Raw genomic sequence first — 144179 nt, 5'->3', positions numbered from 1 at the left:
ACTTAGAATCTATATATATGAAGGACAAAGGAGTTTGAACTGGTTTTGATGAAGGAATTCATTTTATAGCAAAAATACCAATTCTGCTTTAACTCGCAAAAGTAAGGCTGTTCCTGTTTTTCTTTCTCATACAAGGTCATTTAAAGAGGTTTATGCATGGAACCTACTTAGAATTGATATATATGAAGGAGAAAGGATTTTGAACTGGTTTTGACTGAAGGAAATGGTGTTTATAAGCAAAAATCCGAATTTCGTCTTAATTCCGCAAAAGAAGGCTATTCCTGTTTTTCTTTCTCAAACAAGGTCATTTAAAGAGGTTTATGCATGGAACCTACTTAGAATTGATATATATGAAGGACAAAGGAGTTTGAACTGGTTTTGACTGAAGGAAATGGTGTTTATAAGCAAAAATCCGAATTTCGTCTTAATTCCGCAAAAGAAGGCTTTTCCTGTTTTTCTTTCTCATACAAGGTCATTTAAAGAGGTTTATGCATGGAACCTACTTAGAATTTATATATATGAAGGACAAAGGGGTTGGAACTGGTTTTGACTGAAGGAAATGGTGTTTATAAGCAAAAATCCAAATTTCGTCTTAATTCCGCAAAAGAAGGCTATTCCTGTTTTTCTTTCTCATACAAGGTCATTTAAAGAGGTTCATGCATGGAACCTACTTAGAATTTATATATATGAAGGACAAAGGAGTTTGAACTGGTTCTGACTGAAGGAATTCATTTTATAGCAAAAATACCAATTTGGCTTTAACTCGCAAAAGTATGGCTATTCCTGGTTTTTCTTTCTCAAACAAGGTCATTTAAAGAGGTTTATGCATGGAACCTACTTAGAATTGATATATATGAAGGACAAAGGAGTTTGAACTGGTTTTGACTGAAGGAATTCATTTTATAGCAAAAATACCAATTTGGCTTTAACTCGCAAAAGTAAGGCTGTTCCTGTTTTTCTTTCTCATACAAGGTCATTTAAAGAGGTTTATGCATGGAACCTACTTAGAATTGATATATATGAAGGAGAAAGGAGTTTGAACTGGTTTTGACTGAAGGAAATGGTGTTTATAAGCAAAAATCCGAATTTCGTCTTAATTCCGCAAAAGAAGGCTATTCCTGTTTTTCTTTCTCATACAAGGTCATTTAAAGAGGTTTATGCATGGAACCTACTTAGAATTTATATATATGAAGGACAAAGGAGTTTGAACTGGTTTTGACTGAAGGAATTCATTTTATAGCAAAAATACCAATTTGGCTTTAACTCGCAAAAGTAAGGCTATTCCTGTTTTTCTTTCTCAAACAAGGTCATTTAAAGAGGTTTATGCATGGAACCTACTTAGAATTTATATATATGAAGGACAAAGGAGTTTGAACTGGTTTTGACTGAAGGAATTCATTTTATAGCAAAAAGACCAATTTAGCTTTAACTCGCAAAAGTAAGGCTATTCCTGTTTTTCTTTCTCAAACAAGGTCATTTAAAGAGGTTTATGCATGGAACCTACTTAGAATTTATATATATGAAGGACAAAGGAGTTTGATCTGGTTTTGACTGAAGGAAATGGTGTTTATAAGCAAAAATCCGAATTTCGTCTTAATTCCGCAAAAGAAGGCTATTCCTGTTTTTCATTCTCATACAAGGTCATTTAAAGAGGTTTAAGCATGGAACCTACTTAGAATTGATATATATGAAGGACAAAGGAGTTTGAACTGGTTTTGACTGAAGGAAATGGTGTTTATAAGCAAAAATCCGAATTTCGTCTTAATTCCGCAAAAGAAGGCTTTTCCTGTTTTTCTTTCTCATACAAGGTCATTTAAAGAGGTTTATGCATGGAACCTACTTAGAATTTATATATATGAAGGACAAAGGAGTTTGAACTGGTTCTGACTGAAGGAATTCATTTTATAGCAAAAATACCAATTTGGCTTTAACTCGCAAAAGTAAGGCTATTCCTGGTTTTTCTTTCTCAAACAAGGTCATTTAAAGAGGTTTATGCATGGAACCTACTTAGAATCTATATATATGAAGGACAAAGGAGTTTGAACTGGTTTTGATGAAGGAATTCATTTTATAGCAAAAATACCAATTCTGCTTTAACTCGCAAAAGTAAGGCTGTTCCTGTTTTTCTTTCTCATACAAGGTCATTTAAAGAGGTTTATGCATGGAACCTACTTAGAATTGATATATATGAAGGAGAAAGGATTTTGAACTGGTTTTGACTGAAGGAAATGGTGTTTATAAGCAAAAATCCGAATTTCGTCTTAATTCCGCAAAAGAAGGCTATTCCTGTTTTTCTTTCTCATACAAGGTCATTTAAAGAGGTTTATGCATGGAACCTACTTAGAATTGATATATATGAAGGACAAAGGAGTTTGAACTGGTTTTGACTGAAGGAAATGGTGTTTATAAGCAAAAATCCGAATTTCGTCTTAATTCCGCAAAAGAAGGCTTTTCCTGTTTTTCTTTCTCATACAAGGTCATTTAAAGAGGTTTATGCATGGAACCTACTTAGAATTTATATATATGAAGGACAAAGGGGTTGGAACTGGTTTTGACTGAAGGAAATGGTGTTTATAAGCAAAAATCCAAATTTCGTCTTAATTCCGCAAAAGAAGGCTATTCCTGTTTTTCTTTCTCATACAAGGTCATTTAAAGAGGTTCATGCATGGAACCTACTTAGAATTTATATATATGAAGGACAAAGGAGTTTGAACTGGTTCTGACTGAAGGAATTCATTTTATAGCAAAAATACCAATTTGGCTTTAACTCGCAAAAGTATGGCTATTCCTGGTTTTTCTTTCTCAAACAAGGTCATTTAAAGAGGTTTATGCATGGAACCTACTTAGAATTGATATATATGAAGGACAAAGGAGTTTGAACTGGTTTTGACTGAAGGAATTCATTTTATAGCAAAAATACCAATTTGGCTTTAACTCGCAAAAGTAAGGCTGTTCCTGTTTTTCTTTCTCATACAAGGTCATTTAAAGAGGTTTATGCATGGAACCTACTTAGAATTGATATATATGAAGGAGAAAGGAGTTTGAACTGGTTTTGACTGAAGGAAATGGTGTTTATAAGCAAAAATCCGAATTTCGTCTTAATTCCGCAAAAGAAGGCTATTCCTGTTTTTCTTTCTCATACAAGGTCATTTAAAGAGGTTTATGCATGGAACCTACTTAGAATTTATATATATGAAGGACAAAGGAGTTTGAACTGGTTTTGACTGAAGGAATTCATTTTATAGCAAAAATACCAATTTGGCTTTAACTCGCAAAAGTAAGGCTATTCCTGTTTTTCTTTCTCAAACAAGGTCATTTAAAGAGGTTTATGCATGGAACCTACTTAGAATTTATATATATGAAGGACAAAGGAGTTTGAACTGGTTTTGACTGAAGGAATTCATTTTATAGCAAAAAGACCAATTTAGCTTTAACTCGCAAAAGTAAGGCTATTCCTGTTTTTCTTTCTCAAACAAGGTCATTTAAAGAGGTTTATGCATGGAACCTACTTAGAATTTATATATATGAAGGACAAAGGAGTTTGATCTGGTTTTGACTGAAGGAAATGGTGTTTATAAGCAAAAATCCGAATTTCGTCTTAATTCCGCAAAAGAAGGCTATTCCTGTTTTTCATTCTCATACAAGGTCATTTAAAGAGGTTTAAGCATGGAACCTACTTAGAATTGATATATATGAAGGACAAAGGAGTTTGAACTGGTTTTGACTGAAGGAAATGGTGTTTATAAGCAAAAATCCGAATTTCGTCTTAATTCCGCAAAAGAAGGCTTTTCCTGTTTTTCTTTCTCATACAAGGTCATTTAAAGAGGTTTATGCATGGAACCTACTTAGAATTTATATATATGAAGGACAAAGGAGTTTGAACTGGTTCTGACTGAAGGAATTCATTTTATAGCAAAAATACCAATTTGGCTTTAACTCGCAAAAGTAAGGCTATTCCTGGTTTTTCTTTCTCAAACAAGGTCATTTAAAGAGGTTTATGCATGGAACCTACTTAGAATCTATATATATGAAGGACAAAGGAGTTTGAACTGGTTTTGATGAAGGAATTCATTTTATAGCAAAAATACCAATTCTGCTTTAACTCGCAAAAGTAAGGCTGTTCCTGTTTTTCTTTCTCATACAAGGTCATTTAAAGAGGTTTATGCATGGAACCTACTTAGAATTGATATATATGAAGGAGAAAGGATTTTGAACTGGTTTTGACTGAAGGAAATGGTGTTTATAAGCAAAAATCCGAATTTCGTCTTAATTCCGCAAAAGAAGGCTATTCCTGTTTTTCTTTCTCATACAAGGTCATTTAAAGAGGTTTATGCATGGAACCTACTTAGAATTGATATATATGAAGGACAAAGGAGTTTGAACTGGTTTTGACTGAAGGAAATGGTGTTTATAAGCAAAAATCCGAATTTCGTCTTAATTCCGCAAAAGAAGGCTTTTCCTGTTTTTCTTTCTCATACAAGGTCATTTAAAGAGGTTTATGCATGGAACCTACTTAGAATTTATATATATGAAGGACAAAGGGGTTGGAACTGGTTTTGACTGAAGGAAATGGTGTTTATAAGCAAAAATCCAAATTTCGTCTTAATTCCGCAAAAGAAGGCTATTCCTGTTTTTCTTTCTCATACAAGGTCATTTAAAGAGGTTCATGCATGGAACCTACTTAGAATTTATATATATGAAGGACAAAGGAGTTTGAACTGGTTCTGACTGAAGGAATTCATTTTATAGCAAAAATACCAATTTGGCTTTAACTCGCAAAAGTAAGGCTATTCCTGGTTTTTCTTTCTCAAACAAGGTCATTTAAAGAGGTTTATGCATGGAACCTACTTAGAATTGATATATATGAAGGACAAAGGAGTTTGAACTGGTTTTGACTGAAGGAAATGGTGTTTATAAGCAAAAATCCGAATTTCGTCTTAATTCCGCAAAAGAAGGCTATTCCTGTTTTTCATTCTCATACAAGGTCATTTAAAGAGGTTTAAGCATGGAACCTACTTAGAATTGATATATATGAAGGACAAAGGAGTTTGAACTGGTTTTGACTGAAGGAAATGGTGTTTATAAGCAAAAATCCGAATTTCGTCTTAATTCCGCAAAAGAAGGCTTTTCCTGTTTTTCTTTCTCATACAAGGTCATTTAAAGAGGTTTATGCATGGAACCTACTTAGAATTTATATATATGAAGGACAAAGGAGTTTGAACTGGTTCTGACTGAAGGAATTCATTTTATAGCAAAAATACCAATTTGGCTTTAACTCGCAAAAGTAAGGCTATTCCTGGTTTTTCTTTCTCAAACAAGGTCATTTAAAGAGGTTTATGCATGGAACCTACTTAGAATCTATATATATGAAGGACAAAGGAGTTTGAACTGGTTTTGATGAAGGAATTCATTTTATAGCAAAAATACCAATTTGGCTTTAACTCGCAAAAGTAAGGCTGTTCCTGTTTTTCTTTCTCATACAAGGTCATTTAAAGAGGTTTATGCATGGAACCTACTTAGAATTGATATATATGAAGGAGAAAGGATTTTGAACTGGTTTTGACTGAAGGAAATGGTGTTTATAAGCAAAAATCCGAATTTCGTCTTAATTCCGCAAAAGAAGGCTATTCCTGTTTTTCTTTCTCATACAAGGTCATTTAAAGAGGTTTATGCATGGAACCTACTTAGAATTTATATATATGAAGGACAAAGGAGTTTGAACTGGTTTTGACTGAAGGAATTCATTTTATAGCAAAAATACCAATTTGGCTTTAACTCGCAAAAGTAAGGCTATTCCTGTTTTTCTTTCTCAAACAAGGTCATTTAAAGAGGTTTAAGCATGGAACCTACTTAGAATTGATATATATGAAGGACAAAGGAGTTTGAACTGGTTTTGACTGAAGGAAATGGTGTTTATAAAGCAAAAATCCGAATTTCGTCTTAATTCCGCAAAAGAAGGCTTTTCCTGTTTTTCTTTCTCATACAAGGTCATTTAAAGAGGTTTATGCATGGAACCTACTTAGAATTTATATATATGAAGGACAAAGGAGTTTGAACTGGTTTTGACTGAAGGAATTCATTTTATAGCATAAATACCAATTTGGCTTTAACTCGCAAAAGTAAGGCTGTTCCTGTTTTTCTTTCTCAAACAAGGTCATTTAAAGAGGTTTATGCATGGAACCTACTTAGAATTTATATATATGAAGGACAAAGGAGTTTGAACTGGTTCTGACTGAAGGAATTCATTTTATAGCAAAAATACCAATTTGGCTTTAACTCGCAAAAGTAAGGCTATTCCTGTTTTTCTTTCTCAAACAAGGTCATTTAAAGAGGTTTATGCATGGAACCTACTTAGAATTGATATATATGAAGGACAAAGGAGTTTGAACTGGTTTTGACTGAAGGAAATGGTGTTTATAAGCAAAAATCCGAATTTCGTCTTAATTCCGCAAAAGAAGGCTGTTCCTGTTTTTCTTTCTCAAACAAGGTCATTTAAAGAGGTTTATGCATGGAACCTACTTAGAATTTATATATATGAAGGACAAAGGAGTTTGAACTGGTTCTGACTGAAGGAATTCATTTTATAGCAAAAATACCAATTTTGCTTTAACTCGCAAAAGTAAGGCTATTCCTGTTTTTCTTTCTCAAACAAGGTCATTTAAAGAGGTTTATGCATGGAACCTACTTAGAATTGATATATATGAAGGACAAAGGAGTTTAAACTGGTTTTGACTGAAGGAATTCATTTTATAGCAAAAATACCAATTTGGCTTTAACTCGCAAAAGTAAGGCTGTTCCTGTTTTTCTTTCTCATACAAGGTCATTTAAAGAGGTTCATGCATGGAACCTACTTAGAATTGATATATATGAAGGAGAAAGGAGTTTGAACTGGTTTTGACTAAAGGAAATGGTGTTTATAAGCAAAAATCCGAATTTCGTCTTAATTCCGCAAAAGAAGGCTATTCCTGTTTTTCTTTCTCATACAAGGTCATTTAAAGAGGTTTATGCATGGAACCTACTTAGAATTGATATATATGAAGGACAAAGGAGTTTGATCTGGTTTTGACTGAAGGAAATGGTGTTTATAAGCAAAAATCCGAATTTCGTCTTAATTCCGCAAAAGAAGGCTATTCCTGTTTTTCTTTCTCATACAAGGTCATTTAAAGAGATTTATGCATGGAACCTACTTAGAATTTATATATATGAAGGACAAAGGAGTTTGAACTGGTTTTGACTGAAGGAATTCATTTTATAGCAAAAATACCAATTTGGCTTTAACTCGCAAAAGTAAGGCTATTCCTGTTTTTCTTTCTCAAACAAGGTCATTTAAAGAGGTTTATGCATGGAACCTACTTAGAATTTATGTATATGAAGGACAAAGGAGTTTGAACTGGTTTTGACTGAAGGAATTCATTTTATAGCAAAAAGACCAATTTAGCTTTAACTCGCAAAAGTAAGGCTATTCCTGTTTTTCTTTCTCAAACAAGGTCATTTAAAGAGGTTTATGCATGGAACCTACTTAGAATTGATATATATGAAGGACAAAGGAGTTTGAACTGGTTTTGACTGAAGGAAATGGTGTTTATAAGCAAAAATCAGAATTTCGTCTTAATTCCGCAAAAGAAGGCTATTCCTGTTTTTCTTTCTCATACAAGGTCATTTAAAGAGATTTATGCATGGAACCTACTTAGAATTTATATATATGAAGGACAAAGGAGTTTGAACTGGTTTTGACTGAAGGAATTCATTTTATAGCAAAAATACCAATTTGGCTTTAACTCGCAAAAGTAAGGCTATTCCTGTTTTTCTTTCTCATACAAGGTCTTTTAAAGAGGTTTATGCATGGAACCTACTTAGAATTGATGAAGGAGAAAGGAGTTTGAACTGGTTTTGACTGAAGGAAATGGTGTTTATAAGCAAAAATCCGAATTTCGTCTTAATTCCTTAAAAGAAGGCTATTCCTTTTTTTCTTTCTCATACAAGGTCATTTAAAGAGGTTTATGCATGGAACCTACTTAGAATTTATATATATGAAGGACAAAGGAGTTTGAACTGGTTTTGACTGAAGGAATTCATTTTATAGCAAAAATACCAATTTGGCTTTAACTCGCAAAAGTAAGGCTATTCCTATTTTTCTTTCTCAAACAAGGTCATTTAAAGAGGTTTATGCATGGAACCTACTTAGAATTGATATATATGAAGGAGAAAGGAGTTTGAACTGGTTTTGACTGAAGGAATTCATTTTATGGCAAAAATACCAATTTGGCTTTAACTCGCAAAAGTAAGGCTATTCCTGTTTTTCTTTCTCAAACAAGGTCATTTAAAGAGGTTTATGCATGGAACCTACTTAGAATTGATATATATGAAGGACAAAGGAGTTTGAACTGGTTTTGACTGAAGGAATTCATTTTATAGCAAAAATACCAATTTGGCCTTAATTCCGCAAAAGAAGGCTTTTCCTGTTTTTCTTTCTCATACAAGGTCATTTAAAGAGGTTTATGCATGGAACCTACTTAGAATTTATATATATGAAGGACAAAGGGGTTTGAACTGGTTTTGACTGAAGGAAATGGTGTTTATAAGCAAAAATCCAAATTTCGTCTTAATTCCGCAAAAGAAGGCTATTCCTGTTTTTCTTTCTCAAACAAGTTAATTTAAAGAGGTTTATGCATGGAACCTACTTAGAATTTATATATATGAAGGACAAAGGAGTTTGAACTGGTTTTGACTGAAGGAATTCATTTTATAGCAAAAATACCAATTTGGCTTTAACTCGCAAAAGTAAGGCTGTTCCTGTTTTTCTTTCTCATACAAGGTCATTTAAAGAGGTTTATGCATGGAACCTACTTAGAATTGATATATATGAAGGAGAAAGGAGTTTGAACTGGTTTTGACTGAAGGAAATGGTGTTTATAAGCAAAAATCCGAATTTCGTCTTAATTCCGCAAAAGAAGGCTATTCCTGTTTTTCTTTCTCATACAAGGTCATTTAAAGAGGTTTATGCATGGAACCTACTTAGAATTTATATATATGAAGGACAAAGGAGTTTGAACTGGTTTTGACTGAAGGAATTCATTTTATAGCAAAAATACCAATTTGGCTTTAACTCGCAAAAGTAAGGCTATTCCTGTTTTTCTTTCTCAAACAAGGTCATTTAAAGAGGTTTATGCATGGAACCTACTTAGAATTTATATATATATGAAGGACAAAGGAGTTTGAACTGGTTTTGACTGAAGGAATTCATTTTATAGCAAAAATACCAATTTGGCTTTAACTCGCAAAAGTAAGGCTATTCCTGTTTTTCTTTCTCAAACAAGGTCATTTAAAGAGGTTTAAGCATGGAACCTACTTAGAATTGATATATATGAAGGACAAAGGAGTTTGAACTGGTTTTGACTGAAGGAAATGGTGTTTATTAAGCAAAAATCCGAATTTCGTCTTAATTCCGCAAAAGAAGGCTTTTCCTGTTTTTCTTTCTCATACAAGGTCATTTAAAGAGGTTTATGCATGGAACCTACTTAGAATTTATATATATGAAGGACAAAGGAGTTTGAACTGGTTTTGACTGAAGGAATTCATTTTATAGCAAAAATACCAATTTGGCTTTAACTCGCAAAAGTAAGGCTATTCCTGTTTTTCTTTCTCAAACAAGGTCATTTAAAGAGGTTTATGCATGGAACCTACTTAGAATCTATATATATGAAGGACAAAGGAGTTTGAACTGGTTTTGACTGAAGGAATTCATTTTATAGCAAAAATACCAATTTGGCTTTAACTCGCAAAAGTAAGGCTATTCCTGTTTTTCTTTCTCAAACAAGGTCATTTAAAGAGGTTTAAGCATGGAACCTACTTAGAATTGATATATATGAAGGACAAAGGAGTTTGAACTGGTTTTGACTGAAAGAAATGGTGTTTATAAGCAAAAATCCGAATTTCGTCTTAATTCCGCAAAAGAAGGCTTTTCCTGTTTTTCTTTCTCATACAAGGTCATTTAAAGAGGTTTATGCATGGAACCTACTTAGAATTTATATATATGAAGGACAAAGGAGTTTGAACTGGTTTTGACTGAAGGAATTCATTTTATAGCAAAAATACCAATTTGGCTTTAACTCGCAAAAGTAAGGCTATTCCTGTTTTTCTTTCTCAAACAAGGTCATTTAAAGAGGTTTATGCATGGAACCTACTTAGAATTGATATATATGAAGGACAAAGGAGTTTGAACTGGTTTTGACTGAAGGAATTCATTTTATAGCAAAAATACCAATTTGGCTTTAACTCGCAAAAGTAAGGCTGTTCCTGTTTTTCTTTCTCATACAAGGTCATTTAAAGAGGTTTATGCATGGAACCTACTTAGAATTGATATATATGAAGGAGAAAGGAGTTTGAACTGGTTTTGACTGAAGGAAATGGTGTTTATAAGCAAAAATCCGAATTTTGTCTTAATTCCGCAAAAGAAGGCTATTCCTGTTTTTCTTTCTCATACAAGGTCATTTAAAGAGGTTTATGCATGGAACCTACTTAGAATTTATATATATGAAGGAGAAAGGAGTTTGAACTGGTTTTGACTGAAGGAATTCATTTTATAGCAAAAATACCAATTTGGCTTTAACTCGCAAAAGTAAGGCTATTCCTGTTTTTCTTTCTCAAACAAGGTCATTTAAAGAGGTTTATGCATGGAACCTACTTAGAATTGATATATATGAAGGACAAAGGAGTTTGAACTGGTTTTGACTGAAGGAATTCATTTTATAGCAAAAATACCAATTTGGCTTTAACTCGCAAAAGTAAGGCTATTCCTGTTTTTCTTTCTCAAACAAGGTCATTTAAAGAGGTTTAAGCATGGAACCTACTTAGAATTGATATATATGAAGGACAAAGGAGTTTGAACTGGTTTTGACTGAAGGAAATGGTGTTTATAAAGCAAAAATCCGAATTTCGTCTTAATTCCGCAAAAGAAGGCTTTTCCTGTTTTTCTTTCTCATACAAGGTCATTTAAAGAGGTTTATGCATGGAACCTACTTAGAATTTATATATATGAAGGACAAAGGAGTTTGAACTGGTTTTGACTGAAGGAATTCATTTTATAGCAAAAATACCAATTTGGCTTTAACACGCAAAAGTAAGGCTATTCCTGTTTTTCTTTCTCAAACAAGGTCATTTAAAGAGGTTTATGCATGGAACCTACTTAGAATTGATATATATGAAGGACAAAGGAGTTTGAACTGGTTTTGACTGAAGGAAATGGTGTTTATAAAGCAAAAATCCGAATTTCGTCTTAATTCCGCAAAAGAAGGCTTTTCCTGTTTTTCTTTCTCATACAAGGTCATTTAAAGAGGTTTATGCATGGAACCTACTTAGAATTTATATATATGAAGGACAAAGGAGTTTGAACTGGTTTTGACTGAAGGAATTCATTTTATAGCAAAAATACCAATTTGGCTTTAACTCGCAAAAGTAAGGCTATTCCTGTTTTTCTGTCTCAAACAAGGTCATTTAAAGAGGTTTATGCATGGAACCTACTTAGAATTTATATATATGAAGGACAAAGGAGTTTGAACTGGTTTTGACTGAAGGAATTCATTTTATAGCAAAAATACCAATTTGGCTTTAACTCGCAAAAGTAAGGCTATTCCTGTTTTTCTTTCTCAAACAAGGTCATTTAAAGAGGTTTAAGCATGGAACCTACTTAGAATTGATATATATGAAGGACAAAGGAGTTTGAACTGGTTTTGACTGAAGGAAATGGTGTTTATAAAGCAAAAATCCGAATTTCGTCTTAATTCCGCAAAAGAAGGCTTTTCCTGTTTTTCTTTCTCATACAAGGTCATTTAAAGAGGTTTATCTATGGAACCTACTTAGAATTTATATATATGAAGGACAAAGGAGTTTGAACTGGTTTTGACTGAAGGAATTCATTTTATAGCAAAAATACCAATTTGGCTTTAACTCGCAAAAGTAAGGCTATTCCTGTTTTTCTTTCTCAAACAAGGTCATTTAAAGAGGTTTATGCATGGAACCTACTTAGAATTTATATATATGAAGGACAAAGGAGTTTGAACTGGTTTTGACTGAAGGAATTCATTTTATAGCAAAAAGACCAATTTAGCTTTAACTCGCAAAAGTAAGGCTATTCCTGTTTTTCTTTCTCAAACAAGGTCATTTAAAGAGGTTTATGCATGGAACCTACTTAGAATTGATATATATGAAGGACAAAGGAGTTTGATCTGGTTTTGACTGAAGGAAATGGTGTTTATAAGCAAAAATCAGAATTTCGTCTTAATTCCGCAAAAGAAGGCTATTCCTGTTTTTCTTTCTCATACAAGGTCATTTAAAGAGATTTATGCATGGAACCTACTTAGAATTTATATATATGAAGGACAAAGGAGTTTGAACTGGTTTTGACTGAAGGAATTCATTTTATAGCAAAAATACCAATTTGGCTTTAACTCGCAAAAGTAAGGCTATTCCTGTTTTTATTTCTCATACAAGGTCATTTAAAGAGGTTTATGCATGGAACCTACTTAGAATTGATGAAGGAGAAAGGAGTTTGAACTGGTTTTGACTGAAGGAAATGGTGTTTATAAGCAAAAATCCGAATTTCGTCTTAATTCCGCAAAAGAAGGCTATTCCTGTTTTTCTTTCTCATACAAGGTCATTTAAAGAGGTTTATGCATGGAACCTACTTAGAATTGATATATATGAAGGACAAAGGAGTTTGAACTGGTTTTGACTGAAGGAATTCATTTTATAGCAAAAATACCAATTTGGCCTTAATTCCGCAAAAGAAGGCTTTTCCTGTTTTTCTTTCTCATACAAGGTCATTTAAAGAGGTTTATGCATGGAACCTACTTAGAATTTATATATATGAAGGACAAAGGGGTTTGAACTGGTTTTGACTGAAGGAAATGGTGTTTATAAGCAAAAATCCAAATTTCGTCTTAATTCCGCAAAAGAAGGCTATTCCTGTTTTTCTTTCTCAAACAAGGTCATTTAAAGAGGTTTATGCATGGAACCTACTTAGAATTTATATATATGAAGGACAAAGGAGTTTGAACTGGTTTTGACTGAAGGAATTCATTTTATAGCAAAAATACCAATTTGGCTTTAACTCGCAAAAGTAAGGCTGTTCCTGTTTTTCTTTCTCATACAAGGTCATTTAAAGAGGTTTATGCATGGAACCTACTTAGAATTGATATATATGAAGGAGAAAGGAGTTTGAACTGGTTTTGACTGAAGGAAATGGTGTTTATAAGCAAAAATCCGAATTTCGTCTTAATTCCGCAAAAGAAGGCTATTCCTGTTTTTCTTTCTCATACAAGGTCATTTAAAGAGGTTTATGCATGGAACCTACTTAGAATTTATATATATGAAGGACAAAGGAGTTTGAACTGGTTTTGACTGAAGGAATTCATTTTATAGCAAAAATACCAATTTGGCTTTAACTCGCAAAAGTAAGGCTATTCCTGTTTTTCTTTCTCAAACAAGGTCATTTAAAGAGGTTTATGCATGGAACCTACTTAGAATTTATATATATATGAAGGACAAAGGAGTTTGAACTGGTTTTGACTGAAGGAATTCATTTTATAGCAAAAATACCAATTTGGCTTTAACTCGCAAAAGTAAGGCTATTCCTGTTTTTCTTTCTCAAACAAGGTCATTTAAAGAGGTTTAAGCATGGAACCTACTTAGAATTGATATATATGAAGGACAAAGGAGTTTGAACTGGTTTTGACTGAAGGAAATGGTGTTTATTAAGCAAAAATCCGAATTTCGTCTTAATTCCGCAAAAGAAGGCTTTTCCTGTTTTTCTTTCTCATACAAGGTCATTTAAAGAGGTTTATGCATGGAACCTACTTAGAATTTATATATATGAAGGACAAAGGAGTTTGAACTGGTTCTGACTTAAGGAATTCATTTTATAGCAAAAATACCAATTTGGCTTTAACTCGCAAAAGTAAGGCTATTCCTGTTTTTCTTTCTCAAACAAGGTCATTTAAAGAGGTTTATGCATGGAACCTACTTAGAATTGATATATATGAAGGACAAAGGAGTTTGAACTGGTTTTGACTGAAGGAATTCATTTTATAGCAAAAATACCAATTTGGCTTTAACTCGCAAAAGTAAGGCTATTCCTGTTTTTCTTTCTCAAACAAGGTCATTTAAAGAGGTTTATGCATGGAACCTACTTAGAATTTATATATATGAAGGACAAAGGAGTTTGAACTGGTTTTGACTGAAGGAATTCATTTTATAGCAAAAATACCAATTTGGCTTTAACTCGCAAAAGTAAGGCTATTCCTGTTTTTCTTTCTCAAACAAGGTCATTTAAAGAGGTTTAAGCATGGAACCTACTTAGAATTGATATATATGAAGGACAAAGGAGTTTGAACTGGTTTTGACTGAAGGAAATGGTGTTTATAAAGCAAAAATCCGAATTTCGTCTTAATTCCGCAAAAGAAGGCTTTTCCTGTTTTTCTTTCTCATACAAGGTCATTTAAAGAGGTTTATGCATGGAACCTACTTAGAATTTATATATATGAAGGACAAAGGAGTTTGAACTGGTTTTGACTGAAGGAATTCATTTTATAGCAAAAATACCAATTTGGCTTTAACTCGCAAAAGTAAGGCTATTCCTGTTTTTCTGTCTCAAACAAGGTCATTTAAAGAGGTTTATGCATGGAACCTACTTAGAATTTATATATATGAAGGACAAAGGAGTTTGAACTGGTTTTGACTGAAGGAATTCATTTTATAGCAAAAATACCAATTTGGCTTTAACTCGCAAAAGTAAGGCTATTCCTGTTTTTCTTTCTCAAACAAGGTCATTTAAAGAGGTTTAAGCATGGAACCTACTTAGAATTGATATATATGAAGGACAAAGGAGTTTGAACTGGTTTTGACTGAAGGAAATGGTGTTTATAAAGCAAAAATCCGAATTTCGTCTTAATTCCGCAAAAGAAGGCTTTTCCTGTTTTTCTTTCTCATACAAGGTCATTTAAAGAGGTTTATCTATGGAACCTACTTAGAATTTATATATATGAAGGACAAAGGAGTTTGAACTGGTTTTGACTGAAGGAATTCATTTTATAGCAAAAATACCAATTTGGCTTTAACTCGCAAAAGTAAGGCTATTCCTGTTTTTCTTTCTCAAACAAGGTCATTTAAAGAGGTTTAAGCATGGAACCTACTTAGAATTGATATATATGAAGGACAAAGGAGTTTGAACTGGTTTTGACTGAAGGAAATGGTGTTTATAAAGCAAAAATCCGAATTTCGTCTTAATTCCGCAAAAGAAGGCTTTTCCTGTCTTTCTTTCTCATACAAGGTCATTTAAAGAGGTTTATGCATGGAACCTACTTAGAATTTATATATATGAAGGACAAAGGAGTTTGAACTGGTTTTGACTGAAGGAATTCATTTTATAGCAAAAATACCAATTTGGCTTTAACTCGCAAAAGTAAGGCTATTCCTGTTTTTCTTTCTCAAACAAGGTCATTTAAAGAGGTTTATGCATGGAACCTACTTAGAATTTATATATATGAAGGACAAAGGAGTTTGAACTGGTTTTGACTGAAGGAATTCATTTTATAGCAAAAATACCAATTTGGCTTTAACTCGCAAAAGTAAGGCTATTCCTGTTTTTCTTTCTCAAACAAGGTCATTTAAAGAGGTTTAAGCATGGAACCTACTTAGAATTGATATATATGAAGGACAAAGGAGTTTGAACTGGTTTTGACTGAAGGAAATGGTGTTTATAAAGCAAAAATCCGAATTTCGTCTTAATTCCGCAAAAGAAGGCTTTTCCTGTTTTTCTTTCTCATACAAGGTCATTTAAAGAGGTTTATGCATGGAACCTACTTAGAATTTATATATATGAAGGACAAAGGAGTTTGAACTGGTTTTGACTGAAGGAATTCATTTTATAGCAAAAATACCAATTTGGCTTTAACTCGCAAAAGTAAGGCAATTCCTGTTTTTCTTTCTCAAACAAGGTCATTTAAAGAGGTTTAAGCATGGAACCTACTTAGAATTGATATATATGAAGGACAAAGGAGTTTGAACTGGTTTTGACTGAAGGAAATGGTGTTTATAAAGCAAAAATCCGAATTTCGTCTTAATTCCGCAAAAGAAGGCTTTTCCTGTTTTTCTTTCTCATACAAGGTCATTTAAAGAGGTTTATCTATGGAACCTACTTAGAATTTATATATATGAAGGACAAAGGAGTTTGAACTGGTTTTGACTGAAGGAATTCATTTTATAGCAAAAATACCAATTTGGCTTTAACTCGCAAAAGTAAGGCTATTCCTGTTTTTCTTTCTCAAACAAGGTCATTTAAAGAGGTTTATGCATGGAACCTACTTAGAATTTATATATATGAAGGACAAAGGAGTTTGAACTGGTTTTGACTGAAGGAATTCATTTTATAGCAAAAAGACCAATTTAGCTTTAACTCGCAAAAGTAAGGCTATTCCTGTTTTTCTTTCTCAAACAAGGTCATTTAAAGAGGTTTATGCATGGAACCTACTTAGAATTGATATATATGAAGGACAAAGGAGTTTGATCTGGTTTTGACTGAAGGAAATGGTGTTTATAAGCAAAAATCCGAATTTCGTCTTAATTCCGCAAAAGAAGGCTATTCCTGTTTTTCTTTCTCATACAAGGTCATTTAAAGAGATTTATGAATGGAACCTACTTAGAATTTATATATATGAAGGACAAAGGAGTTTGAACTGGTTTTGACTGAAGGAATTCATTTTATAGCAAAAATACCAATTTGGCTTTAACTCGCAAAAGTAAGGCTATTCCTGTTTTTATTTCTCATACAAGGTCATTTAAAGAGGTTTATGCATGGAACCTACTTAGAATTGATATATATGAAGGAGAAAGGAGTTTGAACTGGTTTTGACTGAAGGAAATGGTGTTTATAAGCAAAAATCCGAATTTCGTCTTAATTCCGCAAAAGAAGGCTATTCCTGTTTTTCTTTCTCATACAAGGTCATTTAAAGAGATTTATGAATGGAACCTACTTAGAATTTATATATATGAAGGACAAAGGAGTTTGAACTGGTTTTGACTGAAGGAATTCATTTTATAGCAAAAATACCAATTTGGCTTTAACTCGCAAAAGTAAGGCTATTCCTGTTTTTATTTCTCATACAAGGTCATTTAAAGAGGTTTATGCATGGAACCTACTTAGAATTGATATATATGAAGGAGAAAGGAGTTTGAACTGGTTTTGACTGAAGGAAATGGTGTTTATAAGCAAAAATCCGAATTTCGTCTTAATTCCGCAAAAGAAGGCTATTCCTGTTTTTCTTTCTCATACAAGGTCATTTAAAGAGATTTATGCATGGAACCTACTTAGAATTTATATATATGAAGGACAAAGGAGTTTGAACTGGTTTTGACTGAAGGAATTCATTTTATAGCAAAAATACCAATTTGGCTTTAACTCGCAAAAGTAAGGCTATTCCTGTTTTTCTTTCTCATACAAGGTCATTTAAAGAGGTTTATGCATGGAACCTACTTAGAATTGATGAAGGAGAAAGGAGTTTGAACTGGTTTTGACTGAAGGAAATGGTGTTTATAAGCAAAAATCCGAATTTCGTCTTAATTCCGCAAAAGAAGGCTATTCCTGTTTTTCTTTCTCATACAAGGTCATTTAAAGAGGTTTATGCATGGAACCTACTTAGAATTTATATATATGAAGGACAAAGGAGTTTGAACTGGTTTTGACTGAAGGAATTCATTTTATAGCAAAAATACCAGTTTGGCTTTAACTCGCAAAAGTAAGGCTATTCCTGTTTTTCTTTCTCAAACAAGGTCATTTAAAGAGGTTTATGCATGGAACCTACTTAGAATTGATATATATGAAGGACAAAGGAGTTTGAACTGGTTTTGACTGAAGGAATTCATTTTATAGCAAAAATACCAATTTGGCTTTAATTGGCAAAAGTAAGGCTATTCCTGTTTTTCTTTCTCAAACAAGGTCATTTAAAGAGGTTTAAGCATGGAACCTACTTAGAATTGATATATATGAAGTACAAAGGAGTTTGAACTGGTTTTGACTGAAGGAAATGGTGTTTATAAAGCAAAAATCCGACTTTCGTCTTAATTCCGCAAAAGAAGGCTTTTCCTGTTTTTCTTTCTCATACAAGGTCATTTAAAGAGGTTTATGCATGGAACCTACTTAGAATTTATATATATGAAGGACAAAGGAGTTTGAACTGGTTTTGACTGAAGGAATTCATTTTATAGCAAAAATACCAATTTGGCTTTAACTCGCAAAAGTAAGGCTATTCCTGTTTTTCTTTCTCATACAAGGTCATTTAAAAAGGTTTATGCATGGAACCTACTTAGAATTGATGAAGGAGAAAGGAGTTTGAACTGGTTTTGACTGAAGGAAATGGTGTTTATAAGCAAAAATCCGAATTTCGTCTTAATTCCGCAAAAGAAGGCTATTCCTGTTTTTCTTTCTCATACAAGGTCATTTAAAGAGGTTTATGCATGGAACCTACTTAGAATTTATATATATGAAGGACAAAGGAGTTTGAACTGGTTTTGACTGAAGGAATTCATTTTATAGCAAAAATACCAATTTGGCTTTAACTCGCAAAAGTAAGACTATTCCTGTTTTTCTTTCTCAAACAAGGTCATTTAAAGAGGTTTAAGCATGGAACCTACTTAGAATTGATATATATGAAGGACAAAGGAGTTTGAACTGGTTTTGACTGAAGGAAATGGTGTTTATAAAGCAAAAATCCGAATTTCGTCTTAATTCCGCAATAGAAGGCTTTTCCTGTTTTTCTTTCTCATACAAGGTCATTTAAAGAGGTTTATTCATGGAACCTACTTAGAATTTATATATATGAAGGACAAAGGAGTTTGAACTGGTTTTGACTGAAGGAATTCATTTTATAGCAAAAATACCAATTTGGCTTTAACTCGCAAAAGTAAGGCTATTCCTGTTTTTCTTTCTCATACAAGGTCATTTAAAGAGGTTTATGCATGGAACCTACTTAGAATTGATATATATGAAGGAGAAAGGATTTTGAACTGGTTTTGACTGAAGGAAATGGTGTTTATAAGCAAAAATCCGAATTTCGTCTTAATTCCGCAAAAGAAGGCTATTCCTGTTTTTCTTTCTCAAACAAGGTCATTTAAAGAGGTTTAAGCATGGAACCTACTTAGAATTGATATATATGAAGGACAAAGGAGTTTGAACTGGTTTTGACTGAAGGAAATGGTGTTTATAAAGCAAAAATCCGAATTTCGTCTTAATTCCGCAAAAGAAGGCTTTTCCTGTTTTTCTTTCTCATACAAGGTCATTTAAAGAGGTTTATGCATGGAACCTACTTAGAATTTATATATATGAAGGACAAAGGAGTTTGAACTGGTTCTGACTGAAGGAATTCATTTTATAGCAAAAATACCAATTTGGCTTTAACTCGCAAAAGTAGGGCTATTCCTGTTTTTCTTTCTCAAACAAGGTCATTTAAAGAGGTTTATGCATGGAACCTACTTAGAATTTATATATATGAAGGACAAAGGAGTTTGAACTGGTTTTGACTGAAGGAATTCATTTTATAGCAAAAATACCAATTTGGCTTTAACTCGCAAAAGTAAGGCTATTCCTGTTTTTCTTTCTCATACAAGGTCATTTAAAGAGGTTTATGCATGGAACCTACTTAGAATTGATATATATGAAGGACAAAGGATTTTGAACTGGTTTTGACTGAAGGAAATGGTGTTTATAAGCAAAAATCCGAATTTCGTCTTAATTCCGCAAAAGAAGGCTATTCCTGTTTTTCTTTCTCATACAAGGTCATTTAAAGAGGTTTATGCATGGAACCTACTTAGAATTTATATATATGAAGGACAAAGGAGTTTGAACTGGTTTTGACTGAAGGAATTCATTTTATAGCAAAAATACCAATTTGGCTTTAACTCGCAAAAGTAAGGCTATTCCTGTTTTTCTTTCTCAAACAAGGTCATTTAAAGAGGTTTATGCATGGAACCTACTTAGAATTGATATATATGAAGGACAAAAGAGTTTGAACTGGTTTTGACTGAAGGAATTCATTTTATAGCAAAAATACCAATTTGGCTTTAACTCGCAAAAGTAAGGCTATTCCTGTTTTTCTTTCTCAAACAAGGTCATTTAAAGAGGTTTATGCATGGAACCTACTTAGAATTGATATATATGAAGGACAAAGGAGTTTGAACTGGTTTTGACTGAAGGAAATGGTGTTTATAAAGCAAAAATCCGAATTTCGTCTTAATTCCGCAAAAGAAGGCTTTTCCTGTTTTTCTTTCTCATACAAGGTCATTTAAAGAGGTTTATGCATGGAACCTACTTAGAATTTATATATATGAAGGACAAAGGAGTTTGAACTGGTTTTGACTGAAGGAATTCATTTTATAGCAAAAATACCAATTTGGCTTTAACTCGCAAAAGTAAGGCTATTCCTGTTTTTCTTTCTCAAACAAGGTCATTTAAAGAGGTTTATGCATGGAACCTACTTAGAATTTATATATATGAAGGACAAAGGAGTTTGAACTGGTTTTGACTGAAGGAATTCATTTTATAGCAAAACTACCAATTTGGCTTTAACTCGCAAAAGTAAGGCTATTCCTGTTTTTCTTTCTCATACAAGGTCATTTAAAAAGGTTTATGCATGGAACCTACTTAGAATTGATGAAGGAGAAAGGAGTTTGAACTGGTTTTGACTGAAGGAAATGGTGTTTATAAGCAAAAATCCGAATTTCGTCTTAATTCCGCAAAAGAAGGCTATTCCTGTTTTTCTTTCTCATACAAGGTCATTTAAAGAGGTTTATGCATGGAACCTACTTAGAATTTATATATATGAAGGACAAAGGAGTTTGAACTGGTTTTGACTGAAGGAATTCATTTTATAGCAAAAATACCAATTTGGCTTTAACTCGCAAAAGTAAGACTATTCCTGTTTTTCTTTCTCAAACAAGGTCATTTAAAGAGGTTTAAGCATGGAACCTACTTAGAATTGATATATATGAAGGACAAAGGAGTTTGAACTGGTTTTGACTGAAGGAAATGGTGTTTATAAAGCAAAAATCCGAATTTCGTCTTAATTCCGCAAAAGAAGGCTTTTCCTGTTTTTCTTTCTCATACAAGGTCATTTAAAGAGGTTTATTCATGGAACCTACTTAGAATTTATATATATGAAGGACAAAGGAGTTTGAACTGGTTTTGACTGAAGGAATTCATTTTATAGCAAAAATACCAATTTGGCTTTAACTCGCAAAAGTAAGACTATTCCTGTTTTTCTTTCTCAAACAAGGTCATTTAAAGAGGTTTAAGCATGGAACCTACTTAGAATTGATATATATGAAGGACAAAGGAGTTTGAACTGGTTTTGACTGAAGGAAATGGTGTTTATAAAGCAAAAATCCGAATTTCGTCTTAATTTCGCAAAAGAAGGCTTTTCCTGTTTTTCTTTCTCATACAAGGTCATTTAAAGAGGTTTATGCATGGAACCTACTTAGAATTTATATATATGAAGGACAAAGGAGTTTGAACTGGTTTTGACTGAAGGAATTCATTTTATAGCAAAAATACCAATTTGGCTTTAACTCGCAAAAGTAAGGCTATTCCTGTTTTTCTTTCTCAAACAAGGTCATTTAAAGAGGTTTATGCATGGAACCTACTTAGAATTTATATATATGAAGGACAAAGGAGTTTGAACTGGTTTTGACTGAAGGAAATGGTGTTTATAAGCAAAAATCCGAATTTCGTCTTAATTCCGCAAAAGAAGGCTTTTCCTGTTTTTCTTTCTCATACAAGGTCATTTAAAGAGGTTTATGCATGGAACCTACTTAGAATTTATATATATGAAGGACAAAGGAGTTTGAACTGGTTCTGACTGAAGGAATTCATTTTATAGCAAAAATACCAATTTGGCTTTAACTCGCAAAAGTAAGGCTATTCCTGTTTTTCTTTCTCATACAAGGTCATTTAAAGAGGTTTATGCATGGAACCTACTTAGAATTGATATATATGAAGGAGAAAGGATTTTGAACTGGTTTTGACTGAAGGAAATGGTGTTTATAAGCAAAAATCCGAATTTCGTCTTAATTCCGCAAAAGAAGGCTATTCCTGTTTTTCTTTCTCATACAAGGTCATTTAAAGAGGTTTATGCATGGAACCTACTTAGAATTTATATATATGAAGGACAAAGGAGTTTGAACTGGTTTTGACTTAAGGAAATGGTGTTTATAAGCAAAAATCCGAATTTCGTCTTAATTCCGCAAAAGAAGGCTTTTCCTGTTTTTCTTTCTCATACAAGGTCATTTAAAGAGGTTTATGCATGGAACCTACTTAGAATTTATATATATGAAGGACAAAGGAGTTTGAACTGGTTCTGACTGAAGGAATTCATTTTATAGCAAAAATACCAATTTGGCTTTAACTCGCAAAAGTAAGGCTATTCCTGTTTTTCTTTCTCAAACAAGATCATTTAAAGAGGTTTATGTATGGAACCTACTTAGAATTGATATATATGAAGGACAAAGGAGTTTGAACTGGTTTTGACTGAAGGAATTCATTTTATAGCAAAAATACCAATTTGGCTTTAACTCGCAAAAGTAAGGCTATTCCTGTTTTTCTTTCTCAAACAAGGTCATTTAAAGAGGTTTAAGCATGGAACCTACTTAGAATTGATATATATGAAGGACAAAGGAGTTTGAACTGGTTTTGACTGAAGGAAATGGTGTTTATAAGCAAAAATCCGAATTTCGTCTTAATTCCGCAAAAGAAGGCTATTCCTGTTTTTCTTTCTCATACAAGGTCATTTAAAGAGGTTTATGCATGGAACCTACTTAGAATTTATATATATGAAGGACAAAGGAGTTTGAACTGGTTTTGACTGAAGGAATTCATTTTATAGCAAAAATACCAATTTGGCTTTAACTCGCAAAAGTAAGGCTATTCCTGTTTTTCTTTCTCAAACAAGGTCATTTAAAGAGGTTTATGCATGGAACCTACTTAGAATTTATATATATGAAGGACAAAGGAGTTTGAACTGGTTTTGACTGAAGGAATTCATTTTATAGCAAAACTACCAATTTGGCTTTAACTCGCAAAAGTAAGGCTATTCCTGTTTTTCTTTCTCATACAAGGTCATTTAAAAAGGTTTATGCATGGAACCTACTTAGAATTGATGAAGGAGAAAGGAGTTTGAACTGGTTTTGACTGAAGGAAATGGTGTTTATAAGCAAAAATCCGAATTTCGTCTTAATTCCGCAAAAGAAGGCTATTCCTGTTTTTCTTTCTCATACAAGGTCATTTAAAGAGGTTTATGCATGGAACCTACTTAGAATTTATATATATGAAGGACAAAGGAGTTTGAACTGGTTTTGACTGAAGGAATTCATTTTATAGCAAAAATACCAATTTGGCTTTAACTCGCAAAAGTAAGACTATTCCTGTTTTTCTTTCTCAAACAAGGTCATTTAAAGAGGTTTAAGCATGGAACCTACTTAGAATTGATATATATGAAGGACAAAGGAGTTTGAACTGGTTTTGACTGAAGGAAATGGTGTTTATAAAGCAAAAATCCGAATTTCGTCTTAATTCCGCAAAAGAAGGCTTTTCCTGTTTTTCTTTCTCATACAAGGTCATTTAAAGAGGTTTATTCATGGAACCTACTTAGAATTTATATATATGAAGGACAAAGGAGTTTGAACTGGTTTTGACTGAAGGAATTCATTTTATAGCAAAAATACCAATTTGGCTTTAACTCGCAAAAGTAAGACTATTCCTGTTTTTCTTTCTCAAACAAGGTCATTTAAAGAGGTTTAAGCATGGAACCTACTTAGAATTGATATATATGAAGGACAAAGGAGTTTGAACTGGTTTTGACTGAAGGAAATGGTGTTTATAAAGCAAAAATCCGAATTTCGTCTTAATTTCGCAAAAGAAGGCTTTTCCTGTTTTTCTTTCTCATACAAGGTCATTTAAAGAGGTTTATGCATGGAACCTACTTAGAATTTATATATATGAAGGACAAAGGAGTTTGAACTGGTTTTGACTGAAGGAATTCATTTTATAGCAAAAATACCAATTTGGCTTTAACTCGCAAAAGTAAGGCTATTCCTGTTTTTCTTTCTCAAACAAGGTCATTTAAAGAGGTTTATGCATGGAACCTACTTAGAATTTATATATATGAAGGACAAAGGAGTTTGAACTGGTTTTGACTGAAGGAATTCATTTTATAGCAAAAATACCAATTTGGCTTTAACTCGCAAAAGTAAGGCTATTCCTGTTTTTCTTTCTCAAACAAGGTCATTTAAAGAGGTTTAAGCATGGAACCTACTTAGAATTGATATATATGAAGGACAAAGGAGTTTGAACTGGTTTTGACTGAAGGAAATGGTGTTTATAAAGCAAAAATCCGAATTTCGTCTTAATTCCGCAAAAGAAGGCTTTTCCTGTTTTTCTTTCTCATACAAGGTCATTTAAAGAGGTTTATGCATGGAACCTACTTAGAATTTATATATATGAAGGACAAAGGAGTTTGAACTGGTTTTGACTGAAGGAATTCATTTTATAGCAAAAATACCAATTTGGCTTTAACTCGCAAAAGTAAGGCTATTCCTGTTTTTCTGTCTCAAACAAGGTCATTTAAAGAGGTTTATGCATGGAACCTACTTAGAATTTATATATATGAAGGACAAAGGAGTTTGAACTGGTTTTGACTGAAGGAATTCATTTTATAGCAAAAATACCAATTTGGCTTTAACTCGCAAAAGTAAGGCTATTCCTGTTTTTCTTTCTCAAACAAGGTCATTTAAAGAGGTTTAAGCATGGAACCTACTTAGAATTGATATATATGAAGGACAAAGGAGTTTGAACTGGTTTTGACTGAAGGAAATGGTGTTTATAAAGCAAAAATCCGAATTTCGTCTTAATTCCGCAAAAGAAGGCTTTTCCTGTTTTTCTTTCTCATACAAGGTCATTTAAAGAGGTTTATCTATGGAACCTACTTAGAATTTATATATATGAAGGACAAAGGAGTTTGAACTGGTTTTGACTGAAGGAATTCATTTTATAGCAAAAATACCAATTTGGCTTTAACTCGCAAAAGTAAGGCTATTCCTGTTTTTCTTTCTCAAACAAGGTCATTTAAAGAGGTTTAAGCATGGAACCTACTTAGAATTGATATATATGAAGGACAAAGGAGTTTGAACTGGTTTTGACTGAAGGAAATGGTGTTTATAAAGCAAAAATCCGAATTTCGTCTTAATTCCGCAAAAGAAGGCTTTTCCTGTCTTTCTTTCTCATACAAGGTCATTTAAAGAGGTTTATGCATGGAACCTACTTAGAATTTATATATATGAAGGACAAAGGAGTTTGAACTGGTTTTGACGGAAGGAATTCATTTTATAGCAAAAATACCAATTTGGCTTTAACTCGCAAAAGTAAGGCTATTCCTGTTTTTCTTTCTCAAACAAGGTCATTTAAAGAGGTTTATGCATGGAACCTACTTAGAATTTATATATATGAAGGACAAAGGAGTTTGAACTGGTTTTGACTGAAGGAATTCATTTTATAGCAAAAATACCAATTTGGCTTTAACTCGCAAAAGTAAGGCTATTCCTGTTTTTCTTTCTCAAACAAGGTCATTTAAAGAGGTTTAAGCATGGAACCTACTTAGAATTGATATATATGAAGGACAAAGGAGTTTGAACTGGTTTTGACTGAAGGAAATGGTGTTTATAAAGCAAAAATCCGAATTTCGTCTTAATTCCGCAAAAGAAGGCTTTTCCTGTTTTTCTTTCTCATACAAGGTCATTTAAAGAGGTTTATGCATGGAACCTACTTAGAATTTATATATATGAAGGACAAAGGAGTTTGAACTGGTTTTGACTGAAGGAATTCATTTTATAGCAAAAATACCAATTTGGCTTTAACTCGCAAAAGTAAGGCAATTCCTGTTTTTCTTTCTCAAACAAGGTCATTTAAAGAGGTTTAAGCATGGAACCTACTTAGAATTGATATATATGAAGGACAAAGGAGTTTGAACTGGTTTTGACTGAAGGAAATGGTGTTTATAAAGCAAAAATCCGAATTTCGTCTTAATTCCGCAAAAGAAGGCTTTTCCTGTTTTTCTTTCTCATACAAGGTCATTTAAAGAGGTTTATCTATGGAACCTACTTAGAATTTATATATATGAAGGACAAAGGAGTTTGAACTGGTTTTGACTGAAGGAATTCATTTTATAGCAAAAATACCAATTTGGCTTTAACTCGCAAAAGTAAGGCTATTCCTGTTTTTCTTTCTCAAACAAGGTCATTTAAAGAGGTTTATGCATGGAACCTACTTAGAATTTATATATATGAAGGACAAAGGAGTTTGAACTGGTTTTGACTGAAGGAATTCATTTTATAGCAAAAAGACCAATTTAGCTTTAACTCGCAAAAGTAAGGCTATTCCTGTTTTTCTTTCTCAAACAAGGTCATTTAAAGAGGTTTATGCATGGAACCTACTTAGAATTGATATATATGAAGGACAAAGGAGTTTGATCTGGTTTTGACTGAAGGAAATGGTGTTTATAAGCAAAAATCCGAATTTCGTCTTAATTCCGCAAAAGAAGGCTATTCCTGTTTTTCTTTCTCATACAAGGTCATTTAAAGAGATTTATGAATGGAACCTACTTAGAATTTATATATATGAAGGACAAAGGAGTTTGAACTGGTTTTGACTGAAGGAATTCATTTTATAGCAAAAATACCAATTTGGCTTTAACTCGCAAAAGTAAGGCTATTCCTGTTTTTATTTCTCATACAAGGTCATTTAAAGAGGTTTATGCATGGAACCTACTTAGAATTGATATATATGAAGGAGAAAGGAGTTTGAACTGGTTTTGACTGAAGGAAATGGTGTTTATAAGCAAAAATCCGAATTTCGTCTTAATTCCGCAAAAGAAGGCTATTCCTGTTTTTCTTTCTCATACAAGGTCATTTAAAGAGATTTATGAATGGAACCTACTTAGAATTTATATATATGAAGGACAAAGGAGTTTGAACTGGTTTTGACTGAAGGAATTCATTTTATAGCAAAAATACCAATTTGGCTTTAACTCGCAAAAGTAAGGCTATTCCTGTTTTTATTTCTCATACAAGGTCATTTAAAGAGGTTTATGCATGGAACCTACTTAGAATTGATATATATGAAGGAGAAAGGAGTTTGAACTGGTTTTGACTGAAGGAAATGGTGTTTATAAGCAAAAATCCGAATTTCGTCTTAATTCCGCAAAAGAAGGCTATTCCTGTTTTTCTTTCTCATACAAGGTCATTTAAAGAGATTTATGCATGGAACCTACTTAGAATTTATATATATGAAGGACAAAGGAGTTTGAACTGGTTTTGACTGAAGGAATTCATTTTATAGCAAAAATACCAATTTGGCTTTAACTCGCAAAAGTAAGGCTATTCCTGTTTTTCTTTCTCATACAAGGTCATTTAAAGAGGTTTATGCATGGAACCTACTTAGAATTGATGAAGGAGAAAGGAGTTTGAACTGGTTTTGACTGAAGGAAATGGTGTTTATAAGCAAAAATCCGAATTTCGTCTTAATTCCGCAAAAGAAGGCTATTCCTGTTTTTCTTTCTCATACAAGGTCATTTAAAGAGGTTTATGCATGGAACCTACTTAGAATTTATATATATGAAGGACAAAGGAGTTTGAACTGGTTTTGACTGAAGGAATTCATTTTATAGCAAAAATACCAGTTTGGCTTTAACTCGCAAAAGTAAGGCTATTCCTGTTTTTCTTTCTCAAACAAGGTCATTTAAAGAGGTTTATGCATGGAACCTACTTAGAATTTATATATATGAAGGACAAAGGAGTTTGAACTGGTTTTGACTGAAGGAATTCATTTTATAGCAAAAATACCAATTTGGCTTTAATTGGCAAAAGTAAGGCTATTCCTGTTTTTCTTTCTCAAACAAGGTCATTTAAAGAGGTTTAAGCATGGAACCTACTTAGAATTGATATATATGAAGTACAAAGGAGTTTGAACTGGTTTTGACTGAAGGAAATGGTGTTTATAAAGCAAAAATCCGACTTTCGTCTTAATTCCGCAAAAGAAGGCTTTTCCTGTTTTTCTTTCTCATACAAGGTCATTTAAAGAGGTTTATGCATGGAACCTACTTAGAATTTATATATATGAAGGACAAAGGAGTTTGAACTGGTTTTGACTGAAGGAATTCATTTTATAGCAAAAATACCAATTTGGCTTTAACTCGCAAAAGTAAGGCTATTCCTGTTTTTCTTTCTCAAACAAGGTCATTTAAAGAGGTTTATGCATGGAACCTACTTAGAATTGATATATATGAAGGACAAAGGAGTTTGAACTGGTTTTGACTGAAGGAAATGGTGTTTATAAGCAAAAATCCGAATTTCGTCTTAATTCCGCAAAAGAAGGCTTTTCCTGTTTTTCTTTCTCATACAAGGTCATTTAAAGAGGTTTATGCATGGAACCTACTTAGAATTTATATATATGAAGGACAAAGGGGTTTGAACTGGTTTTGACTGAAGGAAATGGTGTTTATAAGCAAAAATCCGAATTTCGTCTTAATTCCGCAAAAGAAGGCTATTCCTGTTTTTCTTTCTCATACAAGGTCATTTAAAGAGGTTTATGCATGGAACCTACTTAGAATTTATATATATGAAGGACAAAGGAGTTTGAACTGGTTTTGACTGAAGGAATTCATTTTATAGCAAAACTACCAATTTGGCTTTAACTCGCAAAAGTAAGGCTATTCCTGTTTTTCTTTCTCATACAAGGTCATTTAAAAAGGTTTATGCATGGAACCTACTTAGAATTGATGAAGGAGAAAGGAGTTTGAACTGGTTTTGACTGAAGGAAATGGTGTTTATAAGCAAAAATCCGAATTTCGTCTTAATTCCGCAAAAGAAGGCTATTCCTGTTTTTCTTTCTCATACAAGGTCATTTAAAGAGGTTTATGCATGGAACCTACTTAGAATTTATATATATGAAGGACAAAGGAGTTTGAACTGGTTTTGACTGAAGGAATTCATTTTATAGCAAAAATACCAATTTGGCTTTAACTCGCAAAAGTAAGACTATTCCTGTTTTTCTTTCTCAAACAAGGTCATTTAAAGAGGTTTAAGCATGGAACCTACTTAGAATTGATATATATGAAGGACAAAGGAGTTTGAACTGGTTTTGACTGAAGGAAATGGTGTTTATAAAGCAAAAATCCGAATTTCGTCTTAATTCCGCAATAGAAGGCTTTTCCTGTTTTTCTTTCTCATACAAGGTCATTTAAAGAGGTTTATTCATGGAACCTACTTAGAATTTATATATATGAAGGACAAAGGAGTTTGAACTGGTTTTGACTGAAGGAATTCATTTTATAGCAAAAATACCAATTTGGCTTTAACTCGCAAAAGTAAGGCTATTCCTGTTTTTCTTTCTCATACAAGGTCATTTAAAGAGGTTTATGCATGGAACCTACTTAGAATTGATATATATGAAGGAGAAAGGATTTTGAACTGGTTTTGACTGAAGGAAATGGTGTTTATAAGCAAAAATCCGAATTTCGTCTTAATTCCGCAAAAGAAGGCTATTCCTGTTTTTCTTTCTCAAACAAGGTCATTTAAAGAGGTTTAAGCATGGAACCTACTTAGAATTGATATATATGAAGGACAAAGGAGTTTGAACTGGTTTTGACTGAAGGAAATGGTGTTTATAAAGCAAAAATCCGAATTTCGTCTTAATTCCGCAAAAGAAGGCTTTTCCTGTTTTTCTTTCTCATACAAGGTCATTTAAAGAGGTTTATGCATGGAACCTACTTAGAATTTATATATATGAAGGACAAAGGAGTTTGAACTGGTTCTGACTGAAGGAATTCATTTTATAGCAAAAATACCAATTTGGCTTTAACTCGCAAAAGTAGGGCTATTCCTGTTTTTCTTTCTCAAACAAGGTCATTTAAAGAGGTTTATGCATGGAACCTACTTAGAATTTATATATATGAAGGACAAAGGAGTTTGAACTGGTTTTGACTGAAGGAATTCATTTTATAGCAAAAATACCAATTTGGCTTTAACTCGCAAAAGTAAGGCTATTCCTGTTTTTCTTTCTCATACAAGGTCATTTAAAGAGGTTTATGCATGGAACCTACTTAGAATTGATATATATGAAGGACAAAGGATTTTGAACTGGTTTTGACTGAAGGAAATGGTGTTTATAAGCAAAAATCCGAATTTCGTCTTAATTCCGCAAAAGAAGGCTATTCCTGTTTTTCTTTCTCATACAAGGTCATTTAAAGAGGTTTATGCATGGAACCTACTTAGAATTTATATATATGAAGGACAAAGGAGTTTGAACTGGTTTTGACTGAAGGAATTCATTTTATAGCAAAAATACCAATTTGGCTTTAACTCGCAAAAGTAAGGCTATTCCTGTTTTTCTTTCTCAAACAAGGTCATTTAAAGAGGTTTATGCATGGAACCTACTTAGAATTGATATATATGAAGGACAAAAGAGTTTGAACTGGTTTTGACTGAAGGAATTCATTTTATAGCAAAAATACCAATTTGGCTTTAACTCGCAAAAGTAAGGCTATTCCTGTTTTTCTTTCTCAAACAAGGTCATTTAAAGAGGTTTATGCATGGAACCTACTTAGAATTGATATATATGAAGGACAAAGGAGTTTGAACTGGTTTTGACTGAAGGAAATGGTGTTTATAAAGCAAAAATCCGAATTTCGTCTTAATTCCGCAAAAGAAGGCTTTTCCTGTTTTTCTTTCTCATACAAGGTCATTTAAAGAGGTTTATGCATGGAACCTACTTAGAATTTATATATATGAAGGACAAAGGAGTTTGAACTGGTTTTGACTGAAGGAATTCATTTTATAGCAAAAATACCAATTTGGCTTTAACTCGCAAAAGTAAGGCTATTCCTGTTTTTCTTTCTCAAACAAGGTCATTTAAAGAGGTTTATGCATGGAACCTACTTAGAATTTATATATATGAAGGACAAAGGAGTTTGAACTGGTTTTGACTGAAGGAATTCATTTTATAGCAAAACTACCAATTTGGCTTTAACTCGCAAAAGTAAGGCTATTCCTGTTTTTCTTTCTCATACAAGGTCATTTAAAAAGGTTTATGCATGGAACCTACTTAGAATTGATGAAGGAGAAAGGAGTTTGAACTGGTTTTGACTGAAGGAAATGGTGTTTATAAGCAAAAATCCGAATTTCGTCTTAATTCCGCAAAAGAAGGCTATTCCTGTTTTTCTTTCTCATACAAGGTCATTTAAAGAGGTTTATGCATGGAACCTACTTAGAATTTATATATATGAAGGACAAAGGAGTTTGAACTGGTTTTGACTGAAGGAATTCATTTTATAGCAAAAATACCAATTTGGCTTTAACTCGCAAAAGTAAGACTATTCCTGTTTTTCTTTCTCAAACAAGGTCATTTAAAGAGGTTTAAGCATGGAACCTACTTAGAATTGATATATATGAAGGACAAAGGAGTTTGAACTGGTTTTGACTGAAGGAAATGGTGTTTATAAAGCAAAAATCCGAATTTCGTCTTAATTCCGCAAAAGAAGGCTTTTCCTGTTTTTCTTTCTCATACAAGGTCATTTAAAGAGGTTTATTCATGGAACCTACTTAGAATTTATATATATGAAGGACAAAGGAGTTTGAACTGGTTTTGACTGAAGGAATTCATTTTATAGCAAAAATACCAATTTGGCTTTAACTCGCAAAAGTAAGACTATTCCTGTTTTTCTTTCTCAAACAAGGTCATTTAAAGAGGTTTAAGCATGGAACCTACTTAGAATTGATATATATGAAGGACAAAGGAGTTTGAACTGGTTTTGACTGAAGGAAATGGTGTTTATAAAGCAAAAATCCGAATTTCGTCTTAATTTCGCAAAAGAAGGCTTTTCCTGTTTTTCTTTCTCATACAAGGTCATTTAAAGAGGTTTATGCATGGAACCTACTTAGAATTTATATATATGAAGGACAAAGGAGTTTGAACTGGTTTTGACTGAAGGAATTCATTTTATAGCAAAAATACCAATTTGGCTTTAACTCGCAAAAGTAAGGCTATTCCTGTTTTTCTTTCTCAAACAAGGTCATTTAAAGAGGTTTATGCATGGAACCTACTTAGAATTGATATATATGAAGGAGAAAGGAGTTTGAACTGGTTTTGACTGAAGGAAATGGTGTTTATAAGCAAAAATCAGAATTTCGTCTTAATTCCGCAAAAGAAGGCTATTCCTGTTTTTCTTTCTCATACAAGGTCATTTAAAGAGGTTTATGCATGGAACCTACTTAGAATTTATATATATGAAGGACAAAGGAGTTTGAACTGGTTTTGACTGAAGGAATTCATTTTATAGCAAAAATACCAATTTGGCTTTAACTCGCAAAAGTAAGGCTATTCCTGTTTTTCTTTCTCAAACAAGGTCATTTAAAGAGGTTTATGCATGGAACCTACTTAGAATTGATATATATGAAGGACAAAAGAGTTTGAACTGGTTTTGACTGAAGGAATTCATTTTATAGCAAAAATACCAATTTGGCTTTAACTCGCAAAAGTAAGGCTATTCCTGTTTTTCTTTCTCAAACAAGGTCATTTAAAGAGGTTTATGCATGGAACCTACTTAGAATTGATATATATGAAGGACAAAGGAGTTTGAACTGGTTTTGACTGAAGGAAATGGTGTTTATAAAGCAAAAATCCGAATTTCGTCTTAATTCCGCAAAAGAAGGCTTTTCCTGTTTTTCTTTCTCATACAAGGTCATTTAAAGAGGTTTATGCATGGAACCTACTTAGAATTTATATATATGAAGGACAAAGGAGTTTGAACTGGTTTTGACTGAAGGAATTCATTTTATAGCAAAAATACCAATTTGGCTTTAACTCGCAAAAGTAAGGCTATTCCTGTTTTTCTTTCTCAAACAAGGTCATTTAAAGAGGTTTATGCATGGAACCTACTTAGAATTTATATATATGAAGGACAAAGGAGTTTGAACTGGTTTTGACTGAAGGAATTCATTTTATAGCAAAACTACCAATTTGGCTTTAACTCGCAAAAGTAAGGCTATTCCTGTTTTTCTTTCTCATACAAGGTCATTTAAAAAGGTTTATGCATGGAACCTACTTAGAATTGATGAAGGAGAAAGGAGTTTGAACTGGTTTTGACTGAAGGAAATGGTGTTTATAAGCAAAAATCCGAATTTCGTCTTAATTCCGCAAAAGAAGGCTATTCCTGTTTTTCTTTCTCATACAAGGTCATTTAAAGAGGTTTATGCATGGAACCTACTTAGAATTTATATATATGAAGGACAAAGGAGTTTGAACTGGTTTTGACTGAAGGAATTCATTTTATAGCAAAAATACCAATTTGGCTTTAACTCGCAAAAGTAAGACTATTCCTGTTTTTCTTTCTCAAACAAGGTCATTTAAAGAGGTTTAAGCATGGAACCTACTTAGAATTGATATATATGAAGGACAAAGGAGTTTGAACTGGTTTTGACTGAAGGAAATGGTGTTTATAAAGCAAAAATCCGAATTTCGTCTTAATTCCGCAAAAGAAGGCTTTTCCTGTTTTTCTTTCTCATACAAGGTCATTTAAAGAGGTTTATTCATGGAACCTACTTAGAATTTATATATATGAAGGACAAAGGAGTTTGAACTGGTTTTGACTGAAGGAATTCATTTTATAGCAAAAATACCAATTTGGCTTTAACTCGCAAAAGTAAGACTATTCCTGTTTTTCTTTCTCAAACAAGGTCATTTAAAGAGGTTTAAGCATGGAACCTACTTAGAATTGATATATATGAAGGACAAAGGAGTTTGAACTGGTTTTGACTGAAGGAAATGGTGTTTATAAAGCAAAAATCCGAATTTCGTCTTAATTTCGCAAAAGAAGGCTTTTCCTGTTTTTCTTTCTCATACAAGGTCATTTAAAGAGGTTTATGCATGGAACCTACTTAGAATTTATATATATGAAGGACAAAGGAGTTTGAACTGGTTTTGACTGAAGGAATTCATTTTATAGCAAAAATACCAATTTGGCTTTAACTCGCAAAAGTAAGGCTATTCCTGTTTTTCTTTCTCAAACAAGGTCATTTAAAGAGGTTTATGCATGGAACCTACTTAGAATTTATATATATGAAGGACAAAGGAGTTTGAACTGGTTTTGACTGAAGGAAATGGTGTTTATAAGCAAAAATCCGAATTTCGTCTTAATTCCGCAAAAGAAGGCTTTTCCTGTTTTTCTTTCTCATACAAGGTCATTTAAAGAGGTTTATGCATGGAACCTACTTAGAATTTATATATATGAAGGACAAAGGAGTTTGAACTGGTTCTGACTGAAGGAATTCATTTTATAGCAAAAATACCAATTTGGCTTTAACTCGCAAAAGTAAGGCTATTCCTGTTTTTCTTTCTCATACAAGGTCATTTAAAGAGGTTTATGCATGGAACCTACTTAGAATTGATATATATGAAGGAGAAAGGATTTTGAACTGGTTTTGACTGAAGGAAATGGTGTTTATAAGCAAAAATCCGAATTTCGTCTTAATTCCGCAAAAGAAGGCTATTCCTGTTTTTCTTTCTCATACAAGGTCATTTAAAGAGGTTTATGCATGGAACCTACTTAGAATTTATATATATGAAGGACAAAGGAGTTTGAACTGGTTTTGACTTAAGGAAATGGTGTTTATAAGCAAAAATCCGAATTTCGTCTTAATTCCGCAAAAGAAGGCTTTTCCTGTTTTTCTTTCTCATACAAGGTCATTTAAAGAGGTTTATGCATGGAACCTACTTAGAATTTATATATATGAAGGACAAAGGAGTTTGAACTGGTTCTGACTGAAGGAATTCATTTTATAGCAAAAATACCAATTTGGCTTTAACTCGCAAAAGTAAGGCTATTCCTGTTTTTCTTTCTCAAACAAGATCATTTAAAGAGGTTTATGTATGGAACCTACTTAGAATTGATATATATGAAGGACAAAGGAGTTTGAACTGGTTTTGACTGAAGGAATTCATTTTATAGCAAAAATACCAATTTGGCTTTAACTCGCAAAAGTAAGGCTATTCCTGTTTTTCTTTCTCAAACAAGGTCATTTAAAGAGGTTTAAGCATGGAACCTACTTAGAATTGATATATATGAAGGACAAAGGAGTTTGAACTGGTTTTGACTGAAGGAAATGGTGTTTATAAGCAAAAATCCGAATTTCGTCTTAATTCCGCAAAAGAAGGCTATTCCTGTTTTTCTTTCTCATACAAGGTCATTTAAAGAGGTTTAAGCATGGAACCTACTTAGAATTTATATATATGAAGGACAAAGGAGTTTGAACTGGTTTTGACTGAAGGAATTCATTTTATAGCAAAACTACCAATTTGGCTTTAACTCGCAAAAGTAAGGCTATTCCTGTTTTTCTTTCTCATACAAGGTCATTTAAAAAGGTTTATGCATGGAACCTACTTAGAATTGATGAAGGAGAAAGGAGTTTGAACTGGTTTTGACTGAAGGAAATGGTGTTTATAAGCAAAAATCCGAATTTCGTCTTAATTCCGCAAAAGAAGGCTATTCCTGTTTTTCTTTCTCATACAAGGTCATTTAAAGAGGTTTATGCATGGAACCTACTTAGAATTTATATATATGAAGGACAAAGGAGTTTGAACTGGTTTTGACTGAAGGAATTCATTTTATAGCAAAAATACCAATTTGGCTTTAACTCGCAAAAGTAAGACTATTCCTGTTTTTCTTTCTCAAACAAGGTCATTTAAAGAGGTTTAAGCATGGAACCTACTTAGAATTGATATATATGAAGGACAAAGGAGTTTGAACTGGTTTTGACTGAAGGAAATGGTGTTTATAAAGCAAAAATCCGAATTTCGTCTTAATTCCGCAAAAGAAGGCTTTTCCTGTTTTTCTTTCTCATACAAGGTCATTTAAAGAGGTTTATTCATGGAACCTACTTAGAATTTATATATATGAAGGACAAAGGAGTTTGAACTGGTTTTGACTGAAGGAATTCATTTTATAGCAAAAATACCAATTTGGCTTTAACTCGCAAAAGTAAGACTATTCCTGTTTTTCTTTCTCAAACAAGGTCATTTAAAGAGGTTTAAGCATGGAACCTACTTAGAATTGATATATATGAAGGACAAAGGAGTTTGAACTGGTTTTGACTGAAGGAAATGGTGTTTATAAAGCAAAAATCCGAATTTCGTCTTAATTTCGCAAAAGAAGGCTTTTCCTGTTTTTCTTTCTCATACAAGGTCATTTAAAGAGGTTTATGCATGGAACCTACTTAGAATTTATATATATGAAGGACAAAGGAGTTTGAACTGGTTTTGACTGAAGGAATTCATTTTATAGCAAAAATACCAATTTGGCTTTAACTCGCAAAAGTAAGGCTATTCCTGTTTTTCTTTCTCAAACAAGGTCATTTAAAGAGGTTTATGCATGGAACCTACTTAGAATTTATATATATGAAGGACAAAGGAGTTTGAACTGGTTTTGACTGAAGGAAATGGTGTTTATAAGCAAAAATCCGAATTTCGTCTTAATTCCGCAAAAGAAGGCTTTTCCTGTTTTTCTTTCTCATACAAGGTCATTTAAAGAGGTTTATGCATGGAACCTACTTAGAATTTATATATATGAAGGACAAAGGAGTTTGAACTGGTTCTGACTGAAGGAATTCATTTTATAGCAAAAATACCAATTTGGCTTTAACTCGCAAAAGTAAGGCTATTCCTGTTTTTCTTTCTCATACAAGGTCATTTAAAGAGGTTTATGCATGGAACCTACTTAGAATTGATATATATGAAGGAGAAAGGATTTTGAACTGGTTTTGACTGAAGGAAATGGTGTTTATAAGCAAAAATCCGAATTTCGTCTTAATTCCGCAAAAGAAGGCTATTCCTGTTTTTCTTTCTCATACAAGGTCATTTAAAGAGGTTTATGCATGGAACCTACTTAGAATTTATATATATGAAGGACAAAGGAGTTTGAACTGGTTTTGACTTAAGGAAATGGTGTTTATAAGCAAAAATCCGAATTTCGTCTTAATTCCGCAAAAGAAGGCTTTTCCTGTTTTTCTTTCTCATACAAGGTCATTTAAAGAGGTTTATGCATGGAACCTACTTAGAATTTATATATATGAAGGACAAAGGAGTTTGAACTGGTTCTGACTGAAGGAATTCATTTTATAGCAAAAATACCAATTTGGCTTTAACTCGCAAAAGTAAGGCTATTCCTGTTTTTCTTTCTCAAACAAGATCATTTAAAGAGGTTTATGTATGGAACCTACTTAGAATTGATATATATGAAGGACAAAGGAGTTTGAACTGGTTTTGACTGAAGGAATTCATTTTATAGCAAAAATACCAATTTGGCTTTAACTCGCAAAAGTAAGGCTATTCCTGTTTTTCTTTCTCAAACAAGGTCATTTAAAGAGGTTTAAGCATGGAACCTACTTAGAATTGATATATATGAAGGACAAAGGAGTTTGAACTGGTTTTGACTGAAGGAAATGGTGTTTATAAGCAAAAATCCGAATTTCGTCTTAATTCCGCAAAAGAAGGCTATTCCTGTTTTTCTTTCTCATACAAGGTCATTTAAAGAGGTTTATGCATGGAACCTACTTAGAATTTATATATATGAAGGACAAAGGAGTTTGAACTGGTTTTGACTTAAGGAAATGGTGTTTATAAGCAAAAATCCGAATTTCGTATTAATTCCGCAAAAGAAGGCTTTTCCTGTTTTTCTTTCTCATACAAGGTCATTTAAAGAGGTTTATGCATGGAACCTACTTAGAATTTATATATATGAAGGACAAAGGAGTTTGAACTGGTTTTGACTGAAGGAATTCATTTTATAGCAAAAATACCAATTTGGCTTTAACTCGCAAAAGTAAGGCTATTCCTGTTTTTCTTTCTCAAACAAGGTCATTTAAAGAGGTTTAAGCATGGAACCTACTTAGAATTGATATATATGAAGGACAAAGGAGTTTGAACTGGTTTTGACTGAAGGAAATGGTGTTTATAAAGCAAAAATCCGAATTTCGTCTTAATTCCGCAAAAGAAGGCTTTTCCTGTTTTTCTTTCTCATACAAGGTCATTTAAAGAGGTTTATGCATGGAACCTACTTAGAATTTATATATATGAAGGACAAAGGAGTTTGAACTGGTTTTGACTGAAGGAATTCATTTTATAGCAAAAATACCAATTTGGCTTTAACTCGCAAAAGTAAGGCTATTCCTGTTTTTCTTTCTCATACAAGGTCATTTAAAGAGGTTTATGCATGGAACCTACTTAGAATTGATATATATGAAGGAGAAAGGATTTTGAACTGGTTTTGACTGAAGGAAATGGTGTTTATAAGCAAAAATCCGAATTTCGTCTTAATTCCGCAAAAGAAGGCTATTCCTGTTTTTCTTTCTCATACAAGGTCATTTAAAGAGGTTTATGCATGGAACCTACTTAGAATTTATATATATGAAGGACAAAGGAGTTTGAACTGGTTTTGACTGAAGGAATTCATTTTATAGCAAAAATACCAATTTGGCTTTAACTCGCAAAAGTAAGGCTATTCCTGTTTTTCTTTCTCAAACAAGGTCATTTAAAGAGGTTTATGCATGGAACCTACTTTGAATTGATATATATGAAGGACAAAGGAGTTTGAACTGGTTTTGACTGAAGGAATTCATTTTATAGCAAAAATACCAATTTGGCTTTAACTCGCAAAAGTAAGGCTATTCCTGTTTTTCTTTCTCAAACAAGGTCATTTAAAGAGGTTTAAGCATGGAACCTACTTAGAATTGATATATATGAAGGACAAAGGAGTTTGAACTGGTTTTGACTGAAGGAAATGGTGTTTATAAAGCAAAAATCCGAATTTCGTCTTAATTCCGCAAAAGAAGGCTTTTCCTGTTTTTCTTTCTCATACAAGGTCATTTAAAGAGGTTTATGCATGGAACCTACTTAGAATTTATATATATGAAGGACAAAGGAGTTTGAACTGGTTTTGACTGAAGGAATTCATTTTATAGCAAAAATACCAATTTGGCTTTAACTCGCAAAAGTAGGGCTATTCCTGTTTTTCTTTCTCAAACAAGGTCATTTAAAGAGGTTTAAGCATGGAACCTACTTAGAATTGATATATATGAAGGACAAAGGAGTTTGAACTGGTTTTGACTGAAGGAAATGGTGTTTATAAAGCAAAAATCCGAATTTCGTCTTAATTCCGCAAAAGAAGGCTTTTCCTGTTTTTCTTTCTCATACAAGGTCATTTAAAGAGGTTTATGCATGGAACCTACTTAGAATTTATATATATGAAGGACAAAGGAGTTTGAACTGGTTTTGACTGAAGGAATTCATTTTATAGCAAAAATACCAATTTGGCTTTAACTCGCAAAAGTAGGGCTATTCCTGTTTTTCTTTCTCAAACAAGGTCATTTAAAGAGGTTTATGCATGGAACCTACTTAGAATTTATATATATGAAGGACAAAGGAGTTTGAACTGGTTTTGACTGAAGGAATTCATTTTATAGCAAAAATACCAATTTGGCTTTAACTCGCAAAAGTAAGGCTATTCCTGTTTTTCTTTCTCATACAAGGTCATTTAAAGAGGTTTATGCATGGAACCTACTTAGAATTGATATATATGAAGGAGAAAGGATTTTGAACTGGTTTTGACTGAAGGAAATGGTGTTTATAAGCAAAAATCCGAATTTCGTCTTAATTCCGCAAAAGAAGGCTATTCCTGTTTTTCTTTCTCATACAAGGTCATTTAAAGAGGTTTATGCATGGAACCTACTTAGAATTTATATATATGAAGGACAAAGGAGTTTGAACTGGTTTTGACTGAAGGAATTCATTTTATAGCAAAAATACCAATTTGGCTTTAACTCGCAAAAGTAAGGCTATTCCTGTTTTTCTTTCTCAAACAAGGTCATTTAAAGAGGTTTATGCATGGAACCTACTTAGAATTGATATATATGAAGGACAAAAGAGTTTGAACTGGTTTTGACTGAAGGAATTCATTTTATAGCAAAAATACCAATTTGGCTTTAACTCGCAAAAGTAAGGCTATTCCTGTTTTTCTTTCTCAAACAAGGTCATTTAAAGAGGTTTATGCATGGAACCTACTTAGAATTGATATATATGAAGGACAAAGGAGTTTGAACTGGTTTTGACTGAAGGAAATGGTGTTTATAAAGCAAAAATCCGAATTTCGTCTTAATTCCGCAAAAGAAGGCTTTTCCTGTTTTTCTTTCTCATACAAGGTCATTTAAAGAGGTTTATGCATGGAACCTACTTAGAATTTATATATATGAAGGACAAAGGAGTTTGAACTGGTTTTGACTGAAGGAATTCATTTTATAGCAAAAATACCAATTTGGCTTTAACTCGCAAAAGTAAGGCTATTCCTGTTTTTCTTTCTCAAACAAGGTCATTTAAAGAGGTTTATGCATGGAACCTACTTAGAATTTATATATATGAAGGACAAAGGAGTTTGAACTGGTTTTGACTGAAGGAATTCATTTTATAGCAAAACTACCAATTTGGCTTTAACTCGCAAAAGTAAGGCTATTCCTGTTTTTCTTTCTCAAACAAGGTCATTTAAAGAGGTTTATGCATGGAACCTACTTAGAATAAATATATATGAAGGAGAAAGTAGTTTGAACTGGTTTTGACTGAAGGAAATAATGTTTATAAGCAAAAATCCGAATTTCGTCTTAATTCCGCAAAAGAAGGCTATTCCTGTTTTTCTTTCTCAAACAAGGTCATTTAAAGAGGTTTATGCATGGAACCTACTTAGAATTGATATATATGAAGGACAAAGGAGTTTGAACTGGTTTTGACTGAAGGAAATGGTGTTTATAAAGCAAAAATCCGAATTTCGTCTTAATTCCGCAAAAGAAGGCTTTTCCTGTTTTTCTTTCTCATACAAGGTCATTTAAAGAGGTTTATGCATGGAACCTACTTAGAATTTATATATATGAAGGACAAAGGAGTTTGAACTGGTTTTGACTGAAGGAATTCATTTTATAGCAAAAATACCAATTTGGCTTTAACTCGCAAAAGTAAGGCTATTCCTGTTTTTCTTTCTCAAACAAGGTCATTTAAAGAGGTTTATGCATGGAACCTACTTAGAATTTATATATATGAAGGACAAAGGAGTTTGAACTGGTTTTGACTGAAGGAATTCATTTTATAGCAAAACTACCAATTTGGCTTTAACTCGCAAAAGTAAGGCTATTCCTGTTTTTCTTTCTCATACAAGGTCATTTAAAAAGGTTTATGCATGGAACCTACTTAGAATTGATGAAGGAGAAAGGAGTTTGAACTGGTTTTGACTGAAGGAAATGGTGTTTATAAGCAAAAATCCGAATTTCGTCTTAATTCCGCAAAAGAAGGCTATTCCTGTTTTTCTTTCTCATACAAGGTCATTTAAAGAGGTTTATGCATGGAACCTACTTAGAATTTATATATATGAAGGACAAAGGAGTTTGAACTGGTTTTGACTGAAGGAATTCATTTTATAGCAAAAATACCAATTTGGCTTTAACTCGCAAAAGTAAGACTATTCCTGTTTTTCTTTCTCAAACAAGGTCATTTAAAGAGGTTTAAGCATGGAACCTACTTAGAATTGATATATATGAAGGACAAAGGAGTTTGAACTGGTTTTGACTGAAGGAAATGGTGTTTATAAAGCAAAAATCCGAATTTCGTCTTAATTCCGCAAAAGAAGGCTTTTCCTGTTTTTCTTTCTCATACAAGGTCATTTAAAGAGGTTTATTCATGGAACCTACTTAGAATTTATATATATGAAGGACAAAGGAGTTTGAACTGGTTTTGACTGAAGGAATTCATTTTATAGCAAAAATACCAATTTGGCTTTAACTCGCAAAAGTAAGACTATTCCTGTTTTTCTTTCTCAAACAAGGTCATTTAAAGAGGTTTAAGCATGGAACCTACTTAGAATTGATATATATGAAGGACAAAGGAGTTTGAACTGGTTTTGACTGAAGGAAATGGTGTTTATAAAGCAAAAATCCGAATTTCGTCTTAATTTCGCAAAAGAAGGCTTTTCCTGTTTTTCTTTCTCATACAAGGTCATTTAAAGAGGTTTATGCATGGAACCTACTTAGAATTTATATATATGAAGGACAAAGGAGTTTGAACTGGTTTTGACTGAAGGAATTCATTTTATAGCAAAAATACCAATTTGGCTTTAACTCGCAAAAGTAAGGCTATTCCTGTTTTTCTTTCTCAAACAAGGTCATTTAAAGAGGTTTATGCATGGAACCTACTTAGAATTTATATATATGAAGGACAAAGGAGTTTGAACTGGTTTTGACTGAAGGAAATGGTGTTTATAAGCAAAAATCCGAATTTCGTCTTAATTCCGCAAAAGAAGGCTTTTCCTGTTTTTCTTTCTCATACAAGGTCATTTAAAGAGGTTTATGCATGGAACCTACTTAGAATTTATATATATGAAGGACAAAGGAGTTTGAACTGGTTCTGACTGAAGGAATTCATTTTATAGCAAAAATACCAATTTGGCTTTAACTCGCAAAAGTAAGGCTATTCCTGTTTTTCTTTCTCATACAAGGTCATTTAAAGAGGTTTATGCATGGAACCTACTTAGAATTGATATATATGAAGGAGAAAGGATTTTGAACTGGTTTTGACTGAAGGAAATGGTGTTTATAAGCAAAAATCCGAATTTCGTCTTAATTCCGCAAAAGAAGGCTATTCCTGTTTTTCTTTCTCATACAAGGTCATTTAAAGAGGTTTATGCATGGAACCTACTTAGAATTTATATATATGAAGGACAAAGGAGTTTGAACTGGTTTTGACTTAAGGAAATGGTGTTTATAAGCAAAAATCCGAATTTAGTCTTAATTCCGCAAAAGAAGGCTTTTCCTGTTTTTCTTTCTCATACAAGGTCATTTAAAGAGGTTTATGCATGGAACCTACTTAGAATTTATATATATGAAGGACAAAGGAGTTTGAACTGGTTCTGACTGAAGGAATTCATTTTATAGCAAAAATACCAATTTGGCTTTAACTCGCAAAAGTAAGGCTATTCCTGTTTTTCTTTCTCAAACAAGATCATTTAAAGAGGTTTATGTATGGAACCTACTTAGAATTGATATATATGAAGGACAAAGGAGTTTGAACTGGTTTTGACTGAAGGAATTCATTTTATAGCAAAAATACCAATTTGGCTTTAACTCGCAAAAGTAAGGCTATTCCTGTTTTTCTTTCTCAAACAAGGTCATTTAAAGAGGTTTAAGCATGGAACCTACTTAGAATTGATATATATGAAGGACAAAGGAGTTTGAACTGGTTTTGACTGAAGGAAATGGTGTTTATAAGCAAAAATCCGAATTTCGTCTTAATTCCGCAAAAGAAGGCTATTCCTGTTTTTCTTTCTCATACAAGGTCATTTAAAGAGGTTTATGCATGGAACCTACTTAGAATTTATATATATGAAGGACAAAGGAGTTTGAACTGGTTTTGACTGAAGGAATTCATTTTATAGCAAAAATACCAATTTGGCTTTAACTCGCAAAAGTAAGGCTATTCCTGTTTTTCTTTCTCAAACAAGGTCATTTAAAGAGGTTTATGCATGGAACCTACTTAGAATTTATATATATGAAGGACAAAGGAGTTTGAACTGGTTTTGACTGAAGGAATTCATTTTATAGCAAAACTACCAATTTGGCTTTAACTCGCAAAAGTAAGGCTATTCCTGTTTTTCTTTCTCATACAAGGTCATTTAAAAAGGTTTATGCATGGAACCTACTTAGAATTGATGAAGGAGAAAGGAGTTTGAACTGGTTTTGACTGAAGGAAATGGTGTTTATAAGCAAAAATCCGAATTTCGTCTTAATTCCGCAAAAGAAGGCTATTCCTGTTTTTCTTTCTCATACAAGGTCATTTAAAGAGGTTTATGCATGGAACCTACTTAGAATTTATATATATGAAGGACAAAGGAGTTTGAACTGGTTTTGACTGAAGGAATTCATTTTATAGCAAAAATACCAATTTGGCTTTAACTCGCAAAAGTAAGACTATTCCTGTTTTTCTTTCTCAAACAAGGTCATTTAAAGAGGTTTAAGCATGGAACCTACTTAGAATTGATATATATGAAGGACAAAGGAGTTTGAACTGGTTTTGACTGAAGGAAATGGTGTTTATAAAGCAAAAATCCGAATTTCGTCTTAATTCCGCAAAAGAAGGCTTTTCCTGTTTTTCTTTCTCATACAAGGTCATTTAAAGAGGTTTATTCATGGAACCTACTTAGAATTTATATATATGAAGGACAAAGGAGTTTGAACTGGTTTTGACTGAAGGAATTCATTTTATAGCAAAAATACCAATTTGGCTTTAACTCGCAAAAGTAAGACTATTCCTGTTTTTCTTTCTCAAACAAGGTCATTTAAAGAGGTTTAAGCATGGAACCTACTTAGAATTGATATATATGAAGGACAAAGGAGTTTGAACTGGTTTTGACTGAAGGAAATGGTGTTTATAAAGCAAAAATCCGAATTTCGTCTTAATTTCGCAAAAGAAGGCTTTTCCTGTTTTTCTTTCTCATACAAGGTCATTTAAAGAGGTTTATGCATGGAACCTACTTAGAATTTATATATATGAAGGACAAAGGAGTTTGAACTGGTTTTGACTGAAGGAATTCATTTTATAGCAAAAATACCAATTTGGCTTTAACTCGCAAAAGTAAGGCTATTCCTGTTTTTCTTTCTCAAACAAGGTCATTTAAAGAGGTTTATGCATGGAACCTACTTAGAATTTATATATATGAAGGACAAAGGAGTTTGAACTGGTTTTGACTGAAGGAAATGGTGTTTATAAGCAAAAATCCGAATTTCGTCTTAATTCCGCAAAAGAAGGCTTTTCCTGTTTTTCTTTCTCATACAAGGTCATTTAAAGAGGTTTATGCATGGAACCTACTTAGAATTTATATATATGAAGGACAAAGGAGTTTGAACTGGTTCTGACTGAAGGAATTCATTTTATAGCAAAAATACCAATTTGGCTTTAACTCGCAAAAGTAAGGCTATTCCTGTTTTTCTTTCTCATACAAGGTCATTTAAAGAGGTTTATGCATGGAACCTACTTAGAATTGATATATATGAAGGAGAAAGGATTTTGAACTGGTTTTGACTGAAGGAAATGGTGTTTATAAGCAAAAATCCGAATTTCGTCTTAATTCCGCAAAAGAAGGCTATTCCTGTTTTTCTTTCTCATACAAGGTCATTTAAAGAGGTTTATGCATGGAACCTACTTAGAATTTATATATATGAAGGACAAAGGAGTTTGAACTGGTTTTGACTTAAGGAAATGGTGTTTATAAGCAAAAATCCGAATTTCGTCTTAATTCCGCAAAAGAAGGCTTTTCCTGTTTTTCTTTCTCATACAAGGTCATTTAAAGAGGTTTATGCATGGAACCTACTTAGAATTTATATATATGAAGGACAAAGGAGTTTGAACTGGTTCTGACTGAAGGAATTCATTTTATAGCAAAAATACCAATTTGGCTTTAACTCGCAAAAGTAAGGCTATTCCTGTTTTTCTTTCTCAAACAAGATCATTTAAAGAGGTTTATGTATGGAACCTACTTAGAATTGATATATATGAAGGACAAAGGAGTTTGAACTGGTTTTGACTGAAGGAATTCATTTTATAGCAAAAATACCAATTTGGCTTTAACTCGCAAAAGTAAGGCTATTCCTGTTTTTCTTTCTCAAACAAGGTCATTTAAAGAGGTTTAAGCATGGAACCTACTTAGAATTGATATATATGAAGGACAAAGGAGTTTGAACTGGTTTTGACTGAAGGAAATGGTGTTTATAAGCAAAAATCCGAATTTCGTCTTAATTCCGCAAAAGAAGGCTATTCCTGTTTTTCTTTCTCATACAAGGTCATTTAAAGAGGTTTATGCATGGAACCTACTTAGAATTTATATATATGAAGGACAAAGGAGTTTGAACTGGTTTTGACTTAAGGAAATGGTGTTTATAAGCAAAAATCCGAATTTCGTCTTAATTCCGCAAAAGAAGGCTTTTCCTGTTTTTCTTTCTCATACAAGGTCATTTAAAGAGGTTTATGCATGGAACCTACTTAGAATTTATATATATGAAGGACAAAGGAGTTTGAACTGGTTCTGACTGAAGGAATTCATTTTATAGCAAAAATACCAATTTGGCTTTAACTCGCAAAAGTAAGGCTATTCCTGTTTTTCTTTCTCAAACAAGATCATTTAAAGAGGTTTATGTATGGAACCTACTTAGAATTGATATATATGAAGGACAAAGGAGTTTGAACTGGTTTTGACTGAAGGAATTCATTTTATAGCAAAAATACCAATTTGGCTTTAACTCGCAAAAGTAAGGCTATTCCTGTTTTTCTTTCTCAAACAAGGTCATTTAAAGAGGTTTAAGCATGGAACCTACTTAGAATTGATATATATGAAGGACAAAGGAGTTTGAACTGGTTTTGACTGAAGGAAATGGTGTTTATAAAGCAAAAATCCGAATTTCGTCTTAATTCCGCAAAAGAAGGCTTTTCCTGTTTTTCTTTCTCATACAAGGTCATTTAAAGAGGTTTATGCATGGAACCTACTTAGAATTTATATATATGAAGGACAAAGGAGTTTGAACTGGTTTTGACTGAAGGAATTCATTTTATAGCAAAAATACCAATTTGGCTTTAACTCGCAAAAGTAAGGCTATTCCTGTTTTTCTTTCTCATACAAGGTCATTTAAAGAGGTTTATGCATGGAACCTACTTAGAATTGATATATATGAAGGAGAAAGGATTTTGAACTGGTTTTGACTGAAGGAAATGGTGTTTATAAGCAAAAATCCGAATTTCGTCTTAATTCCGCAAAAGAAGGCTATTCCTGTTTTTCTTTCTCATACAAGGTCATTTAAAGAGGTTTATGCATGGAACCTACTTAGAATTTATATATATGAAGGACAAAGGAGTTTGAACTGGTTTTGACTGAAGGAATTCATTTTATAGCAAAAATACCAATTTGGCTTTAACTCGCAAAAGTAAGGCTATTCCTGTTTTTCTTTCTCAAACAAGGTCATTTAAAGAGGTTTATGCATGGAACCTACTTTGAATTGATATATATGAAGGACAAAGGAGTTTGAACTGGTTTTGACTGAAGGAATTCATTTTATAGCAAAAATACCAATTTGGCTTTAACTCGCAAAAGTAAGGCTATTCCTGTTTTTCTTTCTCAAACAAGGTCATTTAAAGAGGTTTAAGCATGGAACCTACTTAGAATTGATATATATGAAGGACAAAGGAGTTTGAACTGGTTTTGACTGAAGGAAATGGTGTTTATAAAGCAAAAATCCGAATTTCGTCTTAATTCCGCAAAAGAAGGCTTTTCCTGTTTTTCTTTCTCATACAAGGTCATTTAAAGAGGTTTATGCATGGAACCTACTTAGAATTTATATATATGAAGGACAAAGGAGTTTGAACTGGTTTTGACTGAAGGAATTCATTTTATAGCAAAAATACCAATTTGGCTTTAACTCGCAAAAGTAGGGCTATTCCTGTTTTTCTTTCTCAAACAAGGTCATTTAAAGAGGTTTAAGCATGGAACCTACTTAGAATTGATATATATGAAGGACAAAGGAGTTTGAACTGGTTTTGACTGAAGGAAATGGTGTTTATAAAGCAAAAATCCGAATTTCGTCTTAATTCCGCAAAAGAAGGCTTTTCCTGTTTTTCTTTCTCATACAAGGTCATTTAAAGAGGTTTATGCATGGAACCTACTTAGAATTTATATATATGAAGGACAAAGGAGTTTGAACTGGTTTTGACTGAAGGAATTCATTTTATAGCAAAAATACCAATTTGGCTTTAACTCGCAAAAGTAGGGCTATTCCTGTTTTTCTTTCTCAAACAAGGTCATTTAAAGAGGTTTATGCATGGAACCTACTTAGAATTTATATATATGAAGGACAAAGGAGTTTGAACTGGTTTTGACTGAAGGAATTCATTTTATAGCAAAAATACCAATTTGGCTTTAACTCGCAAAAGTAAGGCTATTCCTGTTTTTCTTTCTCATACAAGGTCATTTAAAGAGGTTTATGCATGGAACCTACTTAGAATTGATATATATGAAGGAGAAAGGATTTTGAACTGGTTTTGACTGAAGGAAATGGTGTTTATAAGCAAAAATCCGAATTTCGTCTTAATTCCGCAAAAGAAGGCTATTCCTGTTTTTCTTTCTCATACAAGGTCATTTAAAGAGGTTTATGCATGGAACCTACTTAGAATTTATATATATGAAGGACAAAGGAGTTTGAACTGGTTTTGACTGAAGGAATTCATTTTATAGCAAAAATACCAATTTGGCTTTAACTCGCAAAAGTAAGGCTATTCCTGTTTTTCTTTCTCAAACAAGGTCATTTAAAGAGGTTTATGCATGGAACCTACTTAGAATTGATATATATGAAGGACAAAAGAGTTTGAACTGGTTTTGACTGAAGGAATTCATTTTATAGCAAAAATACCAATTTGGCTTTAACTCGCAAAAGTAAGGCTATTCCTGTTTTTCTTTCTCAAACAAGGTCATTTAAAGAGGTTTATGCATGGAACCTACTTAGAATTGATATATATGAAGGACAAAGGAGTTTGAACTGGTTTTGACTGAAGGAAATGGTGTTTATAAAGCAAAAATCCGAATTTCGTCTTAATTCCGCAAAAGAAGGCTTTTCCTGTTTTTCTTTCTCATACAAGGTCATTTAAAGAGGTTTATGCATGGAACCTACTTAGAATTTATATATATGAAGGACAAAGGAGTTTGAACTGGTTTTGACTGAAGGAATTCATTTTATAGCAAAAATACCAATTTGGCTTTAACTCGCAAAAGTAAGGCTATTCCTGTTTTTCTTTCTCAAACAAGGTCATTTAAAGAGGTTTATGCATGGAACCTACTTAGAATTTATATATATGAAGGACAAAGGAGTTTGAACTGGTTTTGACTGAAGGAATTCATTTTATAGCAAAACTACCAATTTGGCTTTAACTCGCAAAAGTAAGGCTATTCCTGTTTTTCTTTCTCAAACAAGGTCATTTAAAGAGGTTTATGCATGGAACCTACTTAGAATAAATATATATGAAGGAGAAAGTAGTTTGAACTGGTTTTGACTGAAGGAAATAATGTTTATAAGCAAAAATCCGAATTTCGTCTTAATTCCGCAAAAGAAGGCTATTCCTGTTTTTCTTTCTCATACAAGGTCATTTAAAGAGGTTTATGCATGGAACCTACTTAGAATTTATATATATGAAGGACAAAGGAGTTTGAACTGGTTCTGACTGAAGGAATTCATTTTATAGCAAAAATACCAATTTGGCTTTAACTCGCAAAAGTAAGGCTATTCCTGTTTTTCTTTCTCAAACAAGGTCATTTAAAGAGGTTTATGCATGGAACCTACTTAGAATTGATATATATGAAGGACAAAGGAGTTTGAACTGGTTTTGACTGAAGGAATTCATTTTATAGCAAAAATACCAATTTGGCTTTAACTCGCAAAAGTAAGGCTATTCCTGTTTTTCTTTCTCATACAAGGTCATTTAAAAAGGTTTATGCATGGAACCTACTTAGAATTGATGAAGGAGAAAGGAGTTTGAACTGGTTTTGACTGAAGGAAATGGTGTTTATAAGCAAAAATCCGAATTTCGTCTTAATTTCGCAAAAGAAGGCTATTCCTGTTTTTCTTTCTCATACAAGGTCATTTAAAGAGGTTTATGCATGGAACCTACTTAGAATTTATATATATGAAGGACAAAGGAGTTTGAACTGGTTTTGACTGAAGGAATTCATTTTATAGCAAAAATACGAATTTGGCTTTAACTCGCAAAAGTAAGACTATTCCTGTTTTTCTTTCTCAAACAAGGTCATTTAAAGAGGTTTAAGCATGGAACCTACTTAGAATTGATATATATGAAGGACAAAGGAGTTTGAACTGGTTTTGACTGAAGGAAATGGTGTTTATAAAGCAAAAATCCGAATTTCGTCTTAATTCCGCAAAAGAAGGCTTTTCCTGTTTTTCTTTCTCATACAAGGTCATTTAAAGAGGTTTATTCATGGAACCTACTTAGAATTTATATATATGAAGGACAAAGGAGTTTGAACTGGTTTTGACTGAAGGAATTCATTTTATAGCAAAAATACCAATTTGGCTTTAACTCGCAAAAGTAAGACTATTCCTGTTTTTCTTTCTCAAACAAGGTCATTTAAAGAGGTTTAAGCATGGAACCTACTTAGAATTGATATATATGAAGGACAAAGGAGTTTGAACTGGTTTTGACTGAAGGAAATGGTGTTTATAAAGCAAAAATCCGAATTTCGTCTTAATTTCGCAAAAGAAGGCTTTTCCTGTTTTTCTTTCTCATACAAGGTCATTTAAAGAGGTTTATGCATGGAACCTACTTAGAATTTATATATATGAAGGACAAAGGAGTTTGAACTGGTTTTGACTGAAGGAATTCATTTTATAGCAAAAATACCAATTTGGCTTTAACTCGCAAAAGTAAGGCTATTCCTGTTTTTCTTTCTCAAACAAGGTCATTTAAAGAGGTTTATGCATGGAACCTACTTAGAATTTATATATATGAAGGACAAAGGAGTTTGAACTGGTTTTGACTGAAGGAAATGGTGTTTATAAGCAAAAATCCGAATTTCGTCTTAATTCCGCAAAAGAAGGCTTTTCCTGTTTTTCTTTCTCATACAAGGTCATTTAAAGAGGTTTATGCATGGAACCTACTTAGAATTTATATATATGAAGGACAAAGGAGTTTGAACTGGTTCTGACTGAAGGAATTCATTTTATAGCAAAAATACCAATTTGGCTTTAACTCGCAAAAGTAAGGCTATTCCTGTTTTTCTTTCTCATACAAGGTCATTTAAAGAGGTTTATGCATGGAACCTACTTAGAATTGATATATATGAAGGAGAAAGGATTTTGAACTGGTTTTGACTGAAGGAAATGGTGTTTATAAGCAAAAATCCGAATTTCGTCTTAATTCCGCAAAAGAAGGCTATTCCTGTTTTTCTTTCTCATACAAGGTCATTTAAAGAGGTTTATGCATGGAACCTACTTAGAATTTATATATATGAAGGACAAAGGAGTTTGAACTGGTTTTGACTTAAGGAAATGGTGTTTATAAGCAAAAATCCGAATTTCGTCTTAATTCCGCAAAAGAAGGCTTTTCCTGTTTTTCTTTCTCATACAAGGTCATTTAAAGAGGTTTATGCATGGAACCTACTTAGAATTTATATATATGAAGGACAAAGGAGTTTGAACTGGTTTTGACTGAAGGAATTCATTTTATAGCAAAAATACCAATTTGGCTTTAACTCGCAAAAGTAAGGCTATTCCTGTTTTTCTTTCTCAAACAAGGTCATTTAAAGAGGTTTAAGCATGGAACCTACTTAGAATTGATATATATGAAGGACAAAGGAGTTTGAACTGGTTTTGACTGAAGGAAATGGTGTTTATAAGCAAAAATCCGAATTTCGTCTTAATTCCGCAAAAGAAGGCTATTCCTGTTTTTCTTTCTCATACAAGGTCATTTAAAGAGGTTTATGCATGGAACCTACTTAGAATTTATATATATGAAGGACAAAGGAGTTTGAACTGGTTTTGACTTAAGGAAATGGTGTTTATAAGCAAAAATCCGAATTTCGTCTTAATTCCGCAAAAGAAGGCTTTTCCTGTTTTTCTTTCTCATACAAGGTCATTTAAAGAGGTTTATGCATGGAACCTACTTAGAATTTATATATATGAAGGACAAAGGAGTTTGAACTGGTTCTGACTGAAGGAATTCATTTTATAGCAAAAATACCAATTTGGCTTTAACTCGCAAAAGTAAGGCTATTCCTGTTTTTCTTTCTCAAACAAGATCATTTAAAGAGGTTTATGTATGGAACCTACTTAGAATTGATATATATGAAGGACAAAGGAGTTTGAACTGGTTTTGACTGAAGGAATTCATTTTATAGCAAAAATACCAATTTGGCTTTAACTCGCAAAAGTAAGGCTATTCCTGTTTTTCTTTCTCAAACAAGGTCATTTAAAGAGGTTTAAGCATGGAACCTACTTAGAATTGATATATATGAAGGACAAAGGAGTTTGAACTGGTTTTGACTGAAGGAAATGGTGTTTATAAAGCAAAAATCCGAATTTCGTCTTAATTCCGCAAAAGAAGGCTTTTCCTGTTTTTCTTTCTCATACAAGGTCATTTAAAGAGGTTTATGCATGGAACCTACTTAGAATTTATATATATGAAGGACAAAGGAGTTTGAACTGGTTTTGACTGAAGGAATTCATTTTATAGCAAAAATACCAATTTGGCTTTAACTCGCAAAAGTAAGGCTATTCCTGTTTTTCTTTCTCATACAAGGTCATTTAAAGAGGTTTATGCATGGAACCTACTTAGAATTGATATATATGAAGGAGAAAGGATTTTGAACTGGTTTTGACTGAAGGAAATGGTGTTTATAAGCAAAAATCCGAATTTCGTCTTAATTCCGCAAAAGAAGGCTATTCCTGTTTTTCTTTCTCATACAAGGTCATTTAAAGAGGTTTATGCATGGAACCTACTTAGAATTTATATATATGAAGGACAAAGGAGTTTGAACTGGTTTTGACTGAAGGAATTCATTTTATAGCAAAAATACCAATTTGGCTTTAACTCGCAAAAGTAAGGCTATTCCTGTTTTTCTTTCTCAAACAAGGTCATTTAAAGAGGTTTATGCATGGAACCTACTTTGAATTGATATATATGAAGGACAAAGGAGTTTGAACTGGTTTTGACTGAAGGAATTCATTTTATAGCAAAAATACCAATTTGGCTTTAACTCGCAAAAGTAAGGCTATTCCTGTTTTTCTTTCTCAAACAAGGTCATTTAAAGAGGTTTAAGCATGGAACCTACTTAGAATTGATATATATGAAGGACAAAGGAGTTTGAACTGGTTTTGACTGAAGGAAATGGTGTTTATAAAGCAAAAATCCGAATTTCGTCTTAATTCCGCAAAAGAAGGCTTTTCCTGTTTTTCTTTCTCATACAAGGTCATTTAAAGAGGTTTATGCATGGAACCTACTTAGAATTTATATATATGAAGGACAAAGGAGTTTGAACTGGTTTTGACTGAAGGAATTCATTTTATAGCAAAAATACCAATTTGGCTTTAACTCGCAAAAGTAGGGCTATTCCTGTTTTTCTTTCTCAAACAAGGTCATTTAAAGAGGTTTAAGCATGGAACCTACTTAGAATTGATATATATGAAGGACAAAGGAGTTTGAACTGGTTTTGACTGAAGGAAATGGTGTTTATAAAGCAAAAATCCGAATTTCGTCTTAATTCCGCAAAAGAAGGCTTTTCCTGTTTTTCTTTCTCATACAAGGTCATTTAAAGAGGTTTATGCATGGAACCTACTTAGAATTTATATATATGAAGGACAAAGGAGTTTGAACTGGTTTTGACTGAAGGAATTCATTTTATAGCAAAAATACCAATTTGGCTTTAACTCGCAAAAGTAGGGCTATTCCTGTTTTTCTTTCTCAAACAAGGTCATTTAAAGAGGTTTATGCATGGAACCTACTTAGAATTTATATATATGAAGGACAAAGGAGTTTGAACTGGTTTTGACTGAAGGAATTCATTTTATAGCAAAAATACCAATTTGGCTTTAACTCGCAAAAGTAAGGCTATTCCTGTTTTTCTTTCTCATACAAGGTCATTTAAAGAGGTTTATGCATGGAACCTACTTAGAATTGATATATATGAAGGAGAAAGGATTTTGAACTGGTTTTGACTGAAGGAAATGGTGTTTATAAGCAAAAATCCGAATTTCGTCTTAATTCCGCAAAAGAAGGCTATTCCTGTTTTTCTTTCTCATACAAGGTCATTTAAAGAGGTTTATGCATGGAACCTACTTAGAATTTATATATATGAAGGACAAAGGAGTTTGAACTGGTTTTGACTGAAGGAATTCATTTTATAGCAAAAATACCAATTTGGCTTTAACTCGCAAAAGTAAGGCTATTCCTGTTTTTCTTTCTCAAACAAGGTCATTTAAAGAGGTTTATGCATGGAACCTACTTAGAATTGATATATATGAAGGACAAAAGAGTTTGAACTGGTTTTGACTGAAGGAATTCATTTTATAGCAAAAATACCAATTTGGCTTTAACTCGCAAAAGTAAGGCTATTCCTGTTTTTCTTTCTCAAACAAGGTCATTTAAAGAGGTTTATGCATGGAACCTACTTAGAATTGATATATATGAAGGACAAAGGAGTTTGAACTGGTTTTGACTGAAGGAAATGGTGTTTATAAAGCAAAAATCCGAATTTCGTCTTAATTCCGCAAAAGAAGGCTTTTCCTGTTTTTCTTTCTCATACAAGGTCATTTAAAGAGGTTTATGCATGGAACCTACTTAGAATTTATATATATGAAGGACAAAGGAGTTTGAACTGGTTTTGACTGAAGGAATTCATTTTATAGCAAAAATACCAATTTGGCTTTAACTCGCAAAAGTAAGGCTATTCCTGTTTTTCTTTCTCAAACAAGGTCATTTAAAGAGGTTTATGCATGGAACCTACTTAGAATTTATATATATGAAGGACAAAGGAGTTTGAACTGGTTTTGACTGAAGGAATTCATTTTATAGCAAAACTACCAATTTGGCTTTAACTCGCAAAAGTAAGGCTATTCCTGTTTTTCTTTCTCAAACAAGGTCATTTAAAGAGGTTTATGCATGGAACCTACTTAGAATAAATATATATGAAGGAGAAAGTAGTTTGAACTGGTTTTGACTGAAGGAAATAATGTTTATAAGCAAAAATCCGAATTTCGTCTTAATTCCGCAAAAGAAGGCTATTCCTGTTTTTCTTTCTCATACAAGGTCATTTAAAGAGGTTTATGCATGGAACCTACTTAGAATTTATATATATGAAGGACAAAGGAGTTTGAACTGGTTCTGACTGAAGGAATTCATTTTATAGCAAAAATACCAATTTGGCTTTAACTCGCAAAAGTAAGGCTATTCCTGTTTTTCTTTCTCAAACAAGGTCATTTAAAGAGGTTTATGCATGGAACCTACTTAGAATTGATATATATGAAGGACAAAGGAGTTTGAACTGGTTTTGACTGAAGGAATTCATTTTATAGCAAAAATACCAATTTGGCTTTAACTCGCAAAAGTAAGGCTATTCCTGTTTTTCTTTCTCATACAAGGTCATTTAAAAAGGTTTATGCATGGAACCTACTTAGAATTGATGAAGGAGAAAGGAGTTTGAACTGGTTTTGACTGAAGGAAATGGTGTTTATAAGCAAAAATCCGAATTTCGTCTTAATTTCGCAAAAGAAGGCTATTCCTGTTTTTCTTTCTCATACAAGGTCATTTAAAGAGGTTTATGCATGGAACCTACTTAGAATTTATATATATGAAGGACAAAGGAGTTTGAACTGGTTTTGACTGAAGGAATTCATTTTATAGCAAAAATACGAATTTGGCTTTAACTCGCAAAAGTAAGACTATTCCTGTTTTTCTTTCTCAAACAAGGTCATTTAAAGAGGTTTAAGCATGGAACCTACTTAGAATTGATATATATGAAGGACAAAGGAGTTTGAACTGGTTTTGACTGAAGGAAATGGTGTTTATAAAGCAAAAATCCGAATTTCGTCTTAATTCCGCAAAAGAAGGCTTTTCCTGTTTTTCTTTCTCATACAAGGTCATTTAAAGAGGTTTATTCATGGAACCTACTTAGAATTTATATATATGAAGGACAAAGGAGTTTGAACTGGTTTTGACTGAAGGAATTCATTTTATAGCAAAAATACCAATTTGGCTTTAACTCGCAAAAGTAAGACTATTCCTGTTTTTCTTTCTCAAACAAGGTCATTTAAAGAGGTTTAAGCATGGAACCTACTTAGAATTGATATATATGAAGGACAAAGGAGTTTGAACTGGTTTTGACTGAAGGAAATGGTGTTTATAAAGCAAAAATCCGAATTTCGTCTTAATTTCGCAAAAGAAGGCTTTTCCTGTTTTTCTTTCTCATACAAGGTCATTTAAAGAGGTTTATGCATGGAACCTACTTAGAATTTATATATATGAAGGACAAAGGAGTTTGAACTGGTTTTGACTGAAGGAATTCATTTTATAGCAAAAATACCAATTTGGCTTTAACTCGCAAAAGTAAGGCTATTCCTGTTTTTCTTTCTCAAACAAGGTCATTTAAAGAGGTTTATGCATGGAACCTACTTAGAATAAATATATATGAAGGAGAAAGTAGTTTGAACTGGTTTTGACTGAAGGAAATAATGTTTATAAGCAAAAATCCGAATTTCGTCTTAATTCCGCAAAAGAAGGCTATTCCTGTTTTTCTTTCTCATACAAGGTCATTTAAAGAGGTTTATGCATGGAACCTACTTAGAATTTATATATATGAAGGACAAAGGAGTTTGAACTGGTTCTGACTGAAGGAATTCATTTTATAGCAAAAATACCAATTTGGCTTTAACTCGCAAAAGTAAGGCTATTCCTGTTTTTCTTTCTCAAACAAGGTCATTTAAAGAGGTTTATGCATGGAACCTACTTAGAATTGATATATATGAAGGACAAAGGAGTTTGAACTGGTTTTGACTGAAGGAAATGGTGTTTATAAAGCAAAAATCCGAATTTCGTCTTTATTCCGCAAAAGAAGGCTTTTCCTGTTTTTCTTTCTCATACAAGGTCATTTAAAGAGGTTTATGCATGGAACCTACTTAGAATTTATATATATGAAGGACAAAGGAGTTTGAACTGGTTTTGACTGAAGGAATTCATTTTATAGCAAAAATACCAATTTGGCTTTAACTCGCAAAAGTAAGGCTATTCCTGTTTTTCTTTCTCAAACAAGGTCATTTAAAGAGGTTTATGCATGGAACCTACTTAGAATTTATATATATGAAGGACAAAGGAGTTTGAACTGGTTTTGACTGAAGGAATTCATTTTATAGCAAAACTACCAATTTGGCTTTAACTCGCAAAAGTAAGGCTATTCCTGTTTTTCTTTCTCAAACAAGGTCATTTAAAGAGGTTTATGCATGGAACCTACTTAGAATAAATATATATGAAGGAGAAAGTAGTTTGAACTGGTTTTGACTGAAGGAAATAATGTTTATAAGCAAAAATCCGAATTTCGTCTTAATTCCGCAAAAGAAGGCTATTCCTGTTTTTCTTTCTCATACAAGGTCATTTAAAGAGGTTTATGCATGGAACCTACTTAGAATTTATATATATGAAGGACAAAGGAGTTTGAACTGGTTCTGACTGAAGGAATTCATTTTATAGCAAAAATACCAATTTGGCTTTAACTCGCAAAAGTAAGGCTATTCCTGTTTTTCTTTCTCAAACAAGGTCATTTAAAGAGGTTTATGCATGGAACCTACTTAGAATTGATATATATGAAGGACAAAGGAGTTTGAACTGGTTTTGACTGAAGGAATTCATTTTATAGCAAAAATACCAATTTGGCTTTAACTCGCAAAAGTAAGGCTATTCCTGTTTTTCTTTCTCATACAAGGTCATTTAAAAAGGTTTATGCATGGAACCTACTTAGAATTGATGAAGGAGAAAGGAGTTTGAACTGGTTTTGACTGAAGGAAATGGTGTTTATAAGCAAAAATCCGAATTTCGTCTTAATTTCGCAAAAGAAGGCTATTCCTGTTTTTCTTTCTCATACAAGGTCATTTAAAGAGGTTTATGCATGGAACCTACTTAGAATTTATATATATGAAGGACAAAGGAGTTTGAACTGGTTTTGACTGAAGGAATTCATTTTATAGCAAAAATACGAATTTGGCTTTAACTCGCAAAAGTAAGACTATTCCTGTTTTTCTTTCTCAAACAAGGTCATTTAAAGAGGTTTAAGCATGGAACCTACTTAGAATTGATATATATGAAGGACAAAGGAGTTTGAACTGGTTTTGACTGAAGGAAATGGTGTTTATAAAGCAAAAATCCGAATTTCGTCTTAATTCCGCAAAAGAAGGCTTTTCCTGTTTTTCTTTCTCATACAAGGTCATTTAAAGAGGTTTATTCATGGAACCTACTTAGAATTTATATATATGAAGGACAAAGGAGTTTGAACTGGTTTTGACTGAAGGAATTCATTTTATAGCAAAAATACCAATTTGGCTTTAACTCGCAAAAGTAAGACTATTCCTGTTTTTCTTTCTCAAACAAGGTCATTTAAAGAGGTTTAAGCATGGAACCTACTTAGAATTGATATATATGAAGGACAAAGGAGTTTGAACTGGTTTTGACTGAAGGAAATGGTGTTTATAAAGCAAAAATCCGAATTTCGTCTTAATTTCGCAAAAGAAGGCTTTTCCTGTTTTTCTTTCTCATACAAGGTCATTTAAAGAGGTTTATGCATGGAACCTACTTAGAATTTATATATATGAAGGACAAAGGAGTTTGAACTGGTTTTGACTGAAGGAATTCATTTTATAGCAAAAATACCAATTTGGCTTTAACTCGCAAAAGTAAGGCTATTCCTGTTTTTCTTTCTCAAACAAGGTCATTTAAAGAGGTTTATGCATGGAACCTACTTAGAATTTATATATATGAAGGACAAAGGAGTTTGAACTGGTTTTGACTGAAGGAAATGGTGTTTATAAGCAAAAATCCGAATTTCGTCTTAATTCCGCAAAAGAAGGCTTTTCCTGTTTTTCTTTCTCATACAAGGTCATTTAAAGAGGTTTATGCATGGAACCTACTTAGAATTTATATATATGAAGGACAAAGGAGTTTGAACTGGTTCTGACTGAAGGAATTCATTTTATAGCAAAAATACCAATTTGGCTTTAACTCGCAAAAGTAAGGCTATTCCTGTTTTTCTTTCTCATACAAGGTCATTTAAAGAGGTTTATGCATGGAACCTACTTAGAATTGATATATATGAAGGAGAAAGGATTTTGAACTGGTTTTGACTGAAGGAAATGGTGTTTATAAGCAAAAATCCGAATTTCGTCTTAATTCCGCAAAAGAAGGCTATTCCTGTTTTTCTTTCTCATACAAGGTCATTTAAAGAGGTTTATGCATGGAACCTACTTAGAATTTATATATATGAAGGACAAAGGAGTTTGAACTGGTTTTGACTTAAGGAAATGGTGTTTATAAGCAAAAATCCGAATTTCGTCTTAATTCCGCAAAAGAAGGCTTTTCCTGTTTTTCTTTCTCATACAAGGTCATTTAAAGAGGTTTATGCATGGAACCTACTTAGAATTTATATATATGAAGGACAAAGGAGTTTGAACTGGTTTTGACTGAAGGAATTCATTTTATAGCAAAAATACCAATTTGGCTTTAACTCGCAAAAGTAAGGCTATTCCTGTTTTTCTTTCTCAAACAAGGTCATTTAAAGAGGTTTAAGCATGGAACCTACTTAGAATTGATATATATGAAGGACAAAGGAGTTTGAACTGGTTTTGACTGAAGGAAATGGTGTTTATAAGCAAAAATCCGAATTTCGTCTTAATTCCGCAAAAGAAGGCTATTCCTGTTTTTCTTTCTCATACAAGGTCATTTAAAGAGGTTTATGCATGGAACCTACTTAGAATTTATATATATGAAGGACAAAGGAGTTTGAACTGGTTTTGACTTAAGGAAATGGTGTTTATAAGCAAAAATCCGAATTTCGTCTTAATTCCGCAAAAGAAGGCTTTTCCTGTTTTTCTTTCTCATACAAGGTCATTTAAAGAGGTTTATGCATGGAACCTACTTAGAATTTATATATATGAAGGACAAAGGAGTTTGAACTGGTTCTGACTGAAGGAATTCATTTTATAGCAAAAATACCAATTTGGCTTTAACTCGCAAAAGTAAGGCTATTCCTGTTTTTCTTTCTCAAACAAGATCATTTAAAGAGGTTTATGTATGGAACCTACTTAGAATTGATATATATGAAGGACAAAGGAGTTTGAACTGGTTTTGACTGAAGGAATTCATTTTATAGCAAAAATACCAATTTGGCTTTAACTCGCAAAAGTAAGGCTATTCCTGTTTTTCTTTCTCAAACAAGGTCATTTAAAGAGGTTTAAGCATGGAACCTACTTAGAATTGATATATATGAAGGACAAAGGAGTTTGAACTGGTTTTGACTGAAGGAAATGGTGTTTATAAAGCAAAAATCCGAATTTCGTCTTAATTCCGCAAAAGAAGGCTTTTCCTGTTTTTCTTTCTCATACAAGGTCATTTAAAGAGGTTTATGCATGGAACCTACTTAGAATTTATATATATGAAGGACAAAGGAGTTTGAACTGGTTTTGACTGAAGGAATTCATTTTATAGCAAAAATACCAATTTGGCTTTAACTCGCAAAAGTAAGGCTATTCCTGTTTTTCTTTCTCATACAAGGTCATTTAAAGAGGTTTATGCATGGAACCTACTTAGAATTGATATATATGAAGGAGAAAGGATTTTGAACTGGTTTTGACTGAAGGAAATGGTGTTTATAAGCAAAAATCCGAATTTCGTCTTAATTCCGCAAAAGAAGGCTATTCCTGTTTTTCTTTCTCATACAAGGTCATTTAAAGAGGTTTATGCATGGAACCTACTTAGAATTTATATATATGAAGGACAAAGGAGTTTGAACTGGTTTTGACTGAAGGAATTCATTTTATAGCAAAAATACCAATTTGGCTTTAACTCGCAAAAGTAAGGCTATTCCTGTTTTTCTTTCTCAAACAAGGTCATTTAAAGAGGTTTATGCATGGAACCTACTTTGAATTGATATATATGAAGGACAAAGGAGTTTGAACTGGTTTTGACTGAAGGAATTCATTTTATAGCAAAAATACCAATTTGGCTTTAACTCGCAAAAGTAAGGCTATTCCTGTTTTTCTTTCTCAAACAAGGTCATTTAAAGAGGTTTAAGCATGGAACCTACTTAGAATTGATATATATGAAGGACAAAGGAGTTTGAACTGGTTTTGACTGAAGGAAATGGTGTTTATAAAGCAAAAATCCGAATTTCGTCTTAATTCCGCAAAAGAAGGCTTTTCCTGTTTTTCTTTCTCATACAAGGTCATTTAAAGAGGTTTATGCATGGAACCTACTTAGAATTTATATATATGAAGGACAAAGGAGTTTGAACTGGTTTTGACTGAAGGAATTCATTTTATAGCAAAAATACCAATTTGGCTTTAACTCGCAAAAGTAGGGCTATTCCTGTTTTTCTTTCTCAAACAAGGTCATTTAAAGAGGTTTAAGCATGGAACCTACTTAGAATTGATATATATGAAGGACAAAGGAGTTTGAACTGGTTTTGACTGAAGGAAATGGTGTTTATAAAGCAAAAATCCGAATTTCGTCTTAATTCCGCAAAAGAAGGCTTTTCCTGTTTTTCTTTCTCATACAAGGTCATTTAAAGAGGTTTATGCATGGAACCTACTTAGAATTTATATATATGAAGGACAAAGGAGTTTGAACTGGTTTTGACTGAAGGAATTCATTTTATAGCAAAAATACCAATTTGGCTTTAACTCGCAAAAGTAGGGCTATTCCTGTTTTTCTTTCTCAAACAAGGTCATTTAAAGAGGTTTATGCATGGAACCTACTTAGAATTTATATATATGAAGGACAAAGGAGTTTGAACTGGTTTTGACTGAAGGAATTCATTTTATAGCAAAAATACCAATTTGGCTTTAACTCGCAAAAGTAAGGCTATTCCTGTTTTTCTTTCTCATACAAGGTCATTTAAAGAGGTTTATGCATGGAACCTACTTAGAATTGATATATATGAAGGAGAAAGGATTTTGAACTGGTTTTGACTGAAGGAAATGGTGTTTATAAGCAAAAATCCGAATTTCGTCTTAATTCCGCAAAAGAAGGCTATTCCTGTTTTTCTTTCTCATACAAGGTCATTTAAAGAGGTTTATGCATGGAACCTACTTAGAATTTATATATATGAAGGACAAAGGAGTTTGAACTGGTTTTGACTGAAGGAATTCATTTTATAGCAAAAATACCAATTTGGCTTTAACTCGCAAAAGTAAGGCTATTCCTGTTTTTCTTTCTCAAACAAGGTCATTTAAAGAGGTTTATGCATGGAACCTACTTAGAATTGATATATATGAAGGACAAAAGAGTTTGAACTGGTTTTGACTGAAGGAATTCATTTTATAGCAAAAATACCAATTTGGCTTTAACTCGCAAAAGTAAGGCTATTCCTGTTTTTCTTTCTCAAACAAGGTCATTTAAAGAGGTTTATGCATGGAACCTACTTAGAATTGATATATATGAAGGACAAAGGAGTTTGAACTGGTTTTGACTGAAGGAAATGGTGTTTATAAAGCAAAAATCCGAATTTCGTCTTAATTCCGCAAAAGAAGGCTTTTCCTGTTTTTCTTTCTCATACAAGGTCATTTAAAGAGGTTTATGCATGGAACCTACTTAGAATTTATATATATGAAGGACAAAGGAGTTTGAACTGGTTTTGACTGAAGGAATTCATTTTATAGCAAAAATACCAATTTGGCTTTAACTCGCAAAAGTAAGGCTATTCCTGTTTTTCTTTCTCAAACAAGGTCATTTAAAGAGGTTTATGCATGGAACCTACTTAGAATTTATATATATGAAGGACAAAGGAGTTTGAACTGGTTTTGACTGAAGGAATTCATTTTATAGCAAAACTACCAATTTGGCTTTAACTCGCAAAAGTAAGGCTATTCCTGTTTTTCTTTCTCAAACAAGGTCATTTAAAGAGGTTTATGCATGGAACCTACTTAGAATAAATATATATGAAGGAGAAAGTAGTTTGAACTGGTTTTGACTGAAGGAAATAATGTTTATAAGCAAAAATCCGAATTTCGTCTTAATTCCGCAAAAGAAGGCTATTCCTGTTTTTCTTTCTCATACAAGGTCATTTAAAGAGGTTTATGCATGGAACCTACTTAGAATTTATATATATGAAGGACAAAGGAGTTTGAACTGGTTCTGACTGAAGGAATTCATTTTATAGCAAAAATACCAATTTGGCTTTAACTCGCAAAAGTAAGGCTATTCCTGTTTTTCTTTCTCAAACAAGGTCATTTAAAGAGGTTTATGCATGGAACCTACTTAGAATTGATATATATGAAGGACAAAGGAGTTTGAACTGGTTTTGACTGAAGGAATTCATTTTATAGCAAAAATACCAATTTGGCTTTAACTCGCAAAAGTAAGGCTATTCCTGTTTTTCTTTCTCATACAAGGTCATTTAAAAAGGTTTATGCATGGAACCTACTTAGAATTGATGAAGGAGAAAGGAGTTTGAACTGGTTTTGACTGAAGGAAATGGTGTTTATAAGCAAAAATCCGAATTTCGTCTTAATTTCGCAAAAGAAGGCTATTCCTGTTTTTCTTTCTCATACAAGGTCATTTAAAGAGGTTTATGCATGGAACCTACTTAGAATTTATATATATGAAGGACAAAGGAGTTTGAACTGGTTTTGACTGAAGGAATTCATTTTATAGCAAAAATACGAATTTGGCTTTAACTCGCAAAAGTAAGACTATTCCTGTTTTTCTTTCTCAAACAAGGTCATTTAAAGAGGTTTAAGCATGGAACCTACTTAGAATTGATATATATGAAGGACAAAGGAGTTTGAACTGGTTTTGACTGAAGGAAATGGTGTTTATAAAGCAAAAATCCGAATTTCGTCTTAATTCCGCAAAAGAAGGCTTTTCCTGTTTTTCTTTCTCATACAAGGTCATTTAAAGAGGTTTATTCATGGAACCTACTTAGAATTTATATATATGAAGGACAAAGGAGTTTGAACTGGTTTTGACTGAAGGAATTCATTTTATAGCAAAAATACCAATTTGGCTTTAACTCGCAAAAGTAAGACTATTCCTGTTTTTCTTTCTCAAACAAGGTCATTTAAAGAGGTTTAAGCATGGAACCTACTTAGAATTGATATATATGAAGGACAAAGGAGTTTGAACTGGTTTTGACTGAAGGAAATGGTGTTTATAAAGCAAAAATCCGAATTTCGTCTTAATTTCGCAAAAGAAGGCTTTTCCTGTTTTTCTTTCTCATACAAGGTCATTTAAAGAGGTTTATGCATGGAACCTACTTAGAATTTATATATATGAAGGACAAAGGAGTTTGAACTGGTTTTGACTGAAGGAATTCATTTTATAGCAAAAATACCAATTTGGCTTTAACTCGCAAAAGTAAGGCTATTCCTGTTTTTCTTTCTCAAACAAGGTCATTTAAAGAGGTTTATGCATGGAACCTACTTAGAATTTATATATATGAAGGACAAAGGAGTTTGAACTGGTTTTGACTGAAGGAAATGGTGTTTATAAGCAAAAATCCGAATTTCGTCTTAATTCCGCAAAAGAAGGCTTTTCCTGTTTTTCTTTCTCATACAAGGTCATTTAAAGAGGTTTATGCATGGAACCTACTTAGAATTTATATATATGAAGGACAAAGGAGTTTGAACTGGTTCTGACTGAAGGAATTCATTTTATAGCAAAAATACCAATTTGGCTTTAACTCGCAAAAGTAAGGCTATTCCTGTTTTTCTTTCTCATACAAGGTCATTTAAAGAGGTTTATGCATGGAACCTACTTAGAATTGATATATATGAAGGAGAAAGGATTTTGAACTGGTTTTGACTGAAGGAAATGGTGTTTATAAGCAAAAATACCAATTTCGTCTTAATTCCGCAAAAGAAGGCTATTCCTGTTTTTCTTTCTCATACAAGGTCATTTAAAGAGGTTTATGCATGGAACCTACTTAGAATTTATATATATGAAGGACAAAGGAGTTTGAACTGGTTTTGACTTAAGGAAATGGTGTTTATAAGCAAAAATCCGAATTTCGTCTTAATTCCGCAAAAGAAGGCTTTTCCTGTTTTTCTTTCTCATACAAGGTCATTTAAAGAGGTTTATGCATGGAACCTACTTAGAATTTATATATATGAAGGACAAAGGAGTTTGAACTGGTTCTGACTGAAGGAATTCATTTTATAGCAAAAATACCAATTTGGCTTTAACTCGCAAAAGTAAGGCTATTCCTGTTTTTCTTTCTCAAACAAGATCATTTAAAGAGGTTTATGTATGGAACCTACTTAGAATTGATATATATGAAGGACAAAGGAGTTTGAACTGGTTTTGACTGAAGGAATTCATTTTATAGCAAAAATACCAATTTGGCTTTAACTCGCAAAAGTAAGGCTATTCCTGTTTTTCTTTCTCAAACAAGGTCATTTAAAGAGGTTTAAGCATGGAACCTACTTAGAATTGATATATATGAAGGACAAAGGAGTTTGAACTGGTTTTGACTGAAGGAAATGGTGTTTATAAAGCAAAAATCCGAATTTCATCTTAATTCCGCAAAAGAAGGCTTTTCCTGTTTTTCTTTCTCATACAAGGTCATTTAAAGAGGTTTATGCATGGAACCTACTTAGAATTTATATATATGAAGGACAAAGGAGTTTGAACTGGTTTTGACTGAAGGAATTCATTTTATAGCAAAAATACCAATTTGGCTTTAACTCGCAAAAGTAAGGCTATTCCTGTTTTTCTTTCTCAAACAAGGTCATTTAAAGAGGTTTATGCATGGAACCTACTTAGAATTTATATATATGAAGGACAAAGGAGTTTGAACTGGTTTTGACTGAAGGAATTCATTTTATAGCAAAAATACCAATTTGGCTTTAACTCGCAAAAGTAAGGCTATTCCTGTTTTTCTTTCTCATACAAGGTCATTTAAAGAGGTTTATGCATGGAACCTACTTAGAATTGATATATATGAAGGAGAAAGGATTTTGAACTGGTTTTGACTGAAGGAAATGGTGTTTATAAGCAAAAATCCGAATTTCGTCTTAATTCCGCAAAAGAAGGCTATTCCTGTTTTTCTTTCTCATACAAGGTCATTTAAAGAGGTTTATGCATGGAACCTACTTAGAATTTATATATATGAAGGACAAAGGAGTTTGAACTGGTTTTGACTGAAGGAATTCATTTTATAGCAAAAATACCAATTTGGCTTTAACTCGCAAAAGTAAGGCTATTCCTGTTTTTCTTTCTCAAACAAGGTCATTTAAAGAGGTTTAAGCATGGAACCTACTTAGAATTGATATATATGAAGGACAAAGGAGTTTGAACTGGTTTTGACTGAAGGAATTCATTTTATAGCAAAAATACCAATTTGGCTTTAACTCGCAAAAGTAAGGCTATTCCTGTTTTTCTTTCTCAAACAAGGTCATTTAAAGAGGTTTATGCATGGAACCTACTTAGAATTTATATATATGAAGGACAAAGGAGTTTGAACTGGTTTTGACTGAAGGAATTCATTTTATAGCAAAAATACCAATTTGGCTTTAACTCGCAAAAGTAAGGCTATTCCTGTTTTTCTTTCTCATACAAGGTCATTTAAAGAGGTTTATGCATGGAACCTACTTAGAATTGATATATATGAAGGAGAAAGGATTTTGAACTGGTTTTGACTGAAGGAAATGGTGTTTATAAGCAAAAATCCGAATTTCGTCTTAATTCCGCAAAAGAAGGCTATTCCTGTTTTTCTTTCTCATACAAGGTCATTTAAAGAGGTTTATGCATGGAACCTACTTAGAATTTATATATATGAAGGACAAAGGAGTTTGAACTGGTTTTGACTGAAGGAATTCATTTTATAGCAAAAATACCAATTTGGCTTTAACTCGCAAAAGTAAGGCTATTCCTGTTTTTCTTTCTCAAACAAGGTCGTTTAAAGAGGTTTATGCATGGAACCTACTTAGAATTGATATATATGAAGGACAAAAGAGTTTGAACTGGTTTTGACTGAAGGAATTCATTTTATAGCAAAAATACCAATTTGGCTTTAACTCGCAAAAGTAAGGCTATTCCTGTTTTTCTTTCTCAAACAAGGTCATTTAAAGAGGTTTATGCATGGAACCTACTTAGAATTGATATATATGAAGGACAAAGGAGTTTGAACTGGTTTTGACTGAAGGAAATGGTGTTTATAAAGCAAAAATCCGAATTTCGTCTTAATTCCGCAAAAGAAGGCTTTTCCTGTTTTTCTTTCTCATACAAGGTCATTTAAAGAGGTTTATGCATGGAACCTACTTAGAATTTATATATATGAAGGACAAAGGAGTTTGAACTGGTTTTGACTGAAGGAATTCATTTTATAGCAAAAATACCAATTTGGCTTTAACTCGCAAAAGTAAGGCTATTCCTGTTTTTCTTTCTCAAACAAGGTCATTTAAAGAGGTTTATGCATGGAACCTACTTAGAATTTATATATATGAAGGACAAAGGAGTTTGAACTGGTTTTGACTGAAGGAATTCATTTTATAGCAAAAATACCAATTTGGCTTTAACTCGCAAAAGTAAGGCTATTCCTGTTTTTCTTTCTCAAACAAGATCATTTAAAGAGGTTTATGTATGGAACCTACTTAGAATTGATATATATGAAGGACAAAGGAGTTTGAACTGGTTTTGACTGAAGGAAATGGTGTTTATAAAGCAAAAATCCGAATTTCGTCTTAATTCCGCAAAAGAAGGCTTTTCCTGTTTTTCTTTCTCATACAAGGTCATTTAAAGAGGTTTATGCATGGAACCTACTTAGAATTTATATATATGAAGGACAAAGGAGTTTGAACTGGTTTTGACTGAAGGAATTCATTTTATAGCAAAAATACCAATTTGGCTTTAACTCGCAAAAGTAGGGCTATTCCTGTTTTTCTTTCTCATACAAGGTCATTTAAAGAGGTTTATGCATGGAACCTACTTAGAATTTATATATATGAAGGACAAAGGAGTTTGAACTGGTTTTGACTGAAGGAATTCAATTTATAGCAAAAATACCAATTTGGCTTTAACTCGCAAAAGTAAGGCTATTCCTGTTTTTCTTTCTCAAACAAGGTCATTTAAAGAGGTTTATGCATGGAACCTACTTAGAATTGATATATATGAAGGACAAAAGAGTTTGAACTGGTTTTGACTGAAGGAATTCATTTTATAGCAAAAATACCAATTTGGCTTTAACTCGCAAAAGTAAGGCTATTCCTGTTTTTCTTTCTCAAACAAGGTCATTTAAAGAGGTTTATGCATGGAACCTACTTAGAGTTGATATATATGAAGGACAAAGGAGTTTGAACTGGTTTTGACTGAAGGAAATGGTGTTTATAAAGAAAAAATCCGAATTTCGTCTTAATTCCGCAAAAGAAGGCTTTTCCTGTTTTTCTTTCTCATACAAGGTCATTTAAAGAGGTTTATGCATGGAACCTACTTAGAATTTATATATATGAAGGACAAAGGAGTTTGAACTGGTTTTGACTGAAGGAATTCATTTTATAGCAAAAATACCAATTTGGCTTTAACTCGCAAAAGTAAGGCTATTCCTGTTTTTCTTTCTCAAACAAGGTCATTTAAAGAGGTTTATGCATGGAACCTACTTAGAATTGATATATATGAAGGACAAAGGAGTTTGAACTGGTTTTGACTGAAGGAATTCATTTTATAGCAAAAATACCAATTTGGCTTTAACTCGCAAAAGTAAGGCTATTCCTGTTTTTCTTTCTCAAACAAGGTCATTTAAAGAGGTTTATGCATGGAACCTACTTAGAATTGATATATATGAAGGACAAAAGAGTTTGAACTGGTTTTGACTGAAGGAATTCATTTTATAGCAAAAATACCAATTTGGCTTTAACTCGCAAAAGTAAGGCTATTCCTGTTTTTCTTTCTCAAACAAGGTCATTTAAAGAGGTTTATGCATGGAACCTACTTAGAATTGATATATATGAAGGACAAAGGAGTTTGAACTGGTTTTGACTGAAGGAAATGGTGTTTATAAAGCAAAAATCTGAATTTCGTCTTAATTCCGCAAAAGAAGGCTTTTCCTGTTTTTCTTTCTCATACAAGGTCATTTAAAGAGGTTTATGCATGGAACCTACTTAGAATTTATATATATGAAGGACAAAGGAGTTTGAACTGGTTTTGACTGAAGGAATTCATTTTATAGCAAAAATACCAATTTGGCTTTAACTCGCAAAAGTAAGGCTATTCCTATTTTTCTTTCTCAAACAAGGTCATTTAAAGAGGTTTATGCATGGAACCTACTTAGAATTGATATATATGAAGGAGAAAGGATTTTGAACTGGTTTTGACTGAAGGAATTCATTTTATAGCAAAAATACCAATTTGGCTTTAATTGGCAAAAGTAAGGCTATTCCTGTTTTTCTTTCTCAAACAAGGTCATTTAAAGAGGTTTAAGCATGGAACCTACTTAGAATTGATATATATGAAGGACAAAGGAGTTTGAACTGGTTTTGACTGAAGGAAATGGTGTTTATAAAGCAAAAATCCGACTTTCGTCTTAATTCCGCAAAAGAAGGCTTTTCCTGTTTTTCTTTCTCATACAAGGTCATTTAAAGAGGTTTATGCATGGAACCTACTTAGAATTTATATATATGAAGGACAAAGGAGTTTGAACTGGTTTTGACTGAAGGAATTCATTTTATAGCAAAAATACCAATTTGGCTTTAACTCGCAAAAGTAAGGCTATTCCTGTTTTTCTTTCTCAAACAAGGTCATTTAAAGAGGTTTATGCATGGAACCTACTTAGAATTGATATATATGAAGGAGAAAGGATTTTGAACTGGTTTTGACTGAAGGAAATGGTGTTTATAAGCAAAAATCCGAATTTCGTCTTAATTCCGCAAAAGAAGGCTATTCCTGTTTTTCTTTCTCATACAAGGTCATTTAAAGAGGTTTATGCATGGAACCTACTTAGAATTTATATATATGAAGGACAAAGGAGTTTGAACTGGTTTTGACTGAAGGAATTCATTTTATAGCAAAAATACCAATTTGGCTTTAACTCGCAAAAGTAAGGCTATTCCTGTTTTTCTTTCTCAAACAAGGTCATTTAAAGAGGTTTATGCATGGAACCTACTTAGAATTGATATATATGAAGGACAAAGGAGTTTGAACTGGTTTTGACTGAAGGAATTCATTTTATAGCAAAAATACCAATTTGGCTTTAACTCGCAAAAGTAAGGCTATTCCTGTTTTTCTTTCTCAAACAAGGTCATTTAAAGAGGTTTAAGCATGGAACCTACTTAGAATTGATATATATGAAGGACAAAGGAGTTTGAACTGGTTTTGACTGAAGGAATTCATTTTATAGCAAAAATACCAATTTGGCTTTAACTCGCAAAAGTAAGGCTATTCCTGTTTTTCTTTCTCAAACAAGGTCATTTAAAGAGGTTTATGCATGGAACCTACTTAGAATTTATATATATGAAGGACAAAGGAGTTTGAACTGGTTTTGACTGAAGGAATTCATTTTATAGCAAAAATACCAATTTGGCTTTAACTCGCAAAAGTAAGGCTATTCCTGTTTTTCTTTCTCATACAAGGTCATTTAAAGAGGTTTATGCATGGAACCTACTTAGAATTGATATATATGAAGGAGAAAGGATTTTGAACTGGTTTTGACTGAAGGAAATGGTGTTTATAAGCTAAAATCCGAATTTCGTCTTAATTCCGCAAAAGAAGGCTATTCCTGTTTTTCTTTCTCATACAAGGTCATTTAAAGAGGTTTATGCATGGAACCTACTTAGAATTTATATATATGAAGGACAAAGGAGTTTGAACTGGTTTTGACTGAAGGAATTCATTTTATAGCAAAAATACCAATTTGGCTTTAACTCGCAAAAGTAAGGCTATTCCTGTTTTTCTTTCTCAAACAAGGTCATTTAAAGAGGTTTATGCATGGAACCTACTTAGAATTGATATATATGAAGGACAAAAGAGTTTGAACTGGTTTTGACTGAAGGAATTCATTTTATAGCAAAAATACCAATTTGGCTTTAACTCGCAAAAGTAAGGCTATTCCTGTTTTTCTTTCTCAAACAAGGTCATTTAAAGAGGTTTATGCATGGAACCTACTTAGAATTTATATATATGAAGGACAAAGGAGTTTGAACTGGTTTTGACTGAAGGAATTCATTTTATAGCAAAAATACCAATTTGGCTTTAACTCGCAAAAGTAAGGCTATTCCTGTTTTTCTTTCTCAAACAAGGTCATTTAAAGAGGTTTATGCATGGAACCTACTTAGAATTTATATATATGAAGGACAAAGGAGTTTGAACTGGTTTTGACTGAAGGAATTCATTTTATAGCAAAAATACCAATTTGGCTTTAACTCGCAAAAGTAAGGCTATTCCTGTTTTTCTTTCTCAAACAAGGTCATTTAAAGAGGTTTATGCATGGAACCTAGTTAGAATAAATATATATGAAGGAGAAAGTAGTTTGAACTGGTTTTGACTGAAGGAAATAATGTTTATAAGCAAAAATCCGAATTTCGTCTTAATTCCGCAAAAGAAGGCTATTCCTGTTTTTCTTTCTCATACAAGGTCATTTAAAGAGGTTTATGCATGGAACCTACTTAGAATTTATATATATGAAGGACAAAGGAGTTTGAACTGGTTCTGACTGAAGGAATTCATTTTATAGCAAAAATACCATTTTGGCTTTAACTTGCAAAAGTAAGGCTATTCCTGTTTTTCTTTCTCATACAAGGTCATTTAAAGAGGTTTATGCATGGAACCTACTTAGAATTGATGAAGGAGAAAGGAGTTTGAACTGGTTTTGACTGAAGGAAATGGTGTTTATAAGCAAAAATCCGAATTTCGTCTTAATTCCGCAAAAGAAGGCTATTCCTGTTTTTCTTTCTCATACAAGGTCATTTAAAGAGGTTTATGCATGGAACCTACTTAGAATTTATATATATGAAGGACAAAGGAGTTTGAACTGGTTTTGACTGAAGGAATTCATTTTATAGCAAAAATACCAATTTGGCTTTAACTCGCAAAAGTAAGACTATTCCTGTTTTTCTTTCTCAAACAAGGTCATTTAAAGAGGTTTAAGCATGGAACCTACTTAGAATTGATATATATGAAGGACAAAGGAGTTTGAACTGGTTTTGACTGAAGGAAATGGTGTTTATAAAGCAAAAATCCGAATTTCGTCTTAATTCCGCAAAAGAAGGCTTTTCCTGTTTTTCTTTCTCATACAAGGTCATTTAAAGAGGTTTATGCATGGAACCTACTTAGAATTGATATATATGAAGGACAAAGGAGTTTGATCTGGTTTTGACTGAAGGAAATGGTGTTTATAAGCAAAAATCCGAATTTCGTCTTAATTCCGCAAAAGAAGGCTATTCCTGTTTTTCTTTCTCATACAAGGTCATTTAAAGAGATTTATGCATGGAACCTACTTAGAATTTATATATATGAAGGACAAAGGAGTTTGAACTGGTTTTGACTGAAGGAATTCATTTTCTAGCAAAAATACCAATTTGGCTTTAACTCGCAAAAGTAAGGCTATTCCTGTTTTTCTTTCTCAAACAAGGTCATTTAAAGAGGTTTATGCATGGAACCTACTTAGAATTTATGTATATGAAGGACAAAGGAGTTTGAACTGGTTTTGACTGAAGGAATTCATTTTATAGCAAAAAGACCAATTTAGCTTTAACTCGCAAAAGTAAGGGTATTCCTGTTTTTCTTTCTCAAACAAGGTCATTTAAAGAGGTTTATGCATGGAACCTACTTAGAATTGATATATATGAAGGAGAAAGGAGTTTGAACTGGTTTTGACTGAAGGAAATGGTGTTTATAAGCAAAAATCCGAATTTCGTCTTAATTCCGCAAAAGAAGGCTATTCCTGTTTTTCTTTCTCATACAAGGTCATTTAAAGAGATTTATGCATGGAACCTACTTAGAATTTATATAAATGAAGGACAAAGGAGTTTGAACTGGTTTTGACTGAAGGAATTCATTTTATAGCAAAAATACCAATTTGGCTTTAACTCGCAAAAGTAAGGCTATTCCTGTTTTTCTTTCTCATACAAGGTCATTTAAAGAGGTTTATGCATGGAACCTACTTAGAATTGATGAAGGACAAAGGAGTTTGAACTGGTTTTGACTGAAGGAAATGGTGTTTATAAAGCAAAAATCCGACTTTCGTCTTAATTCCGCAAAAGAAGGCTTTTCCTGTTTTTCTTTCTCATACAAGGTCATTTAAAGAGGTTTATGCATGGAACCTACTTAGAATTTATATATATGAAGGACAAAGGAGTTTGAACTGGTTTTGACTGAAGGAATTCATTTTATAGCAAAAATACCAATTTGGCTTTAACTCGCAAAAGTAAGGCTATTCCTGTTTTTCTTTCTCAAACAAGGTCATTTAAAGAGGTTTATGCATGGAACCTACTTAGAATAAATATATATGAAGGAGAAAGTAGTTTGAACTGGTTTTGACTGAAGGAAATAATGTTTATAAGCAAAAATCCGAATTTCGTCTTAATTCCGCAAAAGAAGGCTATTCCTGTTTTTCTTTCTCATACAAGGTCATTTAAAGAGGTTTATGCATGGAACCTACTTAGAATTTATATATATGAAGGACAAAGGAGTTTGAACTGGTTCTGACTGAAGGAATTCATTTTATAGCAAAAATACCAATTTGGCTTTAACTCGCAAAAGTAAGGCTATTCCTGTTTTTCTTTCTCAAACAAGGTCATTTAAAGAGGTTTATGCATGGAACCTACTTAGAATTGATATATATGAAGGACAAAGGAGTTTGAACTGGTTTTGACTGAAGGAATTCATTTTATAGCAAAAATACCATTTTGGCTTTAACTTGCAAAAGTAAGACTATTCCTGTTTTTCTTTCTCATACAAGGTCATTTAAAGAGATTTATGCATGGAACCTACTTAGAATTTATATAAATGAAGGACAAAGGAGTTTGAACTGGTTTTGACTGAAGGAATTCATTTTATAGCAAAAATACCAATTTGGCTTTAACTCGCAAAAGTAAGGCTATTCCTGTTTTTCTTTCTCATACAAGGTCATTTAAAGAGGTTTATGCATGGAACCTACTTAGAATTGATGAAGGACAAAGGAGTTTGAACTGGTTTTGACTGAAGGAAATGGTGTTTATAAAGCAAAAATCCGACTTTCGTCTTAATTCCGCAAAAGAAGGCTTTTCCTGTTTTTCTTTCTCATACAAGGTCATTTAAAGAGGTTTATGCATGGAACCTACTTAGAATTTATATATATGAAGGACAAAGGAGTTTGAACTGGTTTTGACTGAAGGAATTCATTTTATAGCAAAAATACCAATTTGGCTTTAACTCGCAAAAGTAAGGCTATTCCTGTTTTTCTTTCTCAAACAAGGTCATTTAAAGAGGTTTATGCATGGAACCTACTTAGAATAAATATATATGAAGGAGAAAGTAGTTTGAACTGGTTTTGACTGAAGGAAATAATGTTTATAAGCAAAAATCCGAATTTCGTCTTAATTCCGCAAAAGAAGGCTATTCCTGTTTTTCTTTCTCATACAAGGTCATTTAAAGAGGTTTATGCATGGAACCTACTTAGAATTTATATATATGAAGGACAAAGGAGTTTGAACTGGTTCTGACTGAAGGAATTCATTTTATAGCAAAAATACCAATTTGGCTTTAACTCGCAAAAGTAAGGCTATTCCTGTTTTTCTTTCTCAAACAAGGTCATTTAAAGAGGTTTATGCATGGAACCTACTTAGAATTGATATATATGAAGGACAAAGGAGTTTGAACTGGTTTTGACTGAAGGAATTCATTTTATAGCAAAAATACCATTTTGGCTTTAACTTGCAAAAGTAAGACTATTCCTGTTTTTCTTTCTCATACAAGGTCATTTAAAGAGGTTTATGCATGGAACCTACTTAGAATTGATGAAGGAGAAAGGAGTTTGAACTGGTTTTGACTGAAGGAAATGGTGTTTATAAGCAAAAATCCGAATTTCGTCTTAATTCCGCAAAAGAAGGCTATTCCTGTTTTTCTTTCTCATACAAGGTCATTTAAAGAGGTTTATGCATGGAACCTACTTAGAATTTATATATATGAAGGACAAAGGAGTTTGAACTGGTTTTGACTGAAGGAATTCATTTTATAGCAAAAATACCAATTTGGCTTTAACTCGCAAAAGTAAGACTATTCCTGTTTTTCTTTCTCAAACAAGGTCATTTAAAGAGGTTTAAGCATGGAACCTACTTAGAATTGATATATATGAAGGACAAAGGAGTTTGAACTGGTTTTGACTGAAGGAAATGGTGTTTATAAAGCAAAAATCCGAATTTCGTCTTAATTCCGCAAAAGAAGGCTTTTCCTGTTTTTCTTTCTCATACAAGGTCATTTAAAGAGGTTTATGCATGGAACCTACTTAGAATTGATATATATGAAGGACAAAGGAGTTTGATCTGGTTTTGACTGAAGGAAATGGTGTTTATAAGCAAAAATCCGAATTTCGTCTTAATTCCGCAAAAGAAGGCTATTCCTGTTTTTCTTTCTCATACAAGGTCATTTAAAGAGATTTATGCATGGAACCTACTTAGAATTTATATATATGAAGGACAAAGGAGTTTGAACTGGTTTTGACTGAAGGAATTCATTTTCTAGCAAAAATACCAATTTGGCTTTAACTCGCAAAAGTAAGGCTATTCCTGTTTTTCTTTCTCAAACAAGGTCATTTAAAGAGGTTTATGCATGGAACCTACTTAGAATTTATGTATATGAAGGACAAAGGAGTTTGAACTGGTTTTGACTGAAGGAATTCATTTTATAGCAAAAAGACCAATTTAGCTTTAACTCGCAAAAGTAAGGCTATTCCTGTTTTTCTTTCTCAAACAAGGTCATTTAAAGAGGTTTATGCATGGAACCTACTTAGAATTGATATATATGAAGGAGAAAGGAGTTTGAACTGGTTTTGACTGAAGGAAATGGTGTTTATAAGCAAAAATCCGAATTTCGTCTTAATTCCGCAAAAGAAGGCTATTCCTGTTTTTCTTTCTCATACAAGGTCATTTAAAGAGATTTATGCATGGAACCTACTTAGAATTTATATAAATGAAGGACAAAGGAGTTTGAACTGGTTTTGACTGAAGGAATTCATTTTATAGCAAAAATACCAATTTGGCTTTAACTCGCAAAAGTAAGGCTATTCCTGTTTTTCTTTCTCATACAAGGTCATTTAAAGAGGTTTATGCATGGAACCTACTTAGAATTGATGAAGGACAAAGGAGTTTGAACTGGTTTTGACTGAAGGAAATGGTGTTTATAAAGCAAAAATCCGACTTTCGTCTTAATTCCGCAAAAGAAGGCTTTTCCTGTTTTTCTTTCTCATACAAGGTCATTTAAAGAGGTTTATGCATGGAACCTACTTAGAATTTATATATATGAAGGACAAAGGAGTTTGAACTGGTTTTGACTGAAGGAATTCATTTTATAGCAAAAATAACAATTTGGCTTTAACTCGCAAAAGTAAGGCTATACCTGTTTTTCTTTCTCAAACAAGGTCATTTAAAGAGGTTTATGCATGGAACCTACTTAGAATTGATATATATGAAGGACAAAGGAGTTTGAACTGGTTTTGACTGAAGGAAATGGTGTTTATAAGCAAAAATCCGAATTTCGTCTTAATTCCGCAAAAGAAGGCTTTTCCTGTTTTTCTTTCTCATACAAGGTCATTTAAAGAGGTTTATGCATGGAACCTACTTAGAATTTATATATATGAAGGACAAAGGGGTTTGAACTGGTTTTGACTGAAGGAATTCATTTTATAGCAAAAATACCAATTTGGCTTTAACTCGCAAAAGTAAGGCTATTCCTGTTTTTCTTTCTCATACAAGGTCATTTAAAAAGGTTTATGCATGGAACCTACTTAGAATTGATGAAGGAGAAAGGAGTTTGAACTGGTTTTGACTGAAGGAAATGGTGTTTATAAGCAAAAATCCGAATTTCGTCTTAATTCCGCAAAAGAAGGCTATTCCTGTTTTTCTTTCTCATACAAGGTCATTTAAAGAGGTTTATGCATGGAACCTACTTAGAATTTATATATATGAAGGACAAAGGAGTTTGAACTGGTTTTGACTGAAGGAATTCATTTTATAGCAAAAATACCAATTTGGCTTTAACTCGCAAAAGTAAGACTATTCCTGTTTTTCTTTCTCAAACAAGGTCATTTAAAGAGGTTTAAGCATGGAACCTACTTAGAATTGATATATATGAAGGACAAAGGAGTTTGAACTGGTTTTGACTGAAGGAAATGGTGTTTATAAGCAAAAATCCGAATTTCGTCTTAATTCCGCAAAAGAAGGCTATTCCTGTTTTTCTTTCTCATACAAGGTCATTTAAAGAGGTTTATGCATGGAACCTACTTAGAATTTATATATATGAAGGACAAAGGAGTTTGAACTGGTTTTGACTGAAGGAATTCATTTTATAGCAAAAATACCAATTTGGCTTTAACTCGCAAAAGTAAGACTATTCCTGTTTTTCTTTCTCAAACAAGGTAATTTAAAGAGGTTTAAGCATGGAACCTACTTAGAATTGATATATATGAAGGACAAAGGAGTTTGAACTGGTTTTGACTGAAGGAAATGGTGTTTATAAGCAAAAATCCGAATTTCGTCTTAATTCCGCAAAAGAAGGCTATTCCTGTTTTTCTTTCTCATACAAGGTCATTTAAAGAGGTTTATGCATGGAACCTACTTAGAATTTATATATATGAAGGACAAAGGAGTTTGAACTGGTTCTGACTGAAGGAATTCATTTTATAGCAAAAATACCAATTTGGCTTTAACTCGCAAAAGTAAGGCTATTCCTGTTTTTCTTTCTCAAACAAGATCATTTAAAGAGGTTTATGTATGGAACCTACTTAGAATTGATATATATGAAGGACAAAGGAGTTTGAACTGGTTTTGACTGAAGGAATTCATTTTATAGCAAAAATACCAATTTGGCTTTAACTCGCAAAAGTAAGGCTATTCCTGTTTTTCTTTCTCAAACAAGGTCATTTAAAGAGGTTTAAGCATGGAACCTACTTAGAATTGATATATATGAAGGACAAAGGAGTTTGAACTGGTTTTGACTGAAGGAAATAATGTTTATAAGCAAAAATCCGAATTTCGTCTTAATTCCGCAAAAGAAGGCTATTCCTGTTTTTCTTTCTCATACAAGGTCATTTAAAGAGGTTTATGCATGGAACCTACTTAGAATTTATATATATGAAGGACAAAGGAGTTTGAACTGGTTCTGACTGAAGGAATTCATTTTATAGCAAAAATACCATTTTGGCTTTAACTTGCAAAAGTAAGGCTATTCCTGTTTTTCTTTCTCATACAAGGTCATTTAAAGAGGTTTATGCATGGAACCTACTTAGAATTGATGAAGGAGAAAGGAGTTTGAACTGGTTTTGACTGAAGGAAATGGTGTTTATAAGCAAAAATCCGAATTTCGTCTTAATTCCGCAAAAGAAGGCTATTCCTGTTTTTCTTTCTCATACAAGGTCATTTAAAGAGGTTTATGCATGGAACCTACTTAGAATTTATATATATGAAGGACAAAGGAGTTTGAACTGGTTTTGACTGAAGGAATTCATTTTATAGCAAAAATACCAATTTGGCTTTAACTCGCAAAAGTAAGACTATTCCTGTTTTTCTTTCTCAAACAAGGTCATTTAAAGAGGTTTAAGCATGGAACCTACTTAGAATTGATATATATGAAGGACAAAGGAGTTTGAACTGGTTTTGACTGAAGGAAATGGTGTTTATAAAGCAAAAATCCGAATTTCGTCTTAATTCCGCAAAAGAAGGCTTTTCCTGTTTTTCTTTCTCATACAAGGTCATTTAAAGAGGTTTATGCATGGAACCTACTTAGAATTGATATATATGAAGGACAAAGGAGTTTGATCTGGTTTTGACTGAAGGAAATGGTGTTTATAAGCAAAAATCCGAATTTCGTCTTAATTCCGCAAAAGAAGGCTATTCCTGTTTTTCTTTCTCATACAAGGTCATTTAAAGAGATTTATGCATGGAACCTACTTAGAATTTATATATATGAAGGACAAAGGAGTTTGAACTGGTTTTGACTGAAGGAATTCATTTTCTAGCAAAAATACCAATTTGGCTTTAACTCGCAAAAGTAAGGCTATTCCTGTTTTTCTTTCTCAAACAAGGTCATTTAAAGAGGTTTATGCATGGAACCTACTTAGAATTTATGTATATGAAGGACAAAGGAGTTTGAACTGGTTTTGACTGAAGGAATTCATTTTATAGCAAAAAGACCAATTTAGCTTTAACTCGCAAAAGTAAGGCTATTCCTGTTTTTCTTTCTCAAACAAGGTCATTTAAAGAGGTTTATGCATGGAACCTACTTAGAATTGATATATATGAAGGAGAAAGGAGTTTGAACTGGTTTTGACTGAAGGAAATGGTGTTTATAAGCAAAAATCCGAATATCGTCTTAATTCCGCAAAAGAAGGCTATTCCTGTTTTTCTTTCTCATACAAGGTCATTTAAAGAGATTTATGCATGGAACCTACTTAGAATTTATATAAATGAAGGACAAAGGAGTTTGAACTGGTTTTGACTGAAGGAATTCATTTTATAGCAAAAATACCAATTTGGCTTTAACTCGCAAAAGTAAGGCTATTCCTGTTTTTCTTTCTCATACAAGGTCATTTAAAGAGGTTTATGCATGGAACCTACTTAGAATTGATGAAGGACAAAGGAGTTTGAACTGGTTTTGACTGAAGGAAATGGTGTTTATAAAGCAAAAATCCGACTTTCGTCTTAATTCCGCAAAAGAAGGCTTTTCCTGTTTTTCTTTCTCATACAAGGTCATTTAAAGAGGTTTATGCATGGAACCTACTTAGAATTTATATATATGAAGGACAAAGGAGTTTGAACTGGTTTTGACTGAAGGAATTCATTTTATAGCAAAAATACCAATTTGGCTTTAACTCGCAAAAGTAAGGCTATACCTGTTTTTCTTTCTCATACAAGGTCATTTAAAGAGGTTTATGCATGGAACCTACTTAGAATTGATATATATGAAGGAGAAAGGATTTTGAACTGGTTTTGACTGAAGGAAATGGTGTTTATAAGCAAAAATCCGAATTTCGTCTTAATTCCGCAAAAGAAGGCTATTCCTGTTTTTCTTTCTCATACAAGGTCATTTAAAGAGGTTTATGCATGGAACCTACTTAGAATTTATATATATGAAGGACAAAGGAGTTTGAACTGGTTTTGACTGAAGGAATTCATTTTATAGCAAAAATACCAATTTGGCTTTAACTCGCAAAAGTAAGGCTATTCCTGTTTTTCTTTCTCAAACAAGGTCATTTAAAGAGGTTTATGCATGGAACCTACTTAGAATTGATATATATGAAGGACAAAAGAGTTTGAACTGGTTTTGACTGAAGGAATTCATTTTATAGCAAAAATACCAATTTGGCTTTAACTCGCAAAAGTAAGGCTATTCCTGTTTTTCTTTCTCAAACAAGGTCATTTAAAGAGGTTTATGCATGGAACCTACTTAGAATTGATATATATGAAGGACAAAGGAGTTTGAACTGGTTTTGACTGAAGGAAATGGTGTTTATAAAGCAAAAATCCGAATTTCGTCTTAATTCCGCAAAAGAAGGCTTTTCCTGTTTTTCTTTCTCATACAAGGTCATTTAAAGAGGTTTATGCATGGAACCTACTTAGAATTTATATATATGAAGGACAAAGGAGTTTGAACTGGTTTTGACTGAAGGAATTCATTTTATAGCAAAAATACCAATTTGGCTTTAACTCGCAAAAGTAAGGCTATTCCTGTTTTTCTTTCTCAAACAAGGTCATTTAAAGAGGTTTATGCATGGAACCTACTTAGAATTTATATATATGAAGGACAAAGGAGTTTGAACTGGTTTTGACTGAAGGAATTTATTTTATAGCAAAAATACCAATTTGGCTTTAACTCGCAAAAGTAAGGCTATTCCTGTTTTTCTTTCTCAAACAAGGTCATTTAAAGAGGTTTATGCATGGAACCTACTTAGAATAAATATATATGAAGGAGAAAGTAGTTTGAACTGGTTTTGACTGAAGGAAATAATGTTTATAAGCAAAAATCCGAATTTCGTCTTAATTCCGCAAAAGAAGGCTATTCCTGTTTTTCTTTCTCATACAAGGTCATTTAAAGAGGTTTATGCATGGAACCTACTTAGAATTGATGAAGGAGAAAGGAGTTTGAACTGGTTTTGACTGAAGGAAATGGTGTTTATAAGCAAAAATCCGAATTTCGTCTTAATTCCGCAAAAGAAGGCTATTCCTGTTTTTCTTTCTCATACAAGGTCATTTAAAGAGGTTTATGCATGGAACCTACTTAGAATTTATATATATGAAGGACAAAGGAGTTTGAACTGGTTTTGACTGAAGGAATTCATTTTATAGCAAAAATACCAATTTGGCTTTAACTCGCAAAAGTAAGACTATTCCTGTTTTTCTTTCTCAAACAAGGTCATTTAAAGAGGTTTAAGCATGGAACCTACTTAGAATTGATATATATGAAGGACAAAGGAGTTTGATCTGGTTTTGACTGAAGGAAATGGTGTTTATAAGCAAAAATCCGAATTTCGTCTTAATTCCGCAAAAGAAGGCTATTCCTGTTTTTCTTTCTCATACAAGGTCATTTAAAGAGATTTATGCATGGAACCTACTTAGAATTTATATATATGAAGGACAAAGGAGTTTGAACTGGTTTTGACTGAAGGAATTCATTTTATAGCAAAAATACCAATTTGGCTTTAACTCGCAAAAGTAAGGCTATTCCTGTTTTTCTTTCTCATACAAGGTCATTTAAAGAGGTTTATGCATGGAACCTACTTAGAATTGATATATATGAAGGAGAAAGGATTTTGAACTGGTTTTGACTGAAGGAAATGGTGTTTATAAGCAAAAATCCGAATTTCGTCTTAATTCCGCAAAAGAAGGCTATTCCTGTTTTTCTTTCTCATACAAGGTCATTTAAAGAGGTTTATGCATGGAACCTACTTAGAATTTATATATATGAAGGACAAAGGAGTTTGAACTGGTTTTGACTGAAGGAATTCATTTTATAGCAAAAATACCAATTTGGCTTTAACTCGCAAAAGTAAGGCTATTCCTGTTTTTCTTTCTCAAACAAGGTCATTTAAAGAGGTTTATGCATGGAACCTACTTAGAATTGATATATATGAAGGACAAAAGAGTTTGAACTGGTTTTGACTGAAGGAATTCATTTTATAGCAAAAATACCAATTTGGCTTTAACTCGCAAAAGTAAGGCTATTCCTGTTTTTCTTTCTCAAACAAGGTCATTTAAAGAGGTTTATGCATGGAACCTACTTAGAATTTATATATATGAAGGACAAAGGAGTTTGAACTGGTTTTGACTGAAGGAATTCATTTTATAGCAAAAATACCAATTTGGCTTTAACTCGCAAAAGTAAGGCTATTCCTGTTTTTCTTTCTCAAACAAGGTCATTTAAAGAGGTTTATGCATGGAACCTACTTAGAATTTATATATATGAAGGACAAAGGAGTTTGAACTGGTTTTGACTGAAGGAATTCATTATATAGCAAAAATACCAATTTGGCTTTAACTCGCAAAAGTAAGGCTATTCCTGTTTTTCTTTCTCAAACAAGGTCATTTAAAGAGGTTTATGCATGGAACCTAGTTAGAATAAATATATATGAAGGAGAAAGTAGTTTGAACTGGTTTTGACTGAAGGAAATAATGTTTATAAGCAAAAATCCGAATTTCATCTTAATTCCGCAAAAGAAGGCTATTCCTGTTTTTCTTTCTCATACAAGGTCATTTAAAGAGGTTTATGCATGGAACCTACTTAGAATTTATATATATGAAGGACAAAGGAGTTTGAACTGGTTCTGACTGAAGGAATTCATTTTATAGCAAAAATACCAATTTGGCTTTAACTCGCAAAAGTAAGGCTATTCCTGTTTTTCTTTCTCAAACAAGGTCATTTAAAGAGGTTTATGCATGGAACCTACTTAGAATTGATATATATGAAGGACAAAGGAGTTTGAACTGGTTTTGACTGAAGGAATTCATTTTATAGCAAAAATACCATTTTGGCTTTAACTTGCAAAAGTAAGGCTATTCCTGTTTTTCTTTCTCATACAAGGTCATTTAAAGAGGTTTATGCATGGAACCTACTTAGAATTGATGAAGGAGAAAGGAGTTTGAACTGGTTTTGACTGAAGGAAATGGTGTTTATAAGCAAAAATCCGAATTTCGTCTTAATTCCGCAAAAGAAGGCTATTCCTGTTTTTCTTTCTCATACAAGGTCATTTAAAGAGGTTTATGCATGGAACCTACTTAGAATTTATATATATGAAGGACAAAGGAGTTTGAACTGGTTTTGACTGAAGGAATTCATTTTATAGCAAAAATACCAATTTGGCTTTAACTCGCAAAAGTAAGACTATTCCTGTTTTTCTTTCTCAAACAAGGTCATTTAAAGAGGTTTAAGCATGGAACCTACTTAGAATTGATATATATGAAGGACAAAGGAGTTTGAACTGGTTTTGACTGAAGGAAATGGTGTTTATAAAGCAAAAATCCGAATTTCGTCTTAATTCCGCAAAAGAAGGCTTTTCCTGTTTTTCTTTCTCATACAAGGTCATTTAAAGAGGTTTATGCATGGAACCTACTTAGAATTGATATATATGAAGGACAAAGGAGTTTGATCTGGTTTTGACTGAAGGAAATGGTGTTTATAAGCAAAAATCCGAATTTCGTCTTAATTCCGCAAAAGAAGGCTATTCCTGTTTTTCTTTCTCATACAAGGTCATTTAAAGAGATTTATGCATGGAACCTACTTAGAATTTATATATATGAAGGACAAAGGAGTTTGAACTGGTTTTGACTGAAGGAATTCATTTTCTAGCAAAAATACCAATTTGGCTTTAACTCGCAAAAGTAAGGCTATTCCTGTTTTTCTTTCTCAAACAAGGTCATTTAAAGAGGTTTATGCATGGAACCTACTTAGAATTTATGTATATGAAGGACAAAGGAGTTTGAACTGGTTTTGACTGAAGGAATTCATTTTATAGCAAAAAGACCAATTTAGCTTTAACTCGCAAAAGTAAGGCTATTCCTGTTTTTCTTTCTCAAACAAGGTCATTTAAAGAGGTTTATGCATGGAACCTACTTAGAATTGATATATATGAAGGAGAAAGGAGTTTGAACTGGTTTTGACTGAAGGAAATGGTGTTTATAAGCAAAAATCCGAATTTCGTCTTAATTCCGCAAAAGAAGGCTATTCCTGTTTTTCTTTCTCATACAAGGTCATTTAAAGAGATTTATGCATGGAACCTACTTAGAATTTATATAAATGAAGGACAAAGGAGTTTGAACTGGTTTTGACTGAAGGAATTCATTTTATAGCAAAAATACCAATTTGGCTTTAACTCGCAAAAGTAAGGCTATTCCTGTTTTTCTTTCTCATACAAGGTCATTTAAAGAGGTTTATGCATGGAACCTACTTAGAATTGATGAAGGACAAAGGAGTTTGAACTGGTTTTGACTGAAGGAAATGGTGTTTATAAAGCAAAAATCCGACTTTCGTCTTAATTCCGCAAAAGAAGGCTTTTCCTGTTTTTCTTTCTCATACAAGGTCATTTAAAGAGGTTTATGCATGGAACCTACTTAGAATTTATATATATGAAGGACAAAGGAGTTTGAACTGGTTTTGACTGAAGGAATTCATTTTATAGCAAAAATACCAATTTGGCTTTAACTCGCAAAAGTAAGGCTATACCTGTTTTTCTTTCTCATACAAGGTCATTTAAAGAGGTTTATGCATGGAACCTACTTAGAATTGATATATATGAAGGAGAAAGGATTTTGAACTGGTTTTGACTGAAGGAAATGGTGTTTATAAGCAAAAATCCGAATTTCGTCTTAATTCCGCAAAAGAAGGCTATTCCTGTTTTTCTTTCTCATACAAGGTCATTTAAAGAGGTTTATGCATGGAACCTACTTAGAATTTATATATATGAAGGACAAAGGAGTTTGAACTGGTTTTGACTGAAGGAATTCATTTTATAGCAAAAATACCAATTTGGCTTTAACTCGCAAAAGTAAGGCTATTCCTGTTTTTCTTTCTCAAACAAGGTCATTTAAAGAGGTTTATGCATGGAACCTACTTAGAATTGATATATATGAAGGACAAAAGAGTTTGAACTGGTTTTGACTGAAGGAATTCATTTTATAGCAAAAATACCAATTTGGCTTTAACTCGCAAAAGTAAGGCTATTCCTGTTTTTCTTTCTCAAACAAGGTCATTTAAAGAGGTTTATGCATGGAACCTACTTAGAATTGATATATATGAAGGACAAAGGAGTTTGAACTGGTTTTGACTGAAGGAAATGGTGTTTATAAAGCAAAAATCCGAATTTCGTCTTAATTCCGCAAAAGAAGGCTTTTCCTGTTTTTCTTTCTCATACAAGGTCATTTAAAGAGGTTTATGCATGGAACCTACTTAGAATTTATATATATGAAGGACAAAGGAGTTTGAACTGGTTTTGACTGAAGGAATTCATTTTATAGCAAAAATACCAATTTGGCTTTAACTCGCAAAAGTAAGGCTATTCCTGTTTTTCTTTCTCAAACAAGGTCATTTAAAGAGGTTTATGCATGGAACCTACTTAGAATTTATATATATGAAGGACAAAGGAGTTTGAACTGGTTTTGACTGAAGGAATTCATTTTATAGCAAAAATACCAATTTGGCTTTAACTCGCAAAAGTAAGGCTATTCCTGTTTTTCTTTCTCAAACAAGGTCATTTAAAGAGGTTTATGCATGGAACCTACTTAGAATAAATATATATGAAGGAGAAAGTAGTTTGAACTGGTTTTGACTGAAGGAAATAATGTTTATAAGCAAAAATCCGAATTTCGTCTTAATTCCGCAAAAGAAGGCTATTCCTGTTTTTCTTTCTCATACAAGGTCATTTAAAGAGGTTTATGCATGGAACCTACTTAGAATTTATATATATGAAGGACAAAGGAGTTTGAACTGGTTCTGACTGAAGGAATTCATTTTATAGCAAAAATACCAATTTGGCTTTAACTCGCAAAAGTAAGGCTATTCCTGTTTTTCTTTCTCAAACAAGGTCATTTAAAGAGGTTTATGCATGGAACCTACTTAGAATTGATATATATGAAGGACAAAGGAGTTTGAACTGGTTTTGACTGAAGGAATTCATTTTATAGCAAAAATACCATTTTGGCTTTAACTTGCAAAAGTAAGACTATTCCTGTTTTTCTTTCTCATACAAGGTCATTTAAAGAGGTTTATGCATGGAACCTACTTAGAATTGATGAAGGAGAAAGGAGTTTGAACTGGTTTTGACTGAAGGAAATGGTGTTTATAAGCAAAAATCCGAATTTCGTCTTAATTCCGCAAAAGAAGGCTATTCCTGTTTTTCTTTCTCATACAAGGTCATTTAAAGAGGTTTATGCATGGAACCTACTTAGAATTTATATATATGAAGGACAAAGGAGTTTGAACTGGTTTTGACTGAAGGAATTCATTTTATAGCAAAAATACCAATTTGGCTTTAACTCGCAAAAGTAAGACTATTCCTGTTTTTCTTTCTCAAACAAGGTCATTTAAAGAGGTTTAAGCATGGAACCTACTTAGAATTGATATATATGAAGGACAAAGGAGTTTGAACTGGTTTTGACTGAAGGAAATGGTGTTTATAAAGCAAAAATCCGAATTTCGTCTTAATTCCGCAAAAGAAGGCTTTTCCTGTTTTTCTTTCTCATACAAGGTCATTTAAAGAGGTTTATGCATGGAACCTACTTAGAATTGATATATATGAAGGACAAAGGAGTTTGATCTGGTTTTGACTGAAGGAAATGGTGTTTATAAGCAAAAATCCGAATTTCGTCTTAATTCCGCAAAAGAAGGCTATTCCTGTTTTTCTTTCTCATACAAGGTCATTTAAAGAGATTTATGCATGGAACCTACTTAGAATTTATATATATGAAGGACAAAGGAGTTTGAACTGGTTTTGACTGAAGGAATTCATTTTCTAGCAAAAATACCAATTTGGCTTTAACTCGCAAAAGTAAGGCTATTCCTGTTTTTCTTTCTCAAACAAGGTCATTTAAAGAGGTTTATGCATGGAACCTACTTAGAATTTATGTATATGAAGGACAAAGGAGTTTGAACTGGTTTTGACTGAAGGAATTCATTTTATAGCAAAAAGACCAATTTAGCTTTAACTCGCAAAAGTAAGGCTATTCCTGTTTTTCTTTCTCAAACAAGGTCATTTAAAGAGGTTTATGCATGGAACCTACTTAGAATTGATATATATGAAGGAGAAAGGAGTTTGAACTGGTTTTGACTGAAGGAAATGGTGTTTATAAGCAAAAATCCGAATTTCGTCTTAATTCCGCAAAAGAAGGCTATTCCTGTTTTTCTTTCTCATACAAGGTCATTTAAAGAGATTTATGCATGGAACCTACTTAGAATTTATATAAATGAAGGACAAAGGAGTTTGAACTGGTTTTGACTGAAGGAATTCATTTTATAGCAAAAATACCAATTTGGCTTTAACTCGCAAAAGTAAGGCTATTCCTGTTTTTCTTTCTCATACAAGGTCATTTAAAGAGGTTTATGCATGGAACCTACTTAGAATTGATGAAGGACAAAGGAGTTTGAACTGGTTTTGACTGAAGGAAATGGTGTTTATAAAGCAAAAATCCGACTTTCGTCTTAATTCCGCAAAAGAAGGCTTTTCCTGTTTTTCTTTCTCATACAAGGTCATTTAAAGAGGTTTATGCATGGAACCTACTTAGAATTTATATATATGAAGGACAAAGGAGTTTGAACTGGTTTTGACTGAAGGAATTCATTTTATAGCAAAAATACCAATTTGGCTTTAACTCGCAAAAGTAAGGCTATACCTGTTTTTCTTTCTCAAACAAGGTCATTTAAAGAGGTTTATGCATGGAACCTACTTAGAATTGATATATATGAAGGACAAAGGAGTTTGAACTGGTTTTGACTGAAGGAAATGGTGTTTATAAGCAAAAATCCGAATTTCGTCTTAATTCCGCAAAAGAAGGCTTTTCCTGTTTTTCTTTCTCATACAAGGTCATTTAAAGAGGTTTATGCATGGAACCTACTTAGAATTTATATATATGAAGGACAAAGGGGTTTGAACTGGTTTTGACTGAAGGAATTCATTTTATAGCAAAAATACCAATTTGGCTTTAACTCGCAAAAGTAAGGCTATTCCTGTTTTTCTTTCTCATACAAGGTCATTTAAAAAGGTTTATGCATGGAACCTACTTAGAATTGATGAAGGAGAAAGGAGTTTGAACTGGTTTTGACTGAAGGAAATGGTGTTTATAAGCAAAAATCCGAATTTCGTCTTAATTCCGCAAAAGAAGGCTATTCCTGTTTTTCTTTCTCATACAAGGTCATTTAAAGAGGTTTATGCATGGAACCTACTTAGAATTTATATATATGAAGGACAAAGGAGTTTGAACTGGTTTTGACTGAAGGAATTCATTTTATAGCAAAAATACCAATTTGGCTTTAACTCGCAAAAGTAAGACTATTCCTGTTTTTCTTTCTCAAACAAGGTCATTTAAAGAGGTTTAAGCATGGAACCTACTTAGAATTGATATATATGAAGGACAAAGGAGTTTGAACTGGTTTTGACTGAAGGAAATGGTGTTTATAAGCAAAAATCCGAATTTCGTCTTAATTCCGCAAAAGAAGGCTATTCCTGTTTTTCTTTCTCATACAAGGTCATTTAAAGAGGTTTATGCATGGAACCTACTTAGAATTTATATATATGAAGGACAAAGGAGTTTGAACTGGTTTTGACTGAAGGAATTCATTTTATAGCAAAAATACCAATTTGGCTTTAACTCGCAAAAGTAAGACTATTCCTGTTTTTCTTTCTCAAACAAGGTAATTTAAAGAGGTTTAAGCATGGAACCTACTTAGAATTGATATATATGAAGGACAAAGGAGTTTGAACTGGTTTTGACTGAAGGAAATGGTGTTTATAAGCAAAAATCCGAATTTCGTCTTAATTCCGCAAAAGAAGGCTATTCCTGTTTTTCTTTCTCATACAAGGTCATTTAAAGAGGTTTATGCATGGAACCTACTTAGAATTTATATATATGAAGGACAAAGGACTTTGAACTGGTTCTGACTGAAGGAATTCATTTTATAGCAAAAATACCAATTTGGCTTTAACTCGCAAAAGTAAGGCTATTCCTGTTTTTCTTTCTCAAACAAGATCATTTAAAGAGGTTTATGTATGGAACCTACTTAGAATTGATATATATGAAGGACAAAGGAGTTTGAACTGGTTTTGACTGAAGGAATTCATTTTATAGCAAAAATACCAATTTGGCTTTAACTCGCAAAAGTAAGGCTATTCCTGTTTTTCTTTCTCAAACAAGGTCATTTAAAGAGGTTTAAGCATGGAACCTACTTAGAATTGATATATATGAAGGACAAAGGAGTTTGAACTGGTTTTGACTGAAGGAAATAATGTTTATAAGCAAAAATCCGAATTTCGTCTTAATTCCGCAAAAGAAGGCTATTCCTGTTTTTCTTTCTCATACAAGGTCATTTAAAGAGGTTTATGCATGGAACCTACTTAGAATTTATATATATGAAGGACAAAGGAGTTTGAACTGGTTCTGACTGAAGGAATTCATTTTATAGCAAAAATACCATTTTGGCTTTAACTTGCAAAAGTAAGGCTATTCCTGTTTTTCTTTCTCATACAAGGTCATTTAAAGAGGTTTATGCATGGAACCTACTTAGAATTGATGAAGGAGAAAGGAGTTTGAACTGGTTTTGACTGAAGGAAATGGTGTTTATAAGCAAAAATCCGAATTTCGTCTTAATTCCGCAAAAGAAGGCTATTCCTGTTTTTCTTTCTCATACAAGGTCATTTAAAGAGGTTTATGCATGGAACCTACTTAGAATTTATATATATGAAGGACAAAGGAGTTTGAACTGGTTTTGACTGAAGGAATTCATTTTATAGCAAAAATACCAATTTGGCTTTAACTCGCAAAAGTAAGACTATTCCTGTTTTTCTTTCTCAAACAAGGTCATTTAAAGAGGTTTAAGCATGGAACCTACTTAGAATTGATATATATGAAGGACAAAGGAGTTTGAACTGGTTTTGACTGAAGGAAATGGTGTTTATAAAGCAAAAATCCGAATTTCGTCTTAATTCCGCAAAAGAAGGCTTTTCCTGTTTTTCTTTCTCATACAAGGTCATTTAAAGAGGTTTATGCATGGAACCTACTTAGAATTGATATATATGAAGGACAAAGGAGTTTGATCTGGTTTTGACTGAAGGAAATGGTGTTTATAAGCAAAAATCCGAATTTCGTCTTAATTCCGCAAAAGAAGGCTATTCCTGTTTTTCTTTCTCATACAAGGTCATTTAAAGAGATTTATGCATGGAACCTACTTAGAATTTATATATATGAAGGACAAAGGAGTTTGAACTGGTTTTGACTGAAGGAATTCATTTTCTAGCAAAAATACCAATTTGGCTTTAACTCGCAAAAGTAAGGCTATTCCTGTTTTTCTTTCTCAAACAAGGTCATTTAAAGAGGTTTATGCATGGAACCTACTTAGAATTTATGTATATGAAGGACAAAGGAGTTTGAACTGGTTTTGACTGAAGGAATTCATTTTATAGCAAAAAGACCAATTTAGCTTTAACTCGCAAAAGTAAGGGTATTCCTGTTTTTCTTTCTCAAACAAGGTCATTTAAAGAGGTTTATGCATGGAACCTACTTAGAATTGATATATATGAAGGAGAAAGGAGTTTGAACTGGTTTTGACTGAAGGAAATGGTGTTTATAAGCAAAAATCCGAATTTCGTCTTAATTCCGCAAAAGAAGGCTATTCCTGTTTTTCTTTCTCATACAAGGTCATTTAAAGAGATTTATGCATGGAACCTACTTAGAATTTATATAAATGAAGGACAAAGGAGTTTGAACTGGTTTTGACTGAAGGAATTCATTTTATAGCAAAAATACCAATTTGGCTTTAACTCGCAAAAGTAAGGCTATTCCTGTTTTTCTTTCTCATACAAGGTCATTTAAAGAGGTTTATGCATGGAACCTACTTAGAATTGATGAAGGACAAAGGAGTTTGAACTGGTTTTGACTGAAGGAAATGGTGTTTATAAAGCAAAAATCCGACTTTCGTCTTAATTCCGCAAAAGAAGGCTTTTCCTGTTTTTCTTTCTCATACAAGGTCATTTAAAGAGGTTTATGCATGGAACCTACTTAGAATTGATATATATGAAGGACAAAAGAGTTTGAACTGGTTTTGACTGAAGGAATTCATTTTATAGCAAAAATACCAATTTGGCTTTAACTCGCAAAAGTAAGGCTATTCCTGTTTTTCTTTCTCAAACAAGGTCATTTAAAGAGGTTTATGCATGGAACCTACTTAGAATTGATATATATGAAGGACAAAGGAGTTTGAACTGGTTTTGACTGAAGGAAATGGTGTTTATAAAGCAAAAATCCGAATTTCGTCTTAATTCCGCAAAAGAAGGCTTTTCCTGTTTTTCTTTCTCATACAAGGTCATTTAAAGAGGTTTATGCATGGAACCTACTTAGAATTTATATATATGAAGGACAAAGGAGTTTGAACTGGTTTTGACTGAAGGAATTCATTTTATAGCAAAAATACCAATTTGGCTTTAACTCGCAAAAGTAAGGCTATTCCTGTTTTTCTTTCTCAAACAAGGTCATTTAAAGAGGTTTATGCATGGAACCTACTTAGAATTTATATATATGAAGGACAAAGGAGTTTGAACTGGTTTTGACTGAAGGAATTCATTTTATAGCAAAAATACCAATTTGGCTTTAACTCGCAAAAGTAAGGCTATTCCTGTTTTTCTTTCTCAAACAAGGTCATTTAAAGAGGTTTATGCATGGAACCTACTTAGAATAAATATATATGAAGGAGAAAGTAGTTTGAACTGGTTTTGACTGAAGGAAATAATGTTTATAAGCAAAAATCCGAATTTCGTCTTAATTCCGCAAAAGAAGGCTATTCCTGTTTTTCTTTCTCATACAAGGTCATTTAAAGAGGTTTATGCATGGAACCTACTTAGAATTTATATATATGAAGGACAAAGGAGTTTGAACTGGTTCTGACTGAAGGAATTCATTTTATAGCAAAAATACCAATTTGGCTTTAACTCGCAAAAGTAAGGCTATTCCTGTTTTTCTTTCTCAAACAAGGTCATTTAAAGAGGTTTATGCATGGAACCTACTTAGAATTGATATATATGAAGGACAAAGGAGTTTGAACTGGTTTTGACTGAAGGAATTCATTTTATAGCAAAAATACCATTTTGGCTTTAACTTGCAAAAGTAAGACTATTCCTGTTTTTCTTTCTCATACAAGGTCATTTAAAGAGGTTTATGCATGGAACCTACTTAGAATTGATGAAGGAGAAAGGAGTTTGAACTGGTTTTGACTGAAGGAAATGGTGTTTATAAGCAAAAATCCGAATTTCGTCTTAATTCCGCAAAAGAAGGCTATTCCTGTTTTTCTTTCTCATACAAGGTCATTTAAAGAGGTTTATGCATGGAACCTACTTAGAATTTATATATATGAAGGACAAAGGAGTTTGAACTGGTTTTGACTGAAGGAATTCATTTTATAGCAAAAATACCAATTTGGCTTTAACTCGCAAAAGTAAGACTATTCCTGTTTTTCTTTCTCAAACAAGGTCATTTAAAGAGGTTTAAGCATGGAACCTACTTAGAATTGATATATATGAAGGACAAAGGAGTTTGAACTGGTTTTGACTGAAGGAAATGGTGTTTATAAAGCAAAAATCCGAATTTCGTCTTAATTCCGCAAAAGAAGGCTTTTCCTGTTTTTCTTTCTCATACAAGGTCATTTAAAGAGGTTTATGCATGGAACCTACTTAGAATTGATATATATGAAGGACAAAGGAGTTTGATCTGGTTTTGACTGAAGGAAATGGTGTTTATAAGCAAAAATCCGAATTTCGTCTTAATTCCGCAAAAGAAGGCTATTCCTGTTTTTCTTTCTCATACAAGGTCATTTAAAGAGATTTATGCATGGAACCTACTTAGAATTTATATATATGAAGGACAAAGGAGTTTGAACTGGTTTTGACTGAAGGAATTCATTTTCTAGCAAAAATACCAATTTGGCTTTAACTCGCAAAAGTAAGGCTATTCCTGTTTTTCTTTCTCAAACAAGGTCATTTAAAGAGGTTTATGCATGGAACCTACTTAGAATTTATGTATATGAAGGACAAAGGAGTTTGAACTGGTTTTGACTGAAGGAATTCATTTTATAGCAAAAAGACCAATTTAGCTTTAACTCGCAAAAGTAAGGCTATTCCTGTTTTTCTTTCTCAAACAAGGTCATTTAAAGAGGTTTATGCATGGAACCTACTTAGAATTGATATATATGAAGGAGAAAGGAGTTTGAACTGGTTTTGACTGAAGGAAATGGTGTTTATAAGCAAAAATCCGAATTTCGTCTTAATTCCGCAAAAGAAGGCTATTCCTGTTTTTCTTTCTCATACAAGGTCATTTAAAGAGATTTATGCATGGAACCTACTTAGAATTTATATAAATGAAGGACAAAGGAGTTTGAACTGGTTTTGACTGAAGGAATTCATTTTATAGCAAAAATACCAATTTGGCTTTAACTCGCAAAAGTAAGGCTATTCCTGTTTTTCTTTCTCATACAAGGTCATTTAAAGAGGTTTATGCATGGAACCTACTTAGAATTGATGAAGGACAAAGGAGTTTGAACTGGTTTTGACTGAAGGAAATGGTGTTTATAAAGCAAAAATCCGACTTTCGTCTTAATTCCGCAAAAGAAGGCTTTTCCTGTTTTTCTTTCTCATACAAGGTCATTTAAAGAGGTTTATGCATGGAACCTACTTAGAATTTATATATATGAAGGACAAAGGAGTTTGAACTGGTTTTGACTGAAGGAATTCATTTTATAGCAAAAATACCAATTTGGCTTTAACTCGCAAAAGTAAGGCTATACCTGTTTTTCTTTCTCAAACAAGGTCATTTAAAGAGGTTTATGCATGGAACCTACTTAGAATTGATATATATGAAGGACAAAGGAGTTTGAACTGGTTTTGACTGAAGGAAATGGTGTTTATAAGCAAAAATCCGAATTTCGTCTTAATTCCGCAAAAGAAGGCTTTTCCTGTTTTTCTTTCTCATACAAGGTCATTTAAAGAGGTTTATGCATGGAACCTACTTAGAATTTATATATATGAAGGACAAAAGAGTTTGAACTGGTTTTGACTGAAGGAATTCATTTTATAGCAAAAATACCAATTTGGCTTTAACTCGCAAAAGTAAGGCTATTCCTGTTTTTCTTTCTCATACAAGGTCATTTAAAAAGGTTTATGCATGGAACCTACTTAGAATTGATGAAGGAGAAAGGAGTTTGAACTGGTTTTGACTGAAGGAAATGGTGTTTATAAGCAAAAATCCGAATTTCGTCTTAATTCCGCAAAAGAAGGCTATTCCTGTTTTTCTTTCTCATACAAGGTCATTTAAAGAGGTTTATGCATGGAACCTACTTAGAATTTATATATATGAAGGACAAAGGAGTTTGAACTGGTTTTGACTGAAGGAATTCATTTTATAGCAAAAATACCAATTTGGCTTTAACTCGCAAAAGTAAGACTATTCCTGTTTTTCTTTCTCAAACAAGGTCATTTAAAGAGGTTTAAGCATGGAACCTACTTAGAATTGATATATATGAAGGACAAAGGAGTTTGAACTGGTTTTGACTGAAGGAAATGGTGTTTATAAGCAAAAATCCGAATTTCGTCTTAATTCCGCAAAAGAAGGCTATTCCTGTTTTTCTTTCTCATACAAGGTCATTTAAAGAGGTTTATGCATGGAACCTACTTAGAATTTATATATATGAAGGACAAAGGAGTTTGAACTGGTTTTGACTGAAGGAATTCATTTTATAGCAAAAATACCAATTTGGCTTTAACTCGCAAAAGTAAGACTATTCCTGTTTTTCTTTCTCAAACAAGGTAATTTAAAGAGGTTTAAGCATGGAACCTACTTAGAATTGATATATATGAAGGACAAAGGAGTTTGAACTGGTTTTGACTGAAGGAAATGGTGTTTATAAGCAAAAATCCGAATTTCGTCTTAATTCCGCAAAAGAAGGCTATTCCTGTTTTTCTTTCTCATACAAGGTCATTTAAAGAGGTTTATGCATGGAACCTACTTAGAATTTATATATATGAAGGACAAAGGAGTTTGAACTGGTTCTGACTGAAGGAATTCATTTTATAGCAAAAATACCAATTTGGCTTTAACTCGCAAAAGTAAGGCTATTCCTGTTTTTCTTTCTCAAACAAGATCATTTAAAGAGGTTTATGTATGGAACCTACTTAGAATTGATATATATGAAGGACAAAGGAGTTTGAACTGGTTTTGACTGAAGGAATTCATTTTATAGCAAAAATACCAATTTGGCTTTAACTCGCAAAAGTAAGGCTATTCCTGTTTTTCTTTCTCAAACAAGGTCATTTAAAGAGGTTTAAGCATGGAACCTACTTAGAATTGATATATATGAAGGACAAAGGAGTTTGAACTGGTTTTGACTGAAGGAAATAATGTTTATAAGCAAAAATCCGAATTTCGTCTTAATTCCGCAAAAGAAGGCTATTCCTGTTTTTCTTTCTCATACAAGGTCATTTAAAGAGGTTTATGCATGGAACCTACTTAGAATTTATATATATGAAGGACAAAGGAGTTTGAACTGGTTCTGACTGAAGGAATTCATTTTATAGCAAAAATACCATTTTGGCTTTAACTTGCAAAAGTAAGGCTATTCCTGTTTTTCTTTCTCATACAAGGTCATTTAAAGAGGTTTATGCATGGAACCTACTTAGAATTGATGAAGGAGAAAGGAGTTTGAACTGGTTTTGACTGAAGGAAATGGTGTTTATAAGCAAAAATCCGAATTTCGTCTTAATTCCGCAAAAGAAGGCTATTCCTGTTTTTCTTTCTCATACAAGGTCATTTAAAGAGGTTTATGCATGGAACCTACTTAGAATTTATATATATGAAGGACAAAGGAGTTTGAACTGGTTTTGACTGAAGGAATTCATTTTATAGCAAAAATACCAATTTGGCTTTAACTCGCAAAAGTAAGACTATTCCTGTTTTTCTTTCTCAAACAAGGTCATTTAAAGAGGTTTAAGCATGGAACCTACTTAGAATTTATATATATGAAGGACAAAGGAGTTTGAACTGGTTTTGACTGAAGGAAATGGTGTTTATAAAGCAAAAATCCGAATTTCGTCTTAATTCCGCAAAAGAAGGCTTTTCCTGTTTTTCTTTCTCATACAAGGTCATTTAAAGAGGTTTATGCATGGAACCTACTTAGAATTGATATATATGAAGGACAAAGGAGTTTGATCTGGTTTTGACTGAAGGAAATGGTGTTTATAAGCAAAAATCCGAATTTCGTCTTAATTCCGCAAAAGAAGGCTATTCCTGTTTTTCTTTCTCATACAAGGTCATTTAAAGAGATTTATGCATGGAACCTACTTAGAATTTATATATATGAAGGACAAAGGAGTTTGAACTGGTTTTGACTGAAGGAATTCATTTTCTAGCAAAAATACCAATTTGGCTTTAACTCGCAAAAGTAAGGCTATTCCTGTTTTTCTTTCTCAAACAAGGTCATTTAAAGAGGTTTATGCATGGAACCTACTTAGAATTTATGTATATGAAGGACAAAGGAGTTTGAACTGGTTTTGACTGAAGGAATTCATTTTATAGCAAAAAGACCAATTTAGCTTTAACTCGCAAAAGTAAGGCTATTCCTGTTTTTCTTTCTCAAACAAGGTCATTTAAAGAGGTTTATGCATGGAACCTACTTAGAATTGATATATATGAAGGAGAAAGGAGTTTGAACTGGTTTTGACTGAAGGAAATGGTGTTTATAAGCAAAAATCCGAATTTCGTCTTAATTCCGCAAAAGAAGGCTATTCCTGTTTTTCTTTCTCATACAAGGTCATTTAAAGAGATTTATGCATGGAACCTACTTAGAATTTATATAAATGAAGGACAAAGGAGTTTGAACTGGTTTTGACTGAAGGAATTCATTTTATAGCAAAAATACCAATTTGGCTTTAACTCGCAAAAGTAAGGCTATTCCTGTTTTTCTTTCTCATACAAGGTCATTTAAAGAGGTTTATGCATGGAACCTACTTAGAATTGATGAAGGACAAAGGAGTTTGAACTGGTTTTGACTGAAGGAAATGGTGTTTATAAAGCAAAAATCCGACTTTCGTCTTAATTCCGCAAAAGAAGGCTTTTCCTGTTTTTCTTTCTCATACAAGGTCATTTAAAGAGGTTTATGCATGGAACCTACTTATAATTTATATATATGAAGGACAAAGGAGTTTGAACTGGTTTTGACTGAAGGAATTCATTTTATAGCAAAAATACCAATTTGGCTTTAACTCGCAAAAGTAAGGCTATACCTGTTTTTCTTTCTCATACAAGGTCATTTAAAGAGGTTTATGCATGGAACCTACTTAGAATTGATATATATGAAGGAGAAAGGATTTTGAACTGGTTTTGACTGAAGGAAATGGTGTTTATAAGCAAAAATCCGAATTTCGTCTTAATTCCGCAAAAGAAGGCTATTCCTGTTTTTCTTTCTCATACAAGGTCATTTAAAGAGGTTTATGCATGGAACCTACTTAGAATTTATATATATGAAGGACAAAGGAGTTTGAACTGGTTTTGACTGAAGGAATTCATTTTATAGCAAAAATACCAATTTGGCTTTAACTCGCAAAAGTAAGGCTATTCCTGTTTTTCTTTCTCAAACAAGGTCATTTAAAGAGGTTTATGCATGGAACCTACTTAGAATTGATATATATGAAGGACAAAAGAGTTTGAACTGGTTTTGACTGAAGGAATTCATTTTATAGCAAAAATACCAATTTGGCTTTAACTCGCAAAAGTAAGGCTATTCCTGTTTTTCTTTCTCAAACAAGGTCATTTAAAGAGGTTTATGCATGGAACCTACTTAGAATTGATATATATGAAGGACAAAGGAGTTTGAACTGGTTTTGACTGAAGGAAATGGTGTTTATAAAGCAAAAATCCGAATTTCGTCTTAATTCCGCAAAAGAAGGCTTTTCCTGTTTTTCTTTCTCATACAAGGTCATTTAAAGAGGTTTATGCATGGAACCTACTTAGAATTTATATATATGAAGGACAAAGGAGTTTGAACTGGTTTTGACTGAAGGAATTCATTTTATAGCAAAAATACCAATTTGGCTTTAACTCGCAAAAGTAAGGCTATTCCTGTTTTTCTTTCTCAAACAAGGTCATTTAAAGAGGTTTATGCATGGAACCTACTTAGAATTTATATATATGAAGGACAAAGGAGTTTGAACTGGTTTTGACTGAAGGAATTCATTTTATAGCAAAAATACCAATTTGGCTTTAACTCGCAAAAGTAAGGCTATTCCTGTTTTTCTTTCTCAAACAAGGTCATTTAAAGAGGTTTATGCATGGAACCTACTTAGAATAAATATATATGAAGGAGAAAGTAGTTTGAACTGGTTTTGACTGAAGGAAATAATGTTTATAAGCAAAAATCCGAATTTCGTCTTAATTCCGCAAAAGAAGGCTATTCCTGTTTTTCTTTCTCATACAAGGTCATTTAAAGAGGTTTATGCATGGAACCTACTTAGAATTTATATATATGAAGGACAAAGGAGTTTGAACTGGTTCTGACTGAAGGAATTCATTTTATAGCAAAAATACCAATTTGGCTTTAACTCGCAAAAGTAAGGCTATTCCTGTTTTTCTTTCTCAAACAAGGTCATTTAAAGAGGTTTATGCATGGAACCTACTTAGAATTGATATATATGAAGGACAAAGGAGTTTGAACTGGTTTTGACTGAAGGAATTCATTTTATAGCAAAAATACCATTTTGGCTTTAACTTGCAAAAGTAAGACTATTCCTGTTTTTCTTTCTCATACAAGGTCATTTAAAGAGGTTTATGCATGGAACCTACTTAGAATTGATGAAGGAGAAAGGAGTTTGAACTGGTTTTGACTGAAGGAAATGGTGTTTATAAGCAAAAATCCGAATTTCGTCTTAATTCCGCAAAAGAAGGCTATTCCTGTTTTTCTTTCTCATACAAGGTCATTTAAAGAGGTTTATGCATGGAACCTACTTAGAATTTATATATATGAAGGACAAAGGTGTTTGAACTGGTTTTGACTGAAGGAATTCATTTTATAGCAAAAATACCAATTTGGCTTTAACTCGCAAAAGTAAGACTATTCCTGTTTTTCTTTCTCAAACAAGGTCATTTAAAGAGGTTTATGCATGGAACCTACTTAGAATTGATATATATGAAGGAGAAAGGAGTTTGAACTGGTTTTGACTGAAGGAAATGGTGTTTATAAGCAAAAATCCGAATTTCGTCTTAATTCCGCAAAAGAAGGCTATTCCTGTTTTTCTTTCTCATACAAGGTCATTTAAAGAGATTTATGCATGGAACCTACTTAGAATTTATATAAATGAAGGACAAAGGAGTTTGAACTGGTTTTGACTGAAGGAATTCATTTTATAGCAAAAATACCAATTTGGCTTTAACTCGCAAAAGTAAGGCTATTCCTGTTTTTCTTTCTCATACAAGGTCATTTAAAGAGGTTTATGCATGGAACCTACTTAGAATTGATGAAGGACAAAGGAGTTTGAACTGGTTTTGACTGAAGGAAATGGTGTTTATAAAGCAAAAATCCGACTTTCGTCTTAATTCCGCAAAAGAAGGCTTTTCCTGTTTTTCTTTCTCATACAAGGTCATTTAAAGAGGTTTATGCATGGAACCTACTTAGAATTTATATATATGAAGGACAAAGGAGTTTGAACTGGTTTTGACTGAAGGAATTCATTTTATAGCAAAAATACCAATTTGGCTTTAACTCGCAAAAGTAAGGCTATACCTGTTTTTCTTTCTCAAACAAGGTCATTTAAAGAGGTTTATGCATGGAACCTACTTAGAATTGATATATATGAAGGACAAAGGAGTTTGAACTGGTTTTGACTGAAGGAAATGGTGTTTATAAGCAAAAATCCGAATTTCGTCTTAATTCCGCAAAAGAAGGCTTTTCCTGTTTTTCTTTCTCATACAAGGTCATTTAAAGAGGTTTATGCATGGAACCTACTTAGAATTTATATATATGAAGGACAAAGGGGTTTGAACTGGTTTTGACTGAAGGAATTCATTTTATAGCAAAAATACCAATTTGGCTTTAACTCGCAAAAGTAAGGCTATTCCTGTTTTTCTTTCTCATACAAGGTCATTTAAAAAGGTTTATGCATGGAACCTACTTAGAATTGATGAAGGAGAAAGGAGTTTGAACTGGTTTTGACTGAAGGAAATGGTGTTTATAAGCAAAAATCCGAATTTCGTCTTAATTCCGCAAAAGAAGGCTATTCCTGTTTTTCTTTCTCATACAAGGTCATTTAAAGAGGTTTATGCATGGAACCTACTTAGAATTTATATATATGAAGGACAAAGGAGTTTGAACTGGTTTTGACTGAAGGAATTCATTTTATAGCAAAAATACCAATTTGGCTTTAACTCGCAAAAGTAAGACTATTCCTGTTTTTCTTTCTCAAACAAGGTCATTTAAAGAGGTTTAAGCATGGAACCTACTTAGAATTGATATATATGAAGGACAAAAGAGTTTGAACTGGTTTTGACTGAAGGAAATGGTGTTTATAAGCAAAAATCCGAATTTCGTCTTAATTCCGCAAAAGAAGGCTATTCCTGTTTTTCTTTCTCATACAAGGTCATTTAAAGAGGTTTATGCATGGAACCTACTTAGAATTTATATATATGAAGGACAAAGGAGTTTGAACTGGTTTTGACTGAAGGAATTCATTTTATAGCAAAAATACCAATTTGGCTTTAACTCGCAAAAGTAAGACTATTCCTGTTTTTCGTTCTCAAACAAGGTAATTTAAAGAGGTTTAAGCATGGAACCTACTTAGAATTGATATATATGAAGGACAAAGGAGTTTGAACTGGTTTTGACTGAAGGAAATGGTGTTTATAAGCAAAAATCCGAATTTCGTCTTAATTCCGCAAAAGAAGGCTATTCCTGTTTTTCTTTCTCATACAAGGTCATTTAAAGAGGTTTATGCATGGAACCTACTTAGAATTTATATATATGAAGGACAAAGGAGTTTGAACTGGTTCTGACTGAAGGAATTCATTTTATAGCAAAAATACCAATTTGGCTTTAACTCGCAAAAGTAAGGCTATTCCTGTTTTTCTTTCTCAAACAAGATCATTTAAAGAGGTTTATGTATGGAACCTACTTAGAATTGATATATATGAAGGACAAAGGAGTTTGAACTGGTTTTGACTGAAGGAATTCATTTTATAGCAAAAATACCAATTTGGCTTTAACTCGCAAAAGTAAGGCTATTCCTGTTTTTCTTTCTCAAACAAGGTCATTTAAAGAGGTTTATGCATGGAACCTACTTAGAATAAATATATATGAAGGAGAAAGTAGTTTGAACTGGTTTTGACTGAAGGAAATAATGTTTATAAGCAAAAATCCGAATTTCGTCTTAATTCCGCAAAAGAAGGCTATTCCTGTTTTTCTTTCTCATACAAGGTCATTTAAAGAGGTTTATGCATGGAACCTACTTAGAATTTATATATATGAAGGACAAAGGAGTTTGAACTGGTTCTGACTGAAGGAATTCATTTTATAGCAAAAATACCAATTTGGCTTTAACTCGCAAAAGTAAGGCTATTCCTGTTTTTCTTTCTCAAACAAGGTCATTTAAAGAGGTTTATGCATGGAACCTACTTAGAATTGATATATATGAAGGACAAAGGAGTTTGAACTGGTTTTGACTGAAGGAATTCATTTTATAGCAAAAATACCATTTTGGCTTTAACTTGCAAAAGTAAGACTATTCCTGTTTTTCTTTCTCATACAAGGTCATTTAAAGAGGTTTATGCATGGAACCTACTTAGAATTGATGAAGGAGAAAGGAGTTTGAACTGGTTTTGACTGAAGGAAATGGTGTTTATAAGCAAAAATCCGAATTTCGTCTTAATTCCGCAAAAGAAGGCTATTCCTGTTTTTCTTTCTCATACAAGGTCATTTAAAGAGGTTTATGCATGGAACCTACTTAGAATTTATATATATGAAGGACAAAGGAGTTTGAACTGGTTTTGACTGAAGGAATTCATTTTATAGCAAAAATACCAATTTGGCTTTAACTCGCAAAAGTAAGACTATTCCTGTTTTTCTTTCTCAAACAAGGTCATTTAAAGAGGTTTAAGCATGGAACCTACTTAGAATTGATATATATGAAGGACAAAGGAGTTTGAACTGGTTTTGACTGAAGGAAATGGTGTTTATAAAGCAAAAATCCGAATTTCGTCTTAATTCCGCAAAAGAAGGCTTTTCCTGTTTTTCTTTCTCATACAAGGTCATTTAAAGAGGTTTATGCATGGAACCTACTTAGAATTGATATATATGAAGGACAAAGGAGTTTGATCTGGTTTTGACTGAAGGAAATGGTGTTTATAAGCAAAAATCCGAATTTCGTCTTAATTCCGCAAAAGAAGGCTATTCCTGTTTTTCTTTCTCATACAAGGTCATTTAAAGAGATTTATGCATGGAACCTACTTAGAATTTATATATATGAAGGACAAAGGAGTTTGAACTGGTTTTGACTGAAGGAATTCATTTTCTAGCAAAAATACCAATTTGGCTTTAACTCGCAAAAGTAAGGCTATTCCTGTTTTTCTTTCTCAAACAAGGTCATTTAAAGAGGTTTATGCATGGAACCTACTTAGAATTTATGTATATGAAGGACAAAGGAGTTTGAACTGGTTTTGACTGAAGGAATTCATTTTATAGCAAAAAGACCAATTTAGCTTTAACTCGCAAAAGTAAGGCTATTCCTGTTTTTCTTTCTCAAACAAGGTCATTTAAAGAGGTTTATGCATGGAACCTACTTAGAATTGATATATATGAAGGAGAAAGGAGTTTGAACTGGTTTTGACTGAAGGAAATGGTGTTTATAAGCAAAAATCCGAATTTCGTCTTAATTCCGCAAAAGAAGGCTATTCCTGTTTTTCTTTCTCATACAAGGTCATTTAAAGAGATTTATGCATGGAACCTACTTAGAATTTATATAAATGAAGGACAAAGGAGTTTGAACTGGTTTTGACTGAAGGAATTCATTTTATAGCAAAAATACCAATTTGGCTTTAACTCGCAAAAGTAAGGCTATTCCTGTTTTTCTTTCTCATACAAGGTCATTTAAAGAGGTTTATGCATGGAACCTACTTAGAATTGATGAAGGACAAAGGAGTTTGAACTGGTTTTGACTGAAGGAAATGGTGTTTATAAAGCAAAAATCCGACTTTCGTCTTAATTCCGCAAAAGAAGGCTTTTCCTGTTTTTCTTTCTCATACAAGGTCATTTAAAGAGGTTTATGCATGGAACCTACTTAGAATTTATATATATGAAGGACAAAGGAGTTTGAACTGGTTTTGACTGAAGGAATTCATTTTATAGCAAAAATACCAATTTGGCTTTAACTCGCAAAAGTAAGGCTATACCTGTTTTTCTTTCTCAAACAAGGTCATTTAAAGAGGTTTATGCATGGAACCTACTTAGAATTGATATATATGAAGGACAAAGGAGTTTGAACTGGTTTTGACTGAAGGAAATGGTGTTTATAAGCAAAAATCCGAATTTCGTCTTAATTCCGCAAAAGAAGGCTTTTCCTGTTTTTCTTTCTCATACAAGGTCATTTAAAGAGGTTTATGCATGGAACCTACTTAGAATTTATATATATGAAGGACAAAAGAGTTTGAACTGGTTTTGACTGAAGGAATTCATTTTATAGCAAAAATACCAATTTGGCTTTAACTCGCAAAAGTAAGGCTATTCCTGTTTTTCTTTCTCATACAAGGTCATTTAAAAAGGTTTATGCATGGAACCTACTTAGAATTGATGAAGGAGAAAGGAGTTTGAACTGGTTTTGACTGAAGGAAATGGTGTTTATAAGCAAAAATCCGAATTTCGTCTTAATTCCGCAAAAGAAGGCTATTCCTGTTTTTCTTTCTCATACAAGGTCATTTAAAGAGGTTTATGCATGGAACCTACTTAGAATTTATATATATGAAGGACAAAGGAGTTTGAACTGGTTTTGACTGAAGGAATTCATTTTATAGCAAAAATACCAATTTGGCTTTAACTCGCAAAAGTAAGACTATTCCTGTTTTTCTTTCTCAAACAAGGTCATTTAAAGAGGTTTAAGCATGGAACCTACTTAGAATTGATATATATGAAGGACAAAGGAGTTTGAACTGGTTTTGACTGAAGGAAATGGTGTTTATAAGCAAAAATCCGAATTTCGTCTTAATTCCGCAAAAGAAGGCTATTCCTGTTTTTCTTTCTCATACAAGGTCATTTAAAGAGGTTTATGCATGGAACCTACTTAGAATTTATATATATGAAGGACAAAGGAGTTTGAACTGGTTTTGACTGAAGGAATTCATTTTATAGCAAAAATACCAATTTGGCTTTAACTCGCAAAAGTAAGACTATTCCTGTTTTTCTTTCTCAAACAAGGTAATTTAAAGAGGTTTAAGCATGGAACCTACTTAGAATTGATATATATGAAGGACAAAGGAGTTTGAACTGGTTTTGACTGAAGGAAATGGTGTTTATAAGCAAAAATCCGAATTTCGTCTTAATTCCGCAAAAGAAGGCTATTCCTGTTTTTCTTTCTCATACAAGGTCATTTAAAGAGGTTTATGCATGGAACCTACTTAGAATTTATATATATGAAGGACAAAGGAGTTTGAACTGGTTCTGACTGAAGGAATTCATTTTATAGCAAAAATACCAATTTGGCTTTAACTCGCAAAAGTAAGGCTATTCCTGTTTTTCTTTCTCAAACAAGATCATTTAAAGAGGTTTATGTATGGAACCTACTTAGAATTGATATATATGAAGGACAAAGGAGTTTGAACTGGTTTTGACTGAAGGAATTCATTTTATAGCAAAAATACCAATTTGGCTTTAACTCGCAAAAGTAAGGCTATTCCTGTTTTTCTTTCTCAAACAAGGTCATTTAAAGAGGTTTAAGCATGGAACCTACTTAGAATTGATATATATGAAGGACAAAGGAGTTTGAACTGGTTTTGACTGAAGGAAATAATGTTTATAAGCAAAAATCCGAATTTCGTCTTAATTCCGCAAAAGAAGGCTATTCCTGTTTTTCTTTCTCATACAAGGTCATTTAAAGAGGTTTATGCATGGAACCTACTTAGAATTTATATATATGAAGGACAAAGGAGTTTGAACTGGTTCTGACTGAAGGAATTCATTTTATAGCAAAAATACCATTTTGGCTTTAACTTGCAAAAGTAAGGCTATTCCTGTTTTTCTTTCTCATACAAGGTCATTTAAAGAGGTTTATGCATGGAACCTACTTAGAATTGATGAAGGAGAAAGGAGTTTGAACTGGTTTTGACTGAAGGAAATGGTGTTTATAAGCAAAAATCCGAATTTCGTCTTAATTCCGCAAAAGAAGGCTATTCCTGTTTTTCTTTCTCATACAAGGTCATTTAAAGAGGTTTATGCATGGAACCTACTTAGAATTTATATATATGAAGGACAAAGGAGTTTGAACTGGTTTTGACTGAAGGAATTCATTTTATAGCAAAAATACCAATTTGGCTTTAACTCGCAAAAGTAAGACTATTCCTGTTTTTCTTTCTCAAACAAGGTCATTTAAAGAGGTTTAAGCATGGAACCTACTTAGAATTTATATATATGAAGGACAAAGGAGTTTGAACTGGTTTTGACTGAAGGAAATGGTGTTTATAAAGCAAAAATCCGAATTTCGTCTTAATTCCGCAAAAGAAGGCTTTTCCTGTTTTTCTTTCTCATACAAGGTCATTTAAAGAGGTTTATGCATGGAACCTACTTAGAATTGATATATATGAAGGACAAAGGAGTTTGATCTGGTTTTGACTGAAGGAAATGGTGTTTATAAGCAAAAATCCGAATTTCGTCTTAATTCCGCAAAAGAAGGCTATTCCTGTTTTTCTTTCTCATACAAGGTCATTTAAAGAGATTTATGCATGGAACCTACTTAGAATTTATATATATGAAGGACAAAGGAGTTTGAACTGGTTTTGACTGAAGGAATTCATTTTCTAGCAAAAATACCAATTTGGCTTTAACTCGCAAAAGTAAGGCTATTCCTGTTTTTCTTTCTCAAACAAGGTCATTTAAAGAGGTTTATGCATGGAACCTACTTAGAATTTATGTATATGAAGGACAAAGGAGTTTGAACTGGTTTTGACTGAAGGAATTCATTTTATAGCAAAAAGACCAATTTAGCTTTAACTCGCAAAAGTAAGGCTATTCCTGTTTTTCTTTCTCAAACAAGGTCATTTAAAGAGGTTTATGCATGGAACCTACTTAGAATTGATATATATGAAGGAGAAAGGAGTTTGAACTGGTTTTGACTGAAGGAAATGGTGTTTATAAGCAAAAATCCGAATTTCGTCTTAATTCCGCAAAAGAAGGCTATTCCTGTTTTTCTTTCTCATACAAGGTCATTTAAAGAGATTTATGCATGGAACCTACTTAGAATTTATATAAATGAAGGACAAAGGAGTTTGAACTGGTTTTGACTGAAGGAATTCATTTTATAGCAAAAATACCAATTTGGCTTTAACTCGCAAAAGTAAGGCTATTCCTGTTTTTCTTTCTCATACAAGGTCATTTAAAGAGGTTTATGCATGGAACCTACTTAGAATTGATGAAGGACAAAGGAGTTTGAACTGGTTTTGACTGAAGGAAATGGTGTTTATAAAGCAAAAATCCGACTTTCGTCTTAATTCCGCAAAAGAAGGCTTTTCCTGTTTTTCTTTCTCATACAAGGTCATTTAAAGAGGTTTATGCATGGAACCTACTTATAATTTATATATATGAAGGACAAAGGAGTTTGAACTGGTTTTGACTGAAGGAATTCATTTTATAGCAAAAATACCAATTTGGCTTTAACTCGCAAAAGTAAGGCTATACCTGTTTTTCTTTCTCATACAAGGTCATTTAAAGAGGTTTATGCATGGAACCTACTTAGAATTGATATATATGAAGGAGAAAGGATTTTGAACTGGTTTTGACTGAAGGAAATGGTGTTTATAAGCAAAAATCCGAATTTCGTCTTAATTCCGCAAAAGAAGGCTATTCCTGTTTTTCTTTCTCATACAAGGTCATTTAAAGAGGTTTATGCATGGAACCTACTTAGAATTTATATATATGAAGGACAAAGGAGTTTGAACTGGTTTTGACTGAAGGAATTCATTTTATAGCAAAAATACCAATTTGGCTTTAACTCGCAAAAGTAAGGCTATTCCTGTTTTTCTTTCTCAAACAAGGTCATTTAAAGAGGTTTATGCATGGAACCTACTTAGAATTGATATATATGAAGGACAAAAGAGTTTGAACTGGTTTTGACTGAAGGAATTCATTTTATAGCAAAAATACCAATTTGGCTTTAACTCGCAAAAGTAAGGCTATTCCTGTTTTTCTTTCTCAAACAAGGTCATTTAAAGAGGTTTATGCATGGAACCTACTTAGAATTGATATATATGAAGGACAAAGGAGTTTGAACTGGTTTTGACTGAAGGAAATGGTGTTTATAAAGCAAAAATCCGAATTTCGTCTTAATTCCGCAAAAGAAGGCTTTTCCTGTTTTTCTTTCTCATACAAGGTCATTTAAAGAGGTTTATGCATGGAACCTACTTAGAATTTATATATATGAAGGACAAAGGAGTTTGAACTGGTTTTGACTGAAGGAATTCATTTTATAGCAAAAATACCAATTTGGCTTTAACTCGCAAAAGTAAGGCTATTCCTGTTTTTCTTTCTCATACAAGGTCATTTAAAGAGGTTTATGCATGGAACCTACTTAGAATTTATATATATGAAGGACAAAGGAGTTTGAACTGGTTTTGACTGAAGGAATTCATTTTATAGCAAAAATACCAATTTGGCTTTAACTCGCAAAAGTAAGGCTATACCTGTTTTTCTTTCTCATACAAGGTCATTTAAAGAGGTTTATGCATGGAACCTACTTAGAATTGATATATATGAAGGAGAAAGGATTTTGAACTGGTTTTGACTGAAGGAAATGGTGTTTATAAGCAAAAATCCGAATTTCGTCTTAATTCCGCAAAAGAAGGCTATTCCTGTTTTTCTTTCTCATACAAGGTCATTTAAAGAGGTTTATGCATGGAACCTACTTAGAATTTATATATATGAAGGACAAAGGAGTTTGAACTGGTTTTGACTGAAGGAATTCATTTTATAGCAAAAATACCAATTTGGCTTTAACTCGCAAAAGTAAGGCTATTCCTGTTTTTCTTTCTCAAACAAGGTCATTTAAAGAGGTTTATGCATGGAACCTACTTAGAATTGATATATATGAAGGACAAAAGAGTTTGAACTGGTTTTGACTGAAGGAATTCATTTTATAGCAAAAATACCAATTTGGCTTTAACTCGCAAAAGTAAGGCTATTCCTGTTTTTCTTTCTCAAACAAGGTCATTTAAAGAGGTTTATGCATGGAACCTACTTAGAATTGATATATATGAAGGACAAAGGAGTTTGAACTGGTTTTGACTGAAGGAAATGGTGTTTATAAAGCAAAAATCCGAATTTCGTCTTAATTCCGCAAAAGAAGGCTTTTCCTGTTTTTCTTTCTCATACAAGGTCATTTAAAGAGGTTTATGCATGGAACCTACTTAGAATTTATATATATGAAGGACAAAGGAGTTTGAACTGGTTTTGACTGAAGGAATTCATTTTATAGCAAAAATACCAATTTGGCTTTAACTCGCAAAAGTAAGGCTATTCCTGTTTTTCTTTCTCAAACAAGGTCATTTAAAGAGGTTTATGCATGGAACCTACTTAGAATTTATATATATGAAGGACAAAGGAGTTTGAACTGGTTTTGACTGAAGGAATTCATTTTATAGCAAAAATACCAATTTGGCTTTAACTCGCAAAAGTAAGGCTATTCCTGTTTTTCTTTCTCAAACAAGGTCATTTAAAGAGGTTTATGCATGGAACCTACTTAGAATAAATATATATGAAGGAGAAAGTAGTTTGAACTGGTTTTGACTGAAGGAAATAATGTTTATAAGCAAAAATCCGAATTTCGTCTTAATTCCGCAAAAGAAGGCTATTCCTGTTTTTCTTTCTCATACAAGGTCATTTAAAGAGGTTTATGCATGGAACCTACTTAGAATTTATATATATGAAGGACAAAGGAGTTTGAACTGGTTCTGACTGAAGGAATTCATTTTATAGCAAAAATACCAATTTGGCTTTAACTCGCAAAAGTAAGGCTATTCCTGTTTTTCTTTCTCAAACAAGGTCATTTAAAGAGGTTTATGCATGGAACCTACTTAGAATTGATATATATGAAGGACAAAGGAGTTTGAACTGGTTTTGACTGAAGGAATTCATTTTATAGCAAAAATACCATTTTGGCTTTAACTTGCAAAAGTAAGACTATTCCTGTTTTTCTTTCTCATACAAGGTCATTTAAAGAGGTTTATGCATGGAACCTACTTAGAATTGATGAAGGAGAAAGGAGTTTGAACTGGTTTTGACTGAAGGAAATGGTGTTTATAAGCAAAAATCCGAATTTCGTCTTAATTCCGCAAAAGAAGGCTATTCCTGTTTTTCTTTCTCATACAAGGTCATTTAAAGAGGTTTATGCATGGAACCTACTTAGAATTTATATATATGAAGGACAAAGGTGTTTGAACTGGTTTTGACTGAAGGAATTCATTTTATAGCAAAAATACCAATTTGGCTTTAACTCGCAAAAGTAAGACTATTCCTGTTTTTCTTTCTCAAACAAGGTCATTTAAAGAGGTTTATGCATGGAACCTACTTAGAATTGATATATATGAAGGAGAAAGGAGTTTGAACTGGTTTTGACTGAAGGAAATGGTGTTTATAAGCAAAAATCCGAATTTCGTCTTAATTCCGCAAAAGAAGGCTATTCCTGTTTTTCTTTCTCATACAAGGTCATTTAAAGAGATTTATGCATGGAACCTACTTAGAATTTATATAAATGAAGGACAAAGGAGTTTGAACTGGTTTTGACTGAAGGAATTCATTTTATAGCAAAAATACCAATTTGGCTTTAACTCGCAAAAGTAAGGCTATTCCTGTTTTTCTTTCTCATACAAGGTCATTTAAAGAGGTTTATGCATGGAACCTACTTAGAATTGATGAAGGACAAAGGAGTTTGAACTGGTTTTGACTGAAGGAAATGGTGTTTATAAAGCAAAAATCCGACTTTCGTCTTAATTCCGCAAAAGAAGGCTTTTCCTGTTTTTCTTTCTCATACAAGGTCATTTAAAGAGGTTTATGCATGGAACCTACTTAGAATTTATATATATGAAGGACAAAGGAGTTTGAACTGGTTTTGACTGAAGGAATTCATTTTATAGCAAAAATACCAATTTGGCTTTAACTCGCAAAAGTAAGGCTATACCTGTTTTTCTTTCTCAAACAAGGTCATTTAAAGAGGTTTATGCATGGAACCTACTTAGAATTGATATATATGAAGGACAAAGGAGTTTGAACTGGTTTTGACTGAAGGAAATGGTGTTTATAAGCAAAAATCCGAATTTCGTCTTAATTCCGCAAAAGAAGGCTTTTCCTGTTTTTCTTTCTCATACAAGGTCATTTAAAGAGGTTTATGCATGGAACCTACTTAGAATTTATATATATGAAGGACAAAGGGGTTTGAACTGGTTTTGACTGAAGGAATTCATTTTATAGCAAAAATACCAATTTGGCTTTAACTCGCAAAAGTAAGGCTATTCCTGTTTTTCTTTCTCATACAAGGTCATTTAAAAAGGTTTATGCATGGAACCTACTTAGAATTGATGAAGGAGAAAGGAGTTTGAACTGGTTTTGACTGAAGGAAATGGTGTTTATAAGCAAAAATCCGAATTTCGTCTTAATTCCGCAAAAGAAGGCTATTCCTGTTTTTCTTTCTCATACAAGGTCATTTAAAGAGGTTTATGCATGGAACCTACTTAGAATTTATATATATGAAGGACAAAGGAGTTTGAACTGGTTTTGACTGAAGGAATTCATTTTATAGCAAAAATACCAATTTGGCTTTAACTCGCAAAAGTAAGACTATTCCTGTTTTTCTTTCTCAAACAAGGTCATTTAAAGAGGTTTAAGCATGGAACCTACTTAGAATTGATATATATGAAGGACAAAAGAGTTTGAACTGGTTTTGACTGAAGGAAATGGTGTTTATAAGCAAAAATCCGAATTTCGTCTTAATTCCGCAAAAGAAGGCTATTCCTGTTTTTCTTTCTCATACAAGGTCATTTAAAGAGGTTTATGCATGGAACCTACTTAGAATTTATATATATGAAGGACAAAGGAGTTTGAACTGGTTTTGACTGAAGGAATTCATTTTATAGCAAAAATACCAATTTGGCTTTAACTCGCAAAAGTAAGACTATTCCTGTTTTTCGTTCTCAAACAAGGTAATTTAAAGAGGTTTAAGCATGGAACCTACTTAGAATTGATATATATGAAGGACAAAGGAGTTTGAACTGGTTTTGACTGAAGGAAATGGTGTTTATAAGCAAAAATCCGAATTTCGTCTTAATTCCGCAAAAGAAGGCTATTCCTGTTTTTCTTTCTCATACAAGGTCATTTAAAGAGGTTTATGCATGGAACCTACTTAGAATTTATATATATGAAGGACAAAGGAGTTTGAACTGGTTCTGACTGAAGGAATTCATTTTATAGCAAAAATACCAATTTGGCTTTAACTCGCAAAAGTAAGGCTATTCCTGTTTTTCTTTCTCAAACAAGATCATTTAAAGAGGTTTATGTATGGAACCTACTTAGAATTGATATATATGAAGGACAAAGGAGTTTGAACTGGTTTTGACTGAAGGAATTCATTTTATAGCAAAAATACCAATTTGGCTTTAACTCGCAAAAGTAAGGCTATTCCTGTTTTTCTTTCTCAAACAAGGTCATTTAAAGAGGTTTAAGCATGGAACCTACTTAGAATTGATATATATGAAGGACAAAGGAGTTTGAACTGGTTTTGACTGAAGGAAATAATGTTTATAAGCAAAAATCCGAATTTCGTCTTAATTCCGCAAAAGAAGGCTATTCCTGTTTTTCTTTCTCATACAAGGTCATTTAAAGAGGTTTATGCATGGAACCTACTTAGAATTTATATATATGAAGGACAAAGGAGTTTGAACTGGTTCTGACTGAAGGAATTCATTTTATAGCAAAAATACCAATTTGGCTTTAACTCGCAAAAGTAAGGCTATTCCTGTTTTTCTTTCTCAAACAAGGTCATTTAAAGAGGTTTATGCATGGAACCTACTTAGAATTTATATATATGAAGGACAAAGGAGATTGAACTGGTTTTGACTGAAGGAATTCATTTTATAGCAAAAATACCATTTTGGCTTTAACTTGCAAAAGTAAGGCTATTCCTGTTTTTCTTTCTCATACAAGGTCATTTAAAGAGGTTTATGCATGGAACCTACTTAGAATTTATATATATGAAGGACAAAGGAGTTTGAACTGGTTTTGACTTAAGGAAATGGTGTTTATAAGCAAAAATCCGAATTTCGTCTTAATTCCGCAAAAGAAGGCTTTTCCTGTTTTTCTTTCTCATACAAGGTCATTTAAAGAGGTTTATGCATGGAACCTACATAGAATTTATATATATGAAGGACAAAGGAGTTTGAACTGGTTCTGACTGAAGGAATTCATTTTATAGCAAAAATACCAATTTGGCTTTAACTCGCAAAAGTAAGGCTATTCCTGTTTTTCTTTCTCAAACAAGGTCATTTAAAGAGGTTTAAGCATGGAACCTACTTAGAATTGATATATATGAAGGACAAAGGAGTTTGAACTGGTTTTGACTGAAGGAAATAATGTTTATAAGCAAAAATCCGAATTTCGTCTTAATTCCGCAAAAGAAGGCTATTCCTGTTTTTCTTTCTCATACAAGGTCATTTAAAGAGGTTTATGCATGGAACCTACTTAGAATTTATATATATGAAGGACAAAGGAGTTTGAACTGGTTCTGACTGAAGGAATTCATTTTATAGCAAAAATACCAATTTGGCTTTAACTCGCAAAAGTAAGGCTATTCCTGTTTTTCTTTCTCAAACAAGGTCATTTAAAGAGGTTTATGCATGGAACCTACTTAGAATTGATATATATGAAGGACAAAGGAGTTTGAACTGGTTTTGACTGAAGGAATTCATTTTATAGCAAAAATACCATTTTGGCTTTAACTTGCAAAAGTAAGGCTATTCCTGTTTTTCTTTCTCATACAAGGTCATTTAAAGAGGTTTATGCATGGAACCTACTTAGAATTGATGAAGGAGAAAGGAGTTTGAACTGGTTTTGACTGAAGGAAATGGTGTTTATAAGCAAAAATCCGAATTTCGTCTTAATTCCGCAAAAGAAGGCTATTCCTGTTTTTCTTTCTCATACAAGGTCATTTAAAGAGGTTTATGCATGGAACCTACTTAGAATTTATATATATGAAGGACAAAGGAGTTTGAACTGGTTTTGACTGAAGGAATTCATTTTATAGCAAAAATACCAATTTGGCTTTAACTCGCAAAAGTAAGACTATTCCTGTTTTTCTTTCTCAAACAAGGTCATTTAAAGAGGTTTAAGCATGGAACCTACTTAGAATTGATATATATGAAGGACAAAGGAGTTTGAACTGGTTTTGACTGAAGGAAATGGTGTTTATAAAGCAAAAATCCGAATTTCGTCTTAATTCCGCAAAAGAAGGCTTTTCCTGTTTTTCTTTCTCATACAAGGTCATTTAAAGAGGTTTATGCATGGAACCTACTTAGAATTGATATATATGAAGGACAAAGGAGTTTGATCTGGTTTTGACTGAAGGAAATGGTGTTTATAAGCAAAAATCCGAATTTCGTCTTAATTCCGCAAAAGAAGGCTATTCCTGTTTTTCTTTCTCATACAAGGTCATTTAAAGAGATTTATGCATGGAACCTACTTAGAATTTATATATATGAAGGACAAAGGAGTTTGAACTGGTTTTGACTGAAGGAATTCATTTTCTAGCAAAAATACCAATTTGGCTTTAACTCGCAAAAGTAAGGCTATTCCTGTTTTTCTTTCTCAAACAAGGTCATTTAAAGAGGTTTATGCATGGAACCTACTTAGAATTTATGTATATGAAGGACAAAGGAGTTTGAACTGGTTTTGACTGAAGGAATTCATTTTATAGCAAAAAGACCAATTTAGCTTTAACTCGCAAAAGTAAGGCTATTCCTGTTTTTCTTTCTCAAACAAGGTCATTTAAAGAGGTTTATGCATGGAACCTACTTAGAATTGATATATATGAAGGAGAAAGGAGTTTGAACTGGTTTTGACTGAAGGAAATGGTGTTTATAAGCAAAAATCCGAATTTCGTCTTAATTCCGCAAAAGAAGGCTATTCCTGTTTTTCTTTCTCATAAAAGGTCATTTAAAGAGATTTATGCATGGAACCTACTTAGAATTTATATATATGAAGGACAAAGGAGTTTGAACTGGTTTTGACTGAAGGAATTCATTTTATAGCAAAAATACCAATTTGGCTTTAACTCGCAAAAGTAAGACTATTCCTGTTTTTCTTTCTCATACAAGGTCATTTAAAGAGGTTTATGCATGGAACCTACTTAGAATTGATGAAGGACAAAGGAGTTTGAACTGGTTTTGACTGAAGGAAATGGTGTTTATAAAGCAAAAATCCGACTTTCGTCTTAATTCCGCAAAAGAAGGCTTTTCCTGTTTTTCTTTCTCATACAAGGTCATTTAAAGAGGTTTATGCATGGAACCTACTTAGAATTTATATATATGAAGGACAAAGGAGTTTGAACTGGTTTTGACTGAAGGAATTCATTTTATAGCAAAAATACCAATTTGGCTTTAACTCGCAAAAGTAAGGCTATACCTGTTTTTCTTTCTCAAACAAGGTCATTTAAAGAGGTTTATGCATGGAACCTACTTAGAATTGATATATATGAAGGACAAAGGAGTTTGAACTGGTTTTGACTGAAGGAAATGGTGTTTATAAGCAAAAATCCGAATTTCGTCTTAATTCCGCAAAAGAAGGCTTTTCCTGTTTTTCTTTCTCATACAAGGTCATTTAAAGAGGTTTATGCATGGAACCTACTTAGAATTTATATATATGAAGGACAAAGGGGTTTGAACTGGTTTTGACTGAAGGAATTCATTTTATAGCAAAAATACCAATTTGGCTTTAACTCGCAAAAGTAAGGCTATTCCTGTTTTTCTTTCTCATACAAGGTCATTTAAAAAGGTTTATGCATGGAACCTACTTAGAATTGATGAAGGAGAAAGGAGTTTGAACTGGTTTTGACTGAAGGAAATGGTGTTTATAAGCAAAAATCCGAATTTCGTCTTAATTCCGCAAAAGAAGGCTATTCCTGTTTTTCTTTCTCATACAAGGTCATTTAAAGAGGTTTATGCATGGAACCTACTTAGAATTTATATATATGAAGGACAAAGGAGTTTGAACTGGTTTTGACTGAAGGAATTCATTTTATAGCAAAAATACCAATTTTGCTTTAACTCGCAAAAGTAAGGCTATTCCTGTTTTTCTTTCTCAAACAAGGTCATTTAAAGAGGTTTATGCATGGAACCTACTTAGAATTGATATATATGAAGGACAAAGGAGTTTGAACTGGTTTTGACTGAAGGAATTCATTTTATAGCAAAAATACCAATTTGGCTTTAACTCGCAAAAGTAAGGCTATTCCTGTTTTTCTTTCTCAAACAAGGTCATTTAAAGAGGTTTAAGCATGGAACCTACTTAGAATTGATATATATGACGGACAAAGGAGTTTGAACTGGTTTTGACTGAAGGAATTCATTTTATAGCAAAAATACCAATTTGGCTTTAACTCGCAAAAGTAAGGCTATTCCTGTTTTTCTTTCTCAAACAAGGTCATTTAAAGAGGTTTATGCATGGAACCTACTTAGAATTTATATATATGAAGGACAAAGGAGTTTGAACTGGTTTTGACTGAAGGAATTCATTTTATAGCAAAAATACCAATTTGGCTTTAACTCGCAAAAGTAAGGCTATTCCTGTTTTTCTTTCTCAAACAAGGTCATTTAAAGAGGTTTATGCATGGAACCTACTTAGAATTGATATATATGAAGGACAAAGGAGTTTGAACTGGTTTTGACTGAAGGAATTCATTTTATAGCAAAAATACCAATTTGGCTTTAACTCGCAAAAGTAAGGCTATTCCTGTTTTTCTTTCTCAAACAAGATCATTTAAAGAGGTTTATGCATGGAACCTACTTAGAATTGATATATATGAAGGACAAAGGAGTTTGAACTGGTTTTGACTGAAGGAAATGGTGTTTATAAAGCAAAAATCCGAATTTCGTCTTAATTCCGAAAAAGAAGGCTTTTCCTGTTTTTCTTTCTCATACAAGGTCATTTAAAGAGGTTTATGCATGGAACCTACTTAGAATTTATATATATGAAGGACAAAGGAGTTTGAACTGGTTTTGACTGAAGGAATTCATTTTATAGCAAAAATACCAATTTGGCTTTAACTCGCAAAAGTAAGGCTATTCCTGTTTTTCTTTCTCAAACAAGGTCATTTAAAGAGGTTTATGCATGGAACCTACTTAGAATTTATGTATATGAAGGACAAAGGAGTTTGAACTGGTTTTGACTGAAGGAATTCATTTTATAGCAAAAAGACCAATTTAGCTTTAACTCGCAAAAGTAAGGCTATTCCTGTTTTTCTTTCTCAAACAAGGTCATTTAAAGAGGTTTATGCATGGAACCTACTTAGAATTGATATATATGAAGGAGAAAGGAGTTTGAACTGGTTTTGACTGAAGGAAATGGTGTTTATAAGCAAAAATCCGAATTTCGTCTTAATTCCGCAAAAGAAGGCTATTCCTGTTTTTCTTTCTCATACAAGGTCATTTAAAGAGATTTATGCATGGAACCTACTTAGAATTTATATATATGAAGGACAAAGGAGTTTGAACTGGTTTTGACTGAAGGAATTCATTTTATAGCAAAAATACCAATTTGGCTTTAACTCGCAAAAGTAAGACTATTCCTGTTTTTCTTTCTCATACAAGGTCATTTAAAGAGGTTTATGCATGGAACCTACTTAGAATTGATGAAGGACAAAGGAGTTTGAACTGGTTTTGACTGAAGGAAATGGTGTTTATAAAGCAAAAATCCGACTTTCGTCTTAATTCCGCAAAAGAAGGCTTTTCCTGTTTTTCTTTCTCATACAAGGTCATTTAAAGAGGTTTATGCATGGAACCTACTTAGAATTTATATATATGAAGGACAAAGGAGTTTGAACTGGTTTTGACTGAAGGAATTCATTTTATAGCAAAAATACCAATTTGGCTTTAACTCGCAAAAGTAAGGCTATACCTGTTTTTCTTTCTCAAACAAGGTCATTTAAAGAGGTTTATGCATGGAACCTACTTAGAATTGATATATATGAAGGACAAAGGAGTTTGAACTGGTTTTGACTGAAGGAATTCATTTTATAGCAAAAATACCAATTTGGCTTTAACTCGCAAAAGTAAGACTATTCCTGTTTTTCTTTCTCAAACAAGGTCATTTAAAGAGGTTTAAGCATGGAACCTACTTAGAATTGATATATATGAAGGACAAAGGAGTTTGAACTGGTTTTGACTGAAGGAAATGGTGTTTATAAAGCAAAAATCCGAATTTCGTCTTAATTCCGCAAAAGAAGGCTTTTCCTGTTTTTCTTTCTCATACAAGGTCATTTAAAGAGGTTTATGCATGGAACCTACTTAGAATTGATATATATGAAGGACAAAGGAGTTTGATCTGGTTTTGACTGAAGGAAATGGTGTTTATAAGCAAAAATCCGAATTTCGTCTTAATTCCGCAAAAGAAGGCTATTCCTGTTTTTCTTTCTCATACAAGGTCATTTAAAGAGATTTATGCATGGAACCTACTTAGAATTTATATATATGAAGGACAAAGGAGTTTGAACTGGTTTTGACTGAAGGAATTCATTTTCTAGCAAAAATACCAATTTGGCTTTAACTCGCAAAAGTAAGGCTATTCCTGTTTTTCTTTCTCAAACAAGGTCATTTAAAGAGGTTTATGCATGGAACCTACTTAGAATTTATGTATATGAAGGACAAAGGAGTTTGAACTGGTTTTGACTGAAGGAATTCATTTTATAGCAAAAAGACCAATTTAGCTTTAACTCGCAAAAGTAAGGCTATTCCTGTTTTTCTTTCTCAAACAAGGTCATTTAAAGAGGTTTATGCATGGAACCTACTTAGAATTGATATATATGAAGGAGAAAGGAGTTTGAACTGGTTTTGACTGAAGGAAATGGTGTTTATAAGCAAAAATCCGAATTTCGTCTTAATTCCGCAAAAGAAGGCTATTCCTGTTTTTCTTTCTCATACAAGGTCATTTAAAGAGATTTATGCATGGAACCTACTTAGAATTTATATATATGAAGGACAAAGGAGTTTGAACTGGTTTTGACTGAAGGAATTCATTTTATAGCAAAAATACCAATTTGGCTTTAACTCGCAAAAGTAAGACTATTCCTGTTTTTCTTTCTCATACAAGGTCATTTAAAGAGGTTTATGCATGGAACCTACTTAGAATTGATGAAGGACAAAGGAGTTTGAACTGGTTTTGACTGAAGGAAATGGTGTTTATAAAGCAAAAATCCGACTTTCGTCTTAATTCCGCAAAAGAAGGCTTTTCCTGTTTTTCTTTCTCATACAAGGTCATTTAAAGAGGTTTATGCATGGAACCTACTTAGAATTTATATATATGAAGGACAAAGGAGTTTGAACTGGTTTTGACTGAAGGAATTCATTTTATAGCAAAAATACCAATTTGGCTTTAACTCGCAAAAGTAAGGCTATACCTGTTTTTCTTTCTCAAACAAGGTCATTTAAAGAGGTTTATGCATGGAACCTACTTAGAATTGATATATATGAAGGACAAAGGAGTTTGAACTGGTTTTGACTGAAGGAAATGGTGTTTATAAGCAAAAATCCGAATTTCGTCTTAATTCCGCAAAAGAAGGCTTTTCCTGTTTTTCTTTCTCATACAAGGTCATTTAAAGAGGTTTATGCATGGAACCTACTTAGAATTTATATATATGAAGGACAAAGGGGTTTGAACTGGTTTTGACTGAAGGAATTCATTTTATAGCAAAAATACCAATTTGGCTTTAACTCGCAAAAGTAAGGCTATTCCTGTTTTTCTTTCTCATACAAGGTCATTTAAAAAGGTTTATGCATGGAACCTACTTAGAATTGATGAAGGAGAAAGGAGTTTGAACTGGTTTTGACTGAAGGAAATGGTGTTTATAAGCAAAAATCCGAATTTCGTCTTAATTCCGCAAAAGAAGGCTATTCCTGTTTTTCTTTCTCATACAAGGTCATTTAAAGAGGTTTATGCATGGAACCTACTTAGAATTTATATATATGAAGGACAAAGGAGTTTGAACTGGTTTTGACTGAAGGAATTCATTTTATAGCAAAAATACCAATTTGGCTTTAACTCGCAAAAGTAAGGCTATTCCTGTTTTTCTTTCTCAAACAAGGTCATTTAAAGAGGTTTATGCATGGAACCTACTTAGAATTGATATATATGAAGGACAAAGGAGTTTGAACTGGTTTTGACTGAAGGAATTCATTTTATAGCAAAAATACCAATTTGGCTTTAACTCGCAAAAGTAAGACTATTCCTGTTTTTCTTTCTCAAACAAGGTCATTTAAAGAGGTTTAAGCATGGAACCTACTTAGAATTGATATATATGAAGGACAAAGGAGTTTGAACTGGTTTTGACTGAAGGAAATGGTGTTTATAAAGCAAAAATCCGAATTTCGTCTTAATTCCGCAAAAGAAGGCTTTTCCTGTTTTTCTTTCTCATACAAGGTCATTTAAAGAGGTTTATGCATGGAACCTACTTAGAATTGATATATATGAAGGACAAAGGAGTTTGATCTGGTTTTGACTGAAGGAAATGGTGTTTATAAGCAAAAATCCGAATTTCGTCTTAATTCCGCAAAAGAAGGCTATTCCTGTTTTTCTTTCTCATACAAGGTCATTTAAAGAGATTTATGCATGGAACCTACTTAGAATTTATATATATGAAGGACAAAGGAGTTTGAACTGGTTTTGACTGAAGGAATTCATTTTCTAGCAAAAATACCAATTTGGCTTTAACTCGCAAAAGTAAGGCTATTCCTGTTTTTCTTTCTCAAACAAGGTCATTTAAAGAGGTTTATGCATGGAACCTACTTAGAATTTATGTATATGAAGGACAAAGGAGTTTGAACTGGTTTTGACTGAAGGAATTCATTTTATAGCAAAAAGACCAATTTAGCTTTAACTCGCAAAAGTAAGGCTATTCCTGTTTTTCTTTCTCAAACAAGGTCATTTAAAGAGGTTTATGCATGGAACCTACTTAGAATTGATATATATGAAGGAGAAAGGAGTTTGAACTGGTTTTGACTGAAGGAAATGGTGTTTATAAGCAAAAATCCGAATTTCGTCTTAATTCCGCAAAAGAAGGCTATTCCTGTTTTTCTTTCTCATACAAGGTCATTTAAAGAGATTTATGCATGGAACCTACTTAGAATTTATATATATGAAGGACAAAGGAGTTTGAACTGGTTTTGACTGAAGGAATTCATTTTATAGCAAAAATACCAATTTGGCTTTAACTCGCAAAAGTAAGACTATTCCTGTTTTTCTTTCTCATACAAGGTCATTTAAAGAGGTTTATGCATGGAACCTACTTAGAATTGATGAAGGACAAAGGAGTTTGAACTGGTTTTGACTGAAGGAAATGGTGTTTATAAAGCAAAAATCCGACTTTCGTCTTAATTCCGCAAAAGAAGGCTTTTCCTGTTTTTCTTTCTCATACAAGGTCATTTAAAGAGGTTTATGCATGGAACCTACTTAGAATTTATATATATGAAGGACAAAGGAGTTTGAACTGGTTTTGACTGAAGGAATTCATTTTATAGCAAAAATACCAATTTGGCTTTAACTCGCAAAAGTAAGGCTATACCTGTTTTTCTTTCTCAAACAAGGTCATTTAAAGAGGTTTATGCATGGAACCTACTTAGAATTGATATATATGAAGGACAAAGGAGTTTGAACTGGTTTTGACTGAAGGAAATGGTGTTTATAAGCAAAAATCCGAATTTCGTCTTAATTCCGCAAAAGAAGGCTTTTCCTGTTTTTCTTTCTCATACAAGGTCATTTAAAGAGGTTTATGCATGGAACCTACTTAGAATTTATATATATGAAGGACAAAGGGGTTTGAACTGGTTTTGACTGAAGGAATTCATTTTATAGCAAAAATACCAATTTGGCTTTAACTCGCAAAAGTAAGGCTATTCCTGTTTTTCTTTCTCATACAAGGTCATTTAAAAAGGTTTATGCATGGAACCTACTTAGAATTGATGAAGGAGAAAGGAGTTTGAACTGGTTTTGACTGAAGGAAATGGTGTTTATAAGCAAAAATCCGAATTTCGTCTTAATTCCGCAAAAGAAGGCTATTCCTGTTTTTCTTTCTCATACAAGGTCATTTAAAGAGGTTTATGCATGGAACCTACTTAGAATTTATATATATGAAGGACAAAGGAGTTTGAACTGGTTTTGACTGAAGGAATTCATTTTATAGCAAAAATACCAATTTGGCTTTAACTCGCAAAAGTAAGGCTATTCCTGTTTTTCTTTCTCAAACAAGGTCATTTAAAGAGGTTTATGCATGGAACCTACTTAGAATTGATATATATGAAGGACAAAGGAGTTTGAACTGGTTTTGACTGAAGGAATTCATTTTATAGCAAAAATACCAATTTGGCTTTAACTCGCAAAAGTAAGGCTATTCCTGTTTTTCTTTCTCAAACAAGGTCATTTAAAGAGGTTTAAGCATGGAACCTACTTAGAATTGATATATATGACGGACAAAGGAGTTTGAACTGGTTTTGACTGAAGGAATTCATTTTATAGCAAAAATACCAATTTGGCTTTAACTCGCAAAAGTAAGGCTATTCCTGTTTTTCTTTCTCAAACAAGGTCATTTAAAGAGGTTTATGCATGGAACCTACTTAGAATTTATATATATGAAGGACAAAGGAGTTTGAACTGGTTTTGACTGAAGGAATTCATTTTATAGCAAAAATACCAATTTGGCTTTAACTCGCAAAAGTAAGGCTATTCCTGTTTTTCTTTCTCAAACAAGGTCATTTAAAGAGGTTTATGCATGGAACCTACTTAGAATTGATATATATGAAGGACAAAGGAGTTTGAACTGGTTTTGACTGAAGGAATTCATTTTATAGCAAAAATACCAATTTGGCTTTAACTCGCAAAAGTAAGGCTATTCCTGTTTTTCTTTCTCAAACAAGATCATTTAAAGAGGTTTATGCATGGAACCTACTTAGAATTGATATATATGAAGGACAAAGGAGTTTGAACTGGTTTTGACTGAAGGAAATGGTGTTTATAAAGCAAAAATCCGAATTTCGTCTTAATTCCGAAAAAGAAGGCTTTTCCTGTTTTTCTTTCTCATACAAGGTCATTTAAAGAGGTTTATGCATGGAACCTACTTAGAATTTATATATATGAAGGACAAAGGAGTTTGAACTGGTTTTGACTGAAGGAATTCATTTTATAGCAAAAATACCAATTTGGCTTTAACTCGCAAAAGTAAGGCTATTCCTGTTTTTCTTTCTCAAACAAGGTCATTTAAAGAGGTTTATGCATGGAACCTACTTAGAATTTATGTATATGAAGGACAAAGGAGTTTGAACTGGTTTTGACTGAAGGAATTCATTTTATAGCAAAAAGACCAATTTAGCTTTAACTCGCAAAAGTAAGGCTATTCCTGTTTTTCTTTCTCAAACAAGGTCATTTAAAGAGGTTTATGCATGGAACCTACTTAGAATTGATATATATGAAGGAGAAAGGAGTTTGAACTGGTTTTGACTGAAGGAAATGGTGTTTATAAGCAAAAATCCGAATTTCGTCTTAATTCCGCAAAAGAAGGCTATTCCTGTTTTTCTTTCTCATACAAGGTCATTTAAAGAGATTTATGCATGGAACCTACTTAGAATTTATATATATGAAGGACAAAGGAGTTTGAACTGGTTTTGACTGAAGGAATTCATTTTATAGCAAAAATACCAATTTGGCTTTAACTCGCAAAAGTAAGACTATTCCTGTTTTTCTTTCTCATACAAGGTCATTTAAAGAGGTTTATGCATGGAACCTACTTAGAATTGATGAAGGACAAAGGAGTTTGAACTGGTTTTGACTGAAGGAAATGGTGTTTATAAAGCAAAAATCCGACTTTCGTCTTAATTCCGCAAAAGAAGGCTTTTCCTGTTTTTCTTTCTCATACAAGGTCATTTAAAGAGGTTTATGCATGGAACCTACTTAGAATTTATATATATGAAGGACAAAGGAGTTTGAACTGGTTTTGACTGAAGGAATTCATTTTATAGCAAAAATACCAATTTGGCTTTAACTCGCAAAAGTAAGGCTATACCTGTTTTTCTTTCTCAAACAAGGTCATTTAAAGAGGTTTATGCATGGAACCTACTTAGAATTGATATATATGAAGGACAAAGGAGTTTGAACTGGTTTTGACTGAAGGAAATGGTGTTTATAAGCAAAAATCCGAATTTCGTCTTAATTCCGCAAAAGAAGGCTTTTCCTGTTTTTCTTTCTCATACAAGGTCATTTAAAGAGGTTTATGCATGGAACCTACTTAGAATTTATATATATGAAGGACAAAGGGGTTTGAACTGGTTTTGACTGAAGGAATTCATTTTATAGCAAAAATACCAATTTGGCTTTAACTCGCAAAAGTAAGGCTATTCCTGTTTTTCTTTCTCATACAAGGTCATTTAAAAAGGTTTATGCATGGAACCTACTTAGAATTGATGAAGGAGAAAGGAGTTTGAACTGGTTTTGACTGAAGGAAATGGTGTTTATAAGCAAAAATCCGAATTTCGTCTTAATTCCGCAAAAGAAGGCTATTCCTGTTTTTCTTTCTCATACAAGGTCATTTAAAGAGGTTTATGCATGGAACCTACTTAGAATTTATATATATGAAGGACAAAGGAGTTTGAACTGGTTTTGACTGAAGGAATTCATTTTATAGCAAAAATACCAATTTGGCTTTAACTCGCAAAAGTAAGGCTATTCCTGTTTTTCTTTCTCAAACAAGGTCATTTAAAGAGGTTTATGCATGGAACCTACTTAGAATTGATATATATGAAGGACAAAGGAGTTTGAACTGGTTTTGACTGAAGGAATTCATTTTATAGCAAAAATACCAATTTGGCTTTAACTCGCAAAAGTAAGGCTATTCCTGTTTTTCTTTCTCAAACAAGGTCATTTAAAGAGGTTTAAGCATGGAACCTACTTAGAATTGATATATATGACGGACAAAGGAGTTTGAACTGGTTTTGATTGAAGGAATTCATTTTATAGCAAAAATACCAATTTGGCTTTAACTCGCAAAAGTAAGGCTATTCCTGTTTTTCTTTCTCAAACAAGGTCATTTAAAGAGGTTTATGCATGGAACCTACTTAGAATTTATATATATGAAGGACAAAGGAGTTTGAACTGGTTTTGACTGAAGGAATTCATTTTATAGCAAAAATACCAATTTGGCTTTAACTCGCAAAAGTAAGGCTATTCCTGTTTTTCTTTCTCAAACAAGGTCATTTAAAGAGGTTTATGCATGGAACCTACTTAGAATTGATATATATGAAGGACAAAGGAGTTTGAACTGGTTTTGACTGAAGGAATTCATTTTATAGCAAAAATACCAATTTGGCTTTAACTCGCAAAAGTAAGGCTATTCCTGTTTTTCTTTCTCAAACAAGGTCATTTAAAGAGGTTTATGCATGGAACCTACTTAGAATTGATATATATGAAGGACAAAGGAGTTTGAACTGGTTTTGACTGAAGGAATTCATTTTATAGCAAAAATACCATTTTGGCTTTAACTTGCAAAAGTAAGGCTATTCCTGTTTTTCTTTCTCATACAAGGTCATTTAAAGAGGTTTATGCATGGAACCTACTTAGAATTGATGAAGGAGAAAGGAGTTTGAACTGGTTTTGACTGAAGGAAATGGTGTTTATAAGCAAAAATCCGAATTTCGTCTTAATTCCGCAAAAGAAGGCTATTCCTGTTTTTCTTTCTCATACAAGGTCATTTAAAGAGGTTTATGCATGGAACCTACTTAGAATTTATATATATGAAGGACAAAGGAGTTTGAACTGGTTTTGACTGAAGGAATTCATTTTATAGCAAAAATACCAATTTGGCTTTAACTCGCAAAAGTAAGACTATTCCTGTTTTTCTTTCTCAAACAAGGTCATTTAAAGAGGTTTAAGCATGGAACCTACTTAGAATTGATATATATGAAGGACAAAGGAGTTTGAACTGGTTTTGACTGAAGGAAATGGTGTTTATAAAGCAAAAATCCGACTTTCGTCTTAATTCCGCAAAAGAAGGCTTTTCCTGTTTTTCTTTCTCATACAAGGTCATTTAAAGAGGTTTATGCATGGAACCTACTTAGAATTTATATATATGAAGGACAAAGGAGTTTGAACTGGTTTTGACTGAAGGAATTCATTTTATAGCAAAAATACCAATTTGGCTTTAACTCGCAAAAGTAAGGCTATTCCTGTTTTTCTTTCTCAAACAAGGTCATTTAAAGAGGTTTATGCATGGAACCTACTTAGAATTGATATATATGAAGGACAAAGGAGTTTGAACTGGTTTTGACTGAAGGAATTCATTTTATAGCAAAAATACCAATTTGGCTTTAACTCGCAAAAGTAAGGCTATTCCTGTTTTTCTTTCTCAAACAAGGTCATTTAAAGAGGTTTAAGCATGGAACCTACTTAGAATTGATATATATGACGGACAAAGGAGTTTGAACTGGTTTTGATTGAAGGAATTCATTTTATAGCAAAAATACCAATTTGGCTTTAACTCGCAAAAGTAAGGCTATTCCTGTTTTTCTTTCTCAAACAAGGTCATTTAAAGAGGTTTATGCATGGAACCTACTTAGAATTTATATATATGAAGGACAAAGGAGTTTGAACTGGTTTTGACTGAAGGAATTCATTTTATAGCAAAAATACCAATTTGGCTTTAACTCGCAAAAGTAAGGCTATTCCTGTTTTTCTTTCTCAAACAAGGTCATTTAAAGAGGTTTATGCATGGAACCTACTTAGAATTGATATATATGAAGGACAAAGGAGTTTGAACTGGTTTTGACTGAAGGAATTCATTTTATAGCAAAAATACCAATTTGGCTTTAACTCGCAAAAGTAAGGCTATTCCTGTTTTTCTTTCTCAAACAAGGTCATTTAAAGAGGTTTATGCATGGAACCTACTTAGAATTGATATATATGAAGGACAAAGGAGTTTGAACTGGTTTTGACTGAAGGAATTCATTTTATAGCAAAAATACCATTTTGGCTTTAACTTGCAAAAGTAAGGCTATTCCTGTTTTTCTTTCTCATACAAGGTCATTTAAAGAGGTTTATGCATGGAACCTACTTAGAATTGATGAAGGAGAAAGGAGTTTGAACTGGTTTTGACTGAAGGAAATGGTGTTTATAAGCAAAAATCCGAATTTCGTCTTAATTCCGCAAAAGAAGGCTATTCCTGTTTTTCTTTCTCATACAAGGTCATTTAAAGAGGTTTATGCATGGAACCTACTTAGAATTTATATATATGAAGGACAAAGGAGTTTGAACTGGTTTTGACTGAAGGAATTCATTTTATAGCAAAAATACCAATTTGGCTTTAACTCGCAAAAGTAAGACTATTCCTGTTTTTCTTTCTCAAACAAGGTCATTTAAAGAGGTTTAAGCATGGAACCTACTTAGAATTGATATATATGAAGGACAAAGGAGTTTGAACTGGTTTTGACTGAAGGAAATGGTGTTTATAAAGCAAAAATCCGAATTTCGTCTTAATTCCGCAAAAGAAGGCTTTTCCTGTTTTTCTTTCTCATACAAGGTCATTTAAAGAGGTTTATGCATGGAACCTACTTAGAATTGATATATATGAAGGACAAAGGAGTTTGATCTGGTTTTGACTGAAGGAAATGGTGTTTATAAGCAAAAATCCGAATTTCGTCTTAATTCCGCAAAAGAAGGCTATTCCTGTTTTTCTTTCTCATACAAGGTCATTTAAAGAGATTTATGCATGGAACCTACTTAGAATTTATATATATGAAGGACAAAGGAGTTTGAACTGGTTTTGACTGAAGGAATTCATTTTCTAGCAAAAATACCAATTTGGCTTTAACTCGCAAAAGTAAGGCTATTCCTGTTTTTCTTTCTCAAACAAGGTCATTTAAAGAGGTTTATGCATGGAACCTACTTAGAATTTATGTATATGAAGGACAAAGGAGTTTGAACTGGTTTTGACTGAAGGAATTCATTTTATAGCAAAAAGACCAATTTAGCTTTAACTCGCAAAAGTAAGGCTATTCCTGTTTTTCTTTCTCAAACAAGGTCATTTAAAGAGGTTTATGCATGGAACCTACTTAGAATTGATATATATGAAGGAGAAAGGAGTCTGAACTGGTTTTGACTGAAGGAAATGGTGTTTATAAGCAAAAATCCGAATTTCGTCTTAATTCCGCAAAAGAAGGCTATTCCTGTTTTTCTTTCTCATACAAGGTCATTTAAAGAGATTTATGCATGGAACCTACTTAGAATTTATATATATGAAGGACAAAGGAGTTTGAACTGGTTTTGACTGAAGGAATTCATTTTATAGCAAAAATACCAATTTGGCTTTAACTCGCAAAAGTAAGGCTATTCCTGTTTTTCTTTCTCATACAAGGTCATTTAAAGAGGTTTATGCATGGAACCTACTTAGAATTGATGAAGGAGAAAGGAGTTTGAACTGGTTTTGACTGAAGGAAATGGTGTTTATAAGCAAAAATCCGAATTTCGTCTTAATTCCGCAAAAGAAGGCTATTCCTGTTTTTCTTTCTCATACAAGGTCATTTAAAGAGGTTTATGCATGGAACCTACTTAGAATTTATATATATGAAGGACAAAGGAGTTTGAACTGGTTTTGACTGAAGGAATTCATTTTATAGCAAAAATACCAATTTGGCTTTAACTCGCAAAAGTAAGGCTATTCCTATTTTTCTTTCTCAAACAAGGTCATTTAAAGAGGTTTATGCATGGAACCTACTCAGAATTGATATATATGAAGGAGAAAGGATTTTGAACTGGTTTTGACTGAAGGAATTCATTTTATAGCAAAAATACCAATTTGGCTTTAATTGGCAATAGTAAGGCTATTCCTGTTTTTCTTTCTCAAACAAGGTCATTTAAAGAGGTTTAAGCATGGAACCTACTTAGAATTGATATATATGAAGGACAAAGGAGTTTGAACTGGTTTTGACTGAAGGAAATGGTGTTTATAAAGCAAAAATCCGACTTTCGTCTTAATTCCGCAAAAGAAGGCTTTTCCTGTTTTTCTTTCTCATACAAGGTCATTTAAAGAGGTTTATGCATGGAACCTACTTAGAATTTATATATATGAAGGACAAAGGAGTTTGAACTGGTTTTGACTGAAGGAATTCATTTTATAGCAAAAATACCAATTTGGCTTTAACTCGCAAAAGTAAGGCTATTCCTGTTTTTCTTTCTCAAACAAGGTCATTTAAAGAGGTTTATGCATGGAACCTACTTAGAATTGATATATATGAAGGACAAAGGAGTTTGAACTGGTTTTGACTGAAGGAAATGGTGTTTATAAGCAAAAATCCGAATTTCGTCTTAATTCCGCAAAAGAAGGCTTTTCCTGTTTTTCTTTCTCATACAAGGTCATTTAAAGAGGTTTATGCATGGAACCTACTTAGAATTTATATATATGAAGGACAAAGGAGTTTGAACTGGTTCTGACTGAAGGAATTCATTTTATAGCAAAAATATCAATTTGGCTTTAACTCGCAAAAGTAAGGCTATTCCTGTTTTTCTTTCTCAAACAAGGTCATTTAAAGAGGTTTAAGCATGGAACCTACTTAGAATTGATATATATGAAGGACAAAGGAGTTTTAACTGGTTTTGACTGAAGGAAATGGTGTTTATAAAGCAAAAATCCGAATTTCGTCTTAATTCCGCAAAAGAAGGCTTTTCCTGTTTTTCTTTCTCATACAAGGTCATTTAAAGAGGTTTATGCATGGAACCTACTTAGAATTTATATATATGAAGGACAAAGGAGTTTGAACTGGTTTTGACTGAAGGAATTCATTTTATAGCAAAAATACCAATTTGGCTTTAACTCGCAAAAGTAAGGCTATTCCTGTTTTTCTTTCTCAAACAAGGTCATTTAAAGAGGTTTAAGCATGGAACCTACTTAGAATTGATATATATGAAGGACAAAGGAGTTTTAACTGGTTTTGACTGAAGGAAATGGTGTTTATAAAGCAAAAATCCGAATTTCGTCTTAATTCCGCAAAAGAAGGCTTTTCCTGTTTTTCTTTCTCATACAAGGTCATTTAAAGAGGTTTATGCATGGAACCTACTTAGAATTTATATATATGAAGGACAAAGGAGTTTGAACTGGTTTTGACTGAAGGAATTCATTTTATAGCAAAAATACCAATTTGGCTTTAACTCGCAAAAGTAAGGCTATTCCTGTTTTTCTTTCTCAAACAAGGTCATTTAAAGAGGTTTATGCATGGAACCTACTTAGAATTTATATATATGAAGGACAAAGGAGTTTGAACTGGTTTTGACTGAAGGAATTCATTTTATAGCAAAAATACCAATTTGGCTTTAGCTCGCAAAAGTAAGGCTATTCCTGTTTTTCTTTCTCATACAAGGTCATTTAAAGAGGTTTATGCATGGAACCTACTTAGAATTGATATATATGAAGGAGAAAGGATTTTGAACTGGTTTTGACTGAAGGAAATGGTGTTTATAAGCAAAAATCCGAATTTCGTCTTAATTCCGCAAAAGAAGGCTATTCCTGTTTTTCTTTCTCATACAAGGTCATTTAAAGAGGTTTATGCATGGAACCTACTTAGAATTTATATATATGAAGTACAAAGGAGTTTGAACTGGTTTTGACTGAAGGAATTCATTTTATAGCAAAAATACCAATTTGGCTTTAACTCGCAAAAGTAAGGCTATTCCTGTTTTTCTTTCTCAAACAAGGTCATTTAAAGAGGTTTATGCATGGAACCTACTTAGAATTGATATATATGAAGGACAAAGGAGTTTGAACTGGTTTTGACTGAAGGAATTCATTTTATAGCAAAAATACCAATTTGGCTTTAACTCGCAAAAGTAAGGCTATTCCTGTTTTTCTTTCTCAAACAAGGTCATTTAAAGAGGTTTAAGCATGGAACCTACTTAGAATTGATATATATGAAGGACAAAGGAGTTTGAACTGGTTTTGACTGAAGGAATTCATTTTATAGCAAAAATACCAATTTGGCTTTAACTCGCAAAAGTAAGGCTATTCCTGTTTTTCTTTCTCAAACAAGGTCATTTAAAGAGGTTTATGCATGGAACCTACTTAGAATTTATATATATGAAGGACAAAGGAGTTTGAACTGGTTTTGACTGAAGGAATTCATTTTATAGCAAAAATACCAATTTGGCTTTAACTCGCAAAAGTAAGGCTATTCCTGTTTTTCTTTCTCATACAAGGTCATTTAAAGAGGTTTATGCATGGAACCTACTTAGAATTGATATATATGAAGGAGAAAGGATTTTGAACTGGTTTTGACTGAAGGAAATGGTGTTTATAAGCAAAAATCCGAATTTCGTCTTAATTCCGCAAAAGAAGGCTATTCCTGTTTTTCTTTCTCATACAAGGTCATTTAAAGAGGTTTATGCATGGAACCTACTTAGAATTTATATATATGAAGGACAAAGGAGTTTGAACTGGTTTTGACTGAAGGAATTCATTTTATAGCAAAAATACCAATTTGGCTTTAACTCGCAAAAGTAAGGCTATTCCTGTTTTTCTTTCTCAAACAAGGTCATTTAAAGAGGTTTATGCATGGAACCTACTTAGAATTGATATATATGAAGGAGAAAAGAGTTTGAACTGGTTTTGACTGAAGGAATTCATTTTATAGCAAAAATACCAATTTGGCTTTAACTCGCAAAAGTAAGGCTATTCCTGTTTTTCTTTCTCAAACAAGGTCATTTAAAGAGGTTTATGCATGGAACCTACTTAGAATTGATATATATGAAGGACAAAGGAGTTTGAACTGGTTTTGACTGAAGGAAATGGTGTTTATAAAGCAAAAATCCGAATTTCGTCTTAATTCCGCAAAAGAAGGCTTTTCCTGTTTTTCTTTCTCATACAAGGTCATTTAAAGAGGTTTATGCATGGAACCTACTTAGAATTTATATATATGAAGGACAAAGGAGTTTGAACTGGTTTTGACTGAAGGAATTCATTTTATAGCAAAAATACCAATTTGGCTTTAACTCGCAAAAGTAAGGCTATTCCTGTTTTTCTTTCTCAAACAAGGTCATTTAAAGAGGTTTATGCATGGAACCTACTTAGAATAAATATATATGAAGGAGAAAGTAGTTTGAACTGGTTTTGACTGAAGGAAATAATGTTTATAAGCAAAAATCCGAATTTTGTCTTAATTCCGCAAAAGAAGGCTATTCCTGTTTTTCTTTCTCATACAAGGTCATTTAAAGAGGTTTATGCATGGAACCTACTTAGAATTTATATATATGAAGGACAAAGGAGTTTGAACTGGTTCTGACTGAAGGAATTCATTTTATAGCAAAAATACCAATTTGGCTTTAACTCGCAAAAGTAAGGCTATTCCTATTTTTCTTTCTCAAACAAGATCATTTAAAGAGGTTTATGTATGGAACCTACTTAGAATTGATATATATGAAGGACAAAGGAGTTTGAACTGGTTTTGACTGAAGGAATTCATTTTATAGCAAAAATACCAATTTGGCTTTAACTCGCAAAAGTAAGGCTATTCCTGTTTTTCTTTCTCAAACAAGGTCATTTAAAGAGGTTTAAGCATGGAACCTACTTAGAATTGATATATATGAAGGACAAAGGAGTTTGAACTGGTTTTGACTGAAGGAATTCATTTTATAGCAAAAAGACCAATTTAGCTTTAACTCGCAAAAGTAAGGCTATTCCTGTTTTTCTTTCTCAAACAAGGTCATTTAAAGAGGTTTATGCATGGAACCTACTTAGAATTGATATATATGAAGGAGAAAGGAGTTTGAACTGGTTTTGACTGAAGGAAATGGTGTTTATAAGCAAAAATCCGAATTTCGTCTTAATTCCGCAAAAGAAGGCTATTCCTGTTTTTCTTTCTCATACAAGGTCATTTAAAGAGATTTATGCATGGAACCTACTTAGAATTTATATATATGAAGGACAAAGGAGTTTGAACTGGTTTTGACTGAAGGAATTCATTTTATAGCAAAAATACCAATTTGGCTTTAACTCGCAAAAGTAAGGCTATTCCTGTTTTTCTTTCTCAAACAAGGTCATTTAAAGAGGTTTATGCATGGAACCTACTTAGAATTGATATATATGAAGGACAAAGGAGTTTGAACTGGTTTTGACTGAAGGAAATGGTGTTTATAAGCAAAAATCCGAATTTCGTCTTAATTCCGCAAAAGAAGGCTTTTCCTGTTTTTCTTTCTCATACAAGGTCATTTAAAGAGGTTTATGCATGGAACCTACTTAGAATTTATATATATGAAGGACAAAGGAGTTTGAACTGGTTCTGACTGAAAGAATTCATTTTATAGCAAAAATATCAATTTGGCTTTAACTCGCAAAAGTAAGGCTATTCCTGTTTTTCTTTCTCAAACAAGATCATTTAAAGAGGTTTATGTATGGAACCTACTTAGAATTGATATATATGAAGGACAAAGGAGTTTGAACTGGTTTTGACTGAAGGAATTCATTTTATAGCAAAAATACCAATTTGGCTTTAACTCGCAAAAGTAAGGCTATTCCTGTTTTTCTTTCTCAAACAAGGTCATTTAAAGAGGTTTAAGCATGGAACCTACTTAGAATTGATATATATGAAGGACAAAGGAGTTTGAACTGGTTTTGACTGAAGGAAATGGTGTTTATAAAGCAAAAATCCGAATTTCGTCTTAATTCCGCAAAAGAAGGCTTTTCCTGTTTTTCTTTCTCATACAAGGTCATTTAAAGAGGTTTATGCATGGAACCTACTTAGAATTTATATATATGAAGGACAAAGGAGTTTGAACTGGTTTTGACTGAAGGAATTCATTTTATAGCAAAAATACCAATTTGGCTTTAACTCGCAAAAGTAAGGCTATTCCTGTTTTTCTTTCTCAAACAAGGTCATTTAAAGAGGTTTATGCATGGAACCTACTTAGAATTTATATATATGAAGGACAAAGGAGTTTGAACTGGTTTTGACTGAAGGAATTCATTTTATAGCAAAAATACCAATTTGGCTTTAACTCGCAAAAGTAAGGCTATTCCTGTTTTTCTTTCTCATACAAGGTCATTTAAAGAGGTTTATGCATGGAACCTACTTAGAATTGATATATATGAAGGAGAAAGGATTTTGAACTGGTTTTGACTGAAGGAAATGGTGTTTATAAGCAAAAATCCGAATTTCGTCTTAATTCCGCAAAAGAAGGCTATTCCTGTTTTTCTTTCTCATACAAGGTCATTTAAAGAGGTTTATGCATGGAACCTACTTAGAATTTATATATATGAAGGACAAAGGAGTTTGAACTGGTTTTGACTGAAGGAATTCATTTTATAGCAAAAATACCAATTTGGCTTTAACTCGCAAAAGTAAGGCTATTCCTGTTTTTCTTTCTCAAACAAGGTCATTTAAAGAGGTTTATGCATGGAACCTACTTAGAATTGATATATATGAAGGACAAAGGAGTTTGAACTGGTTTTGACTGAAGGAATTCATTTTATAGCAAAAATACCAATTTGGCTTTAACTCGCAAAAGTAAGGCTATTCCTGTTTTTCTTTCTCAAACAAGGTCATTTAAAGAGGTTTATGCATGGAACCTACTTAGAATAAATATATATGAAGGAGAAAGTAGTTTGAACTGGTTTTGACTGAAGGAAATAATGTTTATAAGCAAAAATCCGAATTTCGTCTTAATTCCGCAAAAGAAGGCTATTCCTGTTTTTCTTTCTCATACAAGGTCATTTAAAGAGGTTTATGCATGGAACCTACTTAGAATTTATATATATGAAGGACAAAGGAGTTTGAACTGGTTCTGACTGAAGGAATTCATTTTATAGCAAAAATACCAATTTGGCTTTAACTCGCAAAAGTAAGGCTATTCCTGTTTTTCTTTCTCAAACAAGGTCATTTAAAGAGGTTTATGCATGGAACCTACTTAGAATTGATATATATGAAGGACAAAGGAGTTTGAACTGGTTTTGACTGAAGGAATTCATTTTATAGCAAAAATACCATTTTGGCTTTAACTTGCAAAAGTAAGGCTATTCCTGTTTTTCTTTCTCATACAAGGTCATTTAAAGAGGTTTATGCATGGAACCTACTTAGAATTGATGAAGGAGAAAGGAGTTTGAACTGGTTTTGACTGAAGGAAATGGTGTTTATAAGCAAAAATCCGAATTTCGTCTTAATTCCGCAAAAGAAGGCTATTCCTGTTTTTCTTTCTCATACAAGGTCATTTAAAGAGATTTATGCATGGAACCTACTTAGAATTTATATATATGAAGGACAAAGGAGTTTGAACTGGTTTTGACTGAAGGAATTCATTTTCTAGCAAAAATACCAATTTGGCTTTAACTCGCAAAAGTAAGGCTATTCCTGTTTTTCTTTCTCAAACAAGGTCATTTAAAGAGGTTTATGCATGGAACCTACTTAGAATTTATGTATATGAAGGACAAAGGAGTTTGAACTGGTTTTGACTGAAGGAATTCATTTTATAGCAAAAAGACCAATTTAGATTTAACTCGCAAAAGTAAGGCTATTCCTGTTTTTCTTTCTCAAACAAGGTCATTTAAAGAGGTTTATGCATGGAACCTACTTAGAATTGATATATATGAAGGAGAAAGGAGTTTGAACTGGTTTTGACTGAAGGAAATGGTGTTTATAAGCAAAAATCCGAATTTCGTCTTAATTCCGCAAAAGAAGGCTATTCCTGTTTTTCTTTCTCATACAAGGTCATTTAAAGAGATTTATGCATGGAACCTACTTAGAATTTATATATATGAAGGACAAAGGAGTTTGAACTGGTTTTGACTGAAGGAATTCATTTTATAGCAAAAATACCAATTTGGCTTTAACTCGCAAAAGTAAGGCTATTCCTGTTTTTCTTTCTCATACAAGGTCATTTAAAGAGGTTTATGCATGGAACCTACTTAGAATTGATGAAGGAGAAAGGAGTTTGAACTGGTTTTGACTGAAGGAAATGGTGTTTATAAGCAAAAATCCGAATTTCGTCTTAATTCCGCAAAAGAAGGCTATTCCTGTTTTTCTTTCTCATACAAGGTCATTTAAAGAGGTTTATGCATGGAACCTACTTAGAATTTATATATATGAAGGACAAAGGAGTTTGAACTGGTTTTGACTGAAGGAATTCATTTTATAGCAAAAATACCAATTTGGCTTTAACTCGCAAAAGTAAGGCTATTCCTATTTTTCTTTCTCAAACAAGGTCATTTAAAGAGGTTTATGCATGGAACCTACTTAGAATTGATATATATGAAGGAGAAAGGATTTTGAACTGGTTTTGACTGAAGGAATTCATTTTATAGCAAAAATACCAATTTGGCTTTAATTGGCAAAAGTAAGGCTATTCCTGTTTTTCTTTCTCAAACAAGGTCATTCAAAGAGGTTTAAGCATGGAACCTACTTAGAATTGATATATATGAAGGACAAAGGAGTTTGAACTGGTTTTGACTGAAGGAAATGGTGTTTATAAAGCAAAAATCCGACTTTCGTCTTAATTCCGCAAAAGAAGGCTTTTCCTGTTTTTCTTTCTCATACAAGGTCATTTAAAGAGGTTTATGCATGGAACCTACTTAGAATTTATATATATGAAGGACAAAGGAGTTTGAACTGGTTTTGACTGAAGGAATTCATTTTATAGCAAAAATACCAATTTGGCTTTAACTCGCAAAAGTAAGGCTATACCTGTTTTTCTTTCTCAAACAAGGTCATTTAAAGAGGTTTATGCATGGAACCTACTTAGAATTGATATATATGAAGGACAAAGGAGTTTGAACTGGTTTTGACTGAAGGAAATGGTGTTTATAAGCAAAAATCCGAATTTCGTCTTAATTCCGCAAAAGAAGGCTTTTCCTGTTTTTCTTTCTCATACAAGGTCATTTAAAGAGGTTTATGCATGGAACCTACTTAGAATTTATATATATGAAGGACAAAGGGGTTTGAACTGGTTTTGACTGAAGGAATTCATTTTATAGCAAAAATACCAATTTGGCTTTAACTCGCAAAAGTAAGGCTATTCCTGTTTTTCTTTCTCATACAAGGTCATTTAAAAAGGTTTATGCATGGAACCTACTTAGAATTGATGAAGGAGAAAGGAGTTTGAACTGGTTTTGACTGAAGGAAATGGTGTTTATAAGCAAAAATCCGAATTTCGTCTTAATTCCGCAAAAGAAGGCTATTCCTGTTTTTCTTTCTCATACAAGGTCATTTAAAGAGGTTTATGCATGGAACCTACTTAGAATTTATATATATGAAGGACAAAGGAGTTTGAACTGGTTTTGACTGAAGGAATTCATTTTATAGCAAAAATACCAATTTGGCTTTAACTCGCAAAAGTAAGACTATTCCTGTTTTTCTTTCTCAAACAAGGTCATTTAAAGAGGTTTAAGCATGGAACCTACTTAGAATTGATATATATGAAGGACAAAGGAGTTTGAACTGGTTTTGACTGAAGGAAATGGTGTTTATAAAGCAAAAATCCGAATTTCGTCTTAATTCCGCAAAAGAAGGCTTTTCCTGTTTTTCTTTCTCATACAAGGTCATTTAAAGAGGTTTATGCATGGAACCTACTTAGAATTTATATATATGAAGGACAAAGGAGTTTGAACTGGTTTTGACTGAAGGAATTCATTTTATAGCAAAAATACCAATTTGGCTTTAACTCGCAAAAGTAAGGCTATTCCTGTTTTTCTTTCTCAAACAAGGTCATTTAAAGAGGTTTATGCATGGAACCTACTTAGAATTTATATATATGAAGGACAAAGGAGTTTGAACTGGTTTTGACTGAAGGAAATGGTGTTTATAAGCAAAAATCCGAATTTCGTCTTAATTCCGCAAAAGAAGGCTTTTCCTGTTTTTCTTTCTCATACAAGGTCATTTAAAGAGGTTTATGCATGGAACCTACTTAGAATTTATATATATGAAGGACAAAGGAGTTTGAACTGGTTCTGACTGAAGGAATTCATTTTATAGCAAAAATACCAATTTGGCTTTAACTCGCAAAAGTAAGGCTATTCCTGTTTTTCTTTCTCATACAAGGTCATTTAAAGAGGTTTATGCATGGAACCTACTTAGAATTGATATATATGAAGGAGAAAGGATTTTGAACTGGTTTTGACTGAAGGAAATGGTGTTTATAAGCAAAAATCCGAATTTCGTCTTAATTCCGCAAAAGAAGGCTATTCCTGTTTTTCTTTCTCATACAAGGTCATTTAAAGAGGTTTATATATGGAACCTACTTAGAATTTATATATATGAAGGACAAAGGAGTTTGAACTGGTTCTGACTTAAGGAATTCATTTTATAGCAAAAATACCAATTTGGCTTTAACTCGCAAAAGTAAGGCTATTCCTGTTTTTCTTTCTCAAACAAGATCATTTAAAGAGGTTTATGTATGGAACCTACTTAGAATTGATATATATGAAGGACAAAGGAGTTTGAACTGGTTTTGACTGAAGGAATTCATTTTATAGCAAAAATACCAATTTGGCTTTAACTCGCAAAAGTAAGGCTATTCCTGTTTTTCTTTCTCAAACAAGGTCATTTAAAGAGGTTTAAGCATGGAACCTACTTAGAATTGATATATATGAAGGACAAAGGAGTTTGAACTGGTTTTGACTGAAGGAAATGGTGTTTATAAAGCAAAAATCCGAATTTCGTCTTAATTCCGCAAAAGAAGGCTTTTCCTGTTTTTCTTTCTCATACAAGGTCATTTAAAGAGGTTTATGCATGGAACCTACTTAGAATTTATATATATGAAGGACAAAGGAGTTTGAACTGGTTTTGACTGAAGGAATTCATTTTATAGCAAAAATACCAATTTGGCTTTAACTCGCAAAAGTAAGGCTATTCCTGTTTTTCTTTCTCAAACAAGGTCATTTAAAGAGGTTTATGCATGGAACCTACTTAGAATTTATATATATGAAGGACAAAGGAGTTTGAACTGGTTTTGACTGAAGGAATTCATTTTATAGCAAAAATACCAATTTGGCTTTAACTCGCAAAAGTAAGGCTATTCCTGTTTTTCTTTCTCATACAAGGTCATTTAAAGAGGTTTATGCATGGAACCTACTTAGAATTGATGAAGGAGAAAGGAGTTTGAACTGGTTTTGACTGAAGGAAATGGTGTTTATAAGCAAAAATCCGAATTTCGTCTTAATTCCGCAAAAGAAGGCTATTCCTGTTTTTCTTTCTCATACAAGGTCATTTAAAGAGGTTTATGCATGGAACCTACTTAGAATTTATATATATGAAGGACAAAGGAGTTTGAACTGGTTTTGACTGAAGGAATTCATTTTATAGCAAAAATACCAATTTGGCTTTAACTCGCAAAAGTAAGGCTATTCCTATTTATCTTTCTCAAACAAGGTCATTTAAAGAGGTTTTTGCATGGAACCTACTTAGAATTGATATATATGAAGGAGAAAGGATTTTGAACTGGTTTTGACTGAAGGAATTCATTTTATAGCAAAAATACCAATTTGGCTTTAATTGGCAAAAGTAAGGCTATTCCTGTTTTTCTTTCTCAAACAAGGTCATTTAAAGAGGTTTAAGCATGGAACCTACTTAGAATTGATATATATGAAGGACAAAGGAGTTTGAACTGGTTTTGACTGAAGGAAATGGTGTTTATAAAGCAAAAATCCGACTTTCGTCTTAATTCCGCAAAAGAAGGCTTTTCCTGTTTTTCTTTCTCATACAAGGTCATTTAAAGAGGTTTATGCATGGAACCTACTTAGAATTTATATATATGAAGGACAAAGGAGTTTGAACTGGTTTTGACTGAAGGAATTCATTTTATAGCAAAAATACCAATTTGGCTTTAACTCGCAAAAGTAAGGCTATTCCTGTTTTTCTTTCTCAAACAAGGTCATTTAAAGAGGTTTATGCATGGAACCTACTTAGAATTGATATATATGAAGGACAAAGGAGTTTGAACTGGTTTTGACTGAAGGAAATGGTGTTTATAAGCAAAAATCCGAATTTCGTCTTAATTCCGCAAAAGAAGGCTTTTCCTGTTTTTCTTTCTCATACAAGGTCATTTAAAGAGGTTTATGCATGGAACCTACTTAGAATTTATATATATGAAGGACAAAGGGGTTTGAACTGGTTTTGACTGAAGGAAATGGTGTTTATAAGCAAAAATCCGAATTTCGTCTTAATTCCGCAAAAGAAGGCTATTCCTGTTTTTCTTTCTCATACAAGGTCATTTAAAGAGGTTTATGCATGGAACCTACTTAGAATTTATATATATGAAGGACAAAGGAGTTTGAACTGGTTTTGACTGAAGGAATTCATTTTATAGCAAAAATACCAATTTGGCTTTAACTCGCAAAAGTAAGGCTATTCCTGTTTTTCTTTCTCATACAAGGTCATTTAAAAAGGTTTATGCATGGAACCTACTTAGAATTGATGAAGGAGAAAGGAGTTTGAACTGGTTTTGACTGAAGGAAATGGTGTTTATAAGCAAAAATCCGAATTTCGTCTTAATTCCGCAAAAGAAGTCTATTCCTGTTTTTCTTTCTCATACAAGGTCATTTAAAGAGGTTTATGCATGGAACCTACTTAGAATTTATATATATGAAGGACAAAGGAGTTTGAACTGGTTTTGACTGAAGGAATTCATTTTATAGCAAAAATACCAATTTGGCTTTAACTCGCAAAAGTAAGACTATTCCTGTTTTTCTTTCTCAAACAAGGTCATTTAAAGAGGTTTAAGCATGGAACCTACTTAGAATTGATATATATGAAGGACAAAGGAGTTTGAACTGGTTTTGACTGAAGGAAATGGTGTTTATAAAGCAAAAATCCGAATTTCGTCTTAATTCCGCAAAAGAAGGCTTTTCCTGTTTTTCTTTCTCATACAAGGTCATTTAAAGAGGTTTATGCATGGAACCTACTTAGAATTTATATATATGAAGGACAAAGGAGTTTGAACTGGTTTTGACTGAAGGAATTCATTTTATAGCAAAAATACCAATTTGGCTTTAACTCGCAAAAGTAAGACTATTCCTGTTTTTCTTTCTCAAACAAGGTCATTTAAAGAGGTTTATGCATGGAACCTACTTAGAATTGATGAAGGAGAAAGGAGTTTGAACTGGTTTTGACTGAAGGAAATGGTGTTTATAAGCAAAAATCCGAATTTCGTCTTAATTCCGCAAAAGAAGGCTTTTCCTGTTTTTCTTTCTCATACAAGGTCATTTAAAGAGGTTTATGCATGGAACCTACTTAGAATTGATGAAGGAGAAAGGAGTTTGAACTGGTTTTGACTGAAGGAAATGGTGTTTATAAGCAAAAATCCGAATTTCGTCTTAATTCCGCAAAAGAAGGCTATTCCTGTTTTTCTTTCTCATACAAGGTCATTTAAAGAGGTTTATGCATGGAACCTACTTAGAATTTATATATATGAAGGACAAAGGAGTTTGAACTGGTTTTGACTGAAGGAATTCATTTTATAGCAAAAATACCAATTTGGCTTTAACTCGCAAAAGTAAGGCTATTCCTATTTATCTTTCTCAAACAAGGTAATTTAAAGAGGTTTTTGCATGGAACCTACTTAGAATTGATATATATGAAGGAGAAAGGATTTTGAACTGGTTTTGACTGAAGGAATTCATTTTATAGCAAAAATACCAATTTGGCTTTAATTGGCAAAAGTAAGGCTATTCCTGTTTTTCTTTCTCAAACAAGGTCATTTAAAGAGGTTTAAGCATGGAACCTACTTAGAATTGATATATATGAAGGACAAAGGAGTTTGAACTGGTTTTGACTGAAGGAAATGGTGTTTATAAAGCAAAAATCCGACTTTCGTCTTAATTCCGCAAAAGAAGGCTTTTCCTGTTTTTCTTTCTCATACAAGGTCATTTAAAGAGGTTTATGCATGGAACCTACTTAGAATTTATATATATGAAGGACAAAGGAGTTTGAACTGGTTTTGACTGAAGGAATTCATTTTATAGCAAAAATACCAATTTGGCTTTAACTCGCAAAAGTAAGGCTATTCCTGTTTTTCTTTCTCAAACAAGGTCATTTAAAGAGGTTTATGCATGGAACCTACTTAGAATTGATATATATGAAGGACAAAGGAGTTTGAACTGGTTTTGACTGAAGGAAATGGTGTTTATAAGCAAAAATCCGAATTTCGTCTTAATTCCGCAAAAGAAGGCTTTTCCTGTTTTTCTTTCTCATACAAGGTCATTTAAAGAGGTTTATGCATGGAACCTACTTAGAATTTATATATATGAAGGACAAAGGGGTTTGAACTGGTTTTGACTGAAGGAAATGGTGTTTATAAGCAAAAATCCGAATTTCGTCTTAATTCCGCAAAAGAAGGCTATTCCTGTTTTTCTTTCTCATACAAGGTCATTTAAAGAGGTTTATGCATGGAACCTACTTAGAATTTATATATATGAAGGACAAAGGAGTTTGAACTGGTTTTGACTGAAGGAATTCATTTTATAGCAAAAATACCAATTTGGCTTTAACTCGCAAAAGTAAGGCTATTCCTGTTTTTCTTTCTCATACAAGGTCATTTAAAAAGGTTTATGCATGGAACCTACTTAGAATTGATGAAGGAGAAAGGAGTTTGAACTGGTTTTGACTGAAGGAAATGGTGTTTATAAGCAAAAATCCGAATTTCGTCTTAATTCCGCAAAAGAAGGCTATTCCTGTTTTTCTTTCTCATACAAGGTCATTTAAAGAGGTTTATGCATGGAACCTACTTAGAATTTATATATATGAAGGACAAAGGAGTTTGAACTGGTTTTGACTGAAGGAATTCATTTTATAGCAAAAATACCAATTTGGCTTTAACTCGCAAAAGTAAGACTATTCCTGTTTTTCTTTCTCAAACAAGGTCATTTAAAGAGGTTTAAGCATGGAACCTACTTAGAATTGATATATATGAAGGACAAAGGAGTTTGAACTGGTTTTGACTGAAGGAAATGGTGTTTATAAAGCAAAAATCCGAATTTCGTCTTAATTCCGCAAAAGAAGGCTTTTCCTGTTTTTCTTTCTCATACAAGGTCATTTAAAGAGGTTTATGCATGGAACCTACTTAGAATTTATATATATGAAGGACAAAGGAGTTTGAACTGGTTTTGACTGAAGGAATTCATTTTATAGCAAAAATACCAATTTGGCTTTAACTCGCAAAAGTAAGACTATTCCTGTTTTTCTTTCTCAAACAAGGTCATTTAAAGAGGTTTAAGCATGGAACCTACTTAGAATTGATATATATGAAGGACAAAGGAGTTTGAACTGGTTTTGACTGAAGGAAATGGTGTTTATAAAGCAAAAATCCCAATTTCGTCTTAATTCCGCAAAAGAAGGCTTTTCCTGTTTTTCTTTCTCATACAAGGTCATTTAAAGAGGTTTATGCATGGAACCTACTTAGAATTTATATATATGAAGGACAAAGGAGTTTGAACTGGTTTTGACTGAAGGAATTCATTTTATAGCAAAAATACCAATTTGGCTTTAACTCGCAAAAGTAAGGCTATTCCTGTTTTTCTTTCTCAAACAAGGTCATTTAAAGAGGTTTATGCATGGAACCTACTTAGAATTTATATATATGAAGGACAAAGGAGTTTGAACTGGTTTTGACTGAAGGAAATGGTGTTTATAAGCAAAAATCCGAATTTCGTCTTAATTCCGCAAAAGAAGGCTTTTCCTGTTTTTCTTTCTCATACAAGGTCATTTAAAGAGGTTTATGCATGGAACCTACTTAGAATTTATATATATGAAGGACAAAGGAGTTTGAACTGGTTCTGACTGAAGGAATTCATTTTATAGCAAAAATACCAATTTGGCTTTAACTCGCAAAAGTAAGGCTATTCCTGTTTTTCTTTCTCATACAAGGTCATTTAAAGAGGTTTATGCATGGAACCTACTTAGAATTGATATATATGAAGGAGAAAGGATTTTGAACTGGTTTTGACTGAAGAAAATGGTGTTTATAAGCAAAAATCCGAATTTCGTCTTAATTCCGCAAAAGAAGGCTATTCCTGTTTTTCTTTCTCATACAAGGTCATTTAAAGAGGTTTATGCATGGAACCTACTTAGAATTTATATATAAAGGACAAAGGAGTTTGAACTGGTTTTGACTTAAGGAAATGGTGTTTATAAGCAAAAATCCGAATTTCGTCTTAATTCCGCAAAAGAAGGCTTTTCCTGTTTTTCTTTCTCATACAAGGTCATTTAAAGAGGTTTATGCATGGAACCTACTTAGAATTTATATATATGAAGGACAAAGGAGTTTGAACTGGTTCTGACTGAAGGAATTCATTTTATAGCAAAAATACCAATTTGGCTTTAACTCGCAAAAGTAAGGCTATTCCTGTTTTTCTTTCTCAAACAAGATCATT

Source organism: Odontesthes bonariensis, chromosome 12 (assembly GCF_027942865.1).
Source record: "Odontesthes bonariensis isolate fOdoBon6 chromosome 12, fOdoBon6.hap1, whole genome shotgun sequence".
Taxonomy (NCBI): domain Eukaryota; kingdom Metazoa; phylum Chordata; class Actinopteri; order Atheriniformes; family Atherinopsidae; genus Odontesthes; species Odontesthes bonariensis.
The sequence above is the reverse complement of the archived record's forward strand: the minus strand, read 5'-3'. Positions refer to the sequence as shown.